Here is a 144,179-nt window from a genome sequence, read left to right as displayed (position 1 = left end):
ACAACATTAACCTGCATTGCTCTTCATTCCTTCAAATTTAATTTGTCTTTATTTTTCAATTGATATTAATGTTTCACAGTAGTACATGTTCCTTCAACGCACTGAAGATGTTAAAAACATAGTGTCTCTGTCACTTGATAAGGTAATACCAGACTGGGAAAATCATAAGACTGAAGCACGGAAGACCTTTGACACCGTCCCCATAAGATCTTCATTAAAAAGCTTAAGAAATACAGGCTGGATGAGCAGTCAACAATGTAGATTTAGAACTGGCAAAACAGCCAGACCTAGAGTGTAGTTGTCACTGGTGCAAAATCTAGTTGGAAGCCAGTAACTAGTGGAATACCCCATGGGTCAATACTGGGTCCATTCTTCTTTATATCGGTATTAATGATCTGGATGATGGAGTAGTCTGGATGATGGAGTAGAGTGCACCCTCAGTAAATTCACAGACAACAAAATACTGTGGGGAATGGTCGATGCACCAGAGAGACATGCTGTCATCCAAGCTGGAGAGGGGGGCTGACAAGGGCCTCATGAAAGTCATCAAGCAGAAGTACAAGGTCCTGCACCTGGGAAAGAACAACCCCAGGCACCAGTACATGCTGGGGACCACCCATCTGGAAAGGAGCTCTGCAGAAAAGGATCTTGGGGTGTTGGTGGACACCAAGTTGAACATGAGTCGGTAATGTGATCTTGCCAGTAAGAAGGCCAAGAATACTCTTGGGTGCATTGGGCAAAGTATCACCAGCAGGTCAAGGCAGATGATCTTTCCTATTCAGCATTGGTGAGAGTGCACCTGGAATACTGAGTATAGTTCTGGACCAGCAAGTAGACATAAAGGAGTAAGTGACTGGCTTAAGTAAATAAGTAGGAAATGAGCCATTTTCTGTGATTTATAGCTGAGGAAGCTGTGCATGGAATTTGGTAAGTGTCAAAAGTATTGTTCATTCAGACTGTACTATATGAAATCATTCTTCAACAGCAGGGTTTCTTAAACTTGTAAAAAATCATGATGTGCTTTCATAAGCCTGCACAGTGTACCATTTCATCTCAACACATTGCAAATTGTTATTTAGGTTATTTACAGGAAAATCAGCAACAACAACAACAAAAGCAAGTATTTTGAGTGGATGCAAACACTCATGAAATTAAATGAACTTTTGAAATCAAATGATCTAATTGTATGAAATGCTGAAAAAAAAAATAGAATTAATTTCCATGTATTCCTGTTCAAAAATCTACTATGAATACATTTGGATATGTATTGAGTTCAAACACAGAAATAATCTCTACACTTAAGCAAATTAGTTACATGATTTGGTGATTGTCTTGAAGCTGTCAGTTAATTTTGTGGATAACACTTAGTTGCAGGCAGAGACATATCACAACATAATTTGGTTGTTTACTATAGCTGAGGGCACTGTGGTGTTAAGGGTCATTGGTTTTACCATATCTAAAGTTACTGGTGTCCATAGTTGCCTGTAATACCCAACAGCTTGATGGAACTTTAATCATGCCCACAGCAAAAAGCTCAGATCCAAATGCATGGGAGTTTTGGTTTTGTTATTTTATTTTTCATTGATTTAGCTTTTCAGTCTCAAAGGTTTAACTCCATTTCTAGATATTTCTTGACATAATTTTGTGGGCTGTAATTGTGACAAATATTCATTTCAGGAGGAAGAAACTCAAGTAGGAGATCCTTCAAGATCACATATTTGGCAAGATTAAAAGTGTCAGCTGATGAAACACGTAACAGCACACTATCAATATGACTTGTTTAGTCACAACTTGTTATGACTTCACAGCCAGCTACTTCTTAGCTAGGATGATATTCTATAAAAATAACATCTGATAACAGTATATTTAAATGAACATATTTTGTTACATCATCTTTTGCTTTGTTTCTTCTTCAGCTTTACAGTCTGGGCATGGGAGCTTTTAATGCCATTTCTTATAAAGCCTGGTGTGTACCACTCTGTAAGTATCAGAATGTACGTACCATAAATGTTGTAAGCCATCAATCTAGAATGCCTGTGTACTGATATAATAAAACTTTTTTTTTTTAATGCTTTTTAGCAACAAAGTTAAAAATATTTAGGCTGGAGAAAAATCACTTTTTTGTTTTGTTTGTTTGTTAGGTTTCGCTGCAGAATGAACGAGGACCATATAAAACATAGTATAAATAGTTAAACATATTTAAACAAAATCTGGATTAACACCAATAACAGGTGGTTAACCTACCAACATCATTGTCTGCAACATTTGAATTATTATGATTCTTCATATTTTTAGATTCCTAAATATTTCTGTCAGTGCTTTGTTAAATATCTCTTAAGTTAGACATGTGGAAAGCTATCTGTCAATAACGTGACCTAACCTCCCATGCATGGTACTTATGTTTTCCTCATTTTCCTTGGATGGTCAGAAGAAGAAAGTTAATTTAATTTAATTTTAATCATTCCAATAATGTGCCAGCAGTTGGGATGTATTATTAAGCCATTTCCATATCTTAGTAAATGGCTGTTGGCAGCCCACAGACTATGTAATTGATATATGTTAAAGATTCCAAAGAGTAAATAGGAATAGAAAAACAAAATCAGGAAAAAAAAAATTTAGTTGTTTCATGGTTTGATTTTATTTGTATTAATTACATAATGAAGAAACACAAATCTTCTTAAATTATGTAGACATATATAGAAATGTACATGAATGAGATATATTCATCCATTTTCAAGATTATTTTACCAAAGAGTATTTTCTTATGCATATGTGTGAAATGAATTAATTACCTATAACCACCACTATAACCACTTATAATCATCTATAACAGCCACTGAGATAATTCAGACAATAAAGTTAAAACATTATGTTAATAATAATAATAATAATAATAAAGTCAATATAAAAAGTGCTATATATATATTTGGCATTAGGAAGGGAAAAAAAAAAAAAGAAAACCATCTGTCTGCTTTCTGGTGCTCTTTTGTCTCCTTTCTTTCAACAATTTTTAAGTTTTTTATTCTTGGGCGTATAAACATAACTTTACTTCACTGAAAGGTAGTTTGCAATAAGACATCTCGTGGGGAATGTTATAATGACAAACATTACTTTTCCACATGTCATTCATTCTGGGTTGACAAATCTTGGAAGTCAAAAGTTATATACTCTTCAGCCTGGCCGCAGTAAGGACAGAAACATTGCCTTCACTTCAGAATTACACCCATGAAAAAAGACCTGAAATAAAAATCAGAAAATAGGGAAGGGATGAGCAAAGGGCAAAAGGCAAAGGGCAAAGAAAAAGTAAAAAGAAAATGCATGGGCAGAGATGCTTGGGTATCTCTGCTTTAAAAACAAACAAACAAACAACAAAAAACGTGCTTCTAAAGGACACATTAGAATAATGTGCATAACATGTATAGCACGCATGACACATCTGTTGGTTTTATTTTAACAGTATGGCTTAGGATTTATGGAGATGATGCTGGATATAACAGTTGATTCAATTTGTTTAGAAATGCAGCAATAATGAAAAGCCAGCAAGATTTCAGCATTTACTATCTGAAAACTGATTTGCCAATGAAAGCCAGCATTGTTCTATATTATAAATTCTATAGGAAAAAAAAAAAAAATCTCACTGTTTAATGAAAGGAGTTAGGTGAATACTTAAATGTTCTGAGTTTCAGAAGTGGGGCAAATCCATACCTTTAAAATAGCTAATAGAAGATATATTATTGAATGATTTTACTGAATGATTTTACCAGCCTGATATATAACCCAAGACATCTGTGATAGTTGCTGAGTAGATAATGGCTTTTATTTTTATTGAGAGGCCTAATAACAAGCCTAAGAAAAAAAATCAGTCAGATCTTATATTGAAATTTACATTTTAATGAAACTGTGAACCCATTATTTTTCCTAGCATTAATAAACTTCCTTTTAATGAATTACAAAACACATTCAAGCAATAAAAACTTCTCCATGAATCATTTTCTTCTGCTTGCTTTTCCAAAATGCACTAAAGTGAACAAGCTACTTTCATCTTTATATGGATTTTTCTCTATCTTGATTTACATTTTTAGTTAGAGATTAAATATTCTGTTCTTAACACTTACTAAGCTATAGCTGATTATGTTGTCTGCATAGCAGAAAACAAAAATTAGCCAGAAAACCGTTATAAATATGCACTTTAAGATTATTCTTTTCCCCTACTTAAATGACAACTTCTATTCAGCCATAGCTCAAGCCTGAAAGCCCAAAGCAGAAGAGTCCCTAGCATCTGGTTTGGTCCCTTAAGGTTCTGCCCACTGGAAGCTTTCAAAGCAAATCTGACTTGTGGAGAGAACTCTAATGGTTAAGAAGGGATAATTCTGGAGAGCTTATTACACTCTGTCATTCATTCTAGACTGCCTTTTCTACTTATTAAGAAAAATATATGTATTTTATATTTACTTCTTTTTTTGAATGACGTATGAAGTTCCATAGGAAAGATAGACTTAGGAACCATAACAGTGTAGCAAGCAGAGTTTGACGAGATATTCCAAAAAATACGTTAGTAGAAAAAAATCTGTGCAAGAAATTTAATAAAGTTAGCATGTTTCAGACTTCAAATGTGTGGTTGCAAGATTTTTTTATATATATATATACTTATTGATATATTTAAATAATATAACCATTCCCGTTGGAAGTGCAATTTATTTTTCCTTAGGATTCACTAAGAATCCATAATTCGCAGTAATGTCACATACTAAAACTAAAGTGTGTCTTGAATTAATGAGTCATAGAAAAACCTGAAAAAATATTTTGTAATGAACAACAATTAGAAACCTGTGCAACTGTTTGGCTAAATTCCTAAATAATTTATAAAGCTGTTCATTTTCTAGATTCATTAGGGTTGACTCTGTCTGGTTACAGATTAGGTAATCATGAGGTTGTCTTCACATGAGCTTTTCTTCTTCTTGTTCTTAAAAACAAAGACGATTTTACAAACACACTTGCTCTTTCATACCCACAATGTTGACATGGTAGAATCAAGAAAAATGTCAGGCATTGAAAGAACATCTTCCAGGAAGACCTTGAGACAAGGATTTAAAAGATAGACCACTTGGAGGATGAGGAATTGGCTGGATGGATGCACTTAAAATGTTGAGGTCAATGGTTTAAAGTTCAGATGGAGATGGCTGACAAGTGATGTTTCTCAGGGTTCTGTATTGAGTCTGGTACTATTTAACATCTTTGTTGGCATCATAACATAGAATCATAGAATCTTAGAATATCCTGAATTGGAAGGGACCCATAAGGATCATCGAGTCCAACTCCTGGCACCACAAAGGTCTACCCAAAAGTTTAGACCATGTGACTAAGTGCACAGTCCAAATGCTTCTTAAATTCAGACAGGCTTGGTGCAGTGTCTGCTTCACTGGGGAGCCTGTTCCAGTGTGCAACCACCCTCTCGGTGAAGAACCTCTTCCTGATGTCCAGCCTAAACCTCCACTGCCTCACCTTGACACGATTCCTGCGGGTCCTGTCACTGGTGACTAAAGAGAATAGGTTGGCGTCTGCCTCTCCACTCCCCCACGTGAGGAAGTTGAAGACTGCGACGAGGTCCCCCCTCAGCCTCCTCTTCTCCAGGCTGAAGAGGCCCAGTGACCTCAGCCGCTCCTCATATGTCTTCCCCTCTAGGCCTTTCACCATCTTCGTCACCCTCCTCTGGACATTCTCCAGCAGTTTAATGTCCTTTTTGTACTGTGGTGCCCAGAACTGCACAGAGCACTCGAGGTGAGGCCGCACCAGCGCAGAGTAGAGCGGGACAATCCTTTCCCTCAACCGACTAGCAATGCCGTGCTTGATGCACCCCTGGATATAGTTGGCCCTCCTGGCTGCCAGGGCACACTGCTGGCTCATATTTAACGTGTCGTGAACTGCAATCCCCAGATCCCTCTATGCTTTCCAGCATCTCGTCACCCACTCTGTACGTATAGCCAGGGTTGCCCTATCCTAGGTGCAGGACCCAGCACTTGTTCTTGTTAAACTTCATGTGGTTGGTGATTGCCCAGCTCTCCAGTCTGTCCAGATCTCTCTGCAAGGCCCTTCCACCCTCATCCGAGTCAACAACTCCTCCAAGTTTGGTGTCGTTGGCAAATTTGCTCAAAACACCTTTCCAGTCCTACATCCAAATTTATAAAAACAGTGAAGAGGACTGGCCCTAAAATGAAGCCTTTGGGGACCCCACCAGTGACCATCCACCAGCGAGATGAGGTCCCATTTACCACAACCCTTTGAGCCCTGCCTGTCAGCCGATTGCTCACCCATCGTATGATGGTTTTGTTTAGTTGTATGCTGGACATTTTGCCCAGTAGGATCCTATGGGAAACCATGTCAAAAGCTTTACTGAAGTCCCAAAAGGTCACATCAGCTGGTTTCCCTTGATCTACTAGATGGGTGATCTTATCATAAAAGGAAATCATATTTGTTAAACAGGATCTACCCCTTGCGAACCCATGTTTTCTGGGACCAATGACTGCATTGTCCCCCAGGTGCGCTTCAGTAATTTCAAGGATCATCCTCTCCATAATTTTACCAGGCACTGACGTGAGACTGACAGGCCTGTAATTGCTAGGGTCTTCTTTCTTGCCCTTCTTGAAAATTGGCACAACATTTGCCAGCTTCCAGTCCAATGGGACCTCTCCAGATTCCCATGATCTTTGAAAAATTGTTGAGAGATGTCCCACGATGATGTCAGCCAGCTCTCTGAGCACCCTGGGATGAATCGCATCCGGACCCATGGACTAGTATGGATCCAGGTGGAGCAGCAAATCCCACACACGTTCAGGATCGTTTGGGAGTTTATCATTGCCACTGTCATGGTTGTCCAGCTCAGGGCACCCTGGGGCCCGAAGCCCATCATCAGCATTGAAGGCGGAGGCAAAGAAGGCATTAAACGTCTCTGCTTTGCCTATGTCCTTTTCTGTGAGGTGACCTTCCCCATCAAGTAGCGGACCTATGTTTTCTTTGGTCCTCCTTTTTCTGTTCACATATCTAAAAAAAAAAATGCTTTTTTATTGTCTCCCACAGACATGGCCAGCTTCAACTCTAGTTGGGCTTTGGCTACACGAATTTTCTCCCTACAAACGTGAACAGTGTCCCTGTATTCCTTCCACGTTGTCTGACCCTGCTTCCAGCAGCCGTACACTTTCTTTTTTCACCTAAGATCCAGTAGAAGATCCCTGGTCAGCCAGGCTGGCCTTCTGCCCCACCTGCCTGACTTCTGGTATTTTGGAATTGCCTGATCCTGTGCTTTTAGGAGGCAGTGCTTAAAGACTGACCAGCACTGATGGACGCCAATGCCTTCAAAAGCAGTTTCCCAGGGGACCTTGCTGACTAGTTCCCTGAGCGGCCTGAAGTCTGCTTTCCCCATATCAAGGGCTGAAGTTTTGGTGGCAGTTTTCCTTCTCTCACCATAAATTCTAAACTCAACCACTTCGTGGTCACTATGACCGAGACAGCTGCCAATTGCCATGTCTCCCACAAGACCCTCTCTGTTTTCCAGCAACTTGTCTAGGAGGGGACCTTTCCTAGTTGGCTCCCTTAGCACCTGCACCAAGAAGTTATCATCTAGGTGCTTTACGAACCTCCTGAACTTGCTCGTGTCAGCTGTGTGGTGATACCAGTTGACGTCTGGGATCCCTCATTATTGCAAGGGGAGTTGATCTCGAGGCATCTCTTAGTTCTGCAAAGAATAATTAGTCAGCGTTGTCATCCTGGCCAGGTGGTCTGTAATAGACTCCCACAACGACATCCCCTTTATTTGTTCGTCCCTTAATCCTTACCCAGAGGCTCTCAACTTTGCCATCACCAACTTGAAATTCTGCATAGTCCATCCCCTGCTTCACACACATTGCCACCCTCCTGACTCACCTTCCCTGCCTGTCCCTCCTGAAGAGCTTGTGAGCATTTATTGTAACACACCAGCCACAGGACTCATCCCACCAAGTTTTGCTTATGCTGATGATGTCGTAGCTGCGGGACTGGGCCAAGACTTCTAGCTCATCCATTTTATTCCTCATACTGCTTGCATTTGCATAGAAGCACTTTGAATGTGCCTCCCTGTACGCAGCACCGAAGGACCTCACTAGCACACAGTCCCTCTGATTCTAGCACACCACCCCTTAGCTTATGACCGATGTGACTGGTTTTATCCCTTTGCCCCTTCCACTCTAGTTTAAAGCCCTGTCTATCAGCCCAGCCAACTCCTGAGCAAAAACCCTTTTTAATGTCCTTTTTGTACTGTGGTGCCCAGAACTGCACAGAGCAATCAAGGTGAGGCCACACCAGGGCAGAGTAGAGCGGGACAATCCCTTCCCTCGACCGACTAGCAATGCCATGCTTGATGCACCCCTGGATATAGTTGGCCCTCCTGGCTGCCAGGGCACACTGCTGGCTCATATTCAACTTGCTGTCAACTGCAACCCTCAGATCCCTCTCTGTGGGGCTGCTCTCCAGCGTCTCGTCACCCAGTCTGTATGTATAGCCAGGGTTGCCCCTTCCCAGGCGCAGGACCCGGCACTTGCTCTTGTTAAACTTCATGCAGTTGGTGATCGCCCAGCTCTCCAATCTGTCCAGATCTCTCTGCAAGGCCTTTCCACCCTTGACAGAGTCAACAGCTCCTACCAGCTTAGTATCATCAGCAAACTTACACAAGACACCTTCTAGTCCTATATCCAAATCATTTATGAAAATATTCAAAAGAACTGGCCCTAAAATGGAGCCTTTGCGGACCCCACTAGTGACTGACCACCAGCCTGATATAACCCCATTTTCCTTAACCATTTGGACTCTACCCATCAGCCAACTGTTCACCCATCGTATGATGTTTTTGTTTAGTTGTATGCTGGACATTTTGCCCAGTAAGATCCTATGGGAAACCATGTCAAAAGCTTTACTGAAATCCAAGAAGATTATGTCAGCTGGTTTCCCTTCATCGACTAGATGGGTGATCTTATCATAAAAGGAAATTAAATTTGTTAAACAGGACCTACCCCTTGTGAACCTATGTTGGCTAGGACCAATGACTGCATTGTTTCTCAGGTGAGCTATAACTCTCAGGATAATCTCCTTTATAATTTTACCAGACACTCACGTGAGACTGACAGGCCTGTACTTACCAGGGTGTTCTTTCTTGCCCTTCTTGAAAATTGGCACATTTGCCAGCCTCCCAGTCTATTGGGACCTCTCCAGATTCCCAAGACTTGAAAAATAATTGAGAGAGGTCCCGCAATGACATCGGCCAGCTCTCTGAGCACCCTGGCATGAATCCCATCTGGCCCCATGGATTTGTATGGATCCAGGTGGAGCAGCAAATTCCGAACACATTCAGGGTCAGCTGGAAGTTTATCACTTCCACCATCACAGTGCTCCAGCTTAGGGCACCCTGGGTCCTGAAGCTCATCATCAGCACTGAAGACAGTATTGTCTATATGCAAAGAAGGTATTAAATGTCTCTGCTTTGCCTATGTCCCTGTTTGTGAAGTGACCATCACCATCAAGTAGTGTACCTATGTTTTCTTTGGTCCTTCTTTTTCTGTTAACATATTTAAAAAAAAAAAAAAAAAAAAAAAAGCTTTTTATTGTCTCCCACAGACCTGGCCAGTTTCAACTCTAATTGGGCTTTGGCCACATGACTTTTTTCCCTACAAACACGAACAGTGTCCCTGTATTCCTTTCACGTTGCCTGACCCTGCTTCCAGCAGATGTACATTTTCTTTTTATGCCTAAGCTCCAGAAGAAGATCCCTGGTCAGTTAAGCTGACTTTCTGCCCCACCTGCTTGACTTCTGATGTTTTGGAATCACCTGATCCTGTGCTTTTAGGAGGCAGTGCTTAAAGACTGACCAGCACTGATGGATTCCTACACCTTCAAAAATAGTTTCCCAGGGAACCTTACTAGCTGGTTTTACTCAGGTGGGCAGTCAAACTCCACCACAACCACTCTCTTACTTTCCCTCCTCAAAGGGAAAGGGGGAGAAAATACAACACAAAGGGCTCAAGTTTTGTGATAAGGATGGGGAAAAGGAAGAAGGGAAAAAAAAGAAAGAAAGAAAAAAAAAAAAAAAAGCAAAGGCTGTGTGGAAGCACACAGAGAAAAACAGTTACTCTCTACTTCCCAACAACAAGTGACGTTCGGCCACGGTTGTTTGGGATGACAGATGTTTCCACAATGAGAGGTCCCCTCCCCCATCTCCCCTTCCACTCCTTCCCCTTTCCCACCTTTTATTGCTTAGTGTGACATCATATTGCATGGAATGTCCCTTTGGTTGGTTTAGGTCAGCTGCCCTGGTGATATTCCCTCCCCGTGTCTTGTCCACCCCCAGCCTGCTGGCTCCTGGGGGGTTGGAAGGAGTCCTGATGCAGTACCAGTATTGCGCAGCAGTAACCAAAACACTGGTGTGATACCAGTGCTGTTCTAGCTACAAGTGCAGAGCACAGCACTGTATGGTCTGCTGCAGGGAAACTCCATCCCAGCTAGACCCAGCACACTAATTAGTTCCGTGAGCAGCCTGAAGTCTGCTCTCCCCGTATGCAAAGTTGAAGTTTTGGTGGCAGTTTTTCTTCTGTCACCAAAAATTTTCAACTCAACCACTTCATGGTCACTATGACCAAGATGTCTGCCAGTTGCAAAGTCACCTACAAGACTCTCTCAGTTCTCAAGCAACAGATCTAGGAGGGCACCTTTTCTAGTTGGCTCCTTTGAGGTGTTTTAAAAACCACGTGAACCTGTTTGTGGCAGCTGTGTGACATACCCACTTAACTTCTGGCAAGTTGAAGTCCCCCATAAGGACAAGGGTAGTTGATCTTGAGGTATATCTTAGTTCTTCAAAGAATAATTCATCGGTGTCATCATCCTGGCTGTGTGGTCTGTGATAGACTCCCATGACAACATTCCCTTTACTTGTTTGTCCCTTAATCCTTACCCAGAGGCTCTCAACTTTGCTATCCCCAACTGCAAGCTCCACACAGTCCAGCCCCTCCTTTACTTACAGCGCCACCTCCCTACCTTGCCTGCCCTGCCTGTCCCTCTTGAAGATCCAGTAACCATCTATTGCGACACACCAGTCACAGGACTCATCCCACCAGGTTTTGCTTATGCTGATGATATCGTAGCTCTGGGACTGGGCCAAGACTTCTAGCTCCTCTAGCTTATTCCTCATGCTGTGTGCATTGCTGTAGAAGCAGTTCAAATGTGCCTCATTGTATGCAGCACCTTGTGGAGCAGACAGAAGGACCTCCCTAGTACACAGTCCCTCTGATTTTCGCATGTCATCCCATAGCTTATCACCAGTGCGCCTGGTTTTATCCCTTTCCCCCTTTGACTCTAGTTTAAAGCACTATCAATCAGCCCTGCTAGCTCCTGGGCAAAAATCCTTTTCCTGCTCTGAGAGAGGTGCATCCCATCTGGTGCCAGCAGGCCTGATGTTGTGTAGACCTTCCTGTGATGAAGAAACACAAAGTTCTGCCAGTGGCACCAGTCTAGGAACCATGTATTTATTGATGAGCTGAGTCTGCCTGTTGAGTCTGCTACCGGAAGGACAGAGGCAAACACAACCTGCCCCTGATCCTTTAACCAGTCTCCCTAAAGGCCTAAAGTCCCTTTTGATTGCCCATATGCAGTAAAAATACTGATAATAATGCAAAAGTATTCAGAAGGGTTAGATTTATGGTTATTATTAGGGAAAAGAGCCACCTGAAAAAAATAATACAGCACACTGAATGGAACAAGTTTGGCTTTTTAGAGCAGTGGTTAAGGGAATTTTCATGCAAAAAGCTTTAAGGAAGATGATGGAGAACCTTCTTAGAGTATTAACATTAATATTCTGTAAATCTTAAAATATTAAAGAAGCTTCAAAGGGATACAAGAAAAACAGTCTTGTGCCAGTATTTTACAATGGTAAAAAGGTGACTTAGGCACTTGTAGGCCTGTCAATGTTTTCATTGATTCCAGAGACAAATAATGGAAATGGTGAGTCAGGACATTCTGGATGGAGAGCTGATGGTCAACAACGTAGTAATGACGGCTAGACTATTTATGGAAAAGAAATGTTGTCAAATATTATTTATTTATTTATTTATGGTTGATAATAATAACTTATTGCACACATGACACATCTCACTTTAAGGAAGGTTTGATCTAGTAATTAGAATGTTACAAAAAATCAAGATAGTACAAAGTAAATCCATTAATTCTGTTTAAGTGTAACTTCTCAAAATAAAATAAAATTGGGAATTAGAATTGAGTTGCTATATACATAAGGTTGGTAGGTAATAGGACAGTGTTTTACCTAAGGGCACAGAAATCAAAGTTTAAGAAGATATTAAAATTACACACAAAATATACATAGTAATCAGAACAGGTTTAAGAGAACAAACTGACTGAAATTCTATAGAAATTTAACAAGGTATAATCTAATTGTATTGTATATTAATTATATAACAATTAATAGATAATATTAATCTATTAGTAAGGTTACAAATTATACAGTGGTTGGAGGTGTCTGTTGCAAAATGTTATAAATGTTCATTAATTTTGCTTTTTTTTTTTTTTTTTGAGAAATATGGGAAATGGGTTAGTGCCAATAAAAGTTCCAGAAGTCTGAAGTTAAACAACTTGTTTCTTTCTTTTTCTTGGTTCACTTGTGATTCACTACTTTATTACCAGTTCTCATATTAAAAAGCTCATCTACTAATGCAAGCATTGCTAAATAAGTAGAAATTATCTCAGGTCATTACCCATTACATACCGATCTAAAATAAAAGTTGTGTATAGGTACAGAAAGTACTAAAACATTTCTTTAGTGTACTCCTTTCAGTATGAGCTTTTACTTTCATAATAGGGACATTCATTTATTCTAGAATCAAGGTATGTAGAAAAGCTTCTAGAGTCTTCTTTTGCTAATATCTACCAAATTTCAGGTAATCTTGTTGCTTTACCCAATTCCATCGTCATCCTTTATTTTACTTCGTTGAATAAAAAGTCATTTTTCTGATTTTGGAAACCATTACCTTAACACTTGAGTATTATTGTTACATTGAAAAAAAAATGTGAATTTTTGTTTTTCCCTTAAAACTAGGGGTTAATCCATATCAACAAATTAGCATTTTAGTTTAGCTATCTAATGTAATAAACATTCTTCCAATGATCATTGCTAAAGATTACTAAATTTAATGAGTGTAGTTCAGAAATATACGAGATAGGTTTTCAACATAAATTACTATATATATATATATTTAATGTTAATTGTCATGATCGAGGACTTTAAGACATAATGCTAGTTTCTAATCAGCTAACAAATTGGTATATACTTTTTTATAATAGAAATCAAAACACATACGGTTTGTCTAGCAATTGCCTGCATATTTCACTTAACTGTTACTGCTGCTTTTCCTTTCAAAATGACTGAAAAATTAATCACTGTGTACAGAATAGTTGACCTCTTTAACTGCTGGGCCTAATTAACACCTCACAGCTCAGATCTACAAATCCGTATGAAATAAGTACAGACCTATCATATTAAAAAGTAATTTTAAAATCTTACTAATGGAAATCCATCTTTTTATATCATTTTCTTTTTCCCTTCAGAATGTTTTTAGTCTGATGGTAAATATAACATCCTATAAGAAAGTGTCTAAGATGATTTCCTTCTATGACCTTCTGTAACTTCTTCTCTGCACTATATTAACAAATTCAAGTTTGGCCAAAACTCTCTCTGTTTTTGATGATGACAGATATTGCAGCCTCTAATACTGATATCTAATGTGCAACATTTATCTAGTTATTTCAACATAAGGATAACTAGTTAAGTTTATTGTATTCAATTGTTTAAATCATCTTTGTGCCTTTCTAGAGAAATGAACTAGTAAGTAAGTAATTATCTTTCTGAAATGCCAAATGTGTCAGCAGGTGAAATTCAGAAACTAGAAGACACCTACTGTCATAAAAGCAAGACACCACTCTTTGACTCTTAAGTATTTTCATCTTGAGCTTAGTTAACAAGTATTTTCAGCCTGAACTTTTAGCTTCTATTAAGACCACAGCTTTGAAAGATAACATTCAAGTTGTTGTGGCCCTTGATCTTTCTAATCTTTCAGTGGCACAGGAGCCTCTTTATCAAAATGAAAGCTTAGCACCTTCCTTGTCAGATGTGAATGAACTAATCAGGAGATTGCTGAGAGATTGCCTAGATAATTAAATGCTAATTATTTTCCCATTATATCTATATCCTCAACTGGATGTTATTGAATAAGTTTCTGTTTTTCTGTAAAGAGACAAAATAGCAGATTGATGTGAATTTAAATTTCTGTGGAGTCACATTTAAACAAGGTATTGTGAACCTGAGGCTTTATGGTTAATATTGTTCAATTAATCAAGTGGTCTAATGAAAAGCTTTAGATTAGGAACGTCTGCATTTTCATTAAGATATAGGTACTTAAGGCAAGATTTTCAAAGCTGTGTAAGCACAGTATATAGCAATCTCAAACGAGAGATATTCATCAAGAGCATAACTATTTCAGCCAAAAATTAAAAGCAATTTAAACCAGGTTTGGAAATAAATGTCAAAGCCAGACATTACAAAAAAACAATACTGTTATAGAGCCAGTGGTCAAAATAAATAAATAAACAAATAAATAAACAAACAAACAAATAAATAAATAAATAAATGGTACCTTAAACTTCAAGGTAAAACAGCAACATACTCAACCTCTTCTATGGTGGTTACCCATGGTGGTCTGTAAAAGGAACGTTGGCACTTAGTTCCAATTGAGACAAATGAAATGCTGGATCTTCTGAATATTTGTCAGCTGTAGTCTTCTTAAGGATCTGAAATTGATTACATATTGATAACTCACATTGGTGGATGGCTGTATTAATCCTTTAGGATGTGTGTTACTCTGTCAGAAACAGTGTTGTCAGAATGACCATGCAGATGGGAAATTTGCATTGGGAGCAGTTAAATGATTTACTAATGGAAAAAGTGATAATAAGGCACTCTTACACAGATATAGCTGTAGATAGTCAAGTTTAATTACACATTATTAGTTTAAAGCAACACCTTTCCTAAATGAAGGGGTTTATTGTTATTAAAAACAGATGCAATCTTACTCGAATATAATATACTATTAAAGAAAAAAATTATTTAAAGTTATTTAAAATTAAATAAAAATGTGAATTTTGGCACCTTGATTTTGGTCATAGCTTTATTATGGAGATAGTAAATCTGTTGATCACTTGGAAGCCATATTTATGAATTGTGATATTCTTCTGAAGACAAAGAAACGGGAGAGAGAAACACGTGGGGATACAGAGAGCTTTTAACATATACATTTATTTAACAATTATAGAATCATAAAATATTTTGAGTTGGAAGTGACCTTAAAGATCATCTAGTTCCAACCCCCCTGCCATGGACAGGAACACCTTCCACTAAATCAGTTTGGTCAAATCCCCATCCATCCTGGCCTTAAGCATTTCCAGCCATGGGGCATTCACAACTTCTCTGGGCAACCTTTCCCAGTGCCTCACCACCATCAGAGTAAAGAATTTCTTCCTAATATCTAATCGAAATCTTTCTTCTTTTCACTTAAAGCTGCTACCTCTTGTCCGTTCACTATACTACCTGATAAAGAGTACCTTTCCATCCTTCTTGTAGGGTTCCTTTAGGTGCAGGAAGGTTGCTATAAGGTCTCCCTGGAGCCTTCCCTTCTCTATGCCAAATAGCCACAATTCTCAAAGACTTTTTGCCATTGGACAAGTGCTCCAGACCTCTGATCATTTCTGTGGCCCTCCTGCTCTAACAGGGTCACACGCTGCGGGAGACCCACAGCTGAGTGCTATACTCCAGGTTGGGTCTCATGAGAGCAGAGAGGGAGAATCATCTCCATCGATCTTCTGGTCACACTTCTTTTGATAACAGTTGAAGGTATAATTGGATTTTGTAGCTGCAAACACAGGTTGATGGCTCATGAAGAGTTTTTCTTCAATCAACACACCCAAGTCCTTCTCCTCAAGACAAGGAGCTGTCAACACATTCTCTACCCAGCCTTTATTTATGCTTGGAATTGCTCTGACCCAGGTGCAAAACCCAGGATTGCCAGTTAGTGGCAATCATATACATTTTTTTCTCCAAATAATAATAAAGACTATAAGATATTTTTTCCTCCACAAAAACACATAATATCAAATACTTGCAATGTTTTGTTTGTTTGTTTGTTTGTTAACTTTCAAACATTAGATAATCAGTGCTTGATACACTGTGTTGATAATTTTCAAGAAATCACAAGCAAATTTATAAACTCAAAGAACTAGCATTTTGTTGCTTTTTTTTTTTTTTTTTTTTTAACTTCAACACCCATGCCCAATCACTATGCTTAGGTTTCCAAACCTAAAAACGTTCTCTTTGGTAGGTTAAAAGCTTTCTCTTCAGTAGGTTTCTTTTTACTTACTGGAAAACTTATTTGTCAGTCAGACTTCCCAGATACTCCCAAAATAGACTGGATTTTTTTCTGTTGTGTCATGTGAATAGAATCATAAAATCATCTAGGTCAGAAAAGATCTTCAGATCCAGCCACCAAGCTGACCTACAGAGTTCTGTCATTAAACCGTGTCCCTTAGTGCCACATATATACACATAGAAAGGCAGTAATAATTCTATTTTGGAAGTTAAATATCTGAAATATGTTTTAAGCTGTTCTGAGATAATTTGGGTTGATAGTTTGGGTTGATACTGCATCTTCTGAAATATATATATATATTTTCCTTTTAATTTATTATAATAACACTTCTAGGGCTTTGTCTGCACTTTCTTTTGACAGTGGAAATTTGTTGTTTGAAAAATATGTAGATTATTATTCAATTGAAGACTCCTAGGGAAAATGTGTTAGTATAATAGACCAACAAAACAGTAATAATAAAAATGAGTTTTGTTAGCCTTTATGGTTTTATATTTACTTTTTAAGAAGTTCCTTAAAATATTCCTTTCAGCAGGTGTACTCAGCACAATTTTGAACTTGAATGAACTCACCTTATCAACATCTTAACATTAAACACTTTACCTGTAAAGACAGAGATAAGCGTTCTATTTACATTTTTCTGTTTAACCTATGTTGTCTCATACTTTCCTATTAATGGCTAAAGTGCTGAATATCAGCATGTTGGTGCCAAACAAATACAATTCTTGGACTATATGAGAATTAAACCAAATATCAATAGATCTTATGTATGTAAAGATACATTTAGATCAGAATTTAGATTGAAAGATGTAAGATTGCTCTGCACTTGACATACATAATCTTTTTATTTTTATTATATTCTGCAGAGATATCTTGTAAAAATTATTTGACTCATATCTTTATAATTTCTTCCAAGTCATATAAGTTTTATGTTCTTCACACAGTGCCTCATGACAGCAACTGAACCTGTATAGTAATTTAGGTAAAATCTGTGATCAGGAAACAACATTAAAAAAATGTAGCTCTTCAAGTTAGTAAGTTGTAGCTAACAGACTGTACAATTTTAATTTAATTTGTATTTTATAAACAGATGTGATTACCAAGCTAGTGTATATATTTGTCCATTTAATAAGTTAAAACATAATGTATTTTGATGAGTATGTCACTAAGTACATACCATGGCAAATCACAAAAAAATTTCTAGCCAAAGGCAAGATTTCTTTTGCTAATAATAATAAACTTTGATAGAATAACTGATAAGAAGAGTTTCGCGTACACAGATATAAAAGACAACCAAAGAATAGAAAAAGGTAAATAAGAAAGTCCAAGAAAAATCACAACATTCTGGTTGCAGCTGACAATTTATCGGAGCGGAGAAAAAAAAAAAATATATATATATAAAAATATGTATATTTATATAAATGTATATTTAAAAGCTGAATTAAAACATTTTATTCAGGGTTTAATAACATTATCCCACAAATCATACTTAACTTAAAACTAAACAAAACCCAGAACTAAGTATATCCTAAAAATATACCTTCAGTTAATTTTCTATCCTAGTATGTAACAGTTTACTTCTCTTGCAAGTGCAGTATGCATTACAAAAAGTACACTGATCTTTTAGGGCTGTCACCAATATCATCTCAAATAATGACATGATTGTAGGTCTCACTTGAGACCTACAACACAGCCATGTCTATGTGACATTCCTTTAGTGCCATCAGGCTAGCCTAAATTAATGATATAATAGAAGGATATTAAAATCTGTTTAAAACTTGAATTAATACCGACATAATTGAATATCATCATTGTCTTATTCACAGCTGAATTTGGTTAAGGGCTGAGTTCAACGACTAAGAGATCTATTTTCAGAACATCTAATGAAGAAAAAAAAAGAGTAAGATGAATATATTAATTTCTGGGAAAAAAAAACTGTACACATGCACACACACACACAAACACCTGAAACAAAACAAAACAAAACTACAAAAAAAAAACAGTTTATTTTCACTTCCTGTATGCAATTGTATGTCTGAGCTGTATCTAGATTTGCTATTTCCAATTTTGGCATTCAACATTTTCTTAAACTTTAATGACAATTTTCCTCCATAATGATGTAAAAAATTCACTTTTGTTTATGACATTTGATGTCCCAAATCTCTGTACGACAGTACAAAACTGAACAGGAAGAAAATGAAACTAAAATAAAGAATTACTGAAAAGGTCTTGAAAAGATGAAAGTCACAAGATTGCTAACCAACAACAAAGACACAATATTTGAGAATTATTCACTGGGAATTTTAAATACAAAGCTGAGATTTCATATACACTCTCAGAAGCTACTTTCAGGCAGTTTTGTATAACCTCTATCATCAGTCCGAATGATCTGGTATGTTTAGACTGACAGATAATGTTGGTACAATGCCTCACTTTTAGTTATGACTAGTTTCTTACTGATTTGTTAAATACCATCAAAAATAGATGGCTTAGTACTCAGTAAAATATCCAGTGTTCATACGTCTAGCCATGTAGGAAAAAATAATCTGATATTTACCAGCTGGTATTTTTTATTTGTATGGCCCACGGCCAACTGGCTGTCATTTATTCAGTCACTGTGGAATGGGAAACAAGTTTCTTGCTGTAGATACATACACACTTCTATTTGTACATTGCCCCAGGAATAAACTAATTGCTGCTGTAAAACACTGTTCACATCTTACCCAGAATTCATATATGAACCCTGGGAGAGAGGGATATAAAATTATGCCAGCTGGCCTTTTGGCTTTGACTAGCCAATTAATAGTTGGCTGCCAATTAGCTGTTCACACTGTAACAGTTGAGAAAGAAAAAGTCTATTGACATGTAAATTAGATCCAGCATCTACTGCTCATTCCAATCACTATTTGCTTCTTGAATCTTAGGCATTGTAGCTGAAAAAGAATCAATGTGCCTTGTCGCCTGTCTCCCTGCCAACGCAAGATTATTTTTTATTACACATTTACAGGGTGCTGTCCAGACTAGTTATCTTTCAAGTTCTCTCTCTTCTAACGTTTCTTTTGGGGATTTAATCTGGAATTGAGCACATTCTGCTTACTTAAAGCAGAACTTTTGTTGTTGTTTTGTTTTGTTTTAGTTTCTTAATAGTCAGCCTGACTATTTCATGCAGTTGTATTTTCTTCTTCCCTGCACTGCAAACAAATTTCTGTCATCAATATGTGGGCACATACTGTCATTCGCAGAAGAAAAATCTCTGTTTCTGGAAAATAAGTTCTTACACAAAGACAGCTGCACTTCTATTAGTTGTTATTACCAGGCTTGACTTAGAACTTAAGATGTGACTCTATTCTGATTTATCAGATTTAATATGATTTTAATAAAAGCTATGACTTTCAAAAGATTAAAGGATAAATTTAATTAATACTTTTCAAAATAAAAAAATGCAGGTAATTCCCTCCCACATAAAATATAATCAGTCATCAGCCATTTGATGCCATGTGAATTAGAAATGACTCATTTTCTGAAGTCTCTGAAATATGTAAATAGCTCTGATACTTAGGATCTCATCCGGTTCTTGGGGCTGTATAACATTCTAAAGGTCTGAGATAGCATTATACATTTTTCTTTATGTGGAGCGCGCATCTGAGTTTGGTGTCAGGTGCTCACTAAATAATAGAACAGTTCCACCAGTGTCACAATTACAAGGGCAAGAGTGTAAATCCTTGAGTGGTAGGAAAAGACTACTTAGTATTTCTGATTCAGTTGACAAAACATTCCCCACAAACTTCCATCTTTCAAGCAGCCACTGAACAGGTTAATCAATACAAACTCTTTCTGACTATTTTTTTTTTTTTTGTGTGTGTGTGTGTTTGTTTGTTTTTAGAAAGAAAAAGAAAGGCATTTTACAGGGTAACTGATTCTGCTGCAATTATTTTATACAGACAGGAAGGCAGGTGTTTCACAAAGCATTATATTATTTCAAATCAACTATATTCTCAGAAGACCAAGACAACCACAAAGAAGGCATATGAAATATTATGTACAATTCTTATTATGTTTGTTCAGGAAAGATAAATTCCATTTGAGACAGGTCAACAAAAGGGCTTTTGGTGTAATCAAGGGAATTGAGAACCTATATTAAAATCTGCAGAATTTAAAATGATAATCTACTAAAAAGAAGCTAAAGGAAAGAAAAGATTTTTATGAACTTATCTATGAAGAGACAGTAAGACAAAAATGAGGGGGAAAGAAATAGTAATGGACATTCTAGCCACTAAAATGGATACGCACAAGTGTAAAAATTAAAGTTGTGTTTTTGCAGGGGAAAATTTCAGTAGCCTTGAATATTCAAAAGTGAGTGCACAGTCATAATAATGACATAACAGTGGGGGGTATGTTAAACAGGTAAGGGGACAGTGGAAGGTCTCACTGTCCCAAAATACAGAGGGTGGCTCAGAAAAACAAGACAAGCAGTTGCAGAATCAGCAAAACCAAAAAAATAAAATAAAATAAAATAAAATAAAATAAAATAAAATAAAATAAAATAAAATAAAATAAAATAAAATAAAATAAAATAAAATAAAATAAAATAAAATAAAATAAAAATCAATCACAAGAGAAGAAGGGAAAAAGTGAGGGGGAGGAGTGGAATTATAGGTTAGTCAAATAAAATTGTACATACATATTATACTAACAAGCTCCAAGTCAGTTGTGAACCTGTAGTACTCAGCCATTGAAGAATCAGGGGAGGAATCAAGCATGGGGTAATATGAGATATAAGGTTACCATATATTTTTGCAGCATGCTCTTGTTTGCAGGACATCCACCACTGGAATCTTGAAAAACAATGTTATTTCATAGATCCTTGCCTGAGCCTGTGTTACTGGCTGCAGATTGTTTCTCACACAAGCTATAAGTAAATTTAAATTTAAAAATAAATTTTGGCTATTAGCACTTTTTTTTTTTTTTTTTTAATTTTCTATTTATTTATTTATTTATTTTGCAAAAACCTTGGGGAACCTGATATAAACAGGAGTAGAAAAAATGTTTTGGGGAATGGGTGGGATCTGGAAGTAGGAATTCTGTATTTTTAACCATATTTAAAGCTTTTGTGTTCTGGTAACTTTTGTTTGTTTGTTTGTTCCTGTACTCCTCAAAATTCATCAAGGCTGCCATTCTCAGTTACACTATTTGTGATTTAAGAATAAAAAAATAATAATTTGATTACATTTCTTTGGTCACACAGTCAAACCATAAAAAGACTAAGCCACTTTCTTTATCCATGAAGCACTTTTAGAATAATAGCTTGTGTCATTCTGAATTTGTGTTAATATGCTTCTCTAAATAACACGTTTATTGTCAGTGATGACACTGTAAAATAGACAGAATCAAAACCTGATTGCTATTGCAAATACTGTTTCTGGATGGAACTTGTTCATTTCTTATTAAATAAAAGCAATATGAAAAGATAGATAAAATATTAAGTATATTAAAAGTTTCATAAACAATATTTATGGCTAACATTAGAAAGCATAGAGTAGGGATGAGTAGTATGGCAGTGCTATTCTCATGTTTAAAAAAATGGCAAAAATAAAAGGAGTATAAATGCCACTATTTTGTATTAATATTTAGTAATAATAATGCTGAAATTCATATTTATTTCAGTAACAAATGGTGCAGACTTCAATGGAGCTTTAATTATTTCTGTTATATACTTTTATCATATATATTGAAAACTTTAAACAAGAGAAAGGGAACTGTGACTACTATTCCAGGAAAGATTCAAAGCATGGAAAAGATTAAGTAAAATAAATAAGTAAATAGGGAAAGAAAGAAAAGGGAAGGAAGGAAGGAAGGAAGGAAGGAAGGAAGGAAGGAAGGAAGGAAGGAAGGAAGGAAGGAAGGAAGGAAGGAAGGAAGGAAGGAAGCAAGGAAGGAAGGAAGGAAGGATCTAAAAATAATTTGGGCATAATTTTGAACATAAAAGGCAATATTCAACTAGACCCATATGCATATATAAGTATATACATATTTTTCATTAGTATATGTATGTCCATACATAAAAACTCATACTGATTGTTTAACACTTGTTTGAAGTGTTACATGTCCCAGAGTTTTAAAAGAGCAAGGTAACACAGTGCCTGTTCTATACTAAAGTTATATCAACACTCGTGTAGCTCTCCTGAAGTACATTGTTAAGGTCTTAATACACACTAGTAAAACTGAATAGTATATAAAAATGATTTATTACCATTCTCTCTATAGCTGGGTTCTGATTGTAGTTATTTTCACCCATGTCAATGCAGTCAAAGTTTTGTATGAAAGCGTGCATACAAAGTAGTAAAATGCCTCTTCATTTCCCTCAGCTGAACAGTATGCTCAAACTCCCAATCCTACTCCCATTGTATCCCTTTATGTGATGTTTGGAGGCTGTCTTGGACACAGACAACATGAAACAATAGAGGTTTTGATCTTTGGTGAAGTAAGGAAGGCATTTAGCAGATCTGCTGTCTTGGATTTCCAGAGGACAGAATTTGGCCTATTTAGTCACCTGGTTCATGCAGTTCTTTGGGAAGTGCTGTGGTGGAAGGGGTCTTGCTTCCAGCAAGGTAGAGGAAAGGGGCAACTGGGTTTATTGGACTGTGTGGAATTGATGGTCTGGCCCACCAAACCCACAAAAGTATAAGGCTCCAGTGGACACCAGTACACAGTGTACCTTAATGCCATCAGATTACCAAGGGACAGGACCCACCTGTATTTCTGGAGTGACAGGCGGATCCCAACAGTTAGCTGTATTGAAGGCTGAAGAGAGCCTAATTGGGAAGAAATGGCAAATGCACTCCATTGTGACTGGCCCAGAGGCTCTGTGATCCTTGGTATAGATTACCTCAGCAGAGGGTATTTCAGGGACCCAAAAGGGTACCAGTGGGCTTTTGGCACAGGTGCTTTGGAGATGGAGGGCATTAAACAGCTATCTACCTTGCCCAGTTGCTTGGAGGTCCCTTCTGTTGTGGGGTTGCTGAAGGCTGAAGAACAGCAGGTGTTGATTGCTGCTACAACAGTGCACTGACAGCGATATTACACCGAGATTCCCTGATTCTAATCTTGTGGTGGTTTTACTCAGGTGGGCAGCTGAGCCCCATCACAACTCTTCTCTCACTCCCCCTCCTCAAAGGGAAAGGGGGAGAAAAGTACAATGAAAAGGGCTCAAGGGTTGACATAAGGACAAGGAGATCACTCAAAAATTATCGTCACAGGCAAAACAGATGCAGCGTAGGGAGATTAGTAAGATTTATTGCCTATTACTAACAAGATAGAAAAGTGAGAAACAAAGTACAGAAACCAAAAACACCTTCCCCTCATCCACCCTCTTCCTCTTCCTTCCACCGAGCAGCGAAGGAGAACAGGGAAATGGGGGTTGCGGTCAGTTTATAGTACTTTTCTTCACAGACACCCTCTTCCCCTGCTCCAACGTGGAGTCCCACCCACAGGATGCCGTCCTTCCTGAACTGCTCCCGCGTGGGTTTCCCACAGGCAGCAGCTCTTCAAGAACTGCTCCAGGTATGTGTCTGTACAATGGGGTCCATCCACCAGGAGCGAACTGCTCCAACATGGGTTCCCCACAGGCAGCAGCTACTGCCAGGTCACCTGCTCCTGCATGGGCCCCTCTTTGCGGGCTGCAGGTCCAACCTGGAATCTGCTTCAGCAGGGGTTTTCCACAGGTAACAGCCTCCTTCAGGTTAAATCCACCTGTTCCACTGTAGGCTTCTCCATGGGCTGCAGTGTGGAAACCTGCTCTACCGTGGTACACCATGAGCTGCAGGGGGAAAGCCTCCTTCACCATGGTCCTCTCCACAGGCCTCAGGGGATCTTTGTCTCTGGTGTCTGGAGCACCCCTTCCCCTTCTTTCTTCACTGACTGACCTTGGTGTCTGCAAAGCTGTTTCTCACTTCTCACTCTCCCAGCTGCTGGTGTGCATCATTTTTTTAAAATTATTTTTTATTTTTTTTCCCCCCTTTCTTAAATCTCCTCTCACAGAGGTGCAAACAACATTGTTTATTGGCTCATCTCTGGGCAGTGGCAGGTCCCATATTGAAGCCGACTGAAACTGGCCCTTATCTCACATGGGGCAGCTTCTGGATTCTTTTCACAGAAGCCACGCCAGCAGCCCCCTGCTACCAAAACCTTGCCACGTAAACCCTCTACACATCAATAAACTGGTTCATTGGCTGGAGAGCGAAGGACTGATCAGCAAGACTCACTCACACTTTAGTTGTCCCACATGGCCATTGCAAAAATCTAATAGAGAGTGGAGACAAACAGTGAACTATTGTGGCTTGAATGAAGTCACACCACTGAGTGCTGGAGTGCTGGACATGCTAGTTCTTCCATATGAGCTAGAGTGAAAAGCAACTAAGTGATATGCAACAACTGATATAGCTAATGCATTTTTCTTAGACCCTCTGGCAGCAGACCCAATTTTGCTTTCACTTGGAGGGTTATCAGTTTACCTGGAATCGACAACTCCAGCAGTGGAAATACATCCCTAGCATTTGCCATGGACTGATCCAGACTGCACCAGAACAGGGGGAAACTCCTGAACACCTGCAATACATTTGTAACATCATAATGTAGGGCAACAGAGCAGAGGTTTTTGAGAGAGGGAAGAGAATAGTCCAAATCCTTCTGAAATCTGGTTTTGCCATAAAACAAAGTAAGGTCAAAGGATTTACACAGGAGATGGTATTTTCGGGAATAAAATGGCAAGATGGACGTCGTCAGATCCCAATGGACGTGATCAACAAAATTCCAGCTATATCTCCACCAACTAAGAAAAAGGAAATACAAGCTTTCTTAGGTGTTGTCAGTTTTCAGAGAATGTCAGTTCCAAGTTGCTACCTCTGCATTTCTTTGTAAAAAAAAAAAAAAAAAAAAAAAAAAAAAAAACACCTCATTGTCTTCCCAGGTATTCTAGGTTCACCAAATTTATGGTGATAATGTTTTTGCAATTAAAAAAAAAATAAAAAAATGCCTGTTTCCTTACAAAGTAAAACCTTGTGCTTCTCAGAGCTTCTGAATGCACAGCAGCTTGACCTCACTAAATCTGTCTTGTGAGAAGAAAGGTTTTTCCTGGGGAGCATTTGGTAACAATTTTCTCAGAGTTCCAATTTAAGCTATCCTGTAGGCAAACCAGCCACCAACATGGCTTGTGTTTCCAACAGCTTGTGATATTACTCAAAAAAAACAAACAAACAAACAAAGAAAAAAGCAACAAGCAAACATACAAACAAAAACCTTTCATGGAAATACAGCTCTTCATAATGTACCTCAGTGAACAGAACTCATATCAGACAAAGGTATGTTTCATGGAAGTATTAGAATGAGTCTTGGAATTACTAGAACAAATCTTAGAAGTATTAGAATGAGTCTAGAGGAGGACCACAAAGAGTATCAAATGGCTGGAGCTCTTCTCTAATGTGGACAGGCTGAGGAAGTTGGGGTTGTTCAGCCCAGAGGAGAGAAGGCTCCAGACAGACCTTATAGCAGTTTTCCAGTACCTAAAAGGTGGTTGGCTACAGGAAAGATGGGGAGGGACTCTTTATCAGGGAGTGTATTGATAGGACAAGGAGTAATGGCTTTAAACTAAAAGAAGGTAGGTGTAGGTTAGATACAAGGAGGAATTTCTTTACTTTCAGGGTGGTAAGGCACTAGAACAGATTGCCAGAGAAGCTGTGGATGTCTCATCCCTGGGACTGTTTAAGGCCAGATTGGATGGATCTTTGACCAGCCTAATCTAGTAGGAAGTATCTTTGTCCATGGCAGAGGTTTTGGAACTAGATGATCTTTAAGATCCCTTCCAACCCAAACCATTATATGATTCTATGTTTTTAAAATCATTTTCACTATTAAGGAGACAAGGGCAGGATGTCTGTGTAATTTGCTTTATTTATTTATTTATTTTAGTGTGTGTGCAGATTTAAAGATAAAGATTTAAATTGTATTCCCACTGTTCCTATTAGCATTTTGACTTTTAGTTTTAGAGTACTGTATTATTGAATCTAATGCACAGTAGACTTTTGAAGCTCTAATTATTGAACAGTGTAGGAAGAAAAGCTGATGGTTATAATAAGCTTCAAATCAAATCTTATTTTCTGGGATTCAAACATCGTTCTAGCCCTAAGACACTAATTAAAATAATTCAGACAGCTCTAAAGAAAAGCATTATAATAAATGATTTGTGTTTTGAAAGCCTACATAACTTTTACACATAATAATAATTATAATAAAATATCAAGAAATGAAAACAATATTTTTTTAGCCAAAATTATTGCATAATGTATGATTATGATATTGCAAAAAATGAAGGCTAATTAACTGCAAAAGAAGCAGCAATATCTACATACATGATAAACAGTTAAATAAAGCAAGCTGTTTGGATCTTCATACTACACCAACAGTAAAAGTTATTCTGGTAATGTAAGCTGTATTTAGACAAAGCATTATGACCGATTTATCTGCTCAAGACATTTAAGCTTGCACACAAATATTATCTCAAGAAAGTTTTGATGCTGTACTCTCCACTGCCTCCTTAGAGCATTTCTTCTATATGTATGCACTTATTTAGTGTAATTACTTATGTATTTTTTGTACATGTAAACCTTATATACTTATCTTATACCTAATTAAATTATTCAAATTCTTGCTTAGTATTTTGCTGGAGAAGGAGTTCAAGTTCATGGCCATTCTTATTTTAGTTCTTTTATTTGACCTTTACCTGCTAGAGATTTATTCTTTGTTCGTCTAATTTTTGATGGGAGATGTTGGCTTTTTAGTGACTTTTCACTGTGCTGTCTCTGATAGCCAATATGAAGTGTACTGTAGTATTAATGTTTAGTTTGATTTTGGTTTTGTACAGCTGAACTTTTAATCTAGTAAAAGTTCAGTGTCAAATGATGCAATGATATCCCAAAATAGTCACCTGAAATTGTAAAATAAAAATAAAATCTCACATACCTATTAAATTGTGGAATTTCAGTAATGTGTACAGTGTGTTGTCTTAGAAGGAGAATTCAAAAATTGCTTCCTACATGATAATAGAAAGTTTAATTTATTAACCTATCAAGCAAGTTTCAAAAAAAAAAAAATATTTTTGAATCTGTGTAGCAAGCTGCCTTTGAGTATACTCCTTTATGGTATGTAATGTAAAAATATGCTTATAAAATCAAATTAATTTGTTTTATGCTGTATTTATAACAATGTATGCTAATTATATGGAATATATATTACAGCTGACATTATTGAGATAGTTCTATGAAAATTTAAAAAATGTTTAGGTGGTGGTGCAATCTTTTGGGATGATCTGTCTGGTTTTGGTCAAGTATGAAAATTGATTTTAGAATCCTAAATCTGAATTAATAACCTATATGTATATTCAATGTCAAAAAAAAAAAAAAAAAAAAAAGGAAAAGTGTTTGTTTCTTTTTTCTTTCTTTCTTTCTTTTTTTTTTTTGGCGGGGGAGGGGAAGGGTTAGGCAGAAGGTTAATATTTCATGTTTTCACTCAGATATGATAATCTGCAAATTTTTTTTTACCCATACATATGTTAGTAAACAGGTAAGTAAAGATAGGTGTTATCTTTGGCACTATGTTTCACAGGTGGGTTTCCATAGAAGACCTGTGAAGTAAAAGGTTTGAAAAAAACAGTCATGCAACCTCAAATGCCTACTGAACTATTTAGTATTCTATACAAGTAATGCATTCTACAAAAAGTCGTAGAACTTTAACTTATGAATTCAAACATGAAGTACCCTGAAGGTATAGATAAACATATTTGCTTTGACCTTCAGAAACAGTTCTTCCTTGCTTTAAACATAATATATTCAAAAATCTTTCTTCTGCTTTTATATATTAATATTTTTTAACATTTGACTTGTTGATTTCAGCCTGTACATTAGCATTCGGAAGATAATGTAGACCTGTAGACACTGATTACTGTTAAAGTGTGGGGTATACAGCTGTCAAAACTTCATTTCACACTTTATAATGCATTGAGATTTTTTTTTTTATTCTCTTAGTTTCCACACCACAGAAAATAATAATCAAATAAGAGTATCTTGTTAAGATTGTTCTCTGCTCTGTCCACATGACTTTTAAGGATGTCTCCTGTAGATACCTAAAATGATTTCATCCTAAAATATGTCATGAAATGAGATTAAACATTAAAATAAAAATTAGTTTATCTTTACTCACAGTCAGTAAAACAAACAGTCAATAAATAAATAAATATTACGAAAAAATTACTTTAATAAAACTGCTGAAAATCAGCATCACAGTCACAAATACACTTTGTTAGTTCTTGGATAAAACTTGTCTTAGCACTTCTGATCTTAATAGTTAGTATTACAGTGAATGACACCAGTCAGAAGCCCCCTGCTGCCTTGTCCTGCTTGATTAGGAAGGAGAGAGGTTTGTTTGAATCTCTCAGTCAGAGGCTGAGACAATATGAGTCTTTCAGAGTTTCAGCAAAGATAAACTTTTACTGATAATTTGCTGAGGAATTATTAGAGGCTTGGCAACAACCATATACATTCCAAATAAACAAAAAGAAATAGGAAGGGGAGTGGAGGGCGAGGGGGAGAAGGAGAGAGCACCACCCATGAATCCTGCATTGACTTGTTCTCTTCAGGTTCTTGGTGGTGGTGGTGGTGCTGGACACACACACAGATACTCTAGAATCAGGGTCTTTAAAGCTTAGTTCCTGCCTCTTTGGGCATGTTCAGGGGCCCTGTGCAACCTTTTCCTGGGCATAAGAGTTTCATATTGGGGAATGTTCAAGAAATGAGTCTGGGGTTGTTCTTGGCAGTTTTCAGCCATCTCTCCTATTTCAGGTGCAGGCACAGTCAGACAGATTAATTTTGCTGAGGTTGTGAAAATAGGTCAACAGACACACTACCCTGCCTACATGAGATCTGCTCCCTCTCCATTGTTTGCTTTCCAGGTGGATGGTTAAGAAGACAGTGTTGCAGTTTCTCAGAGCTGTACTCCACACATCCTCCCAGTTTGTGCTGCTTTTGAAAAACAGAAAACAAAAAGAAAAAAAATTGTCAACTGCCATCAGTATTTTTTCTAAATTATCTGTTCTTTCATTCTGTATTTCTTCCTTACTAACTTTCCGAATCCTTTGCACATTTTTTTTTAAAGGAAAAAAAAAAAAAAAAAAAAAAGAAACAATACGGAACTTTTTTGTTACAGAACGCCTTCATGAATATTGAGTGAATAAATCAGCAAGAAATCATTACCCCATAATATGAATTAGATGTTTTCTATTGTCATCACTTTTTTTTTTCTCATACTTACTTTTCTAAAAATGTAAAACATTAGGAAAATATTTCACCATAATGACTTCTAATAACTGTATTAACCATACAGTGTTGACTGACCAGCAGCTAAGCCCCCACCCAGTCACCCTCTTATTCCTGCTTAGTGGGATTGAAAAGAGATTCAGAGGCATAAAAGTGAGATAAAATTGTGGGTCAAGATAAAAACAGTATAATAAGAAAACAAAACAAAACAAACAAACACAAAGATAACTGCTAACACACTTAACAACAATAAATAAATAAATAAATAAATAAATAAATAAATAAATAAATAAATAAATAAAACAGATACTACTGTCTTTAATAGTGCTGTGGCAGGGTGGAAACTCAATTATTTTAGGAATTTTGTGAATGAGTGCTGGTAAACTAAAACTGATTCCTTCAAAAGTATATAAGATCACATAAGATCACTACAGAAACATTCTCAAGCAAGTGACACATTCTCACCTACAAGGGTGAAAATCTTACAATTTTCAAGAAGTGAAAGTATGATGTTAATTAGAGTGCTAATAATCAACTTTATGCTTCTGGAATGTATGTAGTGCATTGTAGTGTAAGGACAGACTTGACAAGGAAAAGGAAGTCTAAAAGGAAGTCTAAAAGGAAGTCTTAGCTAGGGTGAGTAACTAGGTGAGGATGTACTGCAGAGATTTGGCTAAAAGGATAATGGTATAAATGATGACATAAACAGGAGAACACTTTAGAAAACCAAACTACAACAAAAGAACAAAAAAAAATCTAACATTGATATTAATAATATCATCATCTTGCATCAACAACTTAAAGAGTGTATAGGACAATATTCAAAGAAAATATGAATGATTAAAAGAGAGCATCAGAGACTCATAGAATCATTAAGGTTGGAAAACACGTCCAAGATCATCTGGTCTAACTGTCCCCCTACTACCAATATTACTCACTAACCAATTTTCCTAAGTACCATGTCCAACCTTTCCTTAAACACCCCCAGGGATGGTGACTCCACCACCTACCTGGGCAACCCATTCCAATGTCTGACTACTCTTTCTGAGAAGAAATGTCTCCTAATTTCTAACCTGAACTTCCCCTCATGCAAACTGAGGCTGTTCCTTCTTGTTCTATCGCTAGTTATCTACAAGAAGAGGCCAACCCCCACATCCCCACAACTTCCTTTCAGGTAATTATAGAAAGCAATAAGGTTTCCCCTGAGCCTCCTCTTCTCCAGACTAAACCCCTTCAGGTGCTCCTCATAGGACTTATGTTCCAGACCCTTCACCAGCTTCGTAGCCCTTCTCTAGAGACGCTCCATGGCCTTGATGTCTTTCTTGCAGTGAGGAGCCCAAAACTCAACATAGTACTCAAGGTGCAGCCTCACCAGAACAAATACTTGTCTGCAGTGAGAGACTTCATGAGCTCTGTCTATTTTATTGAACAGAATGTTAAATGGTGGCTTTAGTATTGTCATCATATTAAAGACTCAATATGGAGGATTCACAATACAGCTGGAGAACTTGTGTTACAAATACTTTATTTACTGGTAATTTTGTCAAGACAAATTTGGAAACACCATCTAGTTGTAGTTTTTTTGTATTTTTTTTTTTCTTTTAGAGAAGAGCACAAACTATTCATCTGATTAAAAATACTTTTAACTGTAGATTTTTATGAAAGACATAGTAACAGAAACAGGGATTAATTTATATAATTCTTTGACTTTTTAAAGAACGTTAAACACAGGACCACTTCTACTGGGCTTTAAAATTGATCAGTTTAATTAACATAATGTGATTACAAGGGTGATGGAAAGTCAAAAGTCACTGGTTATGACTCTGCTGGAAAAAAAAACAAAAACAAAAACTATTTTGCTGCCGATGGTAAGGAATTAATTATTCTGATTTTCTTCCAGGTTAAACACTCAAAGTAGATGTACTACGTTGTTGGAAAGAAATGGTCAAAACAGTAGGAACCAGCATGTGAAACACTAGCAAATACAAAGCAGGTCAGAAGTTAAGCTGTCTGCATCAAGAGACTCAAAGCATTTTAAGCTGAATACAAATGTTGAGAACTGTATATTAATCTCAAGGAATCTGGAGAAATTGAGAGCCAGAGCAGGCAGAATTAAACAGAGGAAGCAGGCAGAAATGAACAAAGAAGACAGAAGATAGATGAAATGAGAAGCATTATCAGCTTAGAAAATTTTCTTGACCAAAAAAAAAAAAATTTGGCAAGAGATATGCAAATGTGAACACAAATATTCTGGCTGCTCTTTGTTTATTCTGCTCTGAGAAATATGACAAACAAGCAAGAAATGTTAGTTTTTCCTCCTCACAGAAATATCAAACATCCCAAATAATGGCTTACTACTTGAGATACATGGATAGATATATTTATATTTAAGAATTCTTTTTAAGGATTGTCTTTCTTTAAATTCATTTTGAATTGTATTATCTTGTAATATGTTCTATTGCAGTGCGTCAGAGGTAATAATGATTTCAATATTTTTTATAAAATCAAAAATAAATTTAAGAGGAGCTATACAATGAAATAATTAAGAATTTGTAGATTGCTGTGTAAAGAACTTTATAGGTAGCTGAATTTGAAAAAGATAAATAATTTTTCATTTGGTAAAATTTTGACAATCATGAAGTACAAAGCTGTACATCATAATGACAGCAAAAGAGCAAATTGATGCTGAGTTTATTATTATTTAAAAAAAAATAAAATTATACAGTAGTCAACAGTTAAAGAGAGAAAAGAAATAATTCTGGGCATATATAGCTGGGTGTTATTAATAAGCAATGTTGTGCAAAAGTCAAGAAATATTTTAAACTTAAATATCTGCCTTAATTTAAATTTAAAAGTGTAACCAGATACAACATATCTCAACATTATAGGGAATCTTACATCTGACTTAAAGCTGTGGAATTAGCTCTCCTACTTTTTAAAATGTATGAAATGTAGGATCTGAACACTCTAACATTGGAAGAGGAAATGCTAAAGCATGAACTACCTTACATATAAAAATTCTTCAGTGACAATAGGTTAGTGTTCCCAAAGATTTTCTACAATGTTCTAAAAAGATTTTTTTCAATTGTGACCCTTAATTTAGGATATATCTTGTACATTATCTATTTGTAATTCATTAGGGATAGGATATTTTTTTCATCCCTTGTGTTGTTCACTTTTTTAACTTTTCAAAGGGAATAATATCCTGTTGAATTATCATGGCATACTGATACATTTGCACCTTTGTATGTATAAATCAATCAGACCCATAAACCTATTTCTGAGCCTTTCATTTCTCCAGGTAAGAAGAAGAAATATATCATCACTTTGTGACCTGTTCAAACAAATTAAATAATTTAGTATTAAATACATGTTGTTGCACAGCCAATGGTTAAATATATATATATATGTGCATTTACTCAAAAAAATAATAATCAGAATTTCTTTTTAGAAACTTTAGAAATAGCTAGTGTTCAGCAAAAAGTACTGTGTTGCTCTTGAATGTAACGAAAGTCAGTTATTTCTCTCACTTCAGTGTTCTTGGAGATATATCAAAAGAAGCTATGGGTCTAGAAGGATTTCTTTCTTTAAGAAGAGAATGCCTTATAATAATAATTATTATTATTAATAATATTATTAATGTCTCAGCTAATCAGTATTATGTTAATATACTTTTTATGGCTTATTTTTTAAATTGCACAGTGTGCCCCCCCCGCCCCCCCCCCCCCCCCCCCCCCATAACTGCAGGCGCTCTGAGGTAGTTGCCAGGAAAGAATAAATAGCTGTAGCCTTAATAATATAGAGCTTAATGAGTCTGACAAAATACAGTGGAGTGTGACTAGGTTCCGCTGAAATATATCCTACCTACCACCAGTCTTTCTGCCATGTAAACTTTAGAATTACAAAGTTTCCAACCAGTTGTGAATTATTACCTGGTAACTGACTTTAGGTATCATTCTGTATTTAATGAGATACTTTCATATAGCTATAATTGCCAGTCTTTGAGGGGAAAGGTGTGATTTTACTGTATGTGTTTATTTATTTATTAAACCCAAATGATTAGATTTACTTATAACTGTAAAATGAGGTATCTCTTTCAAGTGGACTTCTTTGCAGAAAGTACTGAGGTAGGGAATATGCATGTTAGCAGCATTTTAGAAGACAGGAGAATAAATATAACCAAGAAGTAAAAGAGAAAAGTATATTTCCTACTTTAATTAGAGCTGTTCAAAATTTTTCTGTGATAGCAAAAAGCTACCTTAACTTATTGCACTTTTCTACAAAGCAACTTGGCAAGTCTGTCTGGCTTTCTGTGTGTTTACCTGTCATTTAGGCTGCCTATCTCCTGCCTGGGAGATGGACACAGATTTGAAAAAAAAAAAAAAATCTTTTTGGTTGACCTTCTAAAACAGCTCAGAATTAAAATAATGAAATAATATAAATAAAATAAATCAGCTTATATATTCCATGCATGGAATGATCGATTCCCTTTAAGATTTATTTTTAATAGAAAAAATATGATTAGATAATTTGATGAGAGGAAATAATGTTACTGTTCTTAGCTCTTTTTACTTTTATACCAAGTATTTTTATTTATTTATTTATTTATTTTGTCCAGTAGTGACTAGAAGACATACAGTCTTGATGAATGCTTTTAGCAAGCTTTCAATCTTGTCTTTTTTTTTTTTTTTTCCAAGTTGAGTATAAAATCATTTCAAGTGAAAAGATGTAGAAGTATGGTCTGCATTAAAGAACCCCACTATTTTGTATTTATATATGGAAAAAAACCTACTAGTTTATATTACTGAAAATATTTAATAGAGACATATTACCTTAAGATCAGCTAGTATTAAAAGTATTGATACTAAAATCAACGGCTAGATCAGCTTCAGTTTAACTTTGTCATGGGACTACTTATTTAATATGGCTGTACCCCATGTGAGTGATGGTCACAGTTATGAAGTATAACAAATGTAATTTACTTTTATAAGAACAGCACTATACCCCATCACCTTCTGTCAATACTACCACTGCTACAGCTACAATTTACCAGGAAAGTTTATTAGATTATTCTTAAAGCTGATTACACGAGGATGTAAAATGTGTTAAAAACAAAACCAAATAGTCCAACCCCCCTTGCTGAGCAGGATCACCTAGAGCACATTACATAGGATGGCATCCAAGTGGGTTTTGAAAATCTGAGAAGTAATTCTGTGCTTAGTCAACACATACATACAACGATCAAGCCCCTATCTTTCTGTAATCCTGTTTTAAATGATAATGAATATTAAATTTCATCAAGAACCAAGACGTCATGGCATGGGGGATACTGTTGTGCATGTCTATTACAGGCCACCAGATCAGGATGAGGAAGTTGACGAGGCCTTCTACAGACAGCTGATAGCAGCCTCATGATCACAGGACCTGGTTATTGTGGGGGATTTTAACTACCCTGACATTTGCTGGAAGACCTCGTCAGTCAGCCATCTGCAGTCCGGGAGGTTCCTTCAGTGTGTTGATGATAACTTCCTGATGCAAATGGTGGATGTGCCAACTAGGAGAGGAGTGCTGTTGGATCTTGTCCTCACTAACAAGGAGGGGGAGGTTGAAGCGGTGAAGGTTGAGGGCAGCCTTGGCTGCAGTGACCATGAGGTGGTGGAGTTTGGCATCTTACATGGCAGAAACAGAGTACCAAGCAGAATTGCAACCCAGGAGTTCAGTCGGGCTGGCTTTGGCCTTTTCAAGCATTTGCTAGGGGAAATCCCATGGCACAAGGTACTTGAAGGAAAAGGAGCCCAAGATAGCGGGTTAGCATTCAAGGACTTCTTCTTCCAAGCTCAAGAACAGAGCATCCCAACAGGTAGAAAGTCAGGAAAGAGAGCCCGTAGACCTACATGGTTAAACAGGGAATTGCTGGGCAAACTCAGGAGTAAGAGGAGAGTCTAAAAATCACAGAAAGAGGGGCTGGCCACTTGGGAGATATATAAGGCTGTAGCCAGAGGATGTAGGGAGGCAACTAGGAAAACTAAGACCTCCTTAGAATTAAACCTTGCAAGAGGGGTCAAGGACAATAGAAAGGGCTTCTTCAAATACATTGCAGATAAAACTAACACTAGAGGCAATGCAGGCCCACTGATGAGTGAGGTAGGTACACTGGTGACAGAAGATAAAGAGAAGACAGAGTTACTGAATGTCTATAATGCTGGAGGCTGTCCTGAGTAGCCCCATACCCCTGAGGCCCCAGAGGGAGTCAGAATAAAGAACGAGGTTGCCTTGGTTGATGAGGGCTGGGTTAAGGACCAGTTAAGCAAGTTGGACATCCATAAGTCCATGGGTACTAATGGAATGCACCCATGGATGCTGAGGGAGATGGCAGAAGTCATTGACAGGCCACTGTCTATCATCTGTGGTAAGTCATGGGAACTGGGAGAGGTGCCAGAGGACTGGAGGAAAGCAAATGTCACTCCGGTCTTCAAAAAGGGCAAGAAGGAGGATTCAGGTAACTATAGACTGGTCAGCCTCAACTCCATCCCCGGAAAGGTGATGGAACAACTTATCTGTGGCATTTTCTCTAGGCATATAAAGGATAAAAAGGTTGTTAGGGGCAGTCAACATGGCTTCAACAAGGAGAAGTCATGCTTGACCAACCTGATAGCCATTTATGAGGACATAACCAGGTAGACAGATGATGGAAAGGCAGTGGACGTGGTCTATCTTGATTTCAGTAAAGCATTAGACACTGTCTCCCGCAGCAGCTAAACTGAGGAAGTGTGGTCTGGATGATTGGGTAGTGAGGTGGACTGTAAACTGGCTGAAGGAAGAAGCCAGAGGGTTGTGGTTAATGGGACAGAGTCAAGTTGGAATCCTGCATCTAGTGGAGCCCCTGAAGTCCCTGGTACTTGGACCAATGTTGTTCAATGTATTCACCAATGACTTGGATGAGGGAAGGCTGTACTACCATCCAGTGGGACTTAAACTGGCTGAAGAGTTGGTTGGGCAGAAATTTAATACAATATAACAACGGCAGATGTAGAGTCCTGCATCTGTGCAAGAACAACTCCAGGCACCAGTATAACTTGGTGAATGCCCTGCTGGACAGCAGTGAAGGGGAAAGGAACCTGGGGGTCCTGGTGGACAGTGGGATGACCATGAGCCGGCACTGTGCCCATGTGGCCAAGAAGGCCAATGACATCCTGGGGTGTATTAGAAGGGGTGTGGTTAGTAGGTCGAGAGAGTTTCTTCTGCCCCTCTACTCTGCCCTAGTGAGACCATATCTAGAATATTGCATCCAGTTCTCGGCCCCTCTGTTCAAGAAGGACAGGGAACTGCTTGAGAGAATCCAGCGCAGAGTCATGAGGATGATTAAGGGAGCGGAGCATCTGCCTTACCAGGAAAGGCTTGAGGGAGCTGGGTCTCTTTAGTTTGGAGAAGAGGAGACTGTGGGGTGATCTTATTAATGTTTATAAATATGTAAAGGATGAGTGTCAGGAGGATGGAGCCAGGCTTTTCTTGGTGACATCCAATGATAGGACAAGGGGCAATGGGTGCAAGCCGGAACATAGGAGGTTCCACTTAAATATGAGACAAAGTTTGAGATTCTGATATAGAGATAGAGATGCTCGATCTTTCTGGTGCCTGATCTTTCTTGCAGGTGCCGATTTATTCTCTTTAGCGACCAGTGACAGGACCCGAGGGAATGGAGTCAAGCTGCAACAGGGGAGGTTCAGTTTGGATATTAGGAAAAGGTTCTTCACTGAGAAGGTTGTTGCACACTGGAATGGGCTTCTCAGGAAAGTAGCTATGTCACCAAGCTTGTCAGAGTCTAAGAAGCATTTGGACTATGTTCTTAGTCATATGGTATGAATTTTTGGGTAGACCTGTGTGGAGCCAGGAGTTGGACTAGATGATCCTTATGGGCCTCTTCCAACTCGGGATATTCTATGAGCCTATGATTCTGATTCCGCTATGGAAAAATCAAACATTGAACCAATTTAACTGAAAAAGTCAGTGAATTAAGTGTTGTCTTAATTATAGCTTCTTTCTAACTTTAACTTATCTTTTTCAAGTGTAGATATTTTTACTGGTGACATTATAAACTTTTTTTGTTGTTTGTTTGTTTTTTTTTTTTCTGCAGATATCTTATAAAATATTTAAAGTGAACATAGTTAATATCAAAACTTTTTTATTCATTATATTTAGCTATGTGCTTATCCTAAGGTTGAAGAGGACTTGATATTTCCTTTCACGTTTATCTTTCTGCTGGTGTAGACATCAATGGTCTGTCTGGCAATCATTTTGTTATATACTGGGAAATTGTTCCTTTCCCACACATACCGAAGTTGGTCACTGCCAGCAAACTCACAAATTCAGAGTCGCAGTCATATTATGATTTCTTGTAAGTTAGAAAATACTGTAATTTTATTCCTTTATGGAGTATTTTTCTTTTATAGGTATTGCCTAGAGGTAGTGTTCTTTCCTGCAGAGAAACTTACTTCAACCTTTATTTTATAACATCACAAATACACGAGTGAAAGAAAAAAAAAAATAGTCTCCACCCAACCTCTTCAAGGAGTATCACCTCTTAAAAAGTGTCTGGCTCAGTCTTTTAGTTCATTAATTCTGAAAGAGTTTTTTGTTGTTGTTGTTTGTTTGTTTGCTTTGTTTTGTTGTGTTTTTTAACCTTTTCCATTATGTGCTGAATGACCTGGTAGTCTGAGACATGTTTGACAAAATTAGATAGATTCTTTTTAACTGATGATAAAAGTGCATATATGTTAAAGTACATGACAGCTGTTCATATAAGCAAGCTTCTGATTTATCATTGTATGGGACTGAAGGTCCAGGGCTTGTGGTTGTCAAGAATCTAGTCACTATCCAATAAATGCAACACAGTTTATTACCACCGTAGATACATACAGCTTCAGGAGAAGTCCTTTGAGATCTGCCAGGACATGGGGAACTACTAGGTGCCGTGGTGTATCAGTCCATGTTCAAGACTTGCTTCTGCTTGAAGGGGAAGCACTTTTCTAATAACTATTTATACATTTTCATGTCTTGGGCTTCTGGCCATGTCAGGCAGCCCAGTAGTGTCACTCTTATGGTGGTAACCCCATGTGATCAGATTCCATGCCTGGGAAACTTAATATGGAAATATGAGGTCATATAAAGAACAGAGAAATTAGAACATAGTGTGGGCTTGACCTTTGGCCAAGCAAGATATGGTTGGCTACTCGGAATATACAAAGGGATGGCAATAAGCAATAAAAATATTTGGCCAAATACCTTGGTGTATCTTGTGCAATGGAACATAAAATTTGTAAATTACCTAAGACTATATTGTGGAAGCTAATGGATTTTAAGAATAACACTCTTTTGGATTTAGAACTTACATTTTTGGAATTTAGAATTTCAACCTTCTACCCATTTCCCTTCCCTTCCCCTTCCCCTTCCCCTTCCCCTTCCCCTTCCCCTTCCCTTTCCCCTTCTTCCCCTTCTTCTTTCCCTTTCCCTTTCTCCTTCTCTTCTCTTCTGAAACATCTCAGACGTTTCAGAGCTTGTGCGCTCATGTTTGACACAGTGTGTGCTTTCTGAGGAGTGTAGACAATTTGTGTAAATCTTCAAAATTTGTACAAAATGTTGGGCAAGCAGAATATCAGTTGTGTAAATGCACGTCTCTTTATGCTGCGTGTTTGGTTTTGTATGTGCAGGTACATAGATACCTCAAAGATGTATATATAAAAAATGTGTTTCTGTTCCTACCTGTGTACATTTCCCAGAGATTTGGAGTCAGCAGAAAACCTGGAATTAAAACTGAATATTTACCAAAACTGGAAGGGTGATTTCACTAAGTACTTGGCACTTTAGATTCCAGAAAAAAAATATTATAAAATTTAAAATTCTAATGATGCACAAACAGCATAAGTACAACAAACTTTAAAGAAAAAAAAAATGTTTCTTGAAATAAACATGAGGGTTTTTCATGCTGAAATGTAATATTTTACTTTTGTAAAACTTTTAAAACTTTTTTTTTTTTTAATCAAAACAGTTAATTTTTCTCTGTAAAAATCAGCTCTAAATATGTCGTCTTTGCTAAAAAACACTTAAACTCTATTCCTGCAGAGAAAAATATTAGAGCTTACATATATATATATATATTATTTTTCCTATGTGGTATGATTTGTACATATAAAGTGGAGAAGAAAGACAAATTCAATAAATATTTATTTATTCAGATTCTGTCTTGGCTAGCTTAGTTATAGCCCTCCTCAGAAAGTTGTTTATCATTCCTATTTATTTCTTGTGAACCTTAAAAGGTACATAATGTATGTATCTAGCAGTTCTAACAGTTATCATCTGACTTAACAAACCTTAGTGGAAAAAGAAAGCTTTTATCTACCTACAGATTTTCTTTGGTTTATGAACCTGAGTTCCTCTGGTCTAACTTTGGAATTTCAATTTCTGTTTTAAGGAAAGATTAATCTACTCAAACTTCACATATTTTTAATGAACCGCATCCAGTCCTTAAATATTTTCTTTTTTAATTTTTGCTATATTAGTTGGTAACTGCTGGTTGTAAAAGTCATGAACAAATTATTCTGAAAGACCTTGAAAAGTGTAATAAGGTTTAAGATTTACTGAAGTTCAAAATGAAGTTCTGTCAATGAAAATTCTGCATAAATTATTCATAGAATACCATGATGCATGGATAATTCAAGCAACATTTTTAATTATATGTTAAAAAAAAAAAGGCTCTGTAGCAGACTATCCTTTTTTTAATGATCTACAAGCAGATCAAGTTTGAAAAACAAAGAACTTTTGTTGAAAATCAAATTGGCAGGCAATTATTAAACCACTCATTGCAATTGAACTACTATCAAAACTGTTTATATCCACAAACCTACCATTCATTATGATGTATAATATTTATGAGATGCCAATAAAATGGAGTCCAAACAATGAGATTTTTAATGAAAATACAGTACCATTTATAAGTTCTTATTAGTACTGTAAAAAATGAGCCATGAAAGCTTTTAAGGCCTAACCTTAGGGGATAATAGAATACTGTATATAAGAACACAATAGTCATTGCTTGTTTCTATTAACAAACCTCTTTAAGTGCTCATTACATAGATAGATAGATGTAAATATTGCATCTTGCTCTTCACTTCACATATAAAAGTTAATTAATTAGTGTAATAGCACTATCACATCTTTCATAAAAAGTAGGAAGGGAACAGTGTTAGAAAATTCATTTACAAAATCACCCTGCTTATGGATCATTCTGAACTAAAATAACCCTATTTATCACCCAGTCTCTCAAACATGACAGATATTTGCCCAATTTTTTTGTTGTTTCTTATTTATTTATTTACTAATAAATGCAGATATGCCTCAGTGTCTCTCTGTTTTAAGCTAAATTTTCTACGTGTTTATTTTCTTGACTTTTCTTGGTTTATTTATGACTGTATGCAGGGCCAGTGATTGTCTACTGAAGCTGCAGTTTAGTTCAACAGCCTTGATAAAATACAAACACCTAAGAAGCACCTGGGAGCAGCGTTTTTGACATTTCATTTATTTGTTTGTTTTACTATCTTGATATTCAAACATTGTCTGGTTTACCTTTCAGGTGTTTAAATTGTAGTAGGGAACTTAATCAAGTAGGTAACACAAGTCTTTCCATATGAATTATCATAATGTTATCTTGTATTGAGGGAATAATCACTCCATATAATGATGTTTACTGTTGAATATATCTGCAAAATAATTCAATGTTAAGAAAGTAGAGAAATTCAAGGAAAAAAAAAAAAAAGAGCTTTTCCATAGATTAAATGCTCAAATTGCTTTCAGTAGTTGACAGCTACCCTTCAGAAAGCTGTTGTTATTTCAAGATACTGTAAAAGGATGAATACTGGAAAAAAAACTTACTGACAAAGGTTTATGGAAGTTTTTACTGTACACCTTCTGAGACCATTTTCAATTTACAACCTGCTACTGAATAGAAACATCTCACACTGTTATCAGCGAGGTTTCGGACCTTCTTTCTGCCAAGACAGAGACATTTTAACCTCTGCTTTTTGTTTTATTAAACATTCCAGCAGTTATGGAGAGCAAAGTATAACCAAGAGTTCTATAATTTCACAAAAAATGATGTTAAAGAGTCCTCAATGTCTATCCTCCTCAAATCAAGAAGAAATAAACATCAGGCTTACAAGCAACTTTCTGTGCTGCTCTCTAATCACTGTTTCTTTTTGTTTGTTTGTTTCCCAAGTTTTTTCTTTTCTTTATGATCCCTGGAAAATTATGTTCCTTATTTCAAAAGTGATATTTAATGATAGCATTACTTTTAATAAAATCAAGTGGGAAAATTTGAAGAAAAAAAAATCAGAGAGGGAGGAATAAAGTATTATAAAGGTCATAGAAATAGAAACATTAAATTATTATTTAATGGTATAAGTGGTAATAATGAGAGTCCTCAATAACATTTATTAGATGCAAGCAAACATTCAGCAAAATGTGAATTAATTGCAAGGTCTAAAGTATTGTAAAGCCTTATTCTAAAGATTCCTATAAGTTCTTAGTTTCTGGGAAATAAAATCAAAAGGAAAAAAAAAAAGAGGTATTGAAGAAGAAGAAGTTAAGAAGCTTACTTGCTCCTTAACAAAGAGTAGCGGGGAAAAAATAAGTAAATATATATATATATATATATAAAATAATAATTAAAAAAAAAAAAAGCTGAGAAATTTACCAAAGCTTTTTTTTTTGTTGTTGTTGTTGTTTATGTGTTTTGTTTGGTTGTTGCTTTTGTTTGGTTCTTGTTTCTACGGAAAAAAAAAAAAAGTGAATTGTTACAAGTAACAAACAGGCAAGCAAACAAAGAAAAAAAAAACTCTGCAGAAAGTCAATATGATAAGTTCTAATAGTTATATTCTTTCCATAGATATCTCAGGAACAAAACACAAACACCAACTTTTGTCTTGATTCTCACACAAGTGCTGTTTAGGAATCCTGATTTAACAATCTTCATTGGCAAATAAGTCTTTATTTTGATGGATTTTTTCAACATGGATAATTAAAATAGAGCATCTGCTATGAACAGATTTGTTCTATTTATTCCCCGCTTCAACCACTGAATCACAGTAAATTTGGTAATTATTTTGCATATGAAGTACATGTAGTTTCTTCTCCTACTGTCAACTTTTTAAGAGGAAACCAGAGTGAGAACAAAATAAACCACAAATTATTAAAGGAAAAGTAAATATACGTTTGTATGAATTTTCAGAAAATGATCAAAATTCAGTTTCTTTATTTGAAACCCAGAGAAGTATCACAGTGTATTGTCAGCTCTTTGTCTTTTCATTATATTTATTTCATACCTTCATGAACTCCAGTTTAAAACTGTTTTTTTCTAGGTCTTCTGAACAGTTTTGTTCCATGACAAGAACCATAGTCTATAGTGTCACTAATGTTCTGACTGTTCTGACCCCCTTACTTGAAAAACATTAGAAAGCTTTTCATAATTGTCAAGAAAGACAGCATCTAAAAATAACCATTTTGTAGGAAAAGTCTCTTCTTTCAAAACAGTTCTTCAAATATTCTTAGTAAACACACCTCCGTGCTGAACATGCACAACTAGTGCACACACACAAACATATATATATATAAATATATATATATATAAATACATAAAAAAGTCTTAGATATTTATACTGAGAAGATTTCACCTGTTTATTAATTTTTATTTTTTTTTTCTTTATGGCCCTTAGAAAAATCTTTTCTTTATTTCAAAAGTGAAATTAAATCTAATGACAATATTACTGTTCAAAAAATCAAGTGAGTAAATTTGAAGAAAGCTCTAAAAAAAAAGGTGGTGGTGGTAGTGAGACTTTTAATAAACATTTTACTACTTTTTTTAGCTTATTGGTATAACATGGAAAAGCCTCAGGCCACCCTGTATACGTGTCCACGAGGACTAACAAACCCTTTGGCCACCTCTTTTCTTGGCAATTCAGTAAAGTCTATTTACCAATACTCCACAGTCACCTGCCCCTCAGTAGTTTTTCCAAACTGAATTTTATTCTGTTTTTGGATTATTCCTACAACATATTTCACACCTCTCTGTGACTGATCTAATAGGCTCTACCATATTCATTTTAATAACTGACATCTGTAATTGCCTTAGAAAAACTTCTATTTCCCCAGTGCAGAGCAATACGTTCCTCTTTCATTAGGAAATTGTGGTCATTATGCCACACCTTCCAACCCCACCCATTCTGTGATTTGGTGATTCCGTTTTGTTGGTACAGGAACTACTTATTCAGTTTTAAACACAAAGGAATATGAATTAGGGTATGATACTGTAAGAATTATTGCAACCTCAGGAATTAGGAACGACAATTAGATCCAGACTTTCTTCACAAATATGCCAGCTCCAATACATTGTTAACATATTGTAACATTATTCTCTTTTTGTTGTCTTGTCTCCATAATTCAGCTGATCTCCAAAGATAATCAGACTATTTTTAAATCCCTGTTGTAATACTGTCCAGGTACAGTGAACTTTCATTCCCATCTTGGGGTTCTCTCATTCAAAGGCGAACAAATCCTGAGTCTCAGAATCAAGTGGGATGCAGAAAAAGGAATCTTTTAAATCTAAAACTGTAAACCATCCCTGTTCTTCAGTGAGAGCAGTTAATAACGTATATGTATTTGATTCTACAGAGTGAGTATCTTGGACAATTTGATTCATTGCTCTCAGATCCTGGACTAACCTATAGCTTATAAGCTCCCATCAGCTTTCTTAACAGGTAAAATTGGATTATTATATTAGATTCACACTCTCTCAATATCCCATATTCTAAAAAACTTCCATATAATAGGGACTAGCCGAAGTTTAGCTTCTAATTTTAAGTGATACTGTTTCAATCTTACCAGTGCTGATCCTGGCTTAATATCTATCCTTATGAGTTCAGCCCTCTTTGATCATCCTGGTATTTCTCCTGCCCAAGCAACAGAATAACTGCATCTTCAACTTCAAGTGTGATTTTTTTTTCCTTCCCCTTCATCAGTCTACTTTAAGAACAATATTGAAGCTTCCACAAATATAGATTCAGGCATCTCTACCTCGCCATTTTTTATTTTTATTTCAGCTTCTAATTTTTCCATTTAATCTCTACTTATTAATGGCTGTGGTTCACCCGGCAGGTACAAAACCTCATGTGTTACCCATTGCTTTCAAACTTAAGGATTTAAGAAGGGTCTTCCTTCTGATTTTCCTGTGGTAGTAATATTTCTTACAGTACCATACCTTAATTCATATTCCTTTGTGTTTAAAACTGAGTAAGTAGCTGCTGAATCAACCAAATGTAATCACAGAATCACAGAATGGCCAAGGTTGGAAGGGACCTCTGAAGATCATCTAATCCAATCTCCCTGTCGAGCAGGGTCACTTCAAGCATATTGCACAGGATGGCATCCAGGAGGTTTTGAATATCTCCAGAGAAGCAGACTACACAACCTCTCTGGGAAACCTGTTCCAGTGCTCTGTTACCCTCACAGTAAAGAAGTGCCCCTTCATGTTCAGCCATAACCTCCTGTGCTTCAATTTGTGCCCATTGCCTCTCATCATTTTGCTGGGCACAACCGAAAAGAGTCTGGCTCCATCCTCTCAACACCCTCCCTTCAGATATTTATACACATTAATGAGGTTTCCCTTCAGTCTTCTTTTTTCCAGTTTAAACAGGCCCAGTTCTCTCAGCCTGTCCTCCTACGACAGGTGATCCAGTCCACTAATCATCTTCATAGCCCTCCTCTGGACTCGTTCCAGTAGTTGTATGTCTCTCCTGTAGTGGGGAGCCCAGAACTGGACACAACTCTCCAAGTGTGGCCTCAACAGGGCTGAGTAGAGTGGGAGGATCACCTCCCTTGACCTGCTTGCTGGCAACGCTTCCAAATGCATCCCAGGATACTGTTGGCCTTCTTGGCCACAGGGGAACATTGCTGGCTCATGGTCAGCCTGCTGGTGTACAGCAGGACTCCCAGGTCTTTCTCTGCAGAGCTGCACTCCAGCAGGTCAGCCCCCAGCCTACATTAGTGCTTGCGGTTATTCCTTCCCATTTTTCCCTCCTGTAGGACCCTGCACTTGCCTTTGTTGAACTTCATGAGGTTTCTCTTGGCCCAACCCTCCATCCTGTCAAGGTCCCTCTGTATGGCAGCACATCCCTCTGTGGTACCAGCCACTGCTCCAAGCTTTGTGTTGTCAATACACTATTTCACACGATTTCAAAATTCTATTTCAGTTTTATCTTCCCCCAGCTTAATTTAACTGGAGATTCTGCTGGGGATGATTCCTCTAGTCCCCGTCACTGTCTTGTCTCTATAGCTACTATGGGAATATTTGATCCCTTGCACCCCTGTAATGATGGACATTTTTTTTTCTAGTGCTCTTCCTTTTTATAATAGGTACACTGAGTTTTTGGCACCTAACCTTGTCTAAATCCAATTCCATGTCCTCTTCGAGAACCACAAGTTCTTTCTAGTACTACAATCAATCTAGCATTCCATTTCTTTTTCTACTCTTCCCTATTTCTGTAAAACACCCAAGCCGTATCCAAAAATTTTCCCAAATCTCTAACACACACACACACACACATCTTCTGTAAATTTCACTGAATTTCGTGCTTTCAAAAACACTAGTCACCCTATCCAGTTCATCCCTGTAGCTTCTGGCAGCTATTTTCCAGTTACTTTTCACCACAACCAGACAAACATTCCCAATTCCCTGTCTCACCAGGGCTTGCAACACAGTTTCCTGCCACCTGGATTCTTCCCTACCACTGGCTTTGTTCTCATAACAGTTTTCTCGGACTCCTTGTCAGATCCCTCAACCCCGGAGGGCTCATGCCTGTGATTCTTAGGTCTCTGCCTCAACTCTGGTGCTACTAACATTTATACATCCTTTTTCCTGATCATTCAGCTCCAAACATCTCTGTCCAATACTACATTCCAAAAAAAACAACTTTTTAACACCTCCTTTTTTCTTTTTTTTTTTTTTTTTTTTTCTCCCACCAGTCCTTTTCTGCCAGCACTGAAGGCTTGAGGCTGGGGGGGTGGAGGGGTGGGGAGCAAATTGATTACACACCTTTTTGCCATTCAGGATGCTGCCTCAATGTAAAGAACATGCCAGCATAAAATGCTTCTTCCCATTTTTATTTTTTTTTTCCTTCCTTAAAAAAAAAAAAAAAACATTCATTTTTACAGAGGATTGGAATCCAAAGTACCATTCATAAGCCATTTTTATCTTCATTCAATTTATACAGAGATTACAATATTTACTCATATTTTCCCTTGTCATGACCCCACACAGGGATCCAGCAATCTGTTTCCAGTGTTTCAAGATACACCCCAAAAGTGACTTTTTCAGGATGGTTCCTTTAGCTGACTCCCCCCCCCCCCCCTCCCATGCATACTTACCCATGCATACTAAGCTAAGTCATTTACAAATCCAAAGACCTGTGCATACCATAAGTTCCTCACTTATTCTTTCCTGGCACATCCTCCAGGCCTGGGTTATCATGCCCTTCTCCTTGATCCTCGATACAGTTCAGTATAGTTTTACGGATAAGGTTGACTAATTAATGGGTAAGGTAGCATTAGACTTTCAAAGTTTCTAGTCTTCCTTTTATCTAACTAAACACAGTAAAATATTTCAAATCTGGTTCTACTATTCTATCTGGGAGAGAACCATATGTCCTTCTGACCCTGTATCACTGGGATTCCAGCAGAAGTACACAATGCATTTATCAGTAACTTGAGAAACCGTGTATTTTAAAGCAGACATTTAATAGTTGTCTCAATTGTTGAATTTTTGAAGAATTGCTAAATATATTTGGAGAATATACCAAAGATCAGGTTACCATCACAACATGAACTGAAATTTCAGAGCTTGTATTGGCTTAAATGTATTTGTTAGGCTCCAGGACTTATGTAAATTGGATGCGCAAAAGAGAAGGAAAGGGAAAACAAAGAAAGAAAAAGAGAAATAAATAAAAAACAAAACAAAACAAAACACTAGAAGTTACCTGCTGTTTACTTTTTAACTGATTTCTAAATTAGAACTAATTCTCTAAATAGCAGTAACAGTTAGATAAGATGTTGCATTTTTGACATGGTTTTTAAAACATAATTATTTACATAGGTTAAGAAGTATTGCTTTTCATAACAAGGCAGGATACCAGAATGAACTTGGCCGTAAAATAGCCTGCTTGGTAGCTTTATTGATTCTTACGTTCCTATTTTTCTCTCAGAAATTTTCCACACTAATTTAATTGTTTCAGCTGTAATTGCTCTTCTGGCTTTTAGATGCAATTTGTGTCATGCCCGCATGACCCTATCATGCAGCTTCTCTACAGAGTACAGTAAAACAGATGCAAAGTGATCATAAAGTCATGATATTCATTGCATTTTTTTATTTTTTTATTTTTTTAAACCTACTGTTAGGACAGAACTTAGAAAAATCTTGCAACATTTCAGTGGTATCTGCTTGGAAGCATCTCATCACGAAGGTTTTTGTTTGTGTAATACTCATTCCAAGTTTCCTTTGGTGTGCTGTGATTTTACTACAGCCTTAATCTTTTGTCAGGTTTCACTCTCTCTCTACTCAAAATGATTACACTACCTCATAATGACGGGCAATTTTGTGCAGACTCTGAAGATGAAAGCAAGTATCTCTGTTGTGGAAGTAGCTGAAAAAGTCTTTCAAATATTGTTCTGAAATTCTGATGTATTCAGTGTCGTTACTGTCTGATAGTCTTGTATAAGGGAGTTGGTAAAGCTGAAAGAAGATCTAAGAAAAATGCAAGGAAAAAAAAAAACCTATGTGTGAGGCATCAAGAAAGAAAGACAAGGAAAGGAAAAGGTATGGAGTTAGGAAAATGCTGGAAGAGTAGGCTACATAAAATAAATTTTGAGCAACGGGGAAACTAAAAAAGAATAATTGATGCTAAGGGAGAAAAATGAAACCTTCCTAAATAACTGTTTAGATGGTAAAAGGAGTTAATTAAAAGAACCCAGATATATCCTTAAGAGTTTATTCTTATTGAGGCTTTTTTTATTGTATTTGCAAATGGCAAGCTGTGAGTTTAGGAATTTTCTCCTTAAATAGAAAATCAGATTGGGGTTTACATTATGTGCTTCTCCAGGGGTATAATTGCCAATGAGAACATGTCTACAGATGGAGACTTAACATGCATTATGGACTCAAAGGCTTCCTTTGTCTTGTATCTCTTTTGTTCTTTGAAATATAGATCAGGTTGTTAGGACCAATTTAAGTTACAAAGCAATTTACAGTACACGTACTAATATGGCCCCTTTGAAATAGTTTAAGTAATCTGGTCCATAACACAGAGTATCATAGAATCATAGAATGATGATTCTATGAATCTATGATTCTGTGATACTCTTTGTTATGGACCAGATTACCTTAGCAAGCTAGACTTGAAAAACATAGTTGGTATTCTGGTATTTAACTGTTTTTTGTTTATTTTTTACATTATACTAATAACATAGTTGCTTTTGAAGTCTTTGACACATAGGCTTTTGTAATGCTTTAGAAAAGGGCATTGTTTTATTCCTACCACTTCAGCACAGAAAATAAATAGAAAACAGAGCTGACAAATTGCTCCACAATCTGCCACACTGCTAGAAAGCTATAGGGGAACTAATTTGTTTTTCTCCTTGATCAACAGGTGTGGAATGCAACTAAACCATAAGATATTAATCAAGTTATTTTCTTATAGGAAGTTTATTGTGTCTTTCAGATTGTTAAACCTAGAGAAGTCTCAGGCGAGACCATACAACACCCTTCTAGTATTTAAAAGGAAAGATGCATAAGGACCCTTTATCAGAGATTAAAATCAAAGGACAAGTGCTAATGGGTTTAAACTGAAAGAGGGTAGATTTAGATCAGATAATAGGAAGAAATTCTTTACTCTGAGGGTGGTGCAGCACTAGACATTTTGCCAAGATTTGTGGATGCACCATCCCTGGAATTGTTCAAGGCCAAGTTTGATTTGAGCAACCTGATTTAGTGGAAAATGTCCCTGCCCATATAAGGATTTTTGGAGCTAGATGATCTTTTAGCTCCCATCCAACTCAAACCATTCTATGATTCTGTGAAAATTATCTGTGCAGTATGAATCATTGACTTAATTTTTCCTTTTTCTCTGTTTCTGTTTTACTTAGATAAAGTACTTTTAACATGGTTCTATTCATTATAAAATTCACATTTCACAGTGAACAAATCTCAGGCTATGATTTAGTCTGCCTGTTTACTGGGATTTCACAGCTTCATTCTGTCTTTAAATACACTGTGACAGTTATATATGTATACATAATACAAATATATATACGTGTCCCTTGCATCTCCTGCTTAATAACATTTAGGAAGGAAAGGTGGTAGAGTGATTAGAGGATTAGCCAAGGCATGAAATTTATATCTACCCTTTTGCCACTGACTATTCTTTTAGGAAGAAAAAATTGCCTCAGAATCAGAAATATTCAAATTTCAGACTCTGTGGACCCATGACAGTGAGGACTGGAGCTGTTTCAATACTCTCAGCCATTTACAGAAACAACAAATATTCTTGGAGACTCAACTCTCTAGCTAGTTGTGACCAACAGGCAAGCTAACCTGACCTAATGAATAGCTGTCATGTCCGCCTGATAAAGTTACTAATGTAGGAAGCCTCTATATTTACCTCAGAAAGCAGATTACAAGGTGTAAAAGCTCATTTTACTTGTTCATATATTCTTAAAATTTCAAAATGACTTATTTTCTCTAGGATTTCCAGTTCAGGTCCATAGGCTTTGTTGTTGTTGTTGTTGTAATTCAATTTGGGACTAAAACCAGTTAAAGTAATTCCTCAGAAAAGAAAACCCTTCTTTTGATTACCTTGAGATGACCACTCTCAGCTTTCAATCATCTGAGAATTTTTCAAAGGCAGTACAGATGACCTTAGGAAAATTGTTCCCAAGAACTTTTTTAAGGACCTGAATAATTTCATGACAAATTTGGTATAGATGTGGTAGGGCCACCTTTATAGAAGCCCTCCATTTTATCTTATTTTTATTTTAACCACTGTTTCTGAATTGCTGAGGAATTTATAATAACACATCATTTCAGTAGTGATCATTGATACTGTATTTCACAGCTCAATTCTTAAAACAAAGTGTCTGAATCATTTTCTCTTGTAAATGGTCTTTTCTCCTTTCTACCTTTCCACTAAAAATAGTTATTTGTTTTATATAACATTTAGATATTAGTGTAAAATAATGATCCATGCCATTTGTATCTAAAATTGGATTTTATTGTTTTTTCAGTAAACAAAATAAACATTTTTCTTCAAACATGATTTTTTCTTAAAGGCATTTCTTTTCGATTAACTTATTCTTTGTTCAGATAATCTAGACATGAATACCTTACTGTTTCTCTGAGGACATTGTTAACATCTCTTTCTGTTTAAAGTGGCAATAAATATCAAAATATCTGTTATGTGGTTGGTAATATAGTAATATAGTAATAGTAATATATAGAAATGATAGTAATAGTGTAGTAATAGTGAAATATTGATATTTCTCTTTTAAATAGTACAAATAGTACAATTTTTTGTGTTATTCTGGTTACAAAAAACAAATAAGCAAGCAAAAACAAACAAAAAAAAACAACATGGAACTCAAACAAGAAGACCATGTTATCTCTCCTTGGGAGAAGAATAGGGAGTTATGTAAAAAGGGAGTTATGTAAAATGAACCAGTTATTGAAAACAGCATGAATTAAGGAATAAGTATGTTGGGCTTTACATAAAAACAGAGTAACTGTTTGGTAATCATGTTGTGTATTATCTAAGAACAGTTCTGCATGGCATAACTTGAACAAATGCAAGAGCAAGCATCCAGGCTTAAATTTTAATAGCCTCAGGGTGATACATGAGGAAGACATAGTTGTGCCTGTATCTATGAGGAATTTTAAACAGATTTATTTACACCCCCCCTCCCCCCTGAAAAAAAAAAAAAAATATATATATATATATATATTGCTAGAAACAAGGAAACAAGAAAAAAAAAAAGTGTTTCAAGAAGTGTTTGCTCATTGACTTATGTCAATGTTTGGTCCAGTTTGCTACTCTTGCACAAAGCAGAGCATAAGCTTTCAAGTGATAGCTGCTAAACTCCTTGTCCTCTCCAAGTCTGAGCCAATTAAAAACTGATGGACCTTTATCAGTCTCCACGTACACTGAAACAGAGATGAAATCCCTTTCTCTCAATTTATATAAAATGTAAATCCTGAAAATCAATAATAGTACTTCATTGTCAGTGTAAGCCATATGAATGATAACTATTTTAAAATGCTTTGGCTTAAGTAGTTAGGAATGGGTAGTTAAGTAGTCAGAAATGGGTATTTTTTTGCTGAACTGATATAGGTTTATTTCAATAGCAAGGTGCATTTCTATTAGTCGTATCTAACTGTAATGTTACAAGTTTCTAGGATGAAAATAAAAACCATATTTACTCCATTTGAATGGGGAATTTGATTTATGGAAGGCTTTGATCTAGGATTTTGTGTTCCTTGTCTATAAAGGAGTCATATCTTTCCCTTCTGTACCCCCATAAACTCCCTAAGAAGTTAGTAAAAAAAATTAAATATATTAACATTATAAACATTGGAAATACTTTATTGATTACTGCCACTGAAAAACTTCGGTGAAATTGATAATGTAATTTTTAGATTAAAGTTTGAAGACTGTGTTATCTCCTTAATCATGAGGGGCAAAAGACAATCAATGAAATAAAATCAAATACTAAGTATGTGCTCATTACTTTACCAAGAAGGCAAAACAAATAATTATAGGTCCTGAAAATGGTACTTGATATACTACGGGATATAGACAAAGTTATAGTCTCCAAGTTAAAAATTTGTCATTGCATTTTCTAGCTTTTCATCTTTTATTTCCAATATAATTACAATAGTGCCCAATGACAATAACATTAAATATTATTTATAACTTGTGTTTTACATTTTAATACTCCTTTAATTTTGGAAGTTGCTGTTGATTACATTGGTTATGAAAGAGACATATTGGATAACATTTTCTTCAAAAGTTGGAAAATATTTAAAAAATCTATGTCCTTTAATTAATTTTGATTTTTTTTAATCCTTTCACGTCTCAACCACAAAGCAATAAAATTGAAGATTATAAGTTTGTAATCTCTCTCAAATTAAGCACTCCAGATACTGTAATCAGATTGTAAGTGGAAATAATATGGCAAAACATACTGATTTATAATATTGCATCTTAGGTCTCTTCTGTCGTATCCTTTGAAGTACTTTAAGCTGATTTGATCTAACACGAACTTCTTATAATATTCCATAGCAAACTTGACTGACTGATAAGGAAAAAGAATATCACATAAAACTGGCATTGGAATGTTAAATAACAATATCAATGATTTTGGTTTTGAACAATAATTTAATTCTCACTGAGACCTTTAGAATTCTCTCTCATATGTCTTCAGTTCTATACTGTCAAGTTAATGGGAATAACTAATATTACTTGTGATCAGGTAAATGCTTAATGAAATTAATCATTGGTACACTGTATTTGACATACTACTTTTCTTGTTATTTATAAGTGATTACTCAAAGTTAATGAAATGGAAAACACTATTTGCAGAGAAAACATGTATAAAGCCAAACCTTGTCCCTTGCCTAAGAAACTTTAAAGCAGTAATATTGTCCCATATAAGACTCTCATCTTTGGGAAACCTTCACCTTTTACAAATATTGATCTAGATATGCTCATATGGTATATAAACTACTTTCACAGAGATATATAGGGATATCAAGTTACTTATTCAGATATTTAATTATATTTGTAAGTACATATAGTCTTTTCTCTAATTTTCTAGTTCCATCACACTGACCAAGTATCTCATAAACCTTTGTAAAATTACCCTCACAATGCCAACAAGAAAGGAAATAATAGTCCCTCTGTTTTAGGCATGAAATATAAGCATCGAGTTATTGATTTGTATAATATTTCAGAAGTCTCCAAAGTGATAATCGGAACCTTGATCACCATGAATCTATGGCTAGTAACGTATTATATGTAGCAAGTATATCATTCTTCCTCTCGGATTATTTAATTACATTTCAAATCTATGTTAAAAGGAAGGTTATTTGGGCTGGAAAATCAAACATTCACAGGGTAGGTAATATAAAATTTTAGATTCTCTTGTAATCATATTTCCTTTCTGTGATGAAGCTTTTAATGAATATCAAGTACATGTCAAAAGCACTTTTTTAATGAACATCAAATAAATTTAATGAACATCAGTCTTCCTGTGATATTTCTGGATTCCTACCATTTCAGAATTTTTTTAATAAGAGGAGTAGGATAGAGGACTGCTGGATAATAGTGTTTTTTTTTTTTTCTTCTTCTTTTTTTTCCTACCAACTCTTTGTGTGGATATGGGGCACTTACGCAGGATAAACAAATTACAACATGGGAATTAAAGTAAGTAGAATCTCATTTTCATTAATTCTTTCCTTAAGTAATGTAAAAGGAAACTTATCATTAATAAATACTTGCACAAACGACATGGTTTAACATACACTCCCTACCACTCATAAGCAATCTTTCCAGTGCATCTGGGCTGTACCGTAAAACTTTTTGGCCTGCCATTCTTTGAGAATAATTAAAAAAATTAAGCATCTTTTCGACATATATATATATTATCATCAGTAGAGCAAATAAATTCTATTCACAGGAAAAAAAAAGTCAAATTATGTTTTTATGAATCATAAAGTACCATTAGCTGCTATTACACTGATCCAGAAGACAAAGAAATTGAAAAAAAAAAAAAAAGAAAGGTTAATAAAGTCAATGGGAATTGTAAGTGGGTGAAATCTAAAACTGTCATATACTACTGATAGCAAAGCTTGTACTGAAGGTTACATAAGCCTGTTTCTTTTATATGTAAGAGTATGCAGAAAGACAGCGTCTACTCCTTTAAGGATACCCCGTCAAGAACCTCTTCCAAGGCAGCAAGAAATAATAAGAAAGAGAGGCAGTGGTGGGAACCAAGTCAGGTCAATCAAGCTAATCGATAAGAGTATGTAAGATTTAGCATGTAGAAATGTTTATTCCAGCAGGGTTATTTGATTGAGAACTTGTGCGCTGGGGGACAATCACAAGAAACAAACCATCTTTCTTAACCATCTCTCTGTGTATTCACACTTTCTCTCCTGTATGTTTTGTATTCTGCAAGGACTATGTGTCAGATGCTGGAAAGACCTGTACATGTTTGAGAGAAATTAGTGCTATCTGTTGGAGTCAGACCATAGTCATAGGACTTGTGGACTGTGGTACGAGCTACTGAAGAATTTGTGGGTTTTAGAGTCAATAGCTGGGGGGGTCAAGGCTCGCCAGATCTGAAAAGGTCCCATAGACCTTTTCTGGGACCTCTGGTCCAAGAGTGCCAGCTACTGAGAGGACCAGTGTGAGTGGACAAGGTGCTACTTACTGGAGTCAGACCAGGGCTGTAGGTGCCCCCGTCCTGTGTTGCCAGCTACTGGAGTGAGTGCGAGTCCTAGCATCAGTAGTTGGAGAGTCCTCTCTGGACCTAGAGAGGGCTTCACAGTCTTTGAGTCACACCTACTGGGGTACTAGAGTGAGTGGACTGGATGTCAGACATCAGGGTAGGGGTGGTGTATGTTCCCAAAACAGCTACTGGAGAGGAATGGCACGAGTGAGGTGAATATGAGACTCTGCAGTGGTGGCTGGAGTGGGGGGGCCAAGTGCCTGGTACAAGCTGCTGGGTGGACGCGGGGATGCAAACATTTATGTCTTCCTCAAGACTGGTTTGTATGAGGTGTGTGTGTGTATTTGCTAGCAAACTTTAAGCTGGATTGGCTGGTGGGTGGTGAGGGACTCAGGTACAGGCCAGGCTATCAGGCAGGCAAAGAGGTGCATGTGGTACACCCAGGGGGACTTGTGAATGGGGTTTGCATGAGGGAAGAGAGTGTGTATGTAAGGCATGCTCACAGCAAACTTCAGGGTGGGCCAGCTGGTGTGTAAGTGACCTGTGAATCAGGTAAGGGGACTGGGATTTGGACAGGGGTGCTGGACGGACAAAGAGTCTTTGACAGGCACTTGAAAGAATCCGTGAATATGTGCGCTTGTGAACCCAGAGAGTTCTTTCCGTGTGTGTCTGAAACAGTGAACTTTTCCATCTACCAGTCAAAAAGGAAGAAGGGGAGTTGGCTGCTTATATTTAATTGTGAGTCCTGTGATTAAGTGCTGTTGAACAACATCACTTGGCTGAGACAGCCTCTATGACCAGTTGTGTTAGAATCCAGTCTCTCTGTGTATCCAGGATATGTGCTCAATTTTGCTATTGGTTAGACCTGCAAAATGGAAAGACACGTCCCCAAGTCTAGACAGGAACCCCAGGTCCCCAGGTACTGGCCTGAGCCCCAACAGCCTAGCAGGAATGGTCCTGGGCTGGAGTGGAGGTAGCCGTGCACTTTATATCATTTAATATCATATATGTAAATCTTTGAGTTGACCAGACAAAATTATAGGATTGTTGTTACTGTTTTGGACGAGAAAATATATAGAAACCTATCAAATTACACTGAGCAAATCTAGCTCTTCCAATAAATATTCTTATAACACTGTGTAAGGGAAAAAAAAAAATGATTTTTTGATGCAGCACAATTGCCTATACTTGTATGCTAATATTCTTTGTTATGTTAATGATCTCTATACAATCAGCATCATAATGCCAGGTATCCCTGGACAATGGGAAGGAATAAGTGAATTAAGGCCAGCTCAGATCTTCCACGCCCTTAAAGATCTTTGAGGTGAATTTTAACTTTAAATATTAAAATATAGGCCTGAATATTGAAATATAAGTCACATATACATCTCAGAACAGGTCTAATAACTTGACAGGCACTGCAGAGCTATTATTTTTCCATTCAGGGAACAACTTCTTATGATGAAACAAATTCAAGGTTTCCAATTTGCACATAGGATTAGGTTATGCAGAAGACATGGGGGAATTTAACAGCTCCCTGGAGTTACTGGAATAAAAGAGTTTTGTGGCTTTCCACACAGCTACTGGTATTCAGAACTGCATGATTCTCTCCTTCAGGTGTGCTCAGTGTATGGGAGGTTATAGTGCAGTCACAACCCCCGATCCACCTACTCTTGCGGAAGGATAGTTATGCTACGATCAGAACCCTTAAAACAGTCAATGATATTTGGGCCATGGACCTAGCTCAGTAGCTCCACAAATGTCAAGTCTGAAAGTATATAATGTCATATATATATAATACACTGTAGCAACGTAGTATCACATGGTAACCACTGACAGAGAGGAAAACAGTGTATGAAATAATACAATAGAATATATAAGTTGTTTAGTTGCAATTTTTGTAAATGTTAAAATATACTTAATGTTGGCTGTTACCAATCACATCCCTATCTTCTGTATGCCTTAATATGGTTTCCAGGAGGGTCTGTTTTATGATCTTTCCAGGTACAGAGGAGAACCTGTAGTTCCTCAGGTCCTTCTTTCTGCCCTTTTAAAAATGGGTATTTTGTTTCCTCTTTTTCAATCACTGGTGACTTCACCTGAGTGCCATGACATTTCAAATATGATGGAGAGTGACTTGGGAACTACATCAGCCAGTTCCCTTAGGATCCTGAGATATATGTCATTGGGCCCCATAGCCTTGTACATCTTCAGTTTCATTAGCTGGTCTTGAACCTGCTCTTCTCTTCCCCAGCCCTTGCCTAGAAGTTCAGGGACTTGAGAGATGTGGGAAGCCTAATTAGCAGTGAAGACTGAGGCAAAGAAGTTGTTGAGTACCTCAGCCTTCTCCATGCCTGTTATTACCAGTTCTCCCTTCTCATTCATCAGAGGGGGTACAATCTCCTTGGCCTTTCTTTTCTGGCAAATGTATCTATGGAATCCATACTTGTTATTTTTTGCATCCCTTGCCAAGCCCAGTTCTGTCTGTCTTTGGCTTTCCTAATTCCATTCCTGCACATTGGACAGAATCCCTGTAATCTTCCGAGGCCACATGTCCGCTGCCACTTGTCCACTGCCTGTGGATTTCCTTCTTACACCTCAGTTTGACTAGAAGTGGGTACTTGCTCAGCCATGCTGGTTTGCTGTCTTCTGTGCTTGCTTTCTTAGACAGGGGGATGGAGAATTATTGTTGTCTAAGAAAAGTAGATAGTGTGAAAAACATATCATTGTAAAATAACAAAAAAATGATGAGGTGTTGCAGCATAATACAGTTGTCTGTTCCTTATTTCTCTAATGTGAACTACACACCATTCAGTTTGTCCTGAAAAGAACTTGTTTCAGTGATATAACCAAGTAGGAAGAAATTTCATGATCAAGCCCATAGAAATAACAGGTCCTGAACTATAAATCGTAAGAAACTATTCAGTAATCTCTTATTTAAAGGATTATTTTTTTTGTTTCCCACTTCTTTTTTTTTTTTTTTTTTTTTTCCGTAAAAGTGAATCTTAACTTTAAAGATAGATACACAAGAAATCAAGAGTCTGGTCTGGTTGACATTAGATTTTTTTTTTTCTTTCTGTCTGAACCTGTCCCTGTCTATCTTATTATATTTTCTGATTTTTAACTTCTTTAACACATTTTCTGAAAGAACTGTCAATGATTCATAAGTGTCTGAAAATGGTACTAGTGCACCTTAAAGAGGACAACACAATACAAATTTGTATGATGTGAAGAATTCTGATGACTGAAAAAAAATTTCTATTGTTTCTGGATTAGCATTTCAAAACAGATTAATCATATCTAAGCTATATTTTTCAAACTATCATTTATCTTTATCATCTCTGCTTTTTGATTGTTGTTGTTGCTGTTTTTAATAGCTTTTTATGTGGATGAAAAAATATTTTATTATATGACTTATAGCAGTACTCTCAGTTTTTGAAACCATCCTTTTGAAAAAAATAGTTTAGGAGTCATTCAAAGGCATGCTTTAAACAAACATTTTTAATGACAAAGTTTTAACATCTGGTGTTTGTTTGCTATATTTACTGAAAGATACTTTAAACCTTGGTAACTGAACTTTAATATTAAATTCAGATGCTCAACTAATTTTAATATTGAACAAACCTTTAATGTCATTATTTCATCATGAATCATTCCCTGTCAAAGCTGCCTGGTGGTTGATGGTTGTTACAGTTCCTTTGAATGTGTAGCAGTTAACTATGCCTCTGCTCACTTTTTTGTACCTAGAGGGTACACAGGGGAAGGTTTTCAGGGGAAAACAAAGTCTGAGCAAAGAGCATATCTCTAAGCTCTGAGCAAAAATGCAATTTATTTATTTATAGAAGGTGCACCTTGGGCTGGAGATGAAGCGCTCTCCTAGCTACAAAAGTGCATCTTCTTGCAGTCTGCTTCATTGGCTAGAACAGATTGATGACTGTTTATCACTGAACTGTGTCTTTGTGATTATCCACTTAAAAATTGTGGAGTCGACAGTGTAGGCATTTCTCACATTCCTTAATGAATCAATTTCCTCACCTAGTAAACAGAACTTCCACATCAAATGAAGGGCAACATACTTTACACTTCAGCAGAAATTCCAATATGCATGATCCCAATTCAGATAGATAGTCAGCTAGCTAGTTGAAAGAGTAATCCATGTAATCTAGCAACAAAGTTTGTGCTGGAGTTCACACAAGGTGTCAGTAATGACAGGGTCACATGATGTCATACTAATGATACTTAAAGCAAAACAAATAATGAAAACTATAAAGGGAATTTTTGCAGGTTCTGTTGAACAGAATCAGTCTTTTCTGAGGAGAAAGAGCAGGCATCAATGAAAGCCAGTTCAGGGACCACCTAGGAGATGTAAATGCAATCAGTAGATTTCTCTATGAGTATGGAATTCTTTTTGTATCAGGGCAATGAATATTCCTCATGGCCAAAGGTACACAGTGGCCTGTGAAATGCCTTCAGCTTGGCAGCAGACAACCTTTAGAAAGTCCTAAGAACGGAGGTCAGAGGGTACAAGGCAAAGAAGTAAGGGTGCTCACAACAGTCTCTGAGAGACAAGTGCAGATGTGCAGAGCAGCTGGAATGGGCAGAAATTATCATCCAGAGAATGACTGTTGTCTTGGGCAAGCTCAACAGAATTTCTGGGACAATTCACAGCCAAGCACAAAACTAGAGACACATACTTTATAACTACTTCTATTCCTAGTTAACGGTGGCAGGGACAACATCAGAAATGTATGCGTAGCCAGCTATGGACAGCTATACAAGCCCAAGCTTGTGCATCTGACTTTATGTTCTTAAATCTGTCCCCATTAAAAACAGACAAAAACAGAAACAACTACAACAACAACAACACAGTAAAAACACCACAAAGCTCAAAAATGATGTGTAAGATGACTTATTCAATTTTTATTTATTTATTTGTTTATTTGTCTGATTCCATGACTTACTGGTTTCTGATGTCTGCAAGAATTTAATTAAGACTCTGAGATGTTTAATGTTTAACGATCTCTTTCATTAAATTTTTAACATATCAAAGTTTGCATTTTTTCTCTGTTTCATAATTTTATTGTTTTAATTATTTTAACTGGAAGCTTAAAATAAAGCTAAAATATATCTTCAGTGAGAAAAAAGTACATTTACGGTTTTCATGGATTTTGAATGATCTTTTTCCCAAATTTTAATATATATAGGACTTTCTGCCCAGTGAGAAAATAGCAAAGTAAGAAAAATAGGAAAAGTATGTATATATATAAAAAGAAAAATATAAGTACTACAGTACACTGTTGTTCTTAATGACACTGAAAACAGTTGGAGATAAAATAAACGTTCTCTGCTCCTGACAAGAGTTTCCTTTGGATGATCATTCATATCCAGTGAAACAGAAATACAAAATTGAAAAAAAAAAAAAAAAAAGAAAGAAAAAGAAAAAAAAAAGAGAGAAAGCAAAAATAGTAAAATATGAAAAACATTAAAAGGGGCAATTTATTTTTTATTATTTTTTTATATTTTATTTTTTAAAGAAATACTGTCAGGCTGAAAGCTACATTTAAGACATTTTTTCAATCGTTTCTTTTCTCCTGTTGAATGTATAACTTCAGTGACTTGTGGTTTTCCAAAACACTTAATTATTCACATTTTATCCACAAGTTATATAATCAAAAGACAGAAATGATTTATATAGTGATCCTGAGTGGAAGACCATTTTGTACGCAAGAGTTAGTGATTTACAGTACAGGTAACCTGACTAGGCCTATTGCTACCTTCAGGTTGTGCTGTGCTGCAAAAATCCTCTTGTTGCAGGATAAACGCACCCACCTCATGCTAATAGAGGAGGGTGCAGGTAGCTCCCACTCAATATGAGTGACTATGACAAAGGCAAGATGTTTTTGTTTGTTTGTTTGTTTGTTTTTATCTAACAGTGCAACAAGAAGTTCTCATGATAACATCCTTTCTGTTTGACTGTAGAAATGATGAGTAGAGTTGTTTCCTTATAAGAAAATCTTGTAATAGATTGAACAACTGGAAGGGGAGGCCTTCTGCTGTGGATGGGTTCTGCTGTGAATAGTAAGAATCCTGTTTGCTAACATTTCTTATGGCTCCCAACATCCAAAGGGACATAAAATTATCTGTGTTTTTTTCCTTACTACAGTACCAGCTGTAATACACAGTATTGAAAATGGTACCTTACTCAGTGCAAGCACTTTTCTGATTGGAATCATAACGTAATGGACCAACAACTCCTGGTGCAAAACAGCTCAAAAAACATACTCGTCAATGCATTTCATTTTTAAATCGCATTTCTGTCTATGTTTAAAATTCTTATCCTTTCTTAACTAAAAATGCTTTCTCAGTTTCAGCTTCCTTTATAGTTATCTTTTTCATCTGACTTGTGATCATATTTAGGTTTTTAAAAATTCTTTAATTAAGTTGAACCCTGCCCCCACTCCCCCACCCCCCTCATCAACCCCCTCTCACCATAGTCAGGGATGCCACTAGATCAGGTTGCCCAGGGCCTCATCCAACCTGGTCTTGAACACCTCCAGGGATGGGGGCAGGATGGGGGCCACATCTTCTCTGGGCAACCTGGTCCTGTGCCTCACCACTCTCTGAGTGAAGAATTTCCCCCCCCACATCTATTCTAAGTCTCTCCTCTTTCAGTTCAAAACCATTCCCCCCAGTCCTGTTATTATCTGCCCAAACAAAAGGTTGCTCCCCCTAGTCCTGTTATTATCTGCCCAAACAAAAGGTTGCTCTCCACCTATTTTATAAGCCCCCTTTAAGTACTGAAAAGATGCAATGAGGTCACCCTGCGCCCTTCTCCTCTTCAGGCTGAACAGCCCCAGCTCTCTCAGCCTTTCTTCATAGGGGAAGTAGCAGTCCTCTGATCATCTTCATGGCCCTCCTCTGGACCCGTTCTAACAAATCAACATCCTTCTTGTGGTGGGGCTCCAAACCTGCAATACTCCAAGTGAGGCCTCACAAGGGCAGAATAGAGGGGGACAATCACTTTCCTCGATCTGCTGACCACTCCTCTTTCGATGCAGCCCAGGATGTGGTTGGCCTTCAGGTCTGCAAGTGCACACTGCCAGCTCATGTCAAGCTTTTCATCCTCCAGAACCCCCAAGTCTTCTCAATGAGTTCTTCTACCAGTTTGTACTCATGTCTGGGACTGCCCTGACCTAAGTGCAATATTTTGCACTTAGACTTGCTGAATCTCATGAGGTTCACATGGGGCCACTTCTCAAACTTGTGCTGGTCCCTTTGGATGACAATCCTTCCATCTCTTGTATTGACTGTATCACTCAGCTTAGTGTCATCTGCAAACTTGCTAAAAGTGCACTCAATCCTACTGTCTATGTCATTGATACAGATATAAAACGGTACTGGTCTCAAAACAGACCCCTGTGGGACACCACTCATTACCAGCCTCCACTTGGACATAGAGCCAATGACCACCACACTCTGGGTGTGGACTTCATGCCAATTTTGTATCTGCTGAATGGTCCATCCATCAAATAAATCTCTCTCCATTTTGGAGATCAGGATGTTATTTGGGACCGTGTCAAAGACCTTGCAGAAGTCCAGATAACTTCTCCTAAGGCATCTTTAATTCAGGCTAATATACTTTGAACTGTCAGCAACAAGTAGCCAGCAAAAGAGGACCAATGTAAGGAATAACAGAGGCTTGTTTGAAGCATGTTACAAAAATTATGCGCTATTGATCTTTATCCATATTTCAAAAGTTGGTGTGAACTTCTTTTACATTCATAGGTCAATGACATTTAAAAACTCCATATGTTGATCTTAAGACACTGCCACCACTACAGTAGTCAACCTTATTTACTTATGACAGTCACAATGCAATGGAATAAATAAATAAATAAATCACCCTCAGTTTTTATTGCTGAACATGACATGGAAGAGAGTATCCCTTTGATCAATCTGGGAGTTTTTCCTGCTATGTGCTCTTCCAACCCTTTGCTCACCTCCAGTCTATTCCATGAGGCAGGGCAGTGTGAGAAACAGAGGCTTAAATGCTGCGCAAATACTGTTCAGCAACAGCTTCAATATTGTGTGTTATCAGCACTGTTTTAGTCACAAATCCAGAACACAGCACCATATGGGCTGCTATGAAGAAAATTGACTCAAATCCATCTGGATGTTAAGCAGATTTAAGTTCTCATTTGTAATATGTTTCACTTAAACTGCTTTACTATGAGACTAAGAGATGACATGGTCCTAGGCAACCTGCTCTATGTGTTTGAGCAGGGATCACAGAATATCCTGAGCTGAAAAGGGTGCACAAAGATCATTGAGACCAAGTCTTCGTTCCGCAATGGACTACCTCGAAACCAAAGCATATGTCTAGGAGCATTGTGATAACACTTCTTGGACTCCAGCAGGCTTGATGTCACGATTACTTCCCTGGGGAGCCTGTTCTAATGCCTGACCATACTCTCAGAGAAGAACTTCCTCCCTGTCTTGACTCTTTTGAGATCTTTCTCATAAGTAAGGGCTATGAACCTCACAGCTTTGCATAGTCTATGAAGCTGAAAATCGGGATGTTATCCTGCAGTCTAACACAGTTTTCAGCATGCCAAAGCAAACTGATGACTTTGAGTTTCCTAAGGCCTAACAGTCTGGCAGCCCAGCATTATATGAACCTGAAGCAAACATGAACCAAGGGACTCAGAACACAATGATAAGTCTTGTGAAACTGAAACACGATCATAAATACATTTATAATCTTTTGAAGTAATTATTTGATAAAAAATAATAAATTTTTAAGAACAGCAGCTTCCAAGATGTTAAAATTAGGACATTTGTTTTAGTATCCTATTTGTTTTGTTTTCTGTCAAAACATAAATTAAAAAATATTTTTAATTAATAAAATGAACATACCTACATTTTTCAACCTTTATCAAGAGAAAATTATAATATTATGATTTGATGTATGTAACTCTACCAATACTGGGTGGATTCATTGAGCTTTCTAAAGGGCAGTCCTTGCTCCAAAGCACAAAAACACAAATCACGGAATCACGAGGGAATGGTTGGTGACCTGCTACAGCACTTGGATGTACACAAGTCGATGGGGCCGGATGGGATCCAACCAAGGGTACTGAGAGACCTGGCAGAGGAGCTGGCCAAGCCGCTTTCCATTATTTATCGGCAGTCCTGGCTATCAGGGGAGGTCCCAGTCGACTGGCGGCTAGCAAATGTGACACCCATCTACAAGAAGGGCCGGAGGGCAGACCCAGGGAACTACAGGCCTGTTAGTTTGACCTCAGTGCCAGGGAAGCTCATGGAGCAGATTATCTGGAGTTTCATCACGCGGCACTTGCAGGGCAACCAGGCAATCAGGCCCAGTCAGCATGGGTTTATGAAAGGTAGGTCCTGCTTGACGAACCTGATCTCCTTCTATGACAAAATGACACGCTTGGTGGATGAGGGAAAGACTGTGGATGTGGTCTACCTTGACTTCAGTAAGGCTTTTGACACCGTTTCCCACAACATTCTCCTCAAGAAACTGGCTGCTCGTGGCTTGGACTGGTGTACATTTCTTTGGGTTAAAAACTGGCTGGATAGCCGGGCCTAAAGAGTTGTGGTGAATGGAGCCAAATCCAGTTGGAGGCCGGTCACTAGTGGAGTCTCCCAGGGCTCGGTACTGGGGCCGGTCCTCTTTATTATCTTTATTGATGATCTGGATGAGGGGATCAGTGCACCCTCAGTAAGTTTGCAGATGACACCAAGTTAGGTGCGTGTGTTGATCTGCTCGAGAGTAGGAAGGCTCTTCAGGAGGACCCTGACAGGCTGGACCGATGGTCTCAGGCCAACTGTATGAAGTTCAACAAGACCAAGTGCCGGGTCCTGCTCCTTGGGTGCAACAAGCCCAAGCAGCGCTACAGGCTGGGAGATGAGTGGCTGGAAAGCTGCCTGGCAGAGAAGAACCTGGGAGTATTGGTTGGTAGTGGGCTGCATATGAGCCAGCAGTGTGCTCAGGTGGCCAAGAAGGCCAACAGCATCCTGGTATGTATCAGAAACAGTGTGGCCAGCAGGTCTAGGGAAGTGATTGTCTCCCTGTACTCGGCTCTGGTGAGGCCGCACCTCGAGTACTGTGTTCAGATTTGGGCCCCTCACTACAGGAAGGACATGGACGTGCTCGAGCATATCCAGAGAAGGGCAATGAAGCTGGTGAGGGGTCTGGAGAACAAGTCTTATGAGGAGAGGCTGACAGAGCTGGGATTGTTCAGCCTGGAGAAGAGGAGGCTCAGGGGTGACCTTATCACTCTCTATAGGTACATTAGGTACTTGCCGAGGTGATTGGCTCCAGGGCAGACGCGCTGTGCAGTGGAGCAGGGGATTGAGACAGGCAGGGCTTTTTTTTGGCATCGAGGCCAGCCAAAGCAGCCAAGGGAGCTGCCAGGACCCGGCAGCCCCCTCGAGGGAGGCTGACGAGGAGTAGGCGGAGCCACCAGCACCCCCTCCCCAGCCATTCAAAAGCAGCCCCTAGGGAGTGCGAGTGACCAGGAGTGCGGTGACCAGGACAGGCAAACAGGGCGTGGTGCTTCAGAAGGGTGGGGCGCGGCAGTTTGCGTGAGAGTTCGTGCAGGCAGGGCAAGCAGGGGGGGCCCGTCGCCGCCCTTTTGCAGCGGTCTTTCCCTTCGGTACTTGTAACCTGCCTGCGAGGAACCTGGCCATGGTATCAACCAGGCAGAAAAACATGGCCTCCGCATCTCTTGCAGCCTCTCCAGCCGCAGTCACCAATGTGGCTACTCAGACGGAAGGCTCGGTTAAACACGCATCTGTCCAGGTCTTGGGCTGCAGGATGTGCCCGAGTCTTCTGTCGGTATCTGACAGCAGCAGCGAGGGGTATGCCTATAGGAGGTGTGCCCATGTTGAAGAGCTGCTCAGCCACGTAGCGGAGCTTCATGAGGAGGTGAGCAGGCTCAAGAGCATCAGGGAATCAGAGATGGAAATTGACTGGTGGAAGGGTACTCTGCCCTCTCTGAGACAGACTCACGAGCCTGCCGTAGCACGAATGTTTCCTGCTACACGGAAGACAAAAATTTCCTCATCCTGCCAGGCAGTAGGAGGGGACCCAGGTCAAGGGGGGGAATGGAGGCAGGTTCCTGCTTGGGATGGAAGGCAAGCCCTGTCACTGCCCACCTCACCTTCCCATCAACCCATATATAACAGGTATGAGGGTCTAGAACACGGCAGTCAGAACAAAGAAGTAGATGAAGGCCCGTCCCAGTTGGAGAGGGTGCCTAAGGCAAGGCAACCCACCCCCTGCATTGCTACATCTTCTGTCAAGAAAGAGAGAAGGGTTATTGTCATGGGGGACTCCCTTCTGAAAGGGACAGAGGGCCCAATATGCCGACCGGACCCAACCCACAGGGAAGTCTGTTGCCTCCCTGGGGCTCGGGTAAGAGATTTTGCTAAGAAAGTCAAGCGCCTGGTACGGCACACCAACTACTACCCGCTACTGGTCTTTCAGGCTGGTAATGATGAGGTAGCAACGAGAAGTCTGAGAGCGATCAAAAGGGACTTTAGGGCTTTGGGGCGACTACTTAAAGGATCAGGGCACAGGTTATGTTTGCCTCTGTCCTTTCAACGGGGGGATCGATGCTGACAAACAGACTCATCACATTAACATGTGGCTTCGAGACTGGTGCAACCGGCAGAATTTGGGTTTTTCGATCATGGGAAGGTCTACGCGACACCAGGCATGCTGGCACCAGATGGCATGTGCCTCTCTCAGAGAGGAGTAAGGGTTTTTGCTCAGGAGTTGGCAGGGCTGATAGATAGGGCTTTAAACAAGAGTCGAAGCGGGAAGGGGATAAAACAAGGCACATTGGTGATAAGCTAAGGGATGGTGTGCTAGAATCAGAGGGACTGTGTGCTAGTGAGGTCCTTTGGTCAGCTACACAAGGTGCTGCATACAGGGAGGCACATTTGAAGTGCTTCTATGCAAATGCAAGCAGTATGAGGAATAAAATGGATGAGCTAGAAGTCTTGGCTCAGTCCCGCAGCTACGACATCATCAGCATAAGCGAAACCTTGTGGGATGAGTCCTGTGGCTGGTGTGTCACAATAAATGCTCACAGGCTCTTCAGAAGGGACAGGCAGGGTAGGCAAGGTGGCGGGGCAGCAATGTATGTGAAGCAGGGGCTGGACTATGTGGAATTTCAAGTTGGCGATGGCAAAGTTGAGAGCCTCTAGGTAAGTACTAAGGGACGAACAATTAAAGGGGATGTCGTTGTGGGAGTCTATTACAGACCACCCGGCCAGGATGACAATGCTAATTATTCTTTGCAGAACTAAGAGATCACAGTATCACAGTATCACAGATTTCTAGGTTGGAAGAGACTTCAAGATCATCGAGTCCAACCTCCGACCTAGCACTAAGTACTCCACTAAACCATATCGCTAAGCTCTACATCTAAACATCTTTTAAAGACCTCCAGGGATGGTGACTCCACCACCTCCCTGGGCAGCCAGTTCCAATGCCTAATAAACCTTTCGGTAAAGAAGTTCTTCCTAACATCCAACCTAAAACTCCCCTGTCGCAACTTTCGCCCATTCCCCCTCGTCCTGTCACCAGGCACGTGGGAGAACGGACCAACCCCCACCTCTCTACAGCCTCCTTTAAGGTACCTATAGAGAGCAATGAGGTCTCCCCTGAGCCTCCTCTTCTCCAGGCTGAACAATCCCAGCTCCCTCAGCCGCTCCTCGTAAGACTTGTTCTCCAGACCCCTCACCAGCTTGGTCGCCCTTCTCTGGACTCGCTCGAGCACGTCCATGTCCTTCCTGTAGCGAGGGACCCAAAACTGAACACAGTACTCAAGGTGCAGCCTCACCAGAGCCGAGTACAGGGGCACAATCACTTCCCTAGACCTGCTGGCCACACTGCTTCTTATACAGGCCAGGATGCTGTTGGCCTTCTTGGCCACCTGAGCACACTGCTGGCTCATATTCAGCCGACTATCAACCAATACTCCCAGGTCCTTCTCGGCCAGGCAGCTTTCCAGCCACTCATCTCCCAGCCTGTAGCTCTGCTTGGGGTTGTTGCGCCCCAGGTGCAGGACCCGGCACTTGTCCTTGTTGAACTTCATACAGTTGACCTCAGCCCATCGGTCCAGCCTATCCAGATCCTCCTGCAGAGCCTTCCTGCCCTCGAGCAGATCGACACACGCACTTAGCTTGGTGTCATCTGCAAACTTACTGAGGGTGCACTGGACGTCTTCATCCAGATCATCAATAAAGATATTAAAGAGGACCGGCCCCAGTACCGAGCCCTGGGGGACACCACTAGTGACCAGCCTCCAACCAGATTTGACTCCATTCACCGCAACTCTCTGGGCCCGGCTATCCAGCCAGTTTCTAACCCAGCGAAGCGTACGCCAGTCCAAGCCCCGAGCAGCCAGCTTCTTGAGGAGAATGTTGTGGGGAATGGTGTCAAAAGCCTTACTGAGGTCAAGGTAAACCACATCCACAGCCTTTCCCTCATCCACCAAGCGCGTCACTTTGTCATAGAAGGAGATCAGGCTCGTCAAGCAGGACCTGCCTTTCATAAACCCATGCTGACTGGGCCTGATTGCCTGGTTGCCCTGCAAGTGCCGCGTGATGACCCTCAAGATAATCTGCTCCATGAGCTTCCCTGGCACTGAGGTCAAACTTACAGGCCTATAGTTCCCCGGGTCTGCCCTGCGGCCCTTCTTATAGATGGGCGTCACATTGGCTAGCCGCCAGTCAACTGGGACCTCCCCCGATAGCCAGGACTGCCGATAAATGATGGAAAGCAGCTCGGCCAGCTTCTCCGCCAGTTCTTTCAGTACCCTCGGGTGCATCCCATCCGGCCCCATCGACTTGCGTACATCCAAGAGTTGTAGCAGGTCGCGAACCATTTCCTCATGGATAGCGAAGGCCACATCCTGCTCCCCATCCCCTTCCACCAGCTCAGGGCACTGGGTATCCAGAGAACAACCAGGATTGCCGCTAAAGACTGAGGAAAAGGCGGCATTAAGCACGTCAGCCTTTTCCTCATCCTTAGTAACTAGGTTTCCCCTCGCATCCAGTAAAGGATGGTGATTCTCCTTAGTCCTCCATTTCGCGTTGATGTATTTGTAAAAGGATTTTTTGTTGTCTTTAACGGCAGTAGCCAGATTGAGCTCCAGATGAGCTTTGGCCTTTCTAATTTTGTCCCTGCACAGCCTCGCTACATCCTTGTAGTCCTCCTCAGTGGCCCGCCCTTTTTTCCAAAGATCATAAACCCTCTTTTTTCTGCTAAGCACAAGCCGCAACTCTCTGTTGAGCCAGGCCGGTCTTCTTCCACGCCGACTCGTCTTTGGGCATGTGGGGACGGACCGCTCCTGTGCCATCATGATTTCCTTCTTGAGGAGCGCCCAGCCTTCCTGGACTCCTCTGCCCTTCAGAACCGCCTCCCAAGGGACTCGGCCAACCAGCGTCCTGAGCAGCTCAAAGTCAGCCCTCCGGAAGTCCAAGACAGCGGTTTTACTGGTCCCCTTCCTGGCCTCGCCAAGAATAGAGAACTCTGCCATTTCGTGGTCACTCTGCCCAAGACAGCTTCCGACCACCACATCTTCCACCAGTCCTTCTCTGTTTGTGAAGAGAAGGTCTAGCGGGGCACCACCCCTGGTAGGTTCACTGACCAGCTGCGTCAGGAAGCTATCTTCCACGCTCTCCAGAAACCTCCTAGACTGCTTTCTTTGTGCCGTGTTGTGTTTCCAGGATATGTCCGGGAAGTTGAAGTCCCCCACGAGGACAAGCGCTGACCATTTTGCAACTTCTGTCAGTTGCCTATAAAACTCCTCATCCATCTCCTCATCCTGGTTCGGCGGTCTATAACAGACCCCGACCAGGATGCTAGCCTTGCCGGCCTTCCCGCAGATCCTAACCCACAGGGATTCAACCTTATCATTCCCAGCCTGGAGTTCCACAACATCAAAAGATTCTCTAATGTAGAGAGCCACGCCACCACCCCCTCTGTGCTGCCTGTCCCTCCTGAAGAGCCGATAGCCAGGCATTGCAGCACTCCAGTCGTGGGAGCGGTCCCACCACGTCTCCGTGATGGCAACCAAGTCGTAGCCTGACAACCAAGTCGTAGCCCTCCGGAAGTCCAAGACAGCGGTTTTACTGGTCCCCTTCCTGACCTCGCCAAGAATAGAGAACTGGACCATTTCGTGGTCACTCTGCCCAAGACAGCTCTCGACCACCACATCTCCCACCAGTACTTCTCTGTTTGTGAACAGAAGGTTCAGCGGGGCACCTCCCCTGATAGACTCTCTAACCAGCTGCGTCAGGAAGCTATCTTCCACGTTCTCCAGAAACCTCCTAGACTGCTTTCTCTGGGCTGTGCTGTGCTTCCAGGATATGTCTGGGAAGTTGAAGTCCCCCACGAGAACAAGCGCTGACGATTTCGCGGCTTCTGCCAGCTGCCTGTAGAACTCCTCATCCGTCTCCTCATCCTGGTTTGGCGGTCTATAACAGACCCCCACCAGGATGCTTGCCTTGTTGGCCTTCCCACTGATCTAACCCAAAGGGACTCAACCTTATCAGTCCCAGCCTCAAGTTCCACAACATCAAAACACTCTCTAATATAGAGAACCACACCACCACCCCTTCTGTGCTGCCTGTCCCTTCTGAAGAGCCTATAGCCAGTCATTGCAGCACTCCAGTCATGAGAGTGGTCCCACCACGTTTCCGTGATGGCAACCAAGTCATAGCCTTCCCGCTGCATGATGGCTTCCAGCTCCTCCTGTTTGTTGCCCATGCTGTGTGCATTAGTGTAGATGCACTTCAGTTGGGCCATTGCCTTCTTCCCCGGCTTTGCCATTGTTCCCGCCGGCACAGCTCCAACAAGCCTTCTTTCAGCCCCATCCCCCTTCTTTCCTAGTTTAAAGCCCTCTCAACGAGCCCTGCTAGCTCCTGGGCTAGGATCCATTTTCCCCTTAGAGATAGGGACCCGTCTGTGGCCATCAGGCCGGGTGCCGAGTAAAGCACCCCGTGGTCAAAAAACCCAAAATTTCTTGTTGGCACCAGCCTCTGAGCCACGTGTTTATCAGGTGGGTTTTCCGTGGCCTCTCGGTACCCCTCCCTGCTACTGCAGGGATAGATGAAAACACCACCTGTACTCCCGCTCCATCCACTAACCGTCCCAGTCCCCTAAAGTCCCGTTTGATAGCCTTCAGGCTTCTCTCTTCAGTATCATCACTGCCAGCCTGGACTATCAAAAGAGGGTAGTAGTCAGAGGGGCGAACCAGGTTGGGAAGCTTCCTGGCAATATCCCTGACCCTGGCACCAGGGAGGCAGCAGACTCCTACGGGTAGGGTCAGGACGACAAATAGGGCCCTCTGTTCCCCTGAGAAGGGAGTCGCCTACTACGATCACCCTTCTGTCTTTCTTGGTGGAGGAAAGTGGCGGATATTGCCGCCCGGGTGGAGAACCTGGTTGTAAAAGTACGCCACGTAGATGCTCATGTGCCCAGGAACTGGGCCACTGAAGAATACAGAAACAACCAGCAGGTGGATCACGCTGCTAAGATTGAAGTCACTCAAGTGGATCTGGACTGGCAACACAAGGTTAATTATTTATAGCTCGATGGGCCCATAGACACCTCAGGCAATCAAGGTAGAGATGCAACATGCAGATGGGCTCATGATTGAGGGGTGGATCTGACCATGGACACTGTTGCACAGGCTATTCATGGTTGTGAAACGTACTGCAATCAAGCGAGCCAAACGGTCAAAGCCTCTTTGGTATGGAGGACGATGGCTGAAATATAAATATGGAGAGGCCTGGCAGATTGATTACATCACACTCTCTCAAACCCGTAATGCCTTGTACGGTGGAAGCAACCACCAGATGGCTGGAAACATATCCTGTGCCCTATGCCACCACCCAGAACACTATCCTGTGCCTTGAGAAGCAAGTCTTATGGTCATATGACACCCCAGAAAGAACTGAGTCAGACAGTGGGACTCATTTCCACAACAGCCTTATAGACACTTGGGCCAAAGAGCATGGTATTGAGTGGGTATTCATATCCCCTATCATGTACCAGCCTCCAGGAAAGTTGAATGATACAATGGATTGTTAAAGACTACACTGAAGGCAATGGGTGCTGGGATATTCAAACATTGGGAGACACATTTGGCAAAGGCCACCTGGTTAGTCAATACTCAGGGATCTGCCAACAGAGCTGGACATGACCAATCAAACCTATTACGTACTGTAGAAGGAGATAAAGTTCCTGTAGTGCATGTAAGAAACATGCTGGGGAAGACAGTCTGGGTTACTCCTGCCTCAGGAAAAGGCAAACCCATTCATGGGATTGCTTTTGCTCACGGACCTGGATGCACTTGGTGGGTAATGCAAAAGAATGGGGAAGTCTGATGTGTACCTCAAGAGAATTTAATAGTGGGTGAGAATAGCCCATGAGTTGAATTGTATTATGTTAATTATTATATAATACTGTATGTCATCACTACCATGATTGCTATATGTCAATGTCCTATTAATGGTATCACAGTAAGAGCCACACAGATAATGATGAATGAATTTTGATTGAATTGGAGAAGCACAGCAGTATGATGGAATGAGAACGGGCTTCAAGGTGTGATGATCCAACTTCACACACCATCTCTTCTGCTATAAAAGACTGTTGTGACAGATGGAGCCTGAAGTCAGTCATGGATTACACAAACTCAGTGGACATTTTATATACGTAAATGAAAATGGTGATTAATTGGAATGTGTTGGAAAGTGTGGGACTCAAGCATGACATAAATGGCATCGAATAAGGGATAGATATTGTCCTGGTTTCAGCTAGAATATTGTCCTGGTTTCACCTAGTAACTGGTATGGTGCTGTGCTTGGGATTTAGGATGAGAATAATGTTGATAGCACACTGATGTTTTAATTGTTGCAGAGGAGTGCTTACAGAAAGCCAAGGACTTTTCACCTTCTCACTCTGTCCTTCCAGAGGGCAAGCTGGGCATGCAGCAAGAGCTGGGTGGGGATAGACCCAGGACAGCTGACCCAAACTGGGCAAAGGGGCATTCCATACCATCTGACATCATGCTAAACAATTAATATGGGGGGCTAGATGGGGTGGGCGTGGGGGCGGCTGCTTGGGGATAGGCTGGGCATTGGTCAGTGGGTGGTGAGCAATTGTATTGTGCATCACTTGTTTTGCACACAGTAGTAGTAGTAGTACTATTATCATTATTATTGCTATTTTCCTTTCTTTTCTGTCCTAATAAACTGTCTCTATCCCAACCAACAGGCTTAATTTTTTCTCTGATTCTCTCCCCAATCCCAGAAAGGGATGGGGGAGGGTGAGCAAACAGCTGTGTGGTGCTTGGCTTCCAGACGAGTTAAACCACAACACTAATACACTGTAATTACATGTAAATAAAGAACTTATGTTATTAAGATAAGTTACATAGACTTTCTTTATTTCTGGTCTGAATTTGTCCAAGCCTGTGATTGCTTACTTTGCTTCAGGGATAATATTTCTTAACCTTTGTGGAACTAATGAATGAGACAAGGATATTTGCAGTGCAGATAGCCAATGTAAGGGAAATTGCTATTGTAATCAAACTGACAGTAATTGGCAGCCTTGATGATGCCTCAGCAAAAAGACCAAAAACTGAATATACTGGGAAATCGACTTAGCATACAATGCCAAAAGGACAATAGGACAATAATAGGACAACGGACAATTTGTGATAATAAAAATCCATAAATCCATTGATATGGTGAGAGAGCTTCTGTTGTCTCTGCATGTGTTTTTTCTACAATGTGGAACAGTAAATGAAATCCATCTTTATGAAAGTTAAAAAGGCCAGCACATTTCATTATAACTTCAAAATACTGGTTTTGATATGGTGAGATTTGCCCTAATTTCCATCTTATCTGAAAGAAGGAAATGAACTATTATCATGCTTTGCTTCAGTTATACACCCAACATGTAATCAGTTAGGATGATAATAGGAAGGTAATGGAGTGGAATAAGGTGATGAGGGATGTGGATTAAAATTTTTATTATTTTTATTTTTTTTTATTTTAAGTTTTGAAGATATCCTATAGAAATTAAAATGTATAAATGGGTAATGGAGCAGAAAAAGGGACATATGAAGTCTATTGGCTCAAAGTCAAACAGCACGAAAAATAGTTATTGCCCACCAAGTCGACAATATGACTTTTCTTTCAGACTTCATGACAACATCTGTGTGAACTAAGCTAACTGATGTTCCAGAAATTCAGAAAGTAGAAGGTATAAGGTTGATTAAAAAAGAAAAAAAAAAAATATCACTGGGATTTACTTTAATACCTGCATTTAATACTATTGTGGGCTCATTCAAATTATGGAGGACTCTATATGTTTTAGGTGATCACTGCCATACCCCGAAAGGGGCTGACTTAGTAAAGAAGCAGGCAAAGAAAAATCTATGTAAGTGATATTACAGCAAGCACTGCTCAAAATAGGGTACTGCAAAAGGTGAGCCATAGTAGTACAAAAAGGTGTACAAAGTACAGCAGATGTCATAAGGCTAGAAAGGAGAGAAACAACAATCTTAAGGTGTAGTTTACATGACTGTTTTTTTTTTTTTTTTTTTTTTTGTATTTTCTTCAGGTGGCGTACTTTTTCATGTGGCTTGAAGTCCATTTATTCTATCTGTCAGTATTATTGTTTGTTTGTTTATTTATTTTTTTATTTCCTTGTTTTTAATTTTACTCTGAAGTTCAATCCATCAGAGCCATCTATCATTAATTATGTAATAAAAAGTAAAAAAAAAAACAAAACAGGTGATAACTGACTACTACCCTCTACTACTGCTGACTACTACCCTCTTTTGATAGTCCAGGCTGGCAGTGATGATACTGAAGAGAGAAGCCTGAAAGCTATCAAACGGGACTTTAGGGGACTGGGACGGTTAGTGGATGGAGCGGGAGTACAGGTGGTGTTTTCATCTATCCCTGCAGTAGCAGGGAGGGGTACCGAGAGGCCACGGAAAACCCACCTGATAAACACGTGGCTCAGAGGCTGGTGCCAACAAGAAATTTTGGGTTTTTTGACCACGGGGTGCTTTACTCGGCACCCGGCCTGATGGCCACAGACGGGTCCCTATCTCTAAGGGGAAAATGGATCCTAGCCCAGGAGCTAGCAGGGCTCGTTGAGAGGGCTTTAAACTAGGAAAGAAGGGGGATGGGGCTGAAAGAAGGCTTGTTGGAGCTGTGCCGGGGGGAACAATGGCAAAGCCGGGGAAGAAGGCAATGGCCCGACTGAAGTGCATCTACACTAATGCACACAGCATGGCTAAGAAACAAGAGGAGCTAGAAGCCATCGTGCAGAAGGCAGGCTATGACTTGGTTGCCATCACAGAAACGTGGTGGGACCACTCTCATGACTGGAGTGCTGCAATGACTGGCTATAGGCTCTTCAGAAGGGACAGGCAGCACAGAAGGGGTGGTGGTGTGGCTCTCTATATTAGAGAGTGTTTTGATGTTGTGGAACTTGAGGCTGGGACTGATAAGGTTGAGTCCCTATGGGTTAGGATCAGTGGGAAGGCCAACAAGGCAAGCATCCTGGTGGGGGTCTGTTATAGACCGCCGAACCAGGATGAGGAGACGGATGAGGAATTGTACAGGCAGCTGGCAAAAGTTGAGAAATCGTCAGTGCTTGTTCTCGTGGGGGACTTCCCAGACATATCCTGGAAGCACAGCCCAGCCCAGAGAAAGCAGTCTAGGAGGTTTCTGGAGAGCGTGGAAGATAGCTTCCTGATGCAGCTGGTTAAAGAGCCTACCAGGGGAGGTGCCCCGCTAGACCTTCTGTTCACAAACAGAGAAGTACTGGTGGGAGATGTGGTGGTCGAGAGCTGTCTTGGGCAGAGTGACCACGAAATGGTCCAGTTCTCTATTCTTGGCGAAGTCAGGAAGGGGACCAGTAAAACCGCTGTCTTGGACTTCCGGAGGGCTGACTTTGAGCTGTTCAGGACACTGGTTGGCAGAGTCCCTTGGGAGGAGGTTCTGAAGGGCAAAGGAGTCCAGGAAGGCTGGGCACTCCTCAAGGAGGAAATCTTAATGGCTCAGGAGTGGTCTGTCCCCACGTGCCCAAAGAGGAGCCGACGCGGAACTAGACCGGCCTGGCTGAGCAGAGAGTTGTGGCTCGAGCTTAGGAGAAAAAGGAGGGTTTATAATCTTTGGAAAAGGGGGGGGGGCTACTCAGGAGGACTATAAGGATGTTGCGAGGCTGTGCAGGGACAAAATTAGAAAGGCCAAAGCTCATCTGGAGCTCAATCTGGCTACTACCGTTAAAGATAACGAAAAATGTTTTTACAAATACATCAACACAAAAAGGAGGACTAAGGAGAATCTCCATCCTTTACTGGATGCGGGGGGAAACTTAGTTACTAAGGATGAGGAAAAGGCTGAGGTCTCAATGCTTTCTTTGCCTCAGTCTTTAGCGGCAAGACCGGTTGTTCTCTGGATACCTGGTACCCTGAGCTGGTGGAAGGGGATGGGGAGCAGGATGTGGCCCTCACTATCCATGAGGAAATGGTTGGCGACCTGCTACAACACTTGGATGTATGCAAGTCGATGGGGCCAGATGGGATCCACCCGAGGGTACTGAGCGAACTGGCGAAGGAGCTGGCCAAGCCGCTTTCCATTATTTATCGGCAGTCCTGGCTATCAGGGGAGGTCCCAGTCGACTGGCGGCTAGCAAATGTGACACCCATCTACAAGAAGCGCCGGAGGGCAGACCCGGGGAACTATAGGCCTGTTAGTTTGACCTCAGTGCCAGGGAAGCTCATGGAGCAGATTATCTTGAATGTCATCACGCGGCTCTTGCAGGGCAAGCAGGCGATCAGGCCCAGTCAGCATGGGTTTATGAAAGGTAGGTCCTGCTTGACGAACCTGATCTCCTTCTATGACCAAGTGACACGCTTGGTGGATGAGGGGAAGGCTTTGGATGTGGTCTACCTTGACTTCAGTAAGGCTTTTGACACCGTTTCCCACAACATTCTCCTCAAGAAACTGGCTGCTCGTGGCTTGGACTGGCGTACGCTTTGTTAGGTTAAAAACTGGCTGGATGACCGGGCCCAAAGAGTTGTGGTGAATAGAGCCAAATCCAGTTGGAGGCCGGTTACTAGCGGAGTCCCCCAGGGCTCAGTGCTGGGATGGACAATACACTGGACAGGTGTCTACTAAAGCCTTATACTTCTGTCCATCTGACGTGCCAGATCATTGAATCCATACAGTCCAATAAAATCCATTGTCCATTTCCTCCCCCTGTCTGGACGCAGGGCCCCTCTAATCCTGGTCAGAATCTTCATTTCTGTGTCTGGAGGACTGTCCACTGGAAATTGTAGCAGCAAGTTTCCCAGAGAAACCCCTTTTTCCGATTGTTTTCCTTTCAACTCATGTACCTGTGCCTCTAGGGTCGCGGTAGATTTTCCATCCCATTTTCTCATGTCCTCTCCATGGTCACATAAGTAAAACCACAGGGTGGCATGGGGTGTGTACCCACTATATCTTCTTCTTTGCACAGAAGGACGCTTACCCCTGATAGCTGAATAACTGGTTTGTACAGGTGGGGAGGAAGATAAATTCTCTCTAAGTCAGTGTACCTCTTCAGAAATTTTCTCCAAAGTATTCTCTTTTAGTTGGTGGAACTTATGAGAAAGTTTTTTTCCACAGCCGAGACGCAGGCCTGTAGTGAAGAGGAGAGACTTCGTACTGCTGGAGTTGTTTAGCCAACTCATCTACCATGGGTTCCTCATGGTCTTTCCAGGTCATTACTGCCAATGAGCTGGAATAGGATGATGGTGCACTCCGTACAAACGTCCACCACATGGATCATGTACACTTGACTTTATATGGATCTTTGGATGTCTGTTGTCTAGGTCCATATAAATAACCTCCCGTATGGCTAATTTGCTCAGGTACTGGATTCACCTCTCCATGGTGGTCCACTTGCATGGTTGACATACAAGTCCTTCCATGAAGGGATACCTTTCCTTCACAGCTGACAGGAGACACCTCCGGAGGCTGAAGCCTTGTGCTCCATTTCCAATTGCTTTGTCAATGCCTGCATCCCTATCAAGAGATCCCAGCCACCTGGCTTGCCTGCCCTCTAATTCCAGACTGTTGTCTCTGGTGTCCCAGCAGCCAGGAGCAGCCTGGTGACAACACACTCACCTGGACAACAACCAAAATCTTTTTGCATATCATCTAGCTCATGCTGGTATAGGTTTCAGGTAGTTGTTGATGTTTTTTTGACATCTTCATCTTTGTCTTCCTGTTGCTCTGGTGGCCCAGCCTCATCTTCTCCATGCCTAGCCTTAGTAGGAGTCGCTCTGTGTTCTAATCTATCTGACTCTTTAAATTTTTTTTTTCTTGTCTTGGTTATGGGTGCAACTGATTCTGCTACAGTTTGTTTCCCTGGCTCAGTGTTAGGGCCTGTCTTAGGTCTTGGAGTGGCTGATGGGCCTGTCTCAGGAGTTGAAGTGGCTGCAGGGTCTGTCTCTGGGGTTATAGTGACATCGAATGTAGCTGGGTAAGCACAGACCAAGACCCAGCACGTTTCAGTGATTTGTGTATCTCTGGTGTTTCCAGGGTGGGGACACACATTTTTCAAGCACTCTATCATTTTTATTTTTTCTTTTTTTAGGATTTTGCTCTTGTTCAGGTGTGAATTTCCAAAGCACTGGAGGTGTCCACTGTTCTAGATGTCTGCCCATATCCTCCCACACTCCCTGCCACTCATAACTATCCTGCCTCAGGACAAATCTCTGGATGACATTATTAAATATTTATTTAACCTTAAACAAAACCTGAAGTGCATTCAGAAGACATAACAGTAAGAACACACTGGTCTGAACATCCCAAGGATATTCAAAGTTTTGAAAAGCTATCAAAACTCACCTGGAGGAGAAGAAGGGGGTAAAGGAGAAAGAGAGAGTGAACAAGTGGGAAAAAACATCTCCCCCGTCCCTTCCATAGATTGGCTCCCTGAAGAAAAAGGGTAAAAGCTGTAATTATTAATAGTTTCTGAGGTAGGGTTCCCAAAGTATGGAGTTGACGGCAATGCTGAGTACAAATACCAGATTAGTCTCATGAGCAGTAATTTTATCATATCATAAGCCAATGCTATACAGTACGGCAAAATCATGACTCTATACCAACCCCCAGAAATGATAAGCAGCATGAAAGGGAACACATACAGTAAGTAATGTGTAATATAAATCAGTTCAGAAAACAGGCACAGCAGACTTGAGATCACAAAAATCAGCATTGTGGTTAGCAACTATTAAACTGATGCAACTCTTATAAGAATTTTGTTTTAACACGCTCTGGTCAGATCTGTCATTATATCAACCCTTTGTGCCCCAAGTTGGGTGCTAGAAAGGACTGTTGTGGTTTAATCTGGCCGGCAGCTAAGCACCACACAGCTGTTCACTCCCCCTCCCCCTTCCCTCTCTGGGATGGGAGAGAGGATCAGAAAAAATGAAGCCTGTGGGTTGGGATAGAGACAGTTTTTTAGGACAGAAAAGAAAGGAAAATAGCAATAATAATGATAATAGTACTACTACTACTAATATGTACAAAACAAGTAATGCAGAATACAATTGCTCACCACCCGCTGACCGATGCCCAGCCTATCCCCAAGCAGCTGCCCGCCCCCCCCCCCCCCCCATCTAGCCCCCCCATATTAATTGTTTCACATGATGTCAGATGGTATGGAATACCCCTTTGCCCAGTTTGGGTCAGCTGTACTGATCCTGTCCCCTCCCAGCTCCTGCTGCATGCCCAGCTTGCCCTCTGGAAGGACAGAGTGAGAAGGTGAAAAGTCCTTGGTTTAGTGTAAGCACTGCTCTATAACAATTAAAACATCAGTGTGTTATCAATATTATTCTCATCCTAAATCCCAAACACAGCACCATACCAGCTACTAGGAGGAAAATTAACACTATTCTAGTTGAAACCAGGACAGTTCGCTACCAGTTCAACCCTTTCATTCAATAAGTAGGTCTATGTCTTACAGATGAAACTGTAAAACTTTGCTTTCACAAAACGTAACAGATCAAAATGTACTGGTAAAGCTTTCCCAGTTCATTAATTTATTCAGTGACCTAGCAAAATTATTCAATACATTAACTTCTGCTTTCAGAATTCATTCAGACTCTTCTCTTCCAGCTTTTGATTGTGAGGGAATATAATTTGAGTTACAAAAACTTGTGGTTTATTACCACTGTAATTAACTTAAGTTCAACAAGGCCAAGTGGAAAGTCATGCACCTGGTCTGGGGCAATCCAGGCACAAATACAGGCTGGATTGATAATGGATTGAGAGCAGCTCAGACGAGAAGGTCTTGGGGATACTTATAGATGAAAAACAGAACATCTGTACTGGGTCGGGCTGGGATGTTAACTTTCCCTGCAGCAGCCCATACAGTGCTGTGCTCTGCACTCGTAGCTAAAACAGCAATGGTATCACACCAGTGTTGTGTCTGCTGCTGAGCAGTGCTGGCACAGCATCAGGACTCTCCCTAATTCCCCTGGGGGTGGGCAAAGATGTAAGAAAAGAAACATCACCAGGGCAGCTGAGCTAAACCAACCAAAGGGATATTCCATACCATATGATGTCACACTCAGCAATAAAAGGTGGAAAAATGAGGAAGAGGGGAGGGGTGGGCTCTCGTTGTGAAAACGTCTGTCCTCCTCCCGAACACCGGCTACGTGCGTTGAGGCCCTGCTTCAAGGACGTGGTCAAGCATCTCTCATTTGTGGGAAGCAGAGAGTAATTTCTTTCCTCTGCACTTCCACATAGCCTTTGCTTGTTTCACTTAGTTTTCCCTTTCCCCCTCCCTTTTCCCCTTTCTTTTTTTTCCCCTTTAGTTAAATTGTTAATTGTTTAGTTAAATTGTTTAATTAATAATAATCTTTCCTTAATAATTATTTTTTTTCCTTTAATTAAATCATCCTCATCTCAACCCGTGAGTTGTTCTTTTCTTTACTTCTTCCCCTCCTCATCTAAGGAGGGGGAGGGAGAGAGCGGTTGTGGTGTTCAGCTGCCTAGCACGGTAAAACCACCACAACATCCGACCACAATATGCACTCCCAGCCCAGACAGCCAACTAACTCCTGGATTACATCTAAAGAAGCATGACTTGTAGGTGAAGGGAGGTGATTTTCCTCCTCTACTCCACTCTCATGAGGCTCCACTTGGAGTACTGCATTCAGCTCTGAGCTCCCAAAATAAGAAGGATATGAACCTCTTAGAGCTCGTCCAGAGGAGGGCATCAAGGACGGCATTAAGGATGATCAAAGGGCTGGAACACCTCTCCTATGAAGACAGGCTAAAGGAGTTGGAGTTGTTCAGTTTAGAGAACAGAAAGCTCCAGCAAGACCTTACAGCGTCCTTCCAATACGTAAAGGGGGTTACATACAAGAAAGAGGGACTCTGTATCGGAGAGTTTATTGACAGGACAAGGAGCAATGATTTTATACTTGAAAAGGGTAGATTTAGATTAGATATAAGGAATAAATTCTTTACTCTGAAGGTGGTGAGTCTCTGGAACAGGTTGCCCAGAGCAGAAGTGAATGTCCCATGCCTGGAAGTGTTTAATGCCAGGTTGCATGGGACTTTGAGCAACCTGGTATGTGGAAAGTTTCCAGGGAGGAGGGGGAGTGGTGGTGATATCACATAGATAATATTTAAGGTCCTTTCCAATCTATACCATTTGGTGATCCGATTCTATGCTTCTACAGTCTAGTATATTGTAGCATTTTCTTCAGTGTGGAAAAGTTGAACCCCTTCCAGCAATTTATTTTCCTCTTTTCAGTTCTGAAAGCAAAAGTGACACACTGAGATTTGTCTTGAGAATGAACAGATCTTTACAGGGGATGGGAAAACAGAAAAAAACAACAACAAAAACAATAACTAAAAAAATAAGTTTAAAGAATGTAACTAAATGTTATGAGCACAGAACTTCAAAGTATGGCAGGAAAAGTTAAACATATGAAGAAGCAAGAGGGAAAGCATGGGGGAGAAATATTATAAGCATACAGACTAAAGAAAATAGTAATAATTTAATTTACTTTACATGCTTGTTCTTCTATATTTTTACATCTGCTTTGGCCTTGTCACCAGTTTACTTAGTTGTGTTTTGTACTCACTGGCATATTGTCCAGGTATGTAAAGAGAAAACAGAACATAAAACATTTCAATTTTGTAAATTCCAAGGCAAACTATCCTTAATATACATATATATATTATATTATATATTATATATGTACATTCATCATCATATATATATAATTCATCATCATTATCTCACCTTCACTTTTCTAACTGCATTAACTTCTGAAAATTAAAAGTACTGAAAAAAACAGAAAGGTATATGTGAGATAAATGAAAATAATTGATACTGGAAGATAAAAATGAAGAATTCAACTAAGGTCAATATTATTATCTTTCTCATCTTTTACCTTCACCTCTTCCTTCATTGTTTCTTGCCTTCCCAAACTCCATAGCTGCTTTTTCTTCCAATTTTATCCATCCTTCAAATACCATGCTGTCTTTTCCCATTGTCTTTCCCTGTGGTTAGAGTATCTGAAATCATTGATTTTTACTTCCTTACCTAGCTTGTCCCAGATTTAGTAAAGGTTTATTTTATCTTCTATTACACCAATATAATCATAACATGGTACTCCAGCTTCCTTTTACTTAATTGAGATTTGTCTCCATTTTTTTACTTGGCATCCAACCCTACTTTTGGCTTTTAAACTATTCACTTTGCCTTCTTCTCTTCTTTCCTCCTGTGCTCTTGATTGTTCCTCCACTTCATGTCTTCATCTTCTGAGTAGTAGAGTATTTGCCCTTATTTGCCTCCTTTTCTTTTGCAACACTTCTTATAATCTTGTCAACATAACATTTCCCTTCTGACTGGAATGATCAGTGGCAACCCAGTTTCTTATGTCTCCTTTTCTTCTATTCCGTATTTTCACTATCTTGTCATGGCCTTTGTATTTTTGTTGCTTGCTTTCTATTGCTTGTCCAAACAAGAAGATGAAAGTACAGTGCAGTTTATAGTATTTACAAATGTTGAGTGTAAAAGTTTATTCCACTTTGTGCTATCTTCAACCCCAAAGTTATAATTTCTGACAAGAGTAATACACAGAAATATCAAAGCATTAGTACTTGATTGTATGAATAATTACATTGTAAGAATCTTACAAGTATAATAAACTGTCTCACAGAATTCTAATCCTGTATTATTGTTGACCTTAATATGTATTTAAGACAAAACAAAATATAAGTAAAGCAGTTCAGTGTATGAAACAGAATTAATTGTAGTTGAGAAATGTAAACAACATTTAATGCTATCTGCCCACAAAGGGAACAGACCCAGGTTCTCATTTACACATGAGGTGTATCACACACTAGTATTCATAGAGTCCAAATTTTCCTATACTTGTATTACCTGTGGCTGTATGACTATTTCAGACAAAGTCAAGCACATGAGTTTGAATCATTTTGTTTAGTAGCTTAAAACAAATTCTGTCTGAACAGAAATGGCCAATATGCAATACATATCTTCACATCATTAGTCCTTGGGTCTTCACTGAGTACAATTATATGCTGGTTAAATAACTGTGGGAGGTACTGAAAACAGCTTATATAAATATTTCTCATAAAGTCCGTTACAGGAGAGTTTAAGCTGAGATGCAGTCACTTTCTTCCTACCACTCAGATTTTGTTGTCAAATTCCTGTTTATACCAGATCAGCCTATGTCCAGACTTTTTGTATGTCAAGTGCTGATGATCTTTTGATATGTAGTTATGACTGAAAAAGTGGTAAGGAACATAAATGAATGTTTTTGTAGACATATCCTAGTAATGTCTACAAAGATGACTACAAAGTAGTCAGTAGTATTGCCAGGGAGACTTCAAGTAGTATTCAGTAAGCTTAAATAATGCTAAACTATCTTTACTGCAGGACAGTCTCTCTTCACGTTTTTTCCTTAACTATTGACAACTTATCTTTCCTGTCAGCCCTGCTTGTCACCTACCTAACTGTGGGCTGTTATCTTGGATTGCCATTCATTATTGAATTATTTGTAAGATTGATAATCTAACAGAAATGATACCTTTCACAAAGTGAAGTGTCCTGGTTCAAATTTTCATATGATGAACAGTACTTACTCTGGTTTGGAAAAAATTGTAAAGACAGCTCTGGCTACAAGTATGTTGCCCCAAGTTTCCATTTCTATATTCTTTTACCTCTGAATATCCCCTTTAGGTTACATACTATAATGTAAGTATAAAAGTAAGCAAGGACTACTTTCAGTTTAGAGCCTGATACTACCTCAAGTACATAGTTTTTGTCTAAACTGTAATAAAGATGTAGTGTTCATTAAGAATTCCAGTTAATTCCAGTATTTACACTAAATTTATGATATGATATGATATGATATGATATGATATGATATGATATGATATGATATGATATGATATGATATGATATTATATTATATTATATTATATTATATTAATAATATGAAACTGTGTGGAATAATTACCTAAGGTGACTTGAAAATTAAACTGATATTCAGTTTTTAAAGACAGGGTACAGCATTGAAGAAGCTTCCAGGGTGGAGTGTAGCTTCACTACATAAAAGTTCCCTAGGCCTCCAACCTTAGATGTTAATCACACTGGGGGGACCTGGTTTGCTAACACTAAGAGGAACAGTACAGAGTGTAAAGCAGAGTGGAGACACCACGTCTAAGCTCTGTGACAAGATGGGAACTTGATTGTTCTTGTGCACACCGAGACTGATAAGCTGCACATTTGCTACCCTGAGCAAATGACCTTCATGTTTTGACAAAATGCTGTACGCTAGTGAATTTTTCTCATTATAATGTCATTATAACACCAAAACACACCTGCATCCCAAAAGCTATCTGCCTCCAAGATGCAACCATCCCTCACTGAGCACGCCCTCTGAATTTCTCAGAGCCTATACCTTTAAACAGAAGTGAGAAAACTTTTCACCAATCATAACCAAGATATGCATGACTAGAGTCACTCTAGCTCCACCTAAAAGATAGAAAATAACATACATTGGCATATAAGAGAGGGAATGTCAGGGAAGATACTTTCGTGACTTCTGTGATCCGTCAATGGTCTGAGTCTCTCTTCCCCCCACTGGGACACCTCTGGGTAAGATTTGAACACTTGGTTACACTAAATGTCTCCCTGGAAAACTTAGAAATCTCTATCTAGTCTTGGTGCTTTTCAACATGTTAATAGCCAGGCTCTGTTACTCATACTTTTGGTATTTGATGGTGCTTTGCAGACATCGTCAAACCAAAGAACCTGTCTACCTGTTGTTTTAATAAATTGCACTAGATTACATTGAACCTAGCCATGATACTTCTCATTGAACATGGAAAAACTCTTTAAGTGTGTCTGTGGTAGCTCATGGAACGCAACTAGAGTTAGGGTGTGCTATGTTATTTGTGAATCCGTACTTGTGATAGCTCAGTACCCTGAATGCAACCGGACGTACAACAGCTAATTGGCTACACCCTTAATGCAACAAACTGTTACAGGAATTTTGATTTTCAATGTCCCAACAGAGGTTTTCACAAAGTTAGTGATATAACTCAGGCTACAAAAATGCAGTGTGGATGATCAACAAGGACTCCTGAAAATATTATTGCTTAAAACAAAAAAATATAAAAAAAAATCAAATAGTCTGTAAATATAAAATAAAATATTATTTTAAAATACTTATTTCTTATAGTAGGTTAAAATTATTTTTCCTGCCCTTTAATGTTATTCCTTACGCACATGGAATCAAAAAAAAAAAAAACACATATTCATTTCAGCCACAATACCATCTTATTTTTCTTTTCCTTCCTTCCTTCCTTCCTTCCTTCCTTCCTTCCTTCCTTCCTTCCTTCCTTCCTTCCTTCCTTCCTTCCTTCCTTCCTTCCTTCCTTCCTTCCTTCCTTCCTTCCTTCCTTCCTTCCTTCCTTCCTTCCCCTTCCCTTCCCTTCCCTTCCCTTCCCTTCCCTTCCCTTCCCTTCCCTTCCCTTCCCTTCCCTTCCCTTCCCTTCCCTTCCCTTCCCTTCCCTTCCCTTCCCTTCCCTTCCCTTCCCTTCCCTTCCCTTCCCTTCCCTTCCCTTCCCTTCCCTTCCCTTCCCTTCCCTTCCCTTCCCTTCCCTCCCTCCCCTCCCCTCCCCTCCCCTCCCCTCCCCTCCCCTCCCCTCCCCTCCCCTCCCCTCCCCTCCCCTCCCCTCCCCTCCCCTCCCCTCCCCTCCCCTCCCCTCCCCTCCCCTCCCCTCCCCTCCCCTCCCCTCCCCTCCCCTCCCCTCCCCTCCCCTCCCCTCCCCTCCCCTCCCCTCCCCTCCCCTCCCCTCCCCTCCCCTCCCCTCCCCCCCTCCCCTCCCCTCCCCTCCCCTCCCCTCCCCTCCCCTCCCCTCCCCTCCCCTCCCCTCCCCTCCCCTCCCCTCCCCTCTGCAGACGGTGTAGCCATAGAGTTGTAAATATACCATATGTAAGAGAAAACATGTGGGCTTGTCTACCACTTCCATTTGATAGGTATTCTTGCCAAAGGAGGAAACCTGAGATGTAAAGAATGTATAACCATAAAAGAGTTAGCCTGTTTTAAAAAGTATGCTACCCCCAGTAGAAGCAGATATTTCAAATAATGAGACAATTTCTCTCAAGTGAAATAAAAATGAAGATGGGAACTCATAGACAACTGGAATTCGTAAAGTACATCTGTCTTGGTTGCTCTGGACAACAGAACACCTGGTAGGTAAAACTTTGCCATGTTCATTTATCCTCAACAAAATGTATAGCAGGTGCTCTTTAGTGGCACACCAAAACCCATAGGTCACAAGCTTGCATGGCAGAAGGAGAATCATATGCATCCAGAAATAGAATGCTATGTCCCCAATTAAAGTGAGTGGTCTATTGCCCCTGTATGTAATCTGAGAATTGAAGCAGTTTCTTTTAGACCACTAGGAATAATCCTAGTTCCAGAAGCAGTAAAAGAGAACGTAGTGCATAAAAGGTCTTCACAGGAGATCTGAAAAAGTAGGAATGTATAATCCTGAGCCACTGTATTTGTAGCAGTAGTGAGATTATTATAGCCTTGATTTACCAGATATAAAAGCATTTCACCTTGCTACCTTTCATAAAATGATATTTACTTCCTTTTATGTTTTATTCCTTTATATTAGATAAAATGTCTCCCTTCTGGAAAGAAAGATTAATAAGTTGAAAAACAAGACAAGTCAGCTGGTAGATTTAGACAGGGAAAATAAAAAGAACAGATGAATTCTTAAGAGACATCAATAAATAGCTAATGTTTTTGCTTTTCCCTATGCGTATGCTCTACATTGGAGAATATATATATATATATATACACACATATAATATATCAATTAATATTAATATGTTAAATATTAATACATAAAATTAATATTTATTTTATAATATACAATTTATATATATAGCACATAATTTTATATATTTTATTTATATTATTTACATTTATATACATATTATTTAATATATTTAATATATTATATGTATATTGAATAATATATATTATAGAAATATATTAAAATAAAAATAAAATTATATATATATAATATATAATATATTTTTTGAGGTCCCAGAAGATATATCAGAAGAACACTTAAGATTTTTTGAAAGGGATGTTGGACATCAGCCCTAACAGACCTTTCTTTAATGAGTTAACCGCATCTACAAGCTTGTAAGGATTTGGTAGTATAACACATTTTAATAAAGGTCAAAATTTGTTTCAATCTTGCACTGAAAGTCATATGCAGCTGTCACTGCTAAAAATAAGTAATTATTTTTCATGTTAGGAAGACAAAGTTGGTAAGATGCCATACTGGCAGCATGACTCCCTTGTAACTGTTGACCATAATGACAAGTTGTTGTATCAGTCTCCCAGCTGTGCAGCTCACTTGGCTGACCTTTGATCATCTAATGCTATATTGCCCAAGCTTTATTATTTCAATGTAAATAAATAAATAAATAAACAAACAAATAAATAAATAAATAAATACATCAATCTATTCAATTCTAAGACACCTTTCAAAACCTATTTAAAGTATTTCCTTCATACTATTTTGTAACAAAAAAATCTGTGGGCGGTACCTAATCTCAGGGGACTTGTTTCAATGTTGTATATACCATATTTCATGTGGGAAATTAACTCTATTCTAGCTGAAACCAGGACAATTTGTTTGTTTGTTCGCTTGCTTTGTTTTGTTTTGTTTTTTTTGTCCATGGTGTGGTTTACTTGATACCTGGCCTGATAGCTGCAGACGGGTCTCACTTGTCTCCAAGGGGGAAACAGATCCTAGCCCAGGAGCTGTCAGGGCTCCTTGAGAGGTCTTTAAACTAGGTACAAAGGGGAATGGGGATGAAATGTGGCTTGATAGAGCTGAGCCTGGGGGAGCAGTGCCAGTGTTGGGGGTGACAGTAATGGCACAACTGAAGTGCATCTACAGCAATGCACGCTGCATGGGCAACAAACAGGAGGAGCTGGAAGTTATTGTGTGGCAGGCAAACTACGACTAGTCACCATCACTGAAATATGGTGGGACCACTCCCATGACAGGAGTGCTGCAATGTATAGCTACAAGCTCGTCAGAAGGGACAGGCAACTGAGGAGGGGCAGTGGCATGGCTCTCTATATTAGAGAATGTTTCGACGTTGTTGAGCTTGGGGTTGGGAATGATAAGGTAGAGTCCCTATAAGTAGGGATCAAGGGGATGGCCAACAAGGCAGATATCCTGGTGGGGGTCTGTTATAGACCTCCAAACCAGAATGAAGAGAAGGATGAGGCATACTACAAGTAGCTGGCAGAAGTCATGCAATCAACAGCGCTTGTTCTCATGACAGACTTCAACTTCCCGGACATACACTAGAAATACAATATAGCCCTGAGGAAGCAGTCTAGGAGGTTCCTGGAGTGTGTGTAAGATAGCTTCCTGACTCAGCTGGTTATTGAGCCTGCTGGGGGAAGAGCACCCTCAGTAAGTTTGCAGACAACACCAAGCTGTGGGGAAGTGTTGATCTGCCAGAGGGTAGGAAGGCCCTGTGTGGTGGTTTTACTCGGGTGGGCAGCTAAGCTCCATCACAACTGCTCTCTCACTCCCCCTCCTCGAAGAGGAATGGGGAGAAAATACGATGAAAAGGGCTCAAGGGTTGAGATAAGGATGAGGAGATTGCACAGTCATTATCGTGAAGGGCAGAACAGACTCAGCATAGGGAGACAGCAAGATTTATTATCTATTACTAACAAGCTAGAGAAGCAAGAAACAAAGGAAAGAAACCAAAAGCACCTCCCCCGCCCCCCCCGCCCCCCCTCCACCCTCCCCCCCCCCCTCCACCCTCTTCCATCTCCTCCCCCTGAGTGGTGCAGGGCAATGGGGGAATGGGGGTTCTGGTCAGTCTACTACAGCACTTCTTCTCCGCCGCTCCTCCTCAGGTCACTCTCATCCCCTGTGCTGTGGGTTCCCTCCCACGGGATTCAGTCCTTGCTGAACTGATCCAGTGTGGGCTTCCCACAGGCAGCAGCTCTTCAAGAACTGGTCCACATATGGGTCTGTACCACAGGGTCCATCCCTCAGGAGCAAACTGCTGCAACCTGGATCCACCATGGGCAGCAGCTCCTGCCAGGTCACCTGCTCCTGTGTGGTCTCCTCTCCACGGGCTACATGGCCGGCCCGGAATCTGCTCTGGCAGGGGTCTTCCACAGGCCGCAGCCTCCGTCGGTGCAGGTCCACCTGCTCCACCATTGTCTCCTCCATGGGCTGCAGCGTAGAGCCCTGCTCCACCGTGGTACTCCATGGGCTGCAGGGGGGACAGCCTTCTTCACCATGGTCCTCACCAGAGGCCACAGGGGACTTCTGCTCCGGTGCTTCAAGCACCTCTCCCCCTCCTTCTTCACTGACCTTGATGCCTGCAAGGCTGTTTCTCACTCCTCACACTCTCCCAGCTGCTGTTTTTTTTTTTTTTTTGTTTTTTGTTTTTTTTTTTTCCTGTCTTAAATATGCTTTCACAGAGGTGCAAAACAACATCGCTTATTGGCTCAGCTCTGGTCAGCAGCAGGGCCCTTACCTAACATGGGGCAGCTTCTAGATTCTTCTCCCAGAAGCCACCCTTATGGCCCCCTGCTACCAAAACCTTGCCACGTAAACCCACTACACCCTGCAGAGGGACCTGGACAGGATGGGTTAATGGGCAGAGGCCAGTGGGATGAGGTTCAACATGGCTAAGTGCCAGGTCCTGTACTTTGGCCACAACAACCCCATGCAAAGCTACAGGCTTGGGGCAGAGTGGCTGGAAAGCTGTACAGAGGAAGAGGATCTGAGGGTGCTGATTGATGCTCGCCTGAACATGAGCCAGCAGTGTGCCTCAGTGGCCAAGAAGGCCAACAGCATCCTGGCTTGTGTCAGGAATAGTGTAGCCAGCAGGACCAGGGAGGTGGTCATTCCCCTGTACCCAGGTCTGCTGAGGCTGCACCTCAAGTACTGTGTTCAGCTTTGGGCCCCTCAGTACAAGAAGGGCATGGAGACCCTGGAGCATGCCCAGAGAAGGGTTCTGAAGCTGGTGAAGGGCCTGGAACACAAGTCCTATGATGAGCAGCCGAGAGAATTGGGTTTGTTTAGTCTTGGGAAGAGGAGGCTCAGGGGAGACCTTATTGCTCTCTACAGCTACCTGAAAGGAAGTTGTGGGGAGCTGGGGATCGGCCTCTTTTCACAGATAACTAGCAATAGGCCTAGAGGGAATGGCTTCAAGTTGCACCAGGGGACGTTCAGTTTGGAAATTAGGAAACATTTCTTCTCAGAAAGAGTAGTGAGGCACTGGAATGGGTTGCCCAGGGAGGCAGTGGTGTCACCATCCCTGGGATGTTTAAGGAAAGGTTGGACGTGGTGCTTAGGGACATGGTTCAGTGGGTGATATTGGTGGTAGGGAGATAGTTGGACCATATGATCTTCGACGTCTTTTCCTACCTTACTAATTCTATGATTCTATGATTCTATGATCTTCCTAGCAAAACAAAGGGACCACAGAAAGGTGTAAAAAAAAACACCTGGAAATGTTGTTTGGGATATGCCGAAGAATCATACAATATTCAGGAGAGAATCATAGTTCTTATTTCTAATTCAGAAAAAAATACATATATATATTACTTGTGCTGCAAAACAATGCACGATAAAGATACTTTGTGTTATTCTACACTTTCAGGGCATGTAAAGTCTTATTTTTCCAAACGATTTTCATATCATTACTTATATGTGGATAAAATGATAAACTATGCCTGAAGTCTGTCAAAACCAGTCAACTAACCCAGCCCCACTGACACCTGTCCATACTAGTCCATACTTTCATATGCATTACAGCTGTTATTTACTAAACAAATTCATGAACACGCTAATAATTATGATAATGAAAATGCTAATAATTATAAAATAATTTATAATATATATTATATATGCTGATAAGCATATGCTAATATATATACATGCTATATGCTAATAACTATAAAATGGAATAAATATAATATATATATATATAACATGCATTACAGCTGTCATAATACTAAACAATACTAAACAAATTCATGACCCACCTGTTAAACCTCAGGGGTCTGTCCTGGGACTGGTACTGTTTAATACCTTTATCAACAACATAGACAGCGGGATCAAGTGCACCTTCAGTAGTTTGCAGATGACACCAAGCTGAGTGGTGCAGCTAACACAACAGAAGTAAGGAAAACCATCCAAAGGGACCTGCACAAGCTTGAGAAGCGAGCCCATGTGAACCTCATGAGGTTCAACAAGTCTAAGTGCAAGGTACAGCACTTGGGTCAGGGCAATCCCAGACATGAGTACAGACTAGGAAAAGAACTCACTAAGAGGACTTGCGGGTTCTGGTGGATGAAAAGCTCGAGGTGAGTTGGCAGTGTGCACTTGCAGACCAACTGCATCCTGGGCTGCATCGAAAGAGGACTGGCCAGCAGGTTGAGGGAAGTGATTATCCCCCTATACTCTGCCCTTGTGAGGACCCACTTGGAGTACTGTGTCTAGATCTGGGGACCCAGCATAAGAAGAATGTTGATCTGCTAGAGCGGGTCCAGAGAAGGGCCATGGAGATGATCAGAGGGCTGCTACTTCCCTTATGAAGAAAGGCTGAGAGAGCTGGTGCTGTTCAGCCTGAAGAAGAGAAGGCTGCAGGGTGACCTCATTGTATCTTTTCAGTACTTAAAGGCGGCTTATAAAAAAGGCAGAGAACAACTTTTTGCTCAATCAGATAATGTCAGGACAAGGAGAAATGATTTTAAACTAAAAGAGGAGAGATTTAGATTAGATATAGAGGGGATATTCTTCACTCAGAGCGTGGTGAGGCAGTGGAACAGTTTGCCCAGAGAAGCTGTGGATGCCCCATCCCTGGAGGTGTTCAAGACCAGGTTGGATGAGGCCCTGGGCAACCATGCCTATGGCAGGAGGTTTGGAGTTAGATGATCTTTAAGGACTCTTCCAACCCAAGCCATTCTATGATTCTATAATGCATCCACCCATGGCTAGCATCTCAAGTCCTTTATGTTTCAGGACTACCTAGACTAGAAGTGCTCTCACTATTTTCTTTGTAGATATATAGCACTTTGGAATGAGTAATCCTGAAAGTTCCAGGGGAAATGCTAAAAAGCTCTAGGTTACATTTAATATCACTGTGCTTTCAACTGCTGATAAATGTGTAGTTATGAATAAAAATTATACTAAATATGTATCTATTATAAACAAATGCATATGTATTAGTTAAATAAAACTTTAGAGGGAAAGGTTTTTCAAGGAAGTTTTGTCTTCAGCACGTAGAAGTTGTGAACTATGAGTTTTAATATCTGGAAATGAAATTGAGTATCATACTACAAAATGTATGTATTTTTTAATTTCAGGGCTCATTACATTAGGTAAGAGAATGCAACTAACCTTGTAGCACTTTCATCTGTAGGCTGCAGAATATATATATATATGTATGCATATATAAAGCTATAAATTGCAGGAAATCACACCAAAATACTTCATAAATTATCTGAAAAAGTACCCTTTAAATAAAAGGGAGCTTCAAAATGTCCACTTAATGTTTTTATAGACATAGGTATATATAAACTTTATACAAAATTCTTCCTTCATCTAAGCTTCATAAATCCATAATGGTCTCTCTGTGTTTTGTTTTGTTTTAACTTCTTGTTAAGGTCTATTTATATAATTAATTTTCCACTTCTTTTAATTTTCTTATTCATTTAAACAGAAAAAAAAATCAGATGTTCTTTTGCAAGACAGAGAGAAAAGCATATTATAATTACTCAAAGCTAAAGATTTAAAAGGGAGGGGATTTTTTTGTCTTTCCTTTTCTTTGTGTCTTTATCTCTGTTTGCAATTGAATAGGACTAAGTTAACAACCATAAAAAAAAAAGTCCAATTAAAAAAATAACATAAAATCACAATGAACATTTAATTGCTAGCCGTGCCAAAACTCCTAGGTAAGTTTGACAGATACATGTTATTTTGTAAATCTGACTTTGCATTGCCACAATGATGTCTTTAAAAAAAGAAATTACTAAAGAAATGGTTTTGTTATTTCCATACCAACATAGGTTCTTTAGTATCTTTGTTCAAAGATCTTATTCCTTGGTAGTAAAAATAGTAAAATAAAAACAGTTAAGCTTTTTACGCTTGTATTCTGCTTAGGTGAAACACAAAGACTGACCACATGAAGTGTAAGTTACTCATAAATCTGTTATAATTCTCTTTTCTAGAAGATAAATAGGGAAAAGAGAGAGAGAGAGAGAAAGAGAGAGAAATAAAAGGCACTGGTGTTATCTTTTCTGTGGTTCTCAGGTTCAGATTGGTCTGAAACATCTCTTAAATTCAGAAAATGAGATCTAATGGATCCTGACATATCCAATATAAGGGAATGGTGAAGCTCAGATAGGTTTCTTCCTATTATCAGTGTCAAATCACAGAGAGATGGTAGTAAACTTAGCCAATTCTCTTATTTTTTTTTTTTCAAGCTCATAGTGCATCAGTTTTAATTAGTTTTCAATCCAACAAAACTAATACTCACTGAAGTTTATCTTGATAAGCATTTTGTCTCTTGTATTATATTAAATTAGGGGGAGGTTATATTTAATTATATTAACTGTTATATTTTGACACCTGCTGTTTTTGGCAATAAATTAGTCTGAGCTAGGGTTTGTTAGTTGACTGAAATGTCCTTTCATGTGCAAAAATACTAGCAGTTCCTTCCCTCAGTGACTGTGTTAAAATGTGTATTCCAAAAGTTGGCTAACTCTGGAAAAGAGCTCCAGTTATATGCAGACAACTGTACAGAATTTCTGAAAAATCTTTTTTTTTTTTTTTCTCATTATATTTCAGACTTTTAAGCTATGACTAATATTTCCCAAATTGGCATGGGAACAAATGCTTGAATGTATATTTATAAGAGTATTCAAGAAGTACTTGACTTATGTTGAGTGGTGCAGTTGATATTCTAGAGGGAAGGTATGCAATCCAGAGAGACTTTGACAGGTTTCAAAGGTGGACCCATGTGAACACCAAGAACTTCAAAAACAATTATAAGATCTTGCACCTGGGTTGAGACAACCCCCAAAATTAGTACATTAATGATGAATGTGTTGAGAGCAGCCCTGAGAAGAAGAACTCGTGGATACCTGTGGATGAAAAATAAAACATGAGCCAATTATATGTGCTTGCGGCCCAGGAAACCAATTTTATCTGGGGCTACATCAAATGAAGCTTGGCCAGCAGCTCAAGGGAGATAATTACCTCTCTCTAATCTATTCTCATGTGGAGTACCTGGAGTGCTACACACTGCTCTGGAGTCCCCAGCACAACAGGACATGAACCTATTAGAACAGTTCCACAGCAGAGTCACGAAAATGATCAGAGCACTGCAGCACCTCTCCTATGAAGACAGGCTGAGAGAGGTGGGGTTTAGTCTAGAGAATAGAAGGTTCTGGGACACCTTACTGCAGCCTTCCAATATTAAAGGGGCTTAGAAGAAAAGTGGAGAGAGACGTTTTACCAGGGCGGGTAGTGACAAGACAAGGGAAAACAGTTTTTAACTAAAAGAGGGTAGATTTAAAGATTGTTGTTGTTGTTGTTATTATTATTATTATTATTTTCCATTATGAGTGGTGAGGCACTAGAATAACTAGAATATGTTGCCCAGAGGAGCTGTCCCATCCCTGGAGGCATTCAAGGTCAAGTGGGATAGGGCTTTGAGCAACCTAGACTTCTGGAAGGTGTCCCTGCCCATAGCAAGGGGGGTTGAACTAGGTTATGCTTAAGGTCCTTTTCAGCCCAAATCATTCTAGACAGAGTTCACAACCTCTCCACATTAAGTTGATCTCTTCTTTTTAACATTATACTTTCACATCACATGTTGATATCATTCCTATAATTTCTCAGTCAATGCATTTATTTTTAACCTTGCACAGGGAGAAAAGTAAAAAAGGTCTTATCCAACAACTCCAATAGAAAGTAGCGTTGGTGCTATGCCACTGTAGGGGCACATCCCATTTTAGAATTAACGAGTAACCAGAGTAATCACCAAAGAAAGAAACAACCTGTAAAAACAAAAACAAAAACAAACAAACAAACAAAAAACAAACAAAAAACCTTTGACTTCAAGAAGTTTGACTAAAGATGAAAACTGTAATGCTATGTTGATTTGTTGCCTTGTGTAATTCACACAAAGTCATGTCAAAGGTGTTAATGTTAACACCTCAGAGAGGTATACAGTCATAGTCTTGGTGCAGCTGTTAAGGAGACTAGAGAATGACATACCATAGAAGCTATTATCTAGGTTATCACTTGAATAATAAACTTGGACTATATGTCTATTATTTAGTGTCCAACAGATGATGGACTCTTTGCCTATTATTTAGAGTCCAACAGACAATGAACTCTAAAGTTCTGTTGGTTTTGTAATTGTCTGCAGATGTGGAAATGTCAGCCACATGGAAGGTATGAACAAGAAGGCACAAAAAGTCTGTAGGTGTCATTTGTTTAAGAATAACACTCTTCTTTCCTTCAATTAGTAAATGAATAACTCTCACTGTTGCAATGAATCTCCAAGCAGTTACTGAGTTAACACCATTGTTCTTTATGCATATGCTTTTAAAGAATCATTATTATTACTGTACTTTTTTCTTTTTTCTTTTTTTTTTTTTTAAATTGTCTTATAAAGTGTATTTTCAAACTTTTATTGTAAGGAAGAGATAATGATTCCTACTTTAATTAGAGTTTCATTAGCCCAGTCTTTTCTAAGATCAAAGCATTGAGTCTATATCTTCTCCCATAATTAATAGGGTAACTGCATTTATTTAAACTGTAGTGGAAAAACTAAACTAAACTAAACTAAACTAAACAGTGGGGAAAATGTGTGTCATCTTTAAATTTATCCCCCTAAACAACCGTTGAAAATATAAAAAGAGAAAAAATTAATCTTGACTTGGAGAAGATAAAGCATTAAAGAGGCCACTAAGGTATAATTAGAGTACAATTCCAATTATCCAAATGTCACTTATCTGAAAATTCTTATTATCTGAAACACATTTGTATTTTTCTCACTTTTATGAAGGAACCTAATACGGAAAGTAGTTAATAGATTGACAGGTATGCTTGCAGTGTAAGTGAGGAGAAGACATCTAGTTGGAGAGGTTCTAGGGAGGACACAGAGAGAGCAGGGTTATGAAGTACAACATTTACAAAGTTCATAGCACTGTATGTAAGTTGAAGCCCCTTCCTGTGTGCAACATCTAAAAGCTTAATGACATAAAGATTCCTGCAAACATTTTAAAAGTCAATAAAGGAGATCAATAGCTGCCTGTCATGCTCACAATAGGCAAGCTAAGAGCGCATTAGGTTTGTACTTACATAGATCCACTCTGCGGTAGACTTTGTAACCTCTTAAGAGAATTAAGTCTAAACTAGACTTGTCATGTCTAAGCAGAGTATAATACAATCACTATGAACACAGATGACTCATGAGTGGTAGGAGTCTTGCAGCAGCAATACAGACTTCAGCGTAGGCCAGTTTCGATTGAATTGTTTTATGGTCTATTACTGCATACAGACTTGTCTGTGGCCTTGAAATGAGTTCAACCTGTACCTGGAGTCAGACCAGCTAGTTGAAGCTGTGGCATACAGTCCAGACGTGGCAGGCTCATGGGGTCATAGTAGTACTACTTCTACCTTTCATTTATTTCAAACTCTACAAAGTTGTTCTTACTAGATACCTGAAAATACAATAATTAATTTAACTACTGAAAGCAAACAGACCAGTTACTAAAAAAAAAAAAAAAAAAAAAAAAAAATGAAAAAATCTACAAATGTGTAAGGGAATTTTTGCATATAAAACTTTTTTTTTTTTTTTAATCATATTAACTTTATGGAAGTTCCAAATCATTAAGACAGAGAATGTCTTTCAGTTAGTATTTGTTCAGACCAAAATTTCATTTCCTGCTTCTACATACTATTGTAAAAATTTGGGGCACTAGCGTTATCTGGATGCTCAGGGTTTTAATATCAAGCTGCATCCAGGCATTCTTGCTATCTTAGTCATCAGGCTATGCAATAATAAAAAAGTAATTAGAATGTAGAAGAATTCATCAAAATAAATACAGACACCTACTGACTATGCTGAAAAGGGCTTTGCAGTGATTAACTACTCGTGATTATTAGGTCTACTGATGTAAAATTTTGAGCCAATGAGAGTCAATCAGATAAGCTTATAACAAAAAGCATAACCAAGATCCATTTTATCTTTTGAAGAACATTAAAGCTGATGAAAATCTCAACAAGATTGCTTACTGGTTTGCAAGTCCCAGGTAAAATATCCCAGAAAAATGATGAGAGAGTCAAAAGAAGAAGAAGGAGAAGACAAAAGTGTGACAAAAGGAAATAAAATATTAACAGGTTAGGGACTTGAGAATAAAACGTACATAAAAATATTAGAAAGTGAAAACTAAAACTTATTGGAGTTCTACATTTGTTTGAATGACTAAAAGTTAAGCAATTTAGTTCAACTTGCATAGCATATCTATCTGATTTCCTTTTGTTAGAAAGTGTGCTGAATATATCAGATAATGTTTTACATTTTAGTATTTCTTAGATTTCTTTCACTCATTTTTCAAACTGTTTCCTTAATAGAAAGACTTCAAAATTTATGTCAAAATATAACTCAGTTTTCTTACTACTAATAAAATTTTTGTGGTTGGTTTGAGATCTGAGGAATGGTTTGGATCAATTCTTATCTTTCTGAAATGGTTGGGTAATAGGGCACTGCCACTGAAAAAAGGTAGAGATGATTTTTACACATCCTGATCCTCCCTAAGGGAATAAAGTGCTTCATGTCAAGCAATGAAACAGTACATTTTCATCTATGTTATGAATTCACTTCTCTTTTATTCATAGGGAAAAAAAAAAAAAAGTTTTACAAGTCTTGTTTCTAGGTTTGGTAGATGCTAAAATGCAGCTCTGCATTTCCTGAACCATTAATCAATAAGATTCTTCCTTCAATGATAATATAAACAGTGACATCAGAGGCAGTTTTATCTTCACTATTGGTAAAAGGTTTGGAACAATTTCAACACATACTGTTATTCATAAATCATTTCCTACTCCAGTGTGGAAATTGTCTGTAAGGAGGTAAGAGATTTCTTATCTTTAGATAGTTGAGTTCTGACAGCCATTAAAGGGCACTTATTTTGAAGTACAGCCTTCAGGATTACTGATTTTTAGCAATATTTAACAAGAAAAAATCGTTCAAATGAGCAGAATCCTAGCTCAGAGTTACACAGCCAGAGAAGGCAGATAAATAGTGATGGGAATGATTCATCTCTCTCTTTTGTTTTGTATCTCCTTAGAACCATCATTAGTAGCATCAGAATAAATAAATGCATGAATAGAAGGATTAAAAAAAAAAAAAGACCCTATTTTCAACTATTCAACTATTAAGAACTGAGATTCTTAATGCCTTCTATACTGTCCATGGGGCCAGAGGGGATCCAACTGAGGGTGCTGAGGGAGCTGGCGGACGTGATTGCTAAACTGCTTTCCATCATCTATCACTGGCCATGGTGAACTGGTGAGGTTCCAGATGACTGGAGACTTGCTAATGTGACACCCATCTATAAGAAGGATCCAAGAGGATCCTCCAATAAGGAGGATCCAAGGAACTACAGGTCTATCAGCCTGACGGTGCCATGGAAGATTATGGTCCAGATCACCTTGAGTACAATCATATAACATGTACAACACAACCAGGGGATCAGGCCCAGCCAGCATGGGTTCATGTAAGGCAAGTCCTGCCTGACCAACCTCATCACCTTCTATGACCTGGTAACCTACCTGGTGGATGAGGGAAAGCCTGCTGACGTAGTCTACCTAGACTTCAGCAAGGCCTTTGACACCGTCTCCCACAGTATTCTCCTGGAGAAGTTGGCAGCCCATGGTTTGGACAGATACACTCATTGCTGGGTTAAAATCTAGCCTGACTTGTGGGCCCAGAGAGTAGTGGTGAAAAGAGTGAAATCCAGCTGCCAACAGGTCACCAGTAGTGTTCCCCAGGGGTTGGTGTTGAGGCCCATTCTTTTTAATATCTTTATTGATGATTTGGATGAGGGAATTGAGTGTACCCTCAATAAGTTTGCAGATGACATCAAGTTAGGGGAAAGTGTTGATCTGCCAGTGGGTAGGAAGGCCCTGAAGAGGGACGTGGACAGGATGGGTCAAGGGGCAGAGGCCAATGGGATGAGGTTCAACATGGCTAAGTGCCAGGTCCTGCACTTCGGCCACAACAACCCCATGCAGGGCTTGGGACGAGCCATACAGGCTTGGGGCAGAGTGGCTCAACAGCTGTACAGAGGAAAAGGATCTGAGGGTGCTGTTTGATGCTTGCCTGAACATGAGCCAGCAGTATGCTCAGGTGGTCAAAAAGCCCAACGGCATCCTGGCTTGTGTCAGGAATAGTGTAGCCAGCAGGACCATGGAGGTGATCATCCCCCTTTACACAGCTCTGGTGAGGCCACACCTCGAGTACTGTGTCCAGTTTTGGGTCCCTCACTACAAGGGCATCAAGGCCCTGGAGCATGTCCAGAGAAGGGCTAAGAAACTGGTGAAGGGTCTGGAACACAAGTCCTGTGACGAGCAGCTGAAGGAACTGGGGTTGCTTAGTCTACAGAAGAGAAGGCTGTCTGAATTTTGTAAATAGATTAATTCTATATAACCTTTTGTCTTCTAATAAACTGTTCACATTTGGAATTCCTAGAAGGTAGATTTTTTATCTTTTTTTTTTTTTTTTTTCTGCAGCTGATTAGAAATCCATCAGTACTATACAATCTTTTCATTGTTTCAATTTCACATTGTTTGAACCATTAGAACTACTTGGTCAGCAAAATTTCTGTTTAATTTAATTTTGGCCAGCATTAATACTGTTATCTTTGCGTATTCATTAATTCAGATGTGTACTTTTTGCTTTCACTGAAATTGCAGAAGACTATAAATTGTTGAGAAGATTAGAAATAGGTCCTTCCCAAAAGAGCCTGGGGCAGGACCAATTTTTGAGAAGTCCAAAGTCATTTAACAAAAACCAACCAACCAACCAAACAAACAAAAACTCATAGCAAGCTAGTTTTAATTTACTGCTTTCCATTATTCATTTAACACAGTTGTATCTTCTTGTTGGGTAAAGAGAATCCAGTTGCAATAAACAGATTCATTTCCAAGCATTTATTCCCACTACACTTCTCAAATGACCAGTAAATCAGCTGGCAAGAAATGAAGGAAGAGCAAATCAAAATTATCCGTCTGATGAGCATTCAATAAGGAAAAGCTGAAGGGACAGAAATGCATGAATATATACTCCAGATAACACAGGGTAGTTTGCTATTCTGAAGTAAAAGTTTATATGCCTTTGTTTGGCATACCAATTAAAAAAAGAATAAAGTACTGTTCATATAAAGTTTACAGTCAAAAGTTTTATGAAGTTTGCAGTTGAAAGGGATATATGAAAAAGAAAGAAATATTATTCCTGCTTTGGGCTCCTTTCCAAACAGAGAGACAAAAGAAAGGTCCAGTGAGGATGTCTTCTTGAATAATTTAGGATACCATTTACAGCTTCTAAATTGATTGATTTTTTGTACTGTCATTGATGAAAAAATCTTAAACTGGTAGAATTTTATAATACTCATCAACTTCGTATGTGCATATAAATGGCAGCTATACTAAAATAAATTTTCAGAACTTCTGTTTAAAAATAAATAAATAAAGGCTACATTTCTGTCACATTGAATGTAGTGCTATCACTTTATTTAAGTCAGGGGAGCACAGAATACTCTTACTCTTGTGTGTAATTTTGGCTGTATATTTCAATATTTACTGGATGATCTTTGAAGTGTACAAGAATTCAAATTGTCTTTGTATACAGTGTTTGAGAATTTCATATGGATGCACGATCTTTCTTCTTGTTCTGTTCCCTGTGGTTTATCACAGAATCATAGACTCAGTAAGGTTGGAAAAGACCTTCAAGATCATCTGGTCCAACCATCACTCTATCACCAATATCACCCACTAAACCATGTCCCTAAGCACCAGGTCCAACCTTTCCTTGAACACCCGCAGGGATGGTGACTCCACCACTTCCCTGGGCAACCCGTTGCAATGCCTGACTACTCTTCCTGAGAAGAAATGTCACCTGAAACAGTATGTCCCTGATTTCTTGGGAAGAATATATTATTTTTCATTATATGGTTTGTGGTTTCACCATAGTCTCTGGATGTGCAACTTTTGATCTGAATTTAAGTACAGAAATTGACTATACAGATCTGGTGATTTACTTTGTTTTTGTATAAAAGTATATTCTTCTTATATTCCTTCTATACAGAACTAGAACACAGCATTTAGTAAGTAAAAGATAAATATATGATTGATAAATAATTAGTTCTATTTTACTTTTCTTTAATATTAAGAATTTGGAAAAAAAAATGCACAGTTAATGAAAATAGTGTACATATGCAGAGAATGAAAAATAATATTTTTGTCCTGTAATTTCTCACTAGATATTACTTGAATATTTTTAGCACCTCTATTTTATCTTCTTAAGGTGAGTTAGGAATTAAAACTTAAAATAGAGCACTTGCAAAAATGTTGCTGTGAGAAATTTTTGTTTTAGGGAAACAGATTTAACTGGGTAAAATGAAGAGGTTTACACCAGCCATTTGGTACAACAGAGTAAAATATTCCAGAATCAATGTCTCTTGCTTTGAAAATAAATACTTCGTCTTTGTTTAAGGATTTTATCAATGTATTTATTTATTATTTTTATGATATAGCTCTTTTCAAAATGTCTTCATAATACAGTAGTAAAATAATCCAAATACTTTATTTTAGGGATTTCTGGTTTTAGTTCAATAGGCAATTAAACTTATTGAGAATCACCTTTAGGCAATTGGTTGAACCTAGATCCTAGAACCTAGTGCTAAATAATCATGATCTGAGCAAGTCCCTTGTCGCAAACGAAATTTATGACTTCTTCCAATGTTTGGATTAGCTAAACATCCAATGATTTTTCATAAAACATAAATATTCTTCTTCTTAATAATATTTATTCACTACAGATTACCATAACAAAGCCTGGGCACCATTGTGAATTTACCACATCTTCTATTTGATAGTGATTTAATATGTAAACATACTCAGATGTACCTGTTATGTGCATATTCAGGTATTCTTGTAAATTCTTGATTAAAATATTGCTTAGACATGATAGCTTATGTCAGTTTGGCAACATGTACGATAAGGTTTAGCAGACTTCTGAAGAATATTTCTTACTTTTTCTTGTACATGGTCTAAGTGCTAAACACATTCACTGTGGAATCCTAGTGTCTTACTTCAGTATTAATGGGTAGTATTTTTTATCTCTTCTAAGAATAAGCTGTTCTTCATTTTCCCTCAAAACAATATGCCTTAACTGTATACTAGAATCTCAGCTCTAATACTTGTTGTTTACAAAGTTAAAAAATCATCATTTTTTATTTATTTTTGTAAAGGAGTAATTACTTCAGAGATACAAGATTCAATTGTTCTTTAGTGTTAGTCCCCCAAGCCATCTATGTCATATATATTCTTCTACACATTTTATCCATACTTCACTTCCTATATAAGCCAGCATACTGAATGCTTTAGTTAACAGCTTAGAAGTGAAAATGCCAAACTCAAAATAAAAATAAAATGTTATATTAAATTGAATTTATGTACATTTTCATATTGTCCAAAATTCCAGAGTATGTTAATTGATCAATGCTGAAGCAGCAATTTCTTTCAACTCTAAATAAATAAATAAATAAATAGATAAAATTCTTAATAAATAAAATAAATAATACTTCAGTTTTATAGAGTTTTTGTGATAACCACAAAATATCACCAAACTAAAGATGCTTTTGTTACTTAAATATTACATGACGCAATAACTCATTAGAATCAAGCTAATTATTATTTTTCCTGAATAAAAAACTCTGTAGTCTTTACAACTTATAGGACAGATTTAGAGAAAATGCAGTGTCATTCTAGGACTTTAATGTGCTCTTGAGAAGCTCATGACAGTTTTGTCATTATCTAACTACGGAATAAATATTAACATTCAAGCAGCTTTAAGATTTATTCAATTTTGAAACAGAAGAAAAGGAGAATAAGAAGATTAAATAGCCTGAATTTGCTATTTAGTAAACCTTCTTGAAAACTGAAATTTTGCAAGTAACTTTGCAGAACTAATGAGTTATTAACTGCATATCAGTAGACGTAAAGTTCTAACCATTTTAAATCAAAGGGTAAAACAAATGACACCCACTGGAGTTCTTCCCCAGCAAAATGCCTTGGAAATATTATGTCTCATTGTCTTTGTGCCAGATAATGCAGACTGCTTTGCAGTAAAAAACTAAGTTAACATCACAGATTTCTGTTTCAGAAAGTTACTCTTATATTCCATATTGATACTCAGAGGTATGTGGTACAAAAGATCAAGAACTTTCAGTAAGATATTTTGCAGCATAAGGTCCTTAGAATGAAATGGAGGCAAATCAGATTGACATGAATGAACACATAGCATATAATGCTTGCTGTAGCAAGCATTACAACAACAACAAAAACAACGACAATAATAATAATAATAATAATAATAATAATAATAATAATAATGGCATGTTAAAAAAATAGCCAAGAGTAGGGTTGTCAAGGTCTTTTTCCTTTCCCAAATGTACATTAAACATTTATTTCTGATTAATTCATTCTAATCAGCAAATTACATCTGGAACAAAACTCTGCCCTTGTGAGGCCCCACTTGGAGTACTGCATCCAGGTCTGGGATCCACAGCCCAAGAAGGATATTTATCTGTTAGAGCAGGCCCAGAGGAGGGCCACATAATGATCAAGGGGATGAAGCACCTCTCCTATGAAGAAAGTCTGAGAGACCTGGGGCTGTTCATCCTGGAGAAGACAAGGCTCAAGTGTGACCTGATTGTGACCTTTCAGTACTTTAAGGAGACTTATAAAAAAGATGGAGAGCGACTCTTTGTTCAATCAGATGTGAGAAATAAAGTTGTGTTTTTGCAGTGGAAAATTCCACTAACCTTGCATATTCAAAAGTGATTGTCCTGGCATAACAGTGGCATAACAGTGAGGGATATGTTAAGCAGATAAGGGGAAGGTCCCACTGTCCCAAAATAAGAAGGATTGATAAACAAAACAAAACAAAACAACAGCAACAAAAACTGTGTGAAATTAGTAAAAACAAAAAATCACGGGCCCTCTAGTCACGAGAGAAGAAGAAGGAAAAAAAAAAATGGAAAGGGGAAATTAATTAACGGTTGGTCAAATGAAATTGTATATATATGGTATACTTACAAATGTCAAGTTGTTTGTGAGCCTGTAGTACTCAGCCAATGAGGAAACAGGAGGAATCAAGTGTCAGGAGATAGGGAGTATAAGGTTATGAAATACTTTTACTGTGTGCTCCTGCTTGCAGTATGCCCACCATTGCAATCACAAATAAAAATGCTACTTCACTAAGATCCTTGCCTGAACCTATGCTATTGGCTACCGATTGTTTCTCACACAGATAATGACAGGACAAAGGTGAATGGTTTTAAACTAAAAGACGGGAGATTTAGATGGAGATTAGGTGGAGATTCTTTACTCATAGGGTGGTGAGGCACTGGAACAGGTTGTCCAGAGAGGTCGTGGACACCACATCCCTGTAGGTGTTCAAGACCAGGTTAGATGAGGCCCTGAGTAACCTGATCAAGTGGGTGGTGTCCCTGCCTATGGCATGGTGGTTGGAACTAGATGATCTATGAGGTCCATTCCAACCCAAGCCATTCTATGATTCTATAATTCTATGAACTAAGAAATTTGTTCAGAAAGCATTGTGAGTTTTATAGTCATGTTTTCACTAACGTAGATCAAAACCTAATCAAAACCTAACTCTTCTTCTCTCCTGTACTGTCAATTCTATGGATTTAGTCTGGTATCTGAAAATTAAATGAATTAGTTGAGTGATACATAAATGGGATATAGGTCTTGTTTGAAAGATTTGAAGTCATAAAAGCTGCCTCCAAAACAAAGTGAGAATAAAAACTTTCCTACTTACATCATTTACTGACAGTGCTTTAGCCCATAGTTCCATAGCTGGTTTACTCAAGCACCTTTTGTTAAATGTGCACTTTAAAATAAGGTCCTTTAATTCTTATTCTGAAATGCCCCTTAACTTGAGAAGAGTGAAATTACATAATACATGTGTAAAGCTTGGAAAAACTTTGAAGGTAGAGCCTTTGACTTCTTCAATATTGCTTATCAAAAGAGAGAACATTGTTTAAGGATTAGCATTACCAAAATGCTCATTCACAATGAAACACAAAATTTTGAGCAGTTTACTTATTGGTAAGCTAAAGTTTGAGATACTGAGAAGTTTGCATTTAATTGATATGAGCTTTGTTACATGTTTTAATTCAGCAGAGTATACTGAACACATGCATTAGGAACATAACCAAAACAGAAAAAATAATTTTTAAATAGAACTGGTGCAGACTACTTAATTATTCTGTTGGTGCTAACAGAAAGTAAGTAATAGTACATATTGGTCAGTGGATATGAAAAGTGGCATTTAAAATACATAGATAACAGATACATAGAACAGTGCACTATATACATATATATGTATATATGTATATACATATATATATATATTTAAATCAAAACGTAAAAGCTTTGATCGTGATTTCAGAGTTGGACCCATAGCTTCAGTGACACTAGAATCACAGCCAAAAAGTAGAGGTTGCAGAAGAGGAAATTAAAGAACCAATGATCCTCTTCTCCTTTCCCAGAACTTCCCCCTCTCCCCCCTGCCCCCCCCCCCCCCCCCCCCCACCCAGTAAACAAAACTATCAATTTAAGGCATACATAGAAAGTTCATCTGCAAGGGAGTATTTTTCTAGGTGGACATATTAAAATGTATTTGTAGAAACAATATTTTAGAACAAGAGTAATCACCAGTTTCTTTTATCTATGGAGTTTTGACAACTAATTTACAGGAAGCTGTCCACAGTATACATCAGCTTTTTGGTAGATGGATTAAACCACAGCTTCCCACAACTGCAAGTTATTTCACTACCAGGTATCCAATAAGAAAATGTAGTTATAGTTAATAGTACAACCACGAACAACAAAGAATAGAAAGGGAAGGTTCATTTAATGTACATAATAGGAAAAAAAGGGAAGTTTGCCACACAGTAACAAGCAAAAAACTTTCAAGTACTATGAAGAATGTAGAGTCGACAAAATGGAGACTTAAGGGAAGTTATTTGAGAAAATTAACAGAATATTTTAAAACATTAATGTTTATTGTTTGAATCATTAAATATTATAATGTTTCTTATTACTTATTTTGTAAAAATATTAGGGTATCTATTTATCTGAACATATAAAAAATAGTAGTTATAAAGCATAATTTGAGGCCAATATTATAAAAGAAAGTATTTTGATTTCTATTAACATTTATATGATTGTAATTAGAATATGAAAAACAATTTCTGATCGAGGATTTATGTTATTTAAACAAATCAATAAATCACCAGTTGATGCTCATTTGCTTATATCATTCCATTTCAAATTTCAAAAGATACTATTTCTGAATGATTGTATTTTAAATTCACTGCTTAAAGAACTTATTATCATTTAATGAGTGTTTCCAAAAATTTCATTGTAACAGTAGCTGTTATGTATTTGCTGCAAAAATTTATTAAGGGAATGTTTAATAGCACAAATATCTCCTGGCGTCTGTCTTCCAAATTCCTCCCACATCCAGATAAATACACAGATTAAGACAATATAAATGATTATTGACATAACCCGTATTTCAAGTTCTTCTGAACTTACTGGGTAGTCCTACCACAATAAGAATCAATCACCTTTGTGGATGGTAAAAACATACACATTTTTAAGCATCTATCCTTGGCTTCTCGAAATAAGTTCTTACATTTGTGTGTGTTAGTGATTTTCAGTGTACTTTAAGGTATCTCTGCCATTAAAATACACTTTTAAATGAAGAAGAACTACGATAAACATGTTGTCAGAAATTTTTAGTGATTGTGCATTGCAAACATTTGTAGTGAGTGGAATCTGGTCTAGATATTATTATTATCATCACAGTATCACACAGTATCACAGATTTCTAGGTTGGAAGAGACCTCAAGATCATCGAGTCCAACCTTCGACCTAACACTAAGTACTCCACTAAACCATATCGCTAAGCTCTACATCTAAATCATCATCATCATTATCATGTCTTTAATTACTATGTATTAGTTTTTGTTTGTTTGTTTCCAAATTCTAATAGAGGCAATTCTCAGATTTAGGTAAGATTTAGGTCAGGTAACTAAGCCCAGCATATCAATACTGAAAAAGTGTTAAAGCACTTAAATAGTAATAAACTTATTTGTCTTCAAAGCTTTTTAAATAGTTTTAACACAAAATGTTACTTAATATATGCATAAACCCCTTGAGGGTAAAGCTAGAACCAGGATAACCTTCATATGGAAATTCTCCACATATGTGGGGATCTATTATATCTCATGGCACATCTTATGGGAAATAGTAGGTATTAGGAAAGTAGGGTGTGGTTTCAGAGCAACTGTTTCCAAATCAAGAGAGTTGTGCAATTAGTTTAAAAGCAAATGTCCCCATGCATCTTTAATTTTAGCATTCCTTAGCTTTTAGGTCCTGTAATCTGAATCTAATGTAATAATATTATGTGTGCTACACAAATACCTGTATTTTATGTATGTTTCATTTATACTTAAAATCCTGGATTCAGATGGACGTTACGGGGAAAAAAAAAAAAAAAAGAACAAAAAAAAATCCATTCAACTCATCGTTTTTGATCTGAATTCATGCTCCTAAAGGAAATTATTTTCATGACCCACTTAAATCTAATCTAAACATTACACTCAAATTGATTCCAGTTTCAACACATTCTGCTTGTTATACCTATCTTTTCTTGCTTTCCTTCCTTATTTTCATTTCATTATGTGTGTGTTCTGAGAATAAGATATTGATATACTAAATCACTGGAAGACCCGAAGGTAGTTTTTAAGATGCAAATGAGTCAAATTAGTTTACACAGAAAGAATAGAGGACAATATTCCTATTTTTTTTTCTTCCATACATTTATACAGTCTACTTTTCTATTCTCAAGAATATATTAAAAGATATAAAATAATGTCTTTGTAATCTCAAATCATAATTTCAGCAAAAATTGAAGTGTTTAACTGGGCGTCTTTTTAAAGTTCGTGGCTTAACAGGAGATACTGATTTGAATAGAAAACATTAGAGCATATTGCCTCAATAATCTTTGCACTGAGAACTGTTAAGAACAGTCTACAAAGTACCTGAGATTCTTCAGGGAATATATCAACACTTCTTCGTTAGATGTACGGAGAAAATAAATGCAGGGGAAAAAAAAAAAAAAAAAAAGTAAAATGGGGAAAAAATTATTTATATTAACATTTGCAGAACTCAGAAACATTCTTTTTAAAGCTTACAACGAAAAATATTATTCTGACTTGCTTAACACATTATCTCCTACGAGCTGAACTGCACAATCTTACTACATAGTAAGAAAGAAATCTGTGAATTTAGTATCCATTACTGTTGTGTAAAATGGTATACAGAGGCAATTACCAAGGCCTAGCTGGCCCACAATAATTTGCTACCTAGAGTTAACATGTTCATATGTCAAAACGAGAGGTTTGAAGAAAATAAATGGCTTGCTTATTAAAGCCAAATAAATTGTCTCTGTACAAAATTTATCTGTAGAAATAATATTAATTAGCCCTTAAAGGGTCTTTGTGGTTCAAATTCAAAAAAGCAGCCTCACAACTGAGAAACTGAGTTAGATATACCTTCAGCAGAGCATTTTGTTAGGCTTTTGATTTTAAGCAATTTGTATAATGGTAAATTGGAGGAGGGAATATAGTTTATTATGTCTTCGGATGCATTGCAGTGAATCATAAATACAGTGTCATCAGTGCTCTCTACTAAGGCAAATATGTGTCTAACTCTAATTGTATGCTTTATCTTTTTATACAGTGTACTCTGATTATATACAAACCAGACTTAAAATAAAGGTTCATCTGGAATTATCAGAAAAAAAAAAAAAAATCCAGTATAAGGAAGTACAACATCTATAAAGTTGGAGTGGTAATGTATTTCTTTGGCCTAATATTTATCAGTAATTTAATAGTATCCAAAATATATCTGTTCATTAGACTTGAAACTCAAATCTGGAACCCAGAGGGATCTCAAATCTGAGCTGTTTTTAAGATTCTGCCTTTTTTTAGCCAATATTTGAAGTACTTTACGTACAAACATTCTGTCTGGAAAAAAATAGGGAAACCATTTAATTGATTTAACATACATAAAATATATATATAACATATATAGTTTGCTTATGTGTGATGACGTGTGGTGGTTTTACTGTGGTGGGAAGCTGAATTCCAACACAACCGCTCTCTCATTCCCCTTCCTCAAAGGGAAAGGGGGAGAAAATATAATGAAAAGGGCTCAAGGGTTGGTGTAAGGACAGGGAGATCACTCAACAATTATCATCACAGGCCAAACAGATTCAGTGTAGGAAAATTAGTAAAATTTGTTGCCTATTACTAACAAGCTAAAGAAGTGAGAAAAAAAAGCAAGCAAACAAACAAACAAACAAAAAACACCTTCCCCCAACTACCCTCTTCCTCTTTCTCTCAGGCAGCACCCTTCAAGACTGTTCCAAATATTTGTCCATACCATGGGGTCCATCCACCAGGAGCAAACTGCTCTAACATGGGTTCCCCACAGGCAGCAGCTCCCCCCCGACCCCCTGCTCCTGCGTGAGCTCCTCTCCACAGGCTGCAGCGTGTGCCTGGAGCCTGCTCCTGCTGGGGCTTTCCATGGGCTGCAGACTCCTCCAGGCCACATCCACCTGCTCCACCGGGGGCTCCTCCACGGGCTGCAGCGTGGAGATCTGCTCCATGTGGGACCCATGGGCTGCAGGGGGACAGCCTGCTCCACCAGGGTCCTCTCCATAGGCCACAGGGGAACTGCTGCTGTGTGCCTGGAGCACCTCCTCCCCCTCCTTCACTGGCCTTGGTGTCTGCAAGGCTGTTTCTTACTTCTAACTCTCCCAGCTGCTTCTACACAGCAGGTTTTTTCCCTTTCTTAAATCTTCTCTCACAGACGTGCAAACAACATTGCTTATTGGCGAAGCTCTGACAAGACGCAGGTCCGTTTTGCAGCCGGCTGAAACTGGCCCTTATCTAACACGGGATAGCTCCTGAACTCTTCTTACACAGGCAACCCCTGCAGCCTCCTACTACCAAAACCTTGCCACATAAACCCAGTACAACATGCCACTATCTTCACCTCTGCCGAATTTCAATATGTGAGAAGCCATTGCAATCAGTGAGTGAAATATAGGAAAACGCATTTACCCTTCTTTTTAACGATGGATCTGGGATAGTTAAATAATGAGAATATGTTTGCATATTCTGTAGTCTAGAAAAAGGGGAAAAAAAGTTCAAAATCATAACACTAATGATTCACTGAAAAATTTTAACTAAAATACCTTATGTTTATGTCCCCTAGTCCTAGAATCATCTAATTCTTTCCTTCTTTTAGACTCTTATTTTACTCACGCTTCATTGGTTTTGTGATATTTCTACAATTACTGATACATTTTCCTTCCATTAAACCTTGATTTTTTTTATTTGTTTGTTTTTATTTTTTATTTTCTTGTAGAAGAACTTAGAAAGTACTCAACCAGGCAAACCCTGTCTAGTCTCAGACAGTGGCCTTTAATGGAAACCTATGTAAAATAAGGCAAGCAGTACCTCAGCATACACTCAAAATCTGAGGGGATATATAATTAGGGGATTAAGAGTTATGACTGAAACATGGATTCACAGCCTAAGGTTAGGTACATGGTTTTGCAGAAAAATGAATTCTGATAATTACTTATGGCAAGCATTTATTTAGTGAATAACTAACTGTTCTTTAGACACATAATTTTATTTCCTTCAGTTTCAACCAATATTTTATTTCCACGTCCCTATATTCACTGCTGTCTAGCTCTGTTATTTCATGTTAGGCTATTTTCCACAATAAAATGTTATATGCTAACCTATAGAAATTATTTTTATAATTACTTTATAAATTGTTGTGCTTTAACCCGGTCGGCAACTAAACACCACACAGCCATTCGTTCACCCTCCACTCTCCCTGTCTAGGATGGGGGAGAGAAACAGGAAAGTGAAGCCTCTGAGTAGAGATAAAGACAGTTTATTAAGACAGAAAAATAATAAAAGAATAAAATAAAATAAAATAATAATAATTATTATTAATATTAATAATAATATTATATATCATATATCATATCATATAAATTATATATCATACATTATATTACATATAAATATACAACGTATATAATATATAATTATTATATATTATATATTACATATTATATATTATATATATTATTATTATTGTTATTGTTAATGTTTTGTTATTGTTATTATTATTTTATAATCAGTATTTGACCTGTGATGATCTATAGATTTTTTCTTTTTAATTCTGTAATCCAGAAAAAAAAGAAAAAAATCAAAATGGTTTTAGTGAAATCCAGCACTTCAGGTGAAATATTTTATTTTGGATTACAGAACAGGTAGGTATATCTTAAGCTTCAAATATGCTTTTCAGAATTAAAAAAAGGAAACAGTATAAAAATAATTTTAATTTGTAATCTTTTTTTTTTCCAGAAATGATTAGAACAATACACATATAAAGTATTTTAAACATACATTTTAATTAAAAAAATGCTTTGTCCTAATGTTTAATTCTGCTTGCAGAATAAGTATTTATTTAATATGTAAACAAATTCATCATGAATATAGTTGATCCTGACTTTCTAAAGTATATATGCACTCAAAATTTAATTAAATTAATTTATTTAATATATTTATTTTCCACATAGAAATAGATACAATAGCTTGAACTTCTTCATTTCATGTGTGATCTTAATTATAATCCTATTGTCTACAGAATAGGAGGAGACTCCTATTGTTTCCAGAACTGCAGTTGGACTAACAGAACGATTTGTGCATGGAAACAACTAAGGCTTTGTTTCGGTTAAGGTTTTTTGTTTGTTTTGTTTTGTTTTGTTTTCAAAATTATCCTCATTATCTACTTGCTCATTGGAAAGGTGTCACTCAATGGACAATTCCTCAAGTGTGTTGGCAGATGTCAGTTTTGAAATACTTGCTGGATGGCTACCAGATCAGCAAGATGTTAAATTATGTTGTTATCTGGAGAGAAGCACCAAGCTGCTGAATTAGCTGTGAAGATTGGCTGCCTAGTGACCTTTGCATAGAAATGGTGCTTCCACCCGTACACATTTAAAAGTCATAGGATTTATTCCAGTTACTCACAAAGGCTGACATTTCACGTAAGCAAAGAGCAACTCTGTACCAATTTTTGTTACCTAGGAAATATCTCCCTTTGGTATCCATTAGTATGGGTCAAATTAATTCAGAACGTAAGGCCACTAGACTCAATAAAGTTTCAAGGCAAAAAGATTTCTATTGTTGCAGATGACTGAATTGTATCGGTAATATTTTTTTGTGTATTTTGTTTTATGCATATGAAAATTTGTATCCTGCATACTGTGAAAATCAAATTTCTTAGAAAATACAATGGCACAGAAAACTAACAGCTTGCCTTGCACTAGCTCTCACTTTGGGCTTCTGCTGTTGGGGACACTACCATGTTTGACTTGCAAATAAGTCAGTATTAGAACAGCTGCTTCGTAAGTACCTGTGTGTACACATGCCCTTACAGTTCAGTAAAAGGCCTTCCCCACCAAACTCTTCCCCTGCTTCTGTTTGTGTAAATTCCCTCCAGCTTCTTCACTGTTACAGGAACATTGTGATTTCCTAATGCATTTAAATTTAGAATATTAGGACATCCTCTTATCTTTTTATAATGTACATGGAAACTTTATTTAAAGATCCTAAACATGGTTAAAATGGTGAGTTTTGCTTATACAAAAGCAGATGTGGCCAGAATTTTTTAAGGTGTATGGAACCTAAACATTGTTTATTTTTTTCACCTGCACTTGCCTGTTTAAATAGTAATGCACCAAATCTTACTTGTGGAAGTTAATGCTGAAATGACAACCCAAGAGAGGAGGGAAGACAGTATGTTGACGTGTCAAGACAGATCCCATTTAACATTAACCCCAAACACCAGCCAATTACTTGCTGTAATAAACAGAAATATACATATACAACACAACAATTTAATGCATATATGAATAATTGAAGTTAGTTTATAGCAGAGTACAAGAGAGGATATGACAACTTTTTGTAACAGCTTACAAAAGCTAAGACAAACTGTTCCTTTTTCTATTTTTTTCCTCATTTTCATGCCTTTTTTTCTGTTCCATTTCTCATAATTCTCTAGTTTAGTTATTAGTCAAAATCAAATGATGAAGGTTATGGAATTCAATACAGTTAGAATTATTACAAAGAGTCTGTGTCGTCGTCCCCCCCCCCCCCCCCCTTTTTTTTTTTTAATCTTATTAATGAATCAATTTTGGAACATAAAATAAACTAGGACAATTGTGAGTTCATGTACATATCTGTAGGGTGCTTTATAGCTCACTTTGTAATGCTGAATATGAAATGGGAGACTAGTGTCATTGGATCCTGAGATTAGTATATCCAATGTTCCTAAAGACTTGATAAAAATGAATCTTGAACTCCACGTTAGTTTAAGTAACGTGGTGCTGAATGCCAAGAACAAGGAGTATCTGACCCTCTGGAGTGCAACCAACGTAGTTAAAATTAACATGTTTGGACACTGCATATATTCATCTTTGTTGCTGTATGTACTAAAATCACCTCTAAGTTTAATCAAAAAGGTACAAAGAATCTCTTTGGTGTAAAAAGTAAAACCCTCTATAAGTCTCAGCCCAGATTCTTGCTGTGCACAACCTCCCTCCAAGTTTCAGGAATACCTGAACCTGAAAAACTGTATCTTGGATATACTTTTAATAGGACTTTTACCTCATACATTGCTCTATTTCCTGTCAAATATAATCCTTTATCGCTTTCAAAATTGGCAATGTGGCTATAAAATACCATTATTGTATTTCGTCAGGTAAGCCCCCAGATCTTTAACCTTTGTTCTTTGTGTGTTTTCTGTACTTTCTGTACTTCTGTACTTAATATACATTCCAATGTAGAGGTTTGTAGTCCACAAAAAAGCAAATCCTCCTGTAAGCAGTTATAGAATATTAAGTCTTTAAGATTGCTGTCTGTACAGTCAGTGGAAATTAAGTTAACATTCAGACTGGAAGGAGCTTTTAAGGTCTTGCTGCTTAGAAGTTCTGCATTACAAAATTCACCTTGGAAGATGTTTTTCCTTACTTGTAGGAAGGAGGACGTAAGAAGATTTAAGAAAACACAGATGTTAGGTATGTTTAACAGTTAAAATTTTAGGAACTAAATGTACTATTCAGTCATTCCACCACAAAACACTTCTCTAAAAGACAATTTTTCTCAAGATAAAGTGTATTACACATATGCTCAAACACAGAGAAAGCACTGAATGTGACAAATGAATTGGAAACTTAGTTAAAATTGCAATATCTTTGGAAATCACTCATCAGCGAGTTTAGAAATATTTGAATATTTAGAAATATGACTTATACATTTGAAAACAAAATTATTGAGGATTATTTTAAGTGCTATCACAAAACCCATAGATTTTGGCCACCATTCTACAAATTTCTTAATGCTTATAGAGAGCTTTTCTATTTTTCTTTTTTCCTTTTTTTTCCCTCTTTTCCTTTTTTTTTTCTAATTTTTCCCCATTTTCCTCTTTCCCCCTTTTTCCTCTTTCCCCTCTCCCCCTTTCCCTCTCCATCTTTTCCCCCTTCCCTCTTCCTGTCCCCTTGTTCCCCTGTTCTCCCCTTTCCCTTTTCCTCCATTCATTTTCCCTCTTCTTTTTACTTTTCTCCTTTCCCCCCTTTTTTCTTTCCTTCCCTTTCTCCCTTGGTCTTGAACAAACCAGCTGGTCCTGTATGTCTTTAACAGAGATGTTTTTTAAAAGTCAGACACAGAGACTCCAGACTCCAGATGAAAATGTCACAGTAGACCTGCAACTGTTTATCAAGGAGTGGTTGTAATACTTGGGAGTACTGAGTGTATGCTGCAGAAGGTCAGAAGATGTTTCCATGTCTGTGACTATTATAGATGTATGCCATATATCATTTAATTTCAGATTTAAGCTAATTTTAGTTTTGTCACAGTGAAGTCACAATTTGTGAATGACTCTGGGGGGACAGAATGTGGGACAGAATTAATTGCTGATGCCAAATTAAAATAATTAAATTTATTCTTAATTGACTTTATTTTAATAGCAAACAGAAACCGAATAGTGAAAAGGAATCTTTATAGTAACTTTATGTCACTTTATTAAGAACAGTTTTGACTGTTTCTAATGCAGCATACTAATATTTGAAAATACGATTCTTTGTGTCTGAACAACCAATGTTTTGCAATCAATACTGGAAATACAATGAAATGTTAGTAATCACAAATATCATTAGAGTACATTATTAAAAAGCTGCATATCTTAGAACTCACCTCTCATGAGTTCGTGATTTCAGAAATGTTTTAAGCTGGCTATGAACCACTGACCATATGGACTGACAAAACTGCTTGCTAGCTTCCTTTGAAATAAAGCTAGAACAAAGAAAGCCCGCTGAACATTAGGCTGCTGAATTTATGATGCTTTTGCAAAGATATTTTTTTTCTTAATTATGGTTGTATATGCTTGATTCTTTTCCAATTGCCTTTTTATTAATGGCAGATAAAAATGTTTTCAAACACTGCAGCAAAAATCTAGTACATGGGCCATTGAGCAAGATACTGCAAAGAGTTAGGTGATCAGTTAAAGGCTGTTCTCACTAATCACCCTCCCTTGTATATTTCAAATATCCAGCCATTTCATGCTTGGCCAAAGATCATGTTTTCATATTAAATTTCCCTGACAAGGAACCCAATCACTTGGAGTGGCTGCCATAAGGGTGATCCCACTGATCTGCTTTCTGTAAACACATGAATATGCATGAACCCTTATTAGAAAAGTGCTGCCTCTTCAAGTAGGAGCAAGACTTGACCACACGTCAATGCTCCATAGTACCTGGTGGTTCCCCCTTGTCCTGGCAGTTCTCCCAGGGCTTACCCTGCAGCTTTTGGGACCATCCACATTTAGAGTAGTAATAAACTGCTTTGCATGTATTGGCTATTGTGTCAATACTTGTCAGCTGCAAACCCTGGACCTTTGGTCCCATGCATGTGGTGAGGTGGAAAGAAGATTAGAAATGTGAAAAAAAAATATTCTGAAACATATTTGAAAGCCTGAGTGCGAAATTCCTTAGATCTAGCCTAGGAAATTAGAAATCTAATAAGGAAACAGAAAAATTTAGTTTTTAAGAAAGTATATTAGTTTTATTTATTTATTTATTTATAGCTTTTAATCTGTAGGTATTGCTACCCAATATATATTTTTAAATAAACAATGTACAAAAATAAATTAGTATTTTTATAATCAAAAAATGTCAATGAATTTCAATCTCAGACTACTTAAGGTGTCTTTGTCAGCTGTAATTCATCTAGTATTTAGAAAGATACATCTATATAAGGGTACAGTTAGACTATCATGTATTGCTGGATACTTCTGATGAAGTACTTAAGTAGGCATAAGAGCACATATAACTAAAGCTTTTTGTTTGCTTGTTTTGTTTTTACATTTCCAAATAATAATAGGGGGAAAAAAAAAAAAACACTTTAGTTTTAGTTTCTTAAACTAAAAATGCAATGGTTTTCATTCTTTCTGAAAAGGATTTTCATATTTAAATTGTCCTTGTATAGATTAAGAAGTTACCACCATAGTTGTCATAAATACTACCTATCAAAATCATGCAAATATATTCTAGAGAGGTTAAGGTTAAAATTACTATAAGTATACAGTTCCTAAAAATAATACTGAAAGAAAAAATTGATAAAACTAAAAGTGATACTAGATGCAAAAATGTGAAAATTATTGCAGTCTTTCCTTGTGTGACTATTTCTGAGATTTTTAAAGTTCATTTTAAACTTTTGATAAATTTCATTTATTTTCCCTGTACTAACAGTAATAGCACTTCTCATTATTCTCTTGACTTCCAGAACTTTATTTGACCCTTTTAGCTTGCAATTAAGGAACATAATTTGCATGTCTGAGTTTCTGTAATTAAAAAAAAAAAAATCATCACTCAGTCGGCAGTCCTTTATTTCACAAACATTTAATTGGCTAGCCCAGTGGCATAGAAGAAATGCACAGCATTACTAATTGACAGTCCAAAATTTAAGATAGGTGGCAGAATCCGACACTGTACACCTTTTTATTTGTAAAATGTCCATCATAGTTTTCCATGGATAAATGAAGAAAACAACATATGCATAAAATTCTTACTCACACATTGAGAGGTTCAATGACCATGTAGAAGTGCATTTTCTTGGAAGCTGGAACTCTTGGAGCTATTTATAAATCTTTTGCTTTAATTGTAATTGATTGTAATTACAATTTTGTTGGCAATAAATACCCATAAAGTATCTGTTTACAAATGATTTTAAAACTCCATATAGCTACTGCTCATAAGGAGATGAGAAAAATCACTTTAGCAGGTTTCAGTTGAAAAGCTGCGATTAGTTTATGTACATATGAACAGCAAAAATAGCAATGTTCATCTGCCTTAATTCTAATGAAAAGGAATACTTCAGAATAGTAATCGTTACTTTGGATGCTGCAAGTCAAGTATGAAGTTAACCGAACGTCTTACATATTCCAAAAGATGTGTCCCAGTGAAATCAATCACAAATTTTAAACACTGTCAGGCAAAATATCATCTCTAGAAACATTCCCTGGAGGGAATGCGATCCAGAGGGACCTTGCCAGGCAGGAGAGGTGGGCCTTTGCAAACCTCATGAATTTCAACAAGGCCAAGTGAAAGGTCCTGAATCTGGGCTGCGACAATCCCAAGCACAAATACACACTGTATGGAGAATGGATTAAGGGCAGCTCTGATAAGAGGGACCTGAGAGTGTCAGTTGACAAGAAGCTCAATGTGAACAGACAATGTGCACCTGCAGCCCAGAAAGCCACTGTATCCTGGGCTTCATCAAAAGAAGCATGGCCAGCATGTTAAGGAAAGTGATTCTCCCTGTCTACTCAGCTCTTTTGAGACCCCACCTGGAATACTGTGTTCAGCTCTGGGGCCTCCAATATAAGGACATGGGTGTATTAGAATGAGCCCAGAAGAGGGCCACAAGGATGCTCACCTCTCCTATGAAGACAGGCTGAGAGAGTTGGGGTTGTTCAGCCTGGAGAAAAGAAGGTCCAGGGAGACCTTATAGTGACCTTCCAACATCTAAAGGAGGCCTACAGGAAAGCTGGGGAGAAACTCTTTCTCAGAGAGTGTAGTGATAGGACAAGAAGTAGTGGTTTAAAACTAAAAAAATGTAGATTTAGGTAAGAAATAAATTATTTATTCAGAGTGTGTTGACATACTTGAACAGGTTGTCTAGAGAAGTTGTGGATGTCCCATGCCTGGACGTGTGCAAGACCAGGCTGGGGCTTTGAGCACCTGGTCTAATGGAACGTGTCCCTGCCCAGGTCAGGGGCATTGGAATCAGATGATCTTTAAGGTCCCCTCCAATACAAACCATTCTACGTTTCTGTGATTCTATTTAACCAGATTTGGTGTTATTTGCAATGCTCCCAAGACCTTTCTCCACATATGTTACTGACACTGGAAAGCTGGATTGTAAACTTCTCTTTTCACATCTTGACTTTCTTATTCAAGTCTTTTCTTTTAAAATTAGCAAAAGCTTTTTTTATGATTTTTTTTTTTTTGCTGTTACGATGATGGCTGTGCTACTTCTCTTTCTTTCAAAACCTAAAAGGACTTAATCCTTAAAGTCCTTCTCTTGAACTCTGTCAGCACTGGATCAATTTTATGTGCCAGTTTATTTAAATAAAAATAACAGTCTGGAAGACTAATGCAACATAAATCTTTTTTGTACTTTCTATTCCTCTAAATTGTGCATTTAAATCCTGCCAAATGAGAACAGTGCCAAAATTAACTTCCCCTCATTTCCCCCTCCCCCCCCCCCCAAATGTTAAATATTAGTATTAGACTAAACACTCCTTTATTTCTGTGGAGAAAAAAAACATAAAAATAAAAATAAAAAGACACTCTTCCCTCCCCCACCCAAAAAAAAAAAAAAAAGTTTTGTTTACAATTCCTTGCAGGACCATATAAATATTATGCTAAGTATCATCTAAAATCATCTTTCTGCTTTTGCTATAAGCTTTGGATGATACTAAACTCACTATATGGGGGGGATTGTTTTAATGAAAGTAACAGATGGGAGCTCCAGCATGTGTCAAACAAGGCAAGGCTGAGACAGTGAAGAAGGCCTTTCTCATTCCTTCCTCATTCAGAAGAAAATAAGGCCAGGGAGGAAAATTACTGCTGTAGGAAGGTTCAGAAAATTCAAAGCTGAACTCATCTTGGGGTATACATTGGTGGAAAGTGAGGTAGGAGCACTGGAAATTCCAGTTTGACGTTAGAAATGTTTTGCACTAATGACAGTCAAACCACTGGTGAGGACTGCATAGACAGAGAGAGGAATCCCACTCCTTGGTGATATTGAAACATTAACCAACTGAAGCCTCGAGCAGTGTTGTAGAAGTTGGTCCTATTCTGTCTGGGAGGTGGATAATGTAACCACAGGTGCCTAAACCACTTCATTAATTTAGAAATTAATTAAAAAATACATTTCCTGAAATCTGACCACTTGTTTTCAGGTGAGTATTATCTAAATCTAACCCTAATTTCCAGAACTATTGGAATTAATAAAGCCAAGATTCAGACCTACTTTCTCAGGAATATGTATTGGAAGCCTTTCCATTGATTTTAAGCAGGGTACATATCAAAGAAATTTCCTCAAAGTAAATGTTATTCTAGGGAATCCAGATAAATCCCAGGTGAAAGTGAAAATAGAAACTAATTATCATAAGCCTCTATACTCAGACAACTCACCAGAATGATATTCTTCCCAAAAGAGCAATAAACAATAATTAGCTATCTAGAATCTTGTCAATTTGTGTACTTCTGATTATAAAAGCAAACAAACAAACAAAACAAAAAAAAACCACTTTGCTTCCATTTTCATTATAGATCATAAGTGGAGATCTTATTTAGCAGTCAATTCCCTCTAGGTATAAACAACTGTACAAGTGCTTCAATATTTACCAGCAATTTCTGCAGTTCAAATTCAGCTGCAGCTCAAATTCAAGTACATATTGAAAAATCAAAAAAAAAAAAAAAAAAAAAAAAAAAAAAACCAACAACAACCAAAGTGTCATAAATCCCCTGCAATGACTTCTTTTCTAAAGGAAAATGCATACTGTGCCACAATTTTCTCTAGTTTCTTAGGAAAGGCCCTGAGCTGAACCATGCTGGTGACTGACAATGGTCTCTGGGACAAAGCGGAGATTGTGAAGAGTTCCCTCTGAGAAACAGCCAAGAGGAGGTTGAGAGTTTGTGCGTGAAAATTAAGGACTGGACCAGCAAAGGATATCTTGTGGTTGGGGTCTACTACAGGCAACCCGATCAGGAGGAGTCTGTTGATGAGGCCTTCTTGCTCCAACTACAAGAAGTATTGTGCTCACAGGCTGTCATACTCATGGAGGATGGTCAAAGGTTCTATGTCTAGGTGGAGACTGGTAACAAGCAGTGTCCCTCAGGGGTCTGTCTTAGGGCCTGTGCTTTTCACTATCTTCTTCAAAGACATAGGCAATGGGATTGAGTGCACTCTCAGCAAGTTTGCAGATGACACTAAACTGAGTGGTGTGATTGGTACCACAGGAAGAGATGCCATTCAAAGGGACCTGGACAGACTGGAGAAGTGGGCCCATGTGCACTGCATGAGGTTCAACAAGTCCAAGTGCAAGGTGCTGCACTTGAGTCAGGGCAATCCCAGAGAGGAGGACAGACTGGGAGAAGAACTTATTAAGAGCAGCCCTGCAGAGAAGGACTTGGGGGTTCTGGTGAACGAAAGGTTCAACATGAGCCAGCAGTGCATGCTTGCAGTCCATAAGGCCAAGTGCCTCCTGGCCTGCATCAAAAGAGGTGTGACCAGCAGGTCGAGGGAGTTGGTTTTCCCCCTCTACTCTGTCCTCGTGAGGCCCCACCCGGAGTACTGCATCCTGGACCTGTTCAAGAAAGTCCAGAGGAGGGCTATAAAGATGATCAGAGGACTGGAGCACCTCTCCTATGAAGAAAGACTGAGCATGCTGGGGCTGTTCAGCCAACAGAAGAGAAGGCTCCAGAAACACCTCATTAGGACCTTTCAATACTTAAAGGGTGTTATAAAAATGGTGGACTCTTTACTTGGGTAGATCATGATAGGACAATGGGGAATGGTCTTAAACTAAAAAAGGACAGATTTAGACTAGGCAGTCATAGGAAATTCTTCACTGTATGGGTAGTGAGACACTGGAACAGATTGCCCAGAGAAGTTGTGTTCAAGGACAGGCTGGATGGGGTCTCGGCCAACCTGATCTATTGAGTGGCATCCCTGTCCATGGCAGGGAGGTTAAAACAACATGACCTTTAAGGTCCCTTCCAACCCAAGCCATTCTACCATTCTATAATTGTATAAATCTGGAGCCTTTTCCCCTCTTCATTTGTTGTGGTTAGCAATAAATTAACCGTATCACGTTAATCGGTTCCGATATAACTGAATTGCAGAATAATTGCATTATATTTACTTTTAGGGGAAAAGATGTAGTTTGCCTACTGGAAGAAAGATTTTCGTTTGTTTGTTTGTTTTGTGCATGTGTGTTTTGTCTTTTATTTTTATCTCAGAGCGGAATAGCAGTTGGGTGGCCTGCAGTGACAGTCAACATCTCCCACCTGCAGAATTCTAAAACTGATGCTGCTTAGATAGGAGAAAGGTTACTCATACACCCGATTTCTTGGAAAGCAAGCTCCAAGCTTCCGTATGTTAAATTATACACTTACCTTTTAGCTATGCCTAGATCTTTGGTCTGCCTTTTGTCATTCATATGGCTAACAGATTCAATTACTCTTAAGCCATTGTCCCTGCCCCCACCCCTTATCTTTCAAAATTCACTTTTTTTCCAACATTGTGCTCACGCTATTTAATACTTTGAAGCAGGAGAATTCTCCACCCCCCCAAATTTTTAGATTTTCTCCTGTTATTTTGCTGTCCTTGACGCACTTCTAGATTTGTAACTCATTACAGCTGTCTTGTTTTCTTTTGCGCGTGAAAGCTTTCTGTGTGGTGGAGTTTAATCATAATGATCAAATGACCTTATGATTCCTTCTATAATAAATGGTTAATTGAAACAATAGCTGTAACTTAGTAGTGAGAAATAATCTGCTGCTTTTCAGGAGGCAAAGAATCACCATGGCAGCTCTCCCACAAAAACACTCTTTAAACTCACTACCATATCCTGAATGTGTTTGGGCCCAGGCAATTCATTACATTTTTTTATTTTTTTTTTTTTTTGGTCTTCACACGCTTCCAGTAGATCAATGCAGCATCATGTGAAGCTTAGGAAAAACAGCAGAAATTTTAAGTAACATTGACAAAATTTGATCAGATCAGTTAGTCTGTAACTGTTCAAGAGAAAAACTGAATGTGAACATGATTGCTATACAGTTGTTGGATGACACTGTTGTATGATACTTTCATTAGGAAGATTTATATAGAATCTACTGCCATGACCTTTAATAAAAATAATGTATTTCTCCAACAAAGACCAGAACATAACTGAATTGGTAAATTCTATTGCCATGGTTGACTATTGCTGTCTTCTATTTCTGAAGTTTATTTTCTCGTATAATACTTCTAAAAATATTCTGTCCAACTGGTTTATAATACTATTGCAGCTTTTCATCTTTGAATAAACAAAACAAAAACTCTATTTCAATGTAAGGAGTTTAGAAGAGAGAGAATATAAAACCTTGAGTTTCAGGACCATATGCTAGGCAATTTCTCTCTGCCCTCTTGTTTTTACAGAAATGTAATTTTAATAAGTTCAATATGCAGAAAACAATCTCGCCTTCACACCATATGAAGCAACAATTTTCTTGTGTGTATCTGTATAAGTAAATGGGTCTATTCTCAGCTGAAAACATTGACACACATGGAGAAAAGTTCATGAGAGAATGTTAGGAGTTTTTTTCATTGTTGTTTGTTTGTTTTATTTTTAACGATGGAGAAAAGAAATACAGGTAAAAGAAGGAAGGGTCAAGTTAGAGGAGAGCCTCAGTGGTCTAGAAATTCTTCAGAAAGAATAATTTGCAGGACTCAGTCTTAAGAAGAAAAATGAATCAGTGAGGTTACAATAATAAAAAAATCTGCAGACTGAAAACATTATGAGGAATGAGGAAAAAAAAAAAAAGAAAGGAGTGCTGCAAAATTTGATGACAAATTCAAGGTAAAAGTCCACCTCAAGAAAAAGGTCTATGCCAGACAATGGTCTGAAGTAAGTCTTATCCATGGAAAATGTGGAAAGGACAGGCTCTGGTAAATTAGTCCCAGCCTGAAAAAAAAAGAGAATAAACTAAGGTGGACTGAGATGAGTAAGCTGAAGTTTGAGGCAAAGCAACTGCAAGGTGATACATATATTTTAAAACTCACCTTAAAACTCACCTTTAGCAGGATTTTGGATATTGCTGTCCTTGTGTTCTCTGCTGATGGAGGAACTAAATCCATGTGAGAATTTGTGTGCATGGTCATTCAGAGCAGTGTTGAGCAAAAGATGTAGATAATGAGGGAACTAATCCTCTCCTCCCCATCCCTCTCACAAAATATATAGATAACAAGAGTTATAAGCAACCATTTAGTTAGAGCCTAGGCTCTTTCGGTTGCTCCAAGCTTCTTCAAAGACTTCAGATACATCAGGAAACAGGATTTTAGACCCTAAGTCTATGCTTTTATCACCCTCTCCATTCCAATTATGCCTCCCACAGCAAAGCTTGCTATGCTAAAGAACCATCAGAAAAAACCTCTGAAAATGTCCAGGTCTTCCATTCCAGCTATACCTCCCACTGCAAAGCTTACAATGCCAAAGAATCATCACAAAAACTCTCTGAAAATGTCCAGATCTTCAACATAGTTTTCACACACTGAAATCTATCACGGAAGTATTATGTTTCTTCAATATCAGTTACTTATCAAACCATGTGATGTTTTAGTCACCACTTCCTAAATCCTATCACTGTTTATTGTGAGGAAAAATATTTCAGTTATAAAACTTTTATTAGAAATCTTGACTTTTTTCAGTTTTATAAAACTTACATTAGAAATCTCGATTTTTTTTTCAGTTTTCTTTCTTTCTTTCATAATTCCTTATTGGTCATATAAATATCTAGTTGAAGAGGGCATTTGTCAACAATTAAATTACAGAATCACAGGATCATCAAAGGCATCCATAAACCATGCATTATTTATATGTGATTGAAAAAGAGGAGCTACCTGGATAGTGGTAGACAAAATTATTTTCTCTGGTTGTTCCAGTGTGGGTTTTTGAATCTGGAGTAATTTCACAGGCCTCTCCTCTGCTTGGTAGATGTGGCAATAGTGAATTAACTGGGCATACTACTTCCTTCCTGTTTCTTGGTTGAACCACTTCCAGAGGGGGTGGTGTCCCAGCAAGTACTGTCTTAAGAACTTGGAAGGGTCTCTTCAATATAATTTTCTGTTGCTGTATGATCTTTTTGGCTTCTTGCAATAATATATTTATTACAAATAATCCTTTCTCCCGAATTGAATGTTTTTTCCACATCTTTAAAGCTTCTTGAGTAAAATTATATGGGTCTTGTGTGTCCCTCAGGTCCTCTCTGCCATATATATATAGACAATCCATTGACTGTAAAACCCCACGCAATCTGAAAACGATCTGTTGTGTGAGTTGGGCCTAAGGCCTGATGTGCTTCTGCTTCAAAAATCAGTGATTTCAGGGCTTCTTACTGAACACGGGTCTAATTCCATGTGGTCTTTTTACGAGTTAGGCCATATAACAGCCAGGCTATGATGGAAAAAATCATGAATATGTTTTTACCAGAACACCAGGAATCGTAGAGCATGGTTTTTTTTTTTTTTTTTTTTTTTTTTGTTGTTGTTGTTGTTCTCCGGTTAATTATTTGTTCAAGGGTGGTCAAGGTCTTGGGGGGAATACGTGTCTCGCCTTGCCACCAGATGCCTAAAAACTTTACGTTCTGGGATGGGAGCTGAATTTTCTTTGCTGGAGCCTGGAATCCAAGGTGCTGTAAGTGTTTAACTGTTTGGGTCTGGGAGTTTACCACAATATCAGAATTGGACCTTCCTACCAACATAACATCAATATATTTGTAAATTCTAAATTCCTCATTGGTAGCTATATATACTAATTCCATTACTGCCATGTAGTGGGCTGGAGTTAGAGAGTGCTGATACCCTTGGGGAAGGCAGGTAAAAGTGTACTGTACCACTTCCCAGGTAAAAGCAAAGCAGTCCCGGTCCTCTTCAAGGATAGGAACCATAAAAAAAAACTGTCCTTTACCTCTATAGTGGCGATTTGATGAGCTTGTTCTTGTATAGTGACACTCGGTTTGACTATATTGCGTACAGCTGCCTTTAGTGGACTGGTTTTAGCATTTAGGCACTGCTAATGAACTGTCAGTTGTCACTTTCAATTTAGTTTAGCCATGGGCCAGATAGGCAAATTATATTGTGAATAACTGGGGACAATTGTCCCTTAGTTTATAAGCTCAGCAATAACTGGGGTGATCCCCTGTCGCAGTTCCAAAGGTAATGGGTAAGGTTGTACATTCACCACCTTTGAAGGTGGGAGTCTTGGAGCAGTTTGAAGTAGTCATATCAACCACATAGGGAGACCAATTTTCCATTCTCTTCCTTTAGAGTCATTCCATTACTTCCCTTTTCAGGTCATCTAGTCCTAGGATGTTTATGGGTAGGTCACCCCAAATCACAATGACCCATAAGGGGTTGTCATCTCCTGGCAACAAACATTTGACCCTAAATGTACATCGGGGTTTAGAATTCCCAAAAACATATCTATTGACCCATAGGTATGGGTCAATATGGGTCAATATGGCTCAACCATATTTACCCATGTTGACCCATATCTATTTCTCGTCAGCAGCAATGCTGTTTTGAGTTGCAACATCGGCTTATAGGGTCAATGTCTGTGGCCCAGTGTTTACTAAAAAGGTAGCCAGGGCTTTGAGAGAGCCTACTGAAAAAGTGACTGTTGAATCCTGCTTTGATTTTCCATGAGCTTTTTCAAGTATATCCAACTGCTGTCCTCTGGCACACTTATAGAGCGTGGAGAGAGGCTTTCCTGACTGCAGGAGGTCTTCTGTGGGAGCTCTGAGAGTGCATAAGGTTTGAACTGAGGGATCTGAAGGAGTAGTTTCCTTTCAAACCCTCATTTTCTGCCTAGTTCTCCAACACCTCACTAGGAGCTGCAAACTTGGGAGTGGCAGTCATACAATCATGGAATCATAGAATCATTAAGGTTGGAAAAGACCTTCAAGATCATCTGGTCCTACTATCACCCTACTAACAATGTCACCCACTAAACCATGTCCCTAAGCACTGTGTCCAACCTTTCCTTGAACAACCCCAGGTATGGTGATGCCACCACTTCCCTGGGCAACCCGTTCCAGTGCCTCACTACTCTTTCTGAGAAGAAATGTCTCCTAATTTCTAACCTAAAACTCCACTGGCACAACTTGAGGCCATTCCCTCTAGTCCTATCACTAGTTACCTGTGAGAAAAGGCCAATCCCCACCTCCCCACAACTTCCTTTCAGGTAGCTGTAGAGAGCAATAAGGTCTCCCCTGAGCCTCCTCTTCCCAAGACTAAATAACCCCAGTTCCCTCATCCGCTTCCCATAGGACTTGTGTTTCAGGCCCTTCACCAGCTTCATAGCCCTTCTCTGGTCACATTCCAGGGCCTTGATGTCCTTCTTGCAGTGAGGGGCCCAAAGCTGAACACAGTACTTGAGGCGTGGCCTCAGCAGAGCTGAATAGAGGGGAATGGTCCTGCTTCCTGTTCCTGCTGGGTACACTGTTCCTGATACAAGCCAGGATGCCATTGGCCTTCTTGGCCACCTGGGCACACTGCCAGCTCATGTTCAGGCGAACACTGATTAGCACCCCCAGATCCTTTTCCTCTTCACAGCTTTTGAGCCACTCTGCCCCAAGCCTGTAGCTTTGCATGGGGTTTTTATGGTCAAAGTGCAGGACCCAGCACTTAGCCATGTCAAACCTCTTCTCTTTGGTCCCTGCCCATTGACCCATCCTGTCCAGGTCCATCTTCAGGGCCTTCCTACCATCCAGCAGATCAACACTTCCCTCGAACTTGGTGTCATCTGAAAACTTACTGAGCGTGCGCTCAATTTCCCCATCCAAGTTATCAATAAAGATATTAAAGAGGATAGGCCCCAACACCAACCCCTGGGGAACACTCCTGGTGACCGGTCACCAGCTGGATTTCACTCTTTTCACCACCTCTCTCTGGGACCAGATGTCCGGCCAGTTTTTAACCCAGCAGACTGTACCTGTCCAAGCCATGGGCTGCCAGCTTCTCCAAGAGGATACTATGGGGTACTCTGACCTCCACCAGGAGGGTCACCCGGTCATAGAAGGAGATGAGGTTGCTCAGGCAGGACTTGTCTTTCATGAACCCATGCTGACTGGGCCTCATCCCCTAGTTGTCCTGCATATGCTGCATGATTACATGCCAGATGACCTTTTCTATCACCTTTCCTGGCACTGAGGTCAGGCAGACAGGCTTGTAGTTCCCTAGGTCCTCCTTACAAACTTTCTTATAGATGGGCACCACATTAGTAAGTCTCCAGTCATCCAGGATCTCTCTGGATGACCATTACCGCTGATAGATGGTGGAAAGCAGACCAGCAACCACATCCACCAACTCACTCAGTACCCTTGGGTGGACCCCTTCTGAACCCATGGGTTTGTGACAGTCCAGGTGGAGCAACAGGTCTCTAACTGTTTCCACCTGAACTGTGGGAGGGTTCTTCTGCTCCGCATCCCAGATTTCCAGGTTCGGGAGGCTGAGTACCCTGAGGATAAGTGGTCTGGCTAGTAAAGACAGATGTAAAGACAGCATTAAGAACTTCAGCCTTTTTCTTATCTTCAGTAGTCATGTTTCCCCCCTGCGTCCAGTAAAGCATGGATATTCTCTTTGGCCCTCTTCTTGCCAAATAATACATTTATAAAAACATTTTTTTGTTATCCTTGACCATAGTGGCCAGGTTGAGCTCGTGCTGGGCTTTGGCCTTCCTGATTTATTCTCTGCGTATGCTGGCAATTTCCTTGTACTCTCCCAGAGCTTCCTCCCCCTTCTTCCACCAGAAATAAGCTCTTTTTCTCTCGAACACACAGCAAAATTTCTCTGTTCAGCCATCCTGGTCTTCTTCCCTGCCAGCCCATCTGTCGGTGTATGGGGACAGCCTGCTCCTGTGCCTTTAAGACGTCCTCCTTGAGAAGCATCCAACCTTCCTGGACTCCTCTGCCACTCAGGACTGACTTCCAAGGGACCCTCCCTACCAGTGTCCTGAACAATTCAAAGTCTGCCCTCCGGAAGTCCAAGGTATCACTTTTACTGATGCCCCTCCTGATTTCAATAAGAATAGAGAACTCTACCATTTCATGGTCACTCTACCCTAGACAACTCCCTACCACCACATCTCCCACCAGTCCTTCTCTATTCATGAACTAGAGGTCTAGAGGTCTATCCCTTCTCGTAGGCTCAATAAACAGCTGAGTCAGGAAGCTGTCTTCCATGTGCTACAGGAACCTTCTAGACTGCTTCCTCAGGGCTGTATTGAATTTCCGGTATATGCCCGGGAAGTTAAAGCCCCCCATAAGGACAAGTGCTGGTGATTGAGTGACTTCCGCCAGCTGCTTATAGAATGCCTCATCCCTCTCTTCATCCTGGCTTGGTGGTCTATAACAGACCACCACCAGGATGTCCGCCCTATTGGCCAACCCCCTGATCATGCATAAGGACTCTAACTTTTCATTCCCAAACCCAATCTCAACAGCATTGAAATACTCTCTAATATAGAGAGCTACGCCACCACCCCTCCTCAGTTGCCTGTCCCTTCTTGTAGCCATCCATTGCAGCACTGCAGTCATGGGAGTGGTCCCACCACGTTACAGTGATGGCAACTAGGTCATAGTTTGCCTGCTGCACAATGGCTTCCAGTTCCTCCTGTTTGTTGAGCATGCTGCATGCATTGGTGTAGATGCACTTGAGTTGCACCATTGCCCTCACCCTCAACCCTGGGACTTCTCCCCCAGGCTCCTCTCTATCAAGCCTCATTTCCCCCCCAATCCCCCTTCACACCTTGTTTAAAGCCCTGTCAATGAACCCTGACATCTCCTGGGCTACAGTCCGTTTCACCCTTTGGGACTGGTGGGACCCATTGGCAGCCATTAGGCCAGATGCCAAGTAAACCTCCCCATGATCAAAAAACAAAACAACAACAACAACAACAACAAAATCCTGCAATGGCACCAGCCTTTCAGCCATGTATTAATCATCTGGGCCTTTCAGGTCCGCTCAGAATCCCTCCCTACCACTGAAGGCATAGAGAAAAAACACCACCTGTGCACCCACTCCATCCACTAACCACCCCAATCCCCTGAAGTCCCTGTTGATAGCCTTCAGGCTTCTATCATCCATCAGTTCTTTTGGAATACCTTTATCAATCCCTTCTCAGCAAACTTTGTTCCTCAAGAATCCCCCCACATTCACTTTGTCTTTAAATCATCAGAGAGTCTCATCAACTTCTGCTCAGTGGACTTGAGCTTTGACTTCTCCTTTTCCTCTCATGCCTCCCATGCATCACCCATAATTGATTAACTCTTGAGCCAACTCCCCCCATGTAAGCTCTGGTCTTCCCCCAAAGATCAATTCACCCTACCTATTCTTAACCTGTCTTGCAATTGCTCAACAAAAATCTTCAGAGAGTCTGGCAGCCCTCTTGTCAGGGTAGTCACTCTACCTGGGTAAGCAAACAGAAGCACCAGTGAGGGTTGATTTGGGTCCAGCTCTCTAGTGTGCAGTAATGACAGGCAGGCTGCTTTCTGCAGACTCTCAGTTAATTGAGTTATGCCTGAAGTGGGAATGACTAGGGGTCTCCTCAGCTTCTAGGCCTCTGGCCCAACACGCTACCCTCTGGGTTAATGACCATAGTGTCCATTTATCTTCCACTGTTAAGAATACTGGGCCTCAATATCCTTGAGCTTCTTCTTCCGTTAACTTTACTGTGACCACCCTTGTCCCCACTTCCCCCCGCCCCCCCTCATCCCCTCGTTAGAGAAACTTGCCACACATACTACTCAGTTTCAGTTTCGTGTGCTTGGCAGGTATATTTTTTTCATGCAATTTAGCTAATTCTGTGGCAGTTTAAGATATTTGGTTAGTGGTTACTGCTGGTTCTACCTTTGGACCATCAAATGTTTCCTGTTTTAATGAGAGGTCTCATTTGGAGGTTAACATTCTTCCTGTTATCTGTACTCTTCAAATCTTCCCACGGATACAGTGGGACAGTCTTTTGATCAATCATTAACTTCCTTGGCTAGGCTAGAATATCATGGCTTACTTTCCTACCCACTCTCTAATTGTAGTGTCAGAGTTCTTTCCCTTCCAAAAGCCTCATAGAGGCTCTCTTGAAGCCATTTCTTGGTTGCCCTTTAGGCAGCTAAAAGCTTTTCTGTCCCGACCCATCTCTCCCTCTCAGAGGCTAGTTCTTTCTGCAAATCCTGTAATAATTCTTGGAGAGACTCGGCAGCCTATCATTATACTTGTTTCGCTATACTTTTATGCATTTGGGCCGCTATCAAGGCAGCTCCTAAAGCTCCACAAATAAAAGTTTTTCCTTTCCCACTCAACTCTGTTTTCTTTTGCCAAGTCTCTAATTCTGACAACAACAATGACGAGAGATTGCCAACTTCTTTCTGCCCAGTCACACCCTTTAGGGGTATATCAAGCCTTGTATTCTTTCAAGAGACCTATCAATGGGAAGCAATTGAAATCAGGCTTCTCCCAAGTAGCCACGATCCCTTGCTCGAGACATCAGGGTCAACAGAAATCCATTCTCCTCTCTATGCTCTGGATACTTCACAGAATCACAGAATCACTTAGGTTGTACGAGACCTTCAAGATCACCTAGTCCAACCTCTGACCTAACACTAACAAGTCCTCCACTAAACCATATCACTAAGCTCTACATCTAAACGTCTCTTAAAGACCTCCAGGGATGGTGACTCAACCATTTCCCTGGGCCAATTGCCCTGTTCCAATGCCTAACAACCCTTTCAGTAAAGAAGTTTTTCCGAATATCCAACCTAAACCTCCCCTGGTGCAACTTTAGCCCATTCCCCCTCATGCTATCACCAGGCACATGGGAGAACAGACCAACCCCCACCTCTCTACAGCCTCCTTTAAGGTACCTATAGAGTGTGATAATGTCGCCCCTGAGCCTCCTCCAGGCTAAAAAACCCCAGCTCCCTCAGCCGCTCCTCGTAAGACTTGTTCTCCAGACCCCTCATCAGCTTCACTGCCCTTCTCTGGACTCGCTCGAGCACCTCCATGTCCTTCTTGTAGTGAGGGGCCCAAAAATGAACACAGTACTCGAGGTGCGGCCTCACCAGAGCCGAGTACAGGGGGACAATCACTTCCCTAGACCTGCTGGCCACACTGTTTCTGATACACACCAGGATGCTGTTAGCCTTCTTGGCCACCTGAGCACACTGCTGGCTCATATTCAGCCGACTATCAACCAATACTCCCAGGTCCTTCTCGGCCAGGCAGCTTTCCAACCACTCATCTCCCAGCTTGTAGCGCTGCTTGGGGTTGTTGTGCCCCAAGTGCAGGACCTGGTAACTCAGTACCAACTGAGATCCATTCTCCTTTCTAAGATCTCTGATTGATCACAGAATCACATAACTGAAGGGAATGACAGCACGGACTCCAAGACAGTCAAGAAATGGAGACCCTTTATTGTTCCAATGCCAGATCCTATATAGTTTTTCTGAGCCCGCTACATGCACTGCACGTGGCTGGCAAACATAGTTACAGACTTCTGATTGGTCCATTCCTTTTGATCACACGTAGCCCTCTATAGGCCCGTCTGAGCCTAACAACTCCTTCTTATTGGTTCCCACTTTCTCTTATTCTAGCCTGGTTACCACTCTATGCCTCTGAGTAACCTTCTTCTTAACCCTTAGTGCACCGCCGTATCGATCAGCTCCAGTTTGTCACCGAACGAGTCACCCATACGTAACCACAGAATGGCCAAGGTTGGAAGAGACTTCTGAAGGTCCAACCCCCCTGCCAAGCAGGACCACCTAGAGCACATTCTTCCTATGTCCATCTGTTCTTGCTCCTTCCTTCATTGTTCCTTTATTTCTTTTCATTTTTTTTCCTTTTCTATTTTTCCTTTTCCTTTTCTTTTTCCATTTCCTTTTTTTTGTTTTGTTTTGTTTGTTTTTGTTGTTGTTGTAGTTGTTTTGCTTTTCTGTCCACAAGTCTTTGAGGAAATAACAACCACTTTTTATTAACAGTATAATCGCTTACTTAAACAAAACAAAAGTAAGCTAAAAAAAAAAAAAACAACAGAGAGAGAGAGAGGGAGAAAATTAGATTTATTTGAACTTCACCTGAGCTGTCTCAATGAGAAAAGTTCAAAGAGATAATTTTGATACCTACTTAACTGATGTCCTCTCCCTTTGTTTTTCTCAAACATGTGTTTTCTTTGCCTTTTATGTCTTCAGCTAGCCTCTAAAGTGTTCCCAGTTATGACACTTACAGGCCTCAACTTCTTTGCTGTTTTGTCCTTCAGTTATAACAGATGATAAGTGTTTTTGCAAAATTATCAGGTAACTGTTCAAAAAATGCTTTTATATCTTTCTTGGATGTTTGTAAATATGGGTAAATTTTTACACTGGAAGTATGTAGGGAGAATTGAATAATTAAAATCAAAACAAATAGCAATTCAAAGATAATTTTTGCATGTATTCACACAGTGGTTAAAAATGTTACAATTAACTAATTAATTTGCAATAATATTTAAAATACATGCAAAATAAATTACATTTTGTTATGCTATTAACAGAGTAAAGATAAAGACGTATTGGTATTGAAATTAATAGTCTTGAAGCAAAAATCTGTTTAAACTACAAAGACAAGAGAGGATCCTAATTATGTATAATGCTGGTTAGAAAACAAAGCTATACTGCTTAGAAAGCAAGGTTTTCATTACTGAATTATTATTCTTTTTCTAATTGTACCATCCCAATTGAATTGGGAGACAGCCTGAAAATGAGACTAATTAGGAAACAGTTAATGAACTAATGCTGAGGATGTGTGTACTCCTGAAGAAATTGAAAAGGCTTATCTATAGCTGAATTATTAAACAATAGCAATATGTAGAGTAATGAATCATAGAATCAGAACAGCTTGGGTTGGAACGGACCTCATAGATCATCTAGTTTCAATCTCCCTGCCATAGACAGGGATGCCACCCACTAGATCAGGTTACCCACAGCCTCATCCAATATGCTCTTGAATACCTCCATGGATGGGGAATTCACAACTTCTCTGGGCAACCTGTTCTAGTGCCTCACCACCCTCTAAGTGAAGAATTTCCTCCTAATCTCTAATCTAAATCTCCCCTCTTTGAGTTTAAAACAATTTCCCCTTGTCCTGTCATCCGACAGAGCAAACAGTTCCTCTCCATCTTTTATAGAAGCCCCCTTTAAGTATCGAAAAGCTGCAATAAGGTCACCCCAGAGCCTCATCTTCTCCAGGATGAAGAGCCCCATCTCTCTCAGTCTTTCTTCACAGGAGAGGTGCTCCAGCCCTCTGACCAACTTCATGGCCCTCCACTGGACCCATCCTGACAGATCCACAGTATTCTTGTGCTGGTGGTCCCAGTCCTGGCTGCAGTACTCCAAGGGAGGCATAAGAAAGGCAGAATAGAGGGGGGACAATCACCTCCCTTGACCTGCTTGCCACTTCTTTTTTGATGCAGCCCAGGATGCAGTAGGCCTTCTGGGCTGCAAGTGCAGACTGCTGGCTCATGTCAAGCTTTTTGTGTACTAAAACTCAGAAGTCTCTCTCTGCGGTGATGCTCTTAATGAGTTATTTTCCCAGTCTGTACTCCTGTCTAGAATTGCCCTGATCCAGGTGCAGCACCTTGCACTTAGACTCATGGAACCTCATCAGGTTCACATGAGCCCACTTCTCAACCTTGTGCAGGTCCTTTTGGATGGCTTACCTTTCTTCTCTTGTATCAACTGCATCATTCAGCTTTATTGTCATCTGCAAACTTGCTGAGGGCATACTCAATCTCTTTGTCTATGTTGTAGATAAAGATGTTCAACAATACTGGCCTCAGGACAGACCCCCAAGGGCCACCACTCATCACCAGCTTGCACCTTGCCATAGAGCCATTGACCACCACATGCTGGGTGCAACCTTCAAGCCACTTCCTTATCCACAGAATTGTCAGTCCTCCAAACCCACATTACTCCAATATGGAGATCAGGATGTCATGTGCGGTGGTGTAAAAGGTCTTACAGAATTCCAGGCAGCCTGTAGTAGACCCCAACCACAAGGTGTCCTTGATTGGTCCTGTCCTTAAATTTTGCCCACAAGCTCTGAATCTGTTGTAGCCGTTTCTCAGAGGCATCTCTTAGCAATCAATCCCTTCCCCAACATAGAGAGCAACATCCCCACCCCTCCTTTCCTGCCTATCTCTTCTGAAAAAATGATAGCCCTCTATTCCAGTGTTCCACTTATGTGATCCATCCCAACATGTTTCCATGATAGCAATCAGGTCATGGTTTTTTGTTTTTTGTTTTTTTCCTAATTGCACTGTTGCTTCCAACTGCTCCTGGTTGTTTCCTGTGCTGCTTGCGCTTGTGTAGGGGCACTACAGCTGGGCCATCGGTCGATTAACTTATCCAGAAGAACCCTTCCTGATTGCTTTGGGACAGTTCACACGTATTTCCTGGTGGTTTCTTAAAGTGACAATGTTCTCAGGTTTTCTTCCTTCAGTCGGACGTACATCTCCTTCCTCCACCACATCTAGTTTAAAGCCCTGTTAATAAGCCCAGCCAGCTTACATCTGAGAACACGCTTGCCCCACCTGGTCAGGTGCACCCTGTCCGGTGTCAGCATACCCAGTCTCTCAAAAATGCATTGTAGAAACCAAAACCCTGAGCATGGCACCAGCCACACCGACAATCATTCACTTGGTCTGTTCATCTTCTTGAGCTCCAGTCTCCAACTGGGAGGATGGAGGAGAACACTACTTGCACTCCTGAACCCTTCAACATCTTTCCAAGGGACAAAAGACACAAAAGTCTCTTCTGATTTTCAGAGTCTCCTAGCTGCAGCCTCGTTTGATCCTATGTGAAAAAGTAGGAAGGGATGGTAGTCTTTGAGACCCACCAGGCTTGGCAGCCTTTTTGTAATATAGCGAACGCAGACACCAAGCAGGCTGCAAACCTCTCTGGAGAGATTGTCTTGGTGGCAAATGGGTGCCTCAGTGCCTCTCAGAGACAAGTCTCCAGTTATTAATACCTTTTCTGCCTTTTTTGTGGCACTGGTTCTGATGTAGGTAGTAGACTGAGCCAACTTTGTATGGTTGCCCTTTCTGAGGTCTTTACCATTACTCACACAGTATCCTTTTTCCAGCCCTAGAGCATCATATTGGTTATGTAGGGGCACTTCAGGGGCAAGGGGGAGACTCCTCCTCCTGCTCTGAGCAGAGACTCGGGTTCAGTCTCTCTTGTTCTGTGAGTCATTTAAGTTTGTTGGTTTAGGGCTTGCGGCTTGTTTAGCTTCCCCTTGTCAGGACTTAATCAGGGCTTTTGCTGGCCCATGTAAGTGCATAATACCCGTTCATCAATCTGAAACTTAGATGTTCTCCTTTTTTCCCCTGATGGAGACAATTATTTTTTCCGCTCATTTCTCTGTTAGTTTATTAAGTTCTCCAAAATGTTACTTAGCACTAAACCAACAGTAAAAAGAAGTTAAACTGACAACATTTAGAGCGCTATCATATGCACAAAACTAACACTAAAAGAGTGAAATGATCACCGACATTTTTGTAATTTGAGTAATTTTATGTGAAATATGTAAAATAAGTAGAATATTTGATAATCTTAATTGAAATCACTTGACAGCAGGCAAACAAATATATTAACAAAGTTTCTTTAATTTCAGAAAAAGGGAAATCACACTTTTCATGGAGTAATATATTTACTTTAGAGTACCTACAAATACAATCTTGTTACGTATTATCACAAATATTATCTAGGTATCTAGCTTATCACTGAGACAAGGTGCATTCTGGAGAAGAGCAAGGGATTGAAGTGTACAGGGTTGTTTCCTGCAACAGGGAAGCAACAAGGGAGTGCAGAGACCTGCCAGGAACTGGCATGTCCCATGAGAGCAGTTGACAGGGCTTGGGCCAGGCCAGGAGTCATGTCGATCAGCACTCAGACGTACAAAAGGCAGCCTTAGGAAGCACGTCAGCTAGGTTCTGGGGGGCAAATTGCTTGGGCAGGAGCAAGGGGAGGTCCCCAGTTTTTGAAGGCAAGTGGAAGACTCCATGTACCCAGCAACTGGGCACCATTCTGTGATCATATGCACTTGTCAAGGGCACTCATCCTACCTGACCTTCAAGGCAGAATGGTGGGCACTTTTCTGAGGGCAAAGGCTGCAGCTTCCTCTGGGGGCCTTGCACCATCTACACCAGCAGTGGCCAATGCCTCCACCCAGTTGGAGATGCTGAAGGGTGGGGCTGCAGTGCAGAATTCTGACTGATGGAAGTGCCTAGACCTTTCTCCTGTGGCAGGGACTGGTTGCAGACCTACCTGGAAAAGGTGTGCCCAGGTGAAGGACTTCCTGCGACAGCTGGCTGAGCTACAGAAAGCAGTGAGAAGGCTGTGTGGCATCAGGGAGGCTGAGGAGGAGTTAGATAGCTGGTTACAGGTGCAGTCTTCGATGCGACCACAACCCACAGCCAAAAACTCCACCAGCACACACAGAAGGGAGAAATGCCAATATCACAGAAGAATGGAAGCTTGCAATGGCAAGGAGCAGCAGGAGGAAGAATCTTCCAGCAAAGTCTGAGGTACCATTGCAGAACTGCTTCAGCCCCCTGCAGGCTGAAGAGGAGACACCCATAACATCAAGAGAGATGCTGGAGCTGACTAAGCCAGCACAATACGCACAACCAAGAAAAGGCAATGGGTGGTAGTAATAGGCAACTCTCTTCTAAGAGGTACAGAGGCACCCATCTGCTGACCTGACACGCTATCCAGAGAGGTGTGTTGCTTACCAATGGCTTGTATAAGGGATGTCACCAAGAGACCACCAAGCCCCTCACACAGACCACTAACTTTTATCCACTACAGTTGTTTCGTGTGGGCACCAGTGATGCAGCCAGGAGCAGTCTGAGGAGTATCAAGAAGGACTGCAGAGCCCTGGGAATAGTGGTTAAGGGATTCTGGAACACAGACAGCCTTTTCATCAGTCCTCTCAGTCAAAGAGAAGGGGATTGAAAGGGCCAGTCAAATCTGGCAAATCAAGAAACAGTTGACTCTATGGCTACCACAGCCAGGGGTTTGGCTACTCAGACCGTGGGACTTGCTTTGAGAAACCTGGTCTGCTGAGGCCTGATGGGGTCCATATGTCTGAGAAGGGGAATAGCATATTTGGTCATAGGCTGGCCAAGCTGATGAAGAGGACTTTAAGCTAAAGTTACTGGAGGAGGGGAACCTCAATCCATCCCCCTCCTCGCAGTTTGGTGCCAGTACCAGATGTCAAGACCCTGGAGAAGGATCACAGTTCAGTGGGAGAACACCTGAAGGGCAGCACCACTTTAGCCAGTAAGTCAGCATCATCAGGGCCCAACTTAACTGCATCTATGCAAATCCACATAACATGGAGAATAAACAAGAGGAGTCAGAGATGTGCACAGTCACAGCTGTAAGTCTGCTATCCTATTGGTAACACAAGTGTGGTTGAATGGCTCCCATGACTGGATTGTTGAAACTGAAGTATGTAGACTCTTTAGGAAAAACAAGGAATGGATACGAGGATGGGGTGTTGCCCTCTATGTTAGTGCCCATCTGGAGTGCATGGAGCTCTGCCTGGGGATGGATGAGGAGCTGACTGAGCATTTATGGGTTAAGATTAAAGGGAAGACAGGAACAGGTGAAATTATAGAGGGGGTCTGCTACAGGACACCTGATCAGGAAGACCAAGCAGATGAGGGTCTCTAGACAGATAGGAGCAGCCTCATGTTCACAAGCCCTGGTCTTCTTTAAGCATCCCAATATTTTCAGGAGGGACAGTGCAGCAGGGCATAATCAATCTGGAAGGTTTCCTGGATTGTGGTGATGATAACTTATCTGAGTGATAGAGAAGCCAATGAGGAGAGTTGTTACACTGGACCTCATTTTCCACGAGGAGGGATTGCTGCGGAATGTGAAGCTCAAGGTCAGCCTTGGCAGCAGTGACCATGAAATGCTGAAATTCAAGATCCTTAGGGCAGTGAGGAGGTAGCACAGTAAGCTCACAACTGGACTTGTGACAGACTTTGTGGCAGACTTTGACATCTTCTGAGATCTGCTGGGTAGAGTATTGTGGGATAAAGCCTTGGAGGGAAGAGGGGCCCAAGAAAGCTGGCTAATATTCAGGGATCACCTCCTTCTAATTCAGAAGAAATGCATCCCAACAAAGAGGAAGTCAGGAAAAAAAATGGATGCTGAGAGAGCTCCTAGCTGTTGTGGTTTAACCCAGCAGGCAGCTAAGCAGCACACAGCTGTTCAGTCACTCCCCTACCCCTCCACAGTACGATGGGGGAGCAAATCAGAAAAAAAAAAAAAAAAAGGTAAATCTCATGGGTTGAGATAAAGACGGTGTTGTGTTTTAATCCAGCTGTCAGTTAATTGCCACGTTGCCATTCGCTCACCCTTCCTTCAAGGAAGACCATATGGCGGGTACACACTCCGTGCCACCTTGTGGTTTTACCTACGTGACCATGGAGAGGACTTGAGAAAATGGGATGGAAAATCTACCACGACCGTAGAGGCACGGGTACGTGAGTTGCAAAAGAAAACAGTCGGGAAAGAGGGGTTCTCTGAACAGTTTGCTGCTCCAACTTCCAGCAGGCAGTCCTTTAAACACAGAAACGAAGATTCTGACCAGGACTAGAGGGGCCCTGCCTCCAGCCAGGGGGAGGAAAGGGACAATCGACTTTATTGGACTGTGTGGATTCGATGGCCTGGCACGTCAGACGCACAGAAGTATAAGGCTTTAGTAGACACCGGTGCACAATGTATTCTAATGCCATCGAGCTATAAAGGGCCAGAGCCCATCTGTATTTATGGTGTGACGGGGGGATCCCAGCAGTTAACTGTATTGAAGGCTGAAGTGAGTCTAACCAGGAATGAGTGGCTAAAGCACCGTATTGTGACTGACCCGGATGCTCCGTGCATCCTTGGCATAGGGAGCCAATGAACCTCATAGGGTGAGTGAACGGCTGTGTGGTGTTTAGCTGCCGGACGGGTTAAACCACAACAATATATACATATATATATATATATTTATTTATTTTCACTCTCTCTTTTTAAAACATACACACACACACATACTTGTACACATTTGGATATATTTACCATAATGATGTCAAAGAAATGGAACAGTTCACTAGATTGGTTGGTTGTTTTTCTTTGTGCGCTTATTAACACCAAATCCTGAAACCTGGTGGCTTCAAATTAGCACCAAATTACAATTTCAGATAAAAGCAAACCAACTTCAGGCATCTAATAGACAATTCAAGAAAGATGAATTATATATTTTTAAAACACATTACGTGCAGACCAGCAATTATTAAAATCTCCAGTATTTATACAGTGTAACCGGTCACATTTTCTGACAAGTTGAAAAAATTCTGTCATGTTCCTTTACATAAATACTCCAGAGCACTGAAATTTATTTCAGAATAACTTGGAAAGTATGAATAATGGATTACAGCAGACAAAATCTGATTTCGCAAATCAATATGTTAAAGTCAAGCCTTTCTTCAGCATTTATAATGGAAATTTTTCAGTTTCAAAATTTGTTGTTGAAATAGGAAAGGTCAGTGAAAATATGTCATGTTTGAAAGCTAGTACCCTAATTTGCATATCTATTCTATGTTCAGAACTGCAGTTTATTATAAAATCATTTAAAAGCAAACAACCAAACCGAACCAAATCAAAACCACTGTGGTTCTCCAAACTCAATATAATCAACCAAATCTCAAATCATGTACCCCATAATGATTGAAAGCATTGTGAGTGGTCTCAAAAAACAGTTCAGATATGAACTGCAGTCATTTATACCTGTTAATGTATTTGTATCTTGTATATTTTTTAGTGCATTGATCATTTTAGGAATATGAGGCTCAACATAAAGACATTCTCTTATTAAAGCAATGACTCAAAGTTGCTTAACATTCAGACAAGTAAAATAGACAACTCCCTCTCTAGTAAGTGTTTGTATACTTAAGAAAATGAAAAGAAAATGAAACAACCCTTATTGAGTTGAGATGTTAAACCAAGACTTTTCTTGGGAAGGAGAGAATTAGAATTGAAGTATGAAACAGTCAAGGAGTGCTTGGACTTATCCAAAGGCACACAATGTAACATGAGCTCTAGGGACAAAGTGACTGCTTGGACAGGGACTGATAGGCTCTTCCTTCCAGTAAGTGGCTCCCTCATGATCAAAGCTTGGTCTGGGAAGTTTTCCCGTTACCCGGGAGGGAAGTTTCTCCATGGAAAACAGAAAGCTCTACTGGAATTTTCTAAGTACATTGTTTATTTATCCCCCCCCCCCCCCTTTTTTTTTTTTGGTAAACTTAACAATATCTTTGTAATTAATAAATCTATTTATAAAGATTAAAGAATACCTAAGTGGCAAAAAGAACTACTTTAAAAACAACAACAATCTAAACAACCAATAATAACATAATTTTATTTGTATTCAAATGTCTTGCCCTAATATCCCAACCTTAAACTTAAATTAGCATTTTAAGTCAATTAAAACACTAGTAAAAAAAAAAAAATCCAAAATTTGGTGTTCACCGGAAATCACTTGAATGCTCAAAAAAAAAAAAAGTTAACAAAAACATTGGATAATTGCTGGTGTTAAGATGATTCTTACCTTCGCCAACCACAAACAAAGATTTCAGATCTTCCAGTTTAACTACGAGAACAAGTCTAAAGTTATTTTGCACGTGTTTTTTTGGAATTAAAAGAGAACCATTTAATATTACTTCAGCTTGTAATGGCTGCACACCTAAGACTCTGTGTGCCTGATGATGTGTAGAATTCTTACTTGAAAATACAGAGACAAAGGTACATAAATTCATCCCTGACCAAACAAAAGAGGATTCTCTCTCCTAGGCAGATGGACACTGGCAACCTACATATCAGCAAATAAATTAATTTCTCGTTAAATATAATTGTCTCTCTAACTGTTTATCCTTGTCAAAAGCAATGTAGAGAAAAGCAGACCACTGCAGTTGAAGACAGGGTTATAGTATTCCCAGGAGGCCATGGATAGGAAACACCATGCAAAGATGGTGACCTATAGTCACCTATGGTATCTCCAAACCTGCCACCCAGTGGCATGAGCAGCAAATCCAGCTCTCAAAGTTTTTTGCTGTGATTTTCTGATAAAGCACCTCCCCTTCTTTATTTTCAAAAGCATAAGTAACCATGCCCTGGTCCTCTGCTAGGAGAGGATGATTTTCCCAGTTTTACTGACCAGCTCTGAGATGGCTATGGCAACTTTGTTTTTTCTACACAAAACATAAGACTTAATCACCTGTCTCCTAGCATGATGAACCCAACAGAACATCTGCCAATACAGAAAGAATTTACATAAGTTATTTCAGACAGTAGGCATTCTTCATTTATTTTTAAATTAATTTTGTATACTGCATATAGACACTAGACAGAAAGAGCTGTCTGTTTCTTCATCAATTTTTCCAATCCTTCCTCCATCTATGACATTTAGCTTTACTGGATTTCCAATATGTTGCTTCTTTCTACCATAAAAAATATAAGTACACACACCCAAATATACATATACGCCCTCAAAATGTTTACTGGGAGCTGGAATTTTTGAAAGTGTGGAAAAAAAAAATGTATTTTTTCTTTAACAACTGGAGAGACTCAGTACACTGATGTTCAAATATATCATATTATACAAAACAGGTATGGTGAAATTATTCATTAAGAAAATAGCACATGTTAAACTTCATGACAACTTTCTTTCATAGGTCTGAAATAGCAAATGATATGCTAATTGTCCTTGCAAGTTATTTCATTATGTTCTGTGCAGAACAGAAAAATTCTTTTTTCCAACATGCACAGAGGATCTTGATTCATATATTATATTCATTTTGCTGCAGTGTCACAGAGGATCTTGATTCCTATATTATACTCATTAGCTTCAAAGAAAATCTTGTTTAAACTTTGTAGGAAAATTGAAATGCAGTACACATTTCCTTCCAACCATGCCCATCCATTGATAGAAACTGCATCTGAAAGTTAATGGGCTCATCATCTTACCCAAAGTTTCATTTTTTATAAGAAAGATATCATATTGATACCAAATAGTTTTTACTCTTTTTCTAGGACTTAATTCCTTATTAGTAATAGAGCATTTCTTAG

Source organism: Anser cygnoides, chromosome Z (genome assembly GCF_040182565.1).
Source record: "Anser cygnoides isolate HZ-2024a breed goose chromosome Z, Taihu_goose_T2T_genome, whole genome shotgun sequence".
NCBI classification, from domain to species: Eukaryota; Metazoa; Chordata; class Aves; order Anseriformes; family Anatidae; genus Anser; species Anser cygnoides.
This window is presented reverse-complemented; position numbering follows the sequence as displayed.